Source organism: Neomonachus schauinslandi, chromosome 5 (genome assembly GCF_002201575.2).
Source record: "Neomonachus schauinslandi chromosome 5, ASM220157v2, whole genome shotgun sequence".
NCBI classification, from domain to species: Eukaryota; Metazoa; Chordata; class Mammalia; order Carnivora; family Phocidae; genus Neomonachus; species Neomonachus schauinslandi.
This window is the reverse complement of record NC_058407.1, coordinates 161,474,915-161,615,719: the sequence shown is the minus strand read 5'-3', so window position 1 is coordinate 161,615,719 and position 140,805 is coordinate 161,474,915. Positions and strand designations below refer to the sequence as shown.

The 140,805-nt window shown below is 41.3% G+C and overlaps 3 protein-coding genes across 11 annotated transcripts in view; all 3 read right to left on the bottom strand.

Annotated features, from left to right (window-relative positions):
* Window positions 1-23,026: 23,026 nt before the first annotated feature.
* On the bottom strand, window positions 23,027-82,831 carry RABGEF1 (RAB guanine nucleotide exchange factor 1). 8 transcript variants are annotated; one of them, XM_021700632.2, is made up of 9 exons: window positions 82,724-82,831; window positions 62,183-62,371; window positions 59,465-59,631; window positions 47,958-48,127; window positions 35,509-35,590; window positions 34,272-34,404; window positions 32,745-32,836; window positions 27,917-28,173; window positions 23,027-23,979 (listed from the first exon to the last, which is right to left on the bottom strand). In XM_021700632.2, exons 2-9 carry the CDS (start codon window positions 62,359-62,361, stop codon window positions 23,581-23,583), a joined length of 1,479 nt encoding a protein of 492 aa, XP_021556307.1. In that variant the 5' UTR covers window positions 62,362-62,371; window positions 82,724-82,831; the 3' UTR covers window positions 23,027-23,580. The 8 variants fall into 8 exon arrangements, with proteins under 8 accessions (XP_021556307.1, XP_021556311.1, XP_021556309.1 ...); XM_021700636.2 differs by having other exon boundaries at window positions 47,958-48,124; XM_021700634.2 differs by having other exon boundaries at window positions 62,183-62,368.
* Window positions 82,832-96,622: 13,791 nt separating this feature from the next.
* On the bottom strand, window positions 96,623-109,415 carry KCTD7 (potassium channel tetramerization domain containing 7). Of its 2 annotated transcripts, XM_044915697.1 has the most exons (5): window positions 109,272-109,415; window positions 106,249-106,418; window positions 102,872-103,050; window positions 102,040-102,412; window positions 96,623-96,826 (listed from the first exon to the last, which is right to left on the bottom strand). In XM_044915697.1, coding segments are annotated over exons 1-5 (867 nt in total). In that variant the 3' UTR covers window positions 96,623-96,825. The 2 variants fall into 2 exon arrangements, with proteins under 2 accessions (XP_044771632.1, XP_021556313.1); XM_021700638.1 differs by lacking the exon at window positions 96,623-96,826 and having other exon boundaries at window positions 101,918-102,412.
* A 14,133-nt stretch (window positions 109,416-123,548) lies between these two features.
* TPST1 (tyrosylprotein sulfotransferase 1) overlaps window positions 123,549-140,805 on the bottom strand; it is a 144,553-nt gene continuing 127,296 nt past the window's right edge. Inside the window, exons 5-7 of the mRNA XM_021700537.2 lie at window positions 128,720-128,770; window positions 126,051-126,097; window positions 123,549-124,096 (exon numbers count right to left, since the gene is read on the bottom strand). Of these exons, the coding sequence (XP_021556212.1) occupies window positions 126,080-126,097; window positions 128,720-128,770 (69 nt within the window). The 3' untranslated portion in view covers window positions 123,549-124,096; window positions 126,051-126,079. The remainder of the gene's footprint in view (window positions 124,097-126,050; window positions 126,098-128,719; window positions 128,771-140,805) is intronic.

Sequence of the window (140,805 nt, the reverse complement as noted above, 5' to 3'; positions counted from 1 at the left end):
AAGAAAGAAAGAAAGAAAGAAAGAAAGAAAGAAAGAAAGAAAGAAAGAAAGAAAAAAGAAAGGAAGGAAGGAAGAAACAAAATGTGTACACAATACAGTGGAATGCTACTTGACTTAAAAAAAATAATTCTGCAAAATGGAACCCAACATGGATGGACCTTAGGACATAAGGTATGATTCCACTTATATGAGATATTTAAAACATGGGCGCCTGGGTGGCTCAGTTGGTTGGGCGACTGCCTTCGGCTCAGGTCATGATCCTGGAGTCCCGGGATCGGGTCCCGGGATTGGGTCCTGGGTCGGGCTCCCTGCTCGGCGGGGAGTCTGCTTCTCTCTCTGACCCTCCCCCCTCTCATGTGCTCTCTCTCTCTCTCTCTCTCTCTCTCAAATAAATAAATAAAATCTTAAAATAAAATAGCCAAATTCATAAAATCAAAGATTGGGATGGTGGTTACAGGGGTTAGAGGGGGGATAGAAAATTGGGAGTTATTAATCAACAGTCAAAAAGGTTCAGTGAAGAAAGATGAATAAGCTCTAGATAGCTGCTGTCCAAGTCAACAATAATGCACACGTAAAAATTTGTGAAGTGCATAGATTTTATGTTAAGTGTTGTTACCACAATAAAAAGTAAAAGACATAAAAAGAGCGGGGGCCCTGGAGCTCATCTGCTTGGGTTTGAATCCTGGCTCCCCACTTCAGCTCTGTGATCTTGAGCAAAGACCCTCGCATCTCTGTGCACCAGCTTCCTCTCTGTGCCTCAGGTTAATTAGTATTACTTACCTGCAGGATTAAATGAGTTCTTCCACATGAAGCACTTAGCACAGCGACTAGCAGGTATCAAGCACCAATTAATGCTACTTATTATTATTCCCGCCAAACTAGGTTTGCTAGACCCATTTAAGAGGCAATACCTTTTAAATGCTTGCTTAGCATGCTACCTGGTACATCAGGGCTAAATACATGTAAGATTTTGTAATTATTCCACGAGGCAGCTCAACAGCGTCACTTCCCTTGTATCTTACACCTAACTCTTGAGCTATTTAATTTTTCATGTTTTTACACCTTCCCCTTTCTCCTGGATTGTAAGCTCTGGGACACGTGTCTTTTCGCAGCCCCTCCAGCCCCATTCTGTATATGTAGTCTGGGCTGGAATATATATAGGGCATAGACTTAACGCAGTTTTAAAGGGAGAACCTTGAGCAGACCACCTAGTTCAACACCCTACTGATTGGTTCATCTAAACACTAAAAAGACAGAGCTTCCCGAATGAGTCACTACTACTTAGGAAATGATAAAAGAAAGTTTTCACTTGAGATAGCGATCGCATCCATCCACCCCTCTGACTTTCCAAATCAGGAGAAAATGCCCAGACTCCTCCCCCTCCCCTCCCCCACCCCACCCGCTCACCAGAAATTCAGGTTAATTCTGACTGCGGACTCAGTGCTCAGGCGAGGTGCCTCCATATTTAAGAATGCTTACCAATCTTCCAGCTGCCACCCCAAATCCAAGAAACAAGATTTCTTTCAGCTTCATTGACTTTTTATTAAGGGAGGGAGCAACTTTCTTCTGGCAGTGAAACCATTCAGCAGGTGTATACTTCTGTAAAGGGAATTTAAACCAGACACCTACCCCTGCAGACAGCTCATTATTCTTTTAAGGAGGGGTAGGTCTCAGAACCTTCCAAGAGGGTGATTCTACCGCTAGAGGTGGCATTCTATATTGGCAACCACGAGGGGTTGCCTGGGAAACCTTGTTTAGAGACCAACTGTGTCACTTTTAAAACAAACGTCTCCCTTTAAGAGCTAACCTGCGGCTATTACAGTTCTGTGTTGTGTGGTGGTTTGGATAGCTTTAGTTCTTATACTCTTAGAATAATTTTCTTCATTTTTCTGATTATAAAACAACCATGGCATTGTATGAAGTTGGGAAAATTTAGAAAATATTAAAAAGGAAATTAAAACCATCTGTAATAACCCACCCAGTGGTAACTACTGACAAGATTTTGCTGTAGTTCTTTCTTTTTTTCTAGCATTGCATGGAATTTTATTTTATTTTTTAAAGATTTTATTTATTTATTTGAGAGAGAGAAAGAGAGCATGAGAGGGGGAAGGGTCAGAGGGAGAAGCAAACTCCCTGCTGAGCAGGGAGCCTGATGTGGGATTCGATTCTGGGACTCCACGATCATGACCTGAGCCGAAGGCAGTCGCTTAACCAACTGAGCCACCCAGGTGCCCAATTGCAGGGAATTTTAAAACAAACTTGGAATATGCTTAACATCGTGCTAGGATAGTTTTCTACATAATTACTATTTAATTTAAACACCCCCCTCTACACAATTGAAACACTGAAAATTTTAACTTCTGTAGTCAATATTTTTTATAGAAATCTTTATTGTTTTTTTTTAATTATTTTCTTACATAGCTTTCCAGAAATGGGATTACTGTGCCAAAAAGTAAAAAGGTTTTTAAGACTCTTGACATATAGTGCTGATTTGATATCTGGAAATTTTATAATCTGCTCTTCTATCAATGAGGCATATTTCTCTGTACATTCATAGTCATAAAATGTTATTATAAAATTTTGCTTTTGCCAATTTGACAAGAGAAAAATTATGTTATTAAATTATTTTACATTTCTCTGATCACTAATGAGGTTGAAATTTTTCATCTGTTGCTGTCCATTTGTAAGTTTAAATGGTGAATTGTTTGTTCATGTCCTTTGGGCATTTTTGGCTTTGTTTGTTTATTTGTTTGTTTGTTTGTTTGTTTGTTTAGAAAGAGAGAGAAAGCAGGGGTGGGGAGAGGCAGAGGGAGAGGGAGAGAGAGAATCTTAAGCAGGCTCACACCCAGCATGGAGCCTGACTCAGGGCTTAATCCCATGACCCTGAGACCATGACCTGAGCCAAAATCCAGAGTCAGACACTTAACTGACTGAGCCACCCAGGTACCCCACTTTGTGCATTTTTAAATGGTTAAAATGTTTTTAATTTTCTTACTTGAAGAAGTACTTAAGGGCGCCTGGGTGGCTCAGTTGGTTAAGCGACTGCCTTCGGCTCAGGTCATGATCCTGGAGTCCAGGGATAGAGTCCCGCATCGAGTCCCACATCGGGCTCCCTGCTCGGTGGGGGGTCTGCTTCTCCCTCTGCCCTCTTCCCTCTTGTGTTCTCTGTCTCTCATTCTCTCTCTCTCAAATAAATAAATAAAATCTTTAAAAAAAAAAAGTACTTAAATTTTTTTTCATATTTGTATTGGTAATTTGTCTTTCTTCTTTTTTTCCCCTGACTTCATTGTGATATAATTGACATGTAACATTGTGTAAGTTTAAAGTATACAGCATGATTTAATACACAGTAATGTTGCAAAGTGATTACCAGAAAATGGTTAGTTAACACATCCATCACCTCACACAATTACCTTTTTAATTTAATTTAGGTTTTTTTGGTGAGAACATTTAAGATCTAATTTCTTAGCAATTTTCAAGTATGTAATATAGTTTTGTTAACTATGAGTCACCATGCTGTGCATTAGATCCTCAGAACTCACTCAACTTATAACTGGAAGTTTGTACATTTTGACCAACATCTCCCCATTTCCCACCCCTCAGCTGCTGGCAACCACAATTTTACTATTTCCATGAGTTCAACCTTTTTATTTTTTAATTATTTATTTATTTGAGAGAGAATGAGGGGGAGGGGCAGAGGGAAGGAATTTCAAGCAGACTCCCCAATGAGTGGGAGCCTGACACGGGGCTGGATCTCATGACCCTGAGATCATGACCTGAACCGAGATCAAGAGTTGGATGCTTAACCAACCGAGCCACCCAGGTGCCCCAGAACTCCATTATTCATACTGATCAGAGATGAAGGCCCTGAGTGTGTTTACTTAATATACGATTACCATATTCTGTGCTAAGTGATCCAGAGGAAAAATGAATGCTTCTGACTTCATTATATATATCATTTTTTTTTGAGATTTATTTATTTGAGAGAGAGAGAGAACAAGCAGGGGGAGGGGCAGAGGGAGAGGGTCTGCTTGGGGATCTACCTCCCCCTACCAAGCACAGAGCCCAACTTGGGGCCTATCCCAGGACCCCGAGATCATGATCCAAGCTGAAATCAAGCCCAACTGGCTGAACCACCATTTTAACTGATTTCATTTCCTTCCATATCTATACACAGAAGTGGGATTGCTGGATCATATGGTAATATTTTTAATTTTTTGAGGAAACTCCATAGTTTTTTCCACACTGACTGTACCAATTTACATTCCCACCAACAGTGCCCAAGGGTCCTCTTTTCTCCATATCCTCACCAATACTTGTTGCCTCTCATCTTTTTTTTTTTTTTAAGATTTTATTTATTTATTTGAGAGAGAGAGAATGAGAGAGAGAGAGCACATGAGAGGGGGGAGGGTCAGAGGGAGAAGCAGACCCCCCGCTGAGCAAGGGAGCCGGATGCGGGACTCGATCCCGGGACTCCAGGATCATGACCTGAGCCGAAGGCAGTCGCTTAACCAACTGAGCCACCCAGGCGCCCGCCTCTCATCTTTTTTATAATAACCATCCCCACAGGTGTGGCGTGATATGTCATTGAGGTTTTGATTTGCATTTCCCTGATGATTAGTGGTGTTGAGCATCTTTTCATGTATCTATTGGTCATTTGTATGCCTTCTTTGGGAAAATGTCTACCTATTCAGGTTCTCTGCCCATTTTTTAAATTTGATTGGGTTTTTTTCTATTGAGTTGTATGAGTTATTTATATATTTTGGAAATTAACTCCTTATCAGATACATGATTTACAAATATTTTCTCCCACTCCATAGATTGCTTTTCATTTTGTTGATGGTTTCCTGTGCTGTAAAGAAGTTTTTTTTAGTTTGGTGTAGTCCCATTTGTTTATTTTTGCTTTTGTTGCCATTGCTTTCGGTGTCAAATCCAAAAAAATCGTTGCCAAGACCAATGCCAAAAAGTTAATCCCCATGTTTTCTTCTAGGAGTTTTATGGTTTCAGGTCTTATATTCAAGCCTTTCATCCATTTTGAGCTAATTTTTGTGTATGGTGTATGATAGCGGTCCAGTTTTATGCTTATTGCATGTGGCTGTCCAGCTTTCCTAACACCATTTAATGAAGAGACTATCCTTTCTTCATTGTATGTTCTTGTCTTCTTTGTTGTAAATTAATTGATTATGCACATGTGAGTTTATTTCTGAGCTTTCAGTTCTGTTCCATTGATCTATGTGTGTGTGTTTTTAATATTTTATTTATTTATTAGAGAGAGCGAGAGAGAGAAGCAGACTCCCCCTGAGCAATCAGTCTGATGTGGGACTCGATCCCAGGACCCTGGGATCATGACCTGAGCCAAAGGCAGACCCTTAACTGACTGTGCCACCCAGGCATCCCTATATGCACTTTGTTAAGGGTTTTTATCATGAATGGATGTTGAATTTTGTCAAATACTATTTCTGCATTTACTGAGATGATCATGTGATTTTTATCATTCATCTTGTTAATGTGGTGTATCACATTAATTAATTTCTTATGTTGAGCCATCCTTGCATCCCATGAATAAATCCCACTTGATCGTGTTGTATGACCCTTCTAATGTGCTGCTGAATTCAGTTTGCTAGTATTTTGTTGAGAATTTTTTTGCATCTATATTCATCAGGAATATTGGCCTGTAATTTTCTTTCCCTGTTGTGTTCTTATCTGGCTTTGGTATCAGGGTGATGCTGGCCTCAAAATGAGTTTGGGAGTGCTCCATCCTCTTCAATTTTCTGGAAGAGTTTGAGAAGGATTGGCACTAATTCTTTAAATGTTTGGTAGAATTCACTAGTGAAACCATCTGGTCCTGGATTTTTGTTTGTTGGGAGGTTTTTTACTACTAATTCAATCGCCATACTCATTATTGGTCTGTTCAGATTTTCTATTTCTTCATGATTCAGTTTTGGTAGGTTGTGTATTTCAAGGAATTTAGGTTATTCAATTTATTGACATACAATTCTTCACAGAAATCTCTCACAATCCATTGCATTTCTGTGGTATCAATTGTAATTTTTTAAATTTGATTTTGTTTATTTGAATCTTCTCCCCTTTTCTTCTAAATAGTCTAGCTAAAGATTTATCAATTTTGTTTATCTTTTTAAAAAACCAGCTCTTAGTTTCACTGATCTTTTCTTTTTTTTTTTTTTTAAGATTTTATTTATTTATTTGACAGAGAGAGACACAGCAAGAGAGGGAACACAAGCAGGGGGAGTGGGAGAGGGAGAGGCAGGCCCCCCGCTGAATGGGGAGCCTGACATGGGCCTCGATCCCAGGATCCTGGGATCATGACCTGAGCCAAAGGCAGACACTTAAAGATTGAGCCACCCAGGCGCCCTCACTGCTCTTTTTTATTGTTTTTCTGGTCTCTATTTTGTTTATTTTTGTTCTGATCTTTGTTATTTTCTTCCTTCTGCAAACTGTGGGCTTAATTACTTTTCTAGTTCTTTGAGGTTTAAAATTAGGTTGTTAATTTGAGATCTTTCTTTTATCTTAATGTAGGCAGTTAACACTTATAAACTTCCCTTTAGTACTGTTTTTTGCAGCATCCCATAAGTTCTGGTATGTTGTGTTTCCATTTTCACTTGTGTTTCACAGCAAAGATTTTTGTTTCCTTATTGATTTTTCTGCCTGAATGATCTATCCATTGATGTAAGTGGGGTGTTAAAGTCCCCTACTATCACTAATTTACTGTCAGTTTCTCACTTTATGTCTGTTAATAACTGCTTTATGTATTTAGTTGTTCTTATGGTGGGTGCATAGACGTTTAGAACCGTTACATCATCTTGCTGGATTGATCTCCTTATCATTATATAAATCATTATGTAATACTGTTCTTTGTCTCTTGTTCCAGTCTTTGTCTTAAAGTCTGTTTTGTCTGGCATAAGTATTGCTATTTTGGTTTTTTTTTTTTTTTCACTTCTATCTGCATGGAATATTTTTCTCCCTCCTTTTTCTTTCAGTCTGTATGTGTCCTTACATCTGAAGTGAATCTCTTGTAGGCACCATTTGACCCATTGATTGTTCAGGGGTGTGTTGTTTAATTTTCATATATTCGTGAATTTTTCAGGTTTCCTCCTGTTGCTGGCTTCAAGTTTCATACCATTGCTGTTAGAAAAGATTCTTGGCATAATTTCAACATTTTTAAGTTTGCTAAGACTTATTTTGTGGTCTAACATATGACCTATCCTAGACAGTTTTCTATGTATGCTTAAGAGGAATATGTACTTTGCTGCTGTTGGATGGAATGTTCTGTATATATCAGTTGGGTCCATTTGGTCTAAAGCGTAGTTCAGGCCCAGTGTTTCCTTATTTTTTTTTTTTAAAGATTTTATTTATTTATTTGAGAAAGAGAGAGAATGAGAGACAGAGAGCACGAGAGGGAAGAGAGCAGAGGGGGAAGCAGACCCCCTGCCGAGCAGGGAGCCCGATGTGGGACTCGATCCCGGGACTCCAGGATCATGACCTGAGCCGAAGGCAGTCGCTTAACCAACTGAGCCACCCAGGCGCCCCCAGTGTTTCCTTATTGATGTTCTGTCTGGATGATCTATCCATTGTTGAAAGTGCACTCAAGTCCCCTACTATTATTGCATTTCTGTCAATGTCTCCCTTCAGATTTGTTAGTATTTGCTTAATATATGTAGGTGCTCTGATGTTGGATGTATATGTATATTTACAATTGTAATATACTCTTGTTGAATTTACCCCTTGTCTATTTTGGTTTCTGTTTGCATGGAATATTTTTTTCCATCCTTTCACTTTGAGTCTATATGTGTCCCCGAAGCTGAAGTGAGTCTTTTGTAGGCAGCATCTTCTTTTTACCCAGAAAGCCACTCTATATCTTGAGTTGGGGAATATAATCCATTTACATTTAACAGTGTCATATGTAATTGGTGTTATAAACGGAATGAACTTCCCCAACTTAGCCACCTTTATGGAATATGCATTCTACGAATGTAAAGAAAACAGTTTAAGAACAACAAAGGGTAAAGGGAATACTTACATATATTTTACACTAGTACTTCTACCATTTTGTATTTTTATATTTGTCTCTTTAGTCCACCAGGAATTGAATTCATGATAGTATGAGATGAAGTTCTACTTTAATTATTTACCAAAAATTGGTAATACGGTAGTATATCACTGGGGAGTGGAAAGCAATCACTCGTGATAAGGAGGAGAGTGCAAATCAATGGGCTGGGAATTGTACATCTCCTCCCTCAGTCATTCTTATCTACGCTTCATTCTACCATTAAAACATCTTGCCACTGAAGCTGGCTCTATCCAAGTGTGTTACCCCTGGGCACCTGTCACATCGGAGAAGCTTCTAAACCATTGAAATAATGATATCCAACATGATTAAACTTTTAATTTTGAAATACTCGTAGGAAGATGGTAAAAAAGTAGAGAGACCTCCTGTACATACTTACCTCCAATGGTAATACCATACATAACTATAATACAGTATCATACCAGGAAGTCAATATTGGTAAAATCTACAAAACTTATTCCCATTTCACCATTTTTACATGCACTTATTTGTGTTTGCACACATGTGTATTTCTGTGCAATTTAATAGCATGTATAGATTCGTGTAACCATCACCGACAACATCAAGAACTACCATCAAGAACTACCATCACAAAGCAACTCCCTCATGCTATCTTCCACTCCTGCCCCAAACCCCTAGCAACCACTAATCTTTTCTCCATGTACATAATTTTATCATTTCAGCAATGTTATGTAAATGGAATCATACAATATGTAACTTTTTGAAGTTGGATTTTTTTTCACTCCAGTTGTTGCATGTATTAAGAGGTCTTCCTTTATGTTGCTTAGTCGTGTTCCATTGTACTACACTTGATCTTAGCCAGAAGGCCGAGGAGAAGCGATAGTCATGTTCCATTGTATGTATGTACCACAGTTAGGTTAACCCATGAAAGAACATATGGAATGTTGCTAGTTTGGAGTTATCAAAATAAAGCCGCTATTAATATTTGTGCACAGGTTTTGCATGCCCAGGAGTTTTCATGCCCAGGAGTGCTATTGCTGGGTTGGATGGTAAGTATATGTTTTATAAGAAACTACCCAACTATTTTCTAGAGTGGCTATAGCATTCTACACTTTTTCTTTTCTAATTCCATGTTTTTATTTTTTTCCTGGATTCATTTTCCCTTTTAGCAAATATAATTCCTTTTACTTCTTTTTTATTTTTATTTAAAATTTTAAAAATGTGGTAAGATATACATAACTAAAATGTTATTCTTAAGTGCACAATTCAGTGGCATTGATTATATTCACAATGTTATGCAACTATCATGACACCCATTTCCTGAACTTTTCCATCATCGCAAACAGAAACTCTGTGCCATTAAACAATAACTCTGCACTCCTCCTCTTTGCTCCAGACTGTGGTAACCTCTATTCTACTTTATTCTGTCTCCATATAGTTGCCTCACGTAAGTGGAATCATAACAATATTTTACGTTTGTCTCTGCTTTATTTCACTCAGCATAAGGTTTTCAAAGTTTATCTATGTATCATGTACCAGAATTTCATTCCTTTTTAAGGCTGAATAATATTCTACTGCGTGGATAAAGACATTTTGTTTTAATTCATTCATCTCTTGATGACCATTTGAGTTATATCAACCTTTTGGCTATTGTGAATAATGCTCTCCGAGCATGGGTGCATAAATGTTACAAACTAAATTGTGTCCCCACAAAAACTCATTTGTTGAAGTCTTAACCTTTAGGACCTCAGAATGTGACTGTATTTGGAGATAGGATCTTTACAAGTATAATTAAATTTAAATGAGGTCATTAGGGCGGACCCTAATCTAGTATGACTGGTGTGTGTATAAGAGGAGGGAATTTGGACATAGACATATACATAGGCAGACGATGTGGGGTCGTGGGAGAAAGATGGCCATCCACAAACCAAGGAGAGGCCTCAGACCTAACCCTACGGCCACCATAACCTCACATTTCTAGCCTCCAGAACTGTGAGAAAATAAATTTCTGTTGTTTAAGCTACACAGTTTTGGGTACTTGTTGTAATACAAATTAATTATTTTTTACAATACAAATTAATTATTAATTATATATAATTAATGAATTATTATTAATACTAATAATACAAATTAATACAGCAAGTATCTGTTTGAATCCCTATTTTCTTTTCTTTCTTTCTTTTTTTTTTTTTAAGATTTCACTTATTTATCAGAGAAAGAGAGAGAGAGTGAGTACAAGCAGGGGGAGTGGCAGGCAGAGGGAGAGAAGCAGGCTTCCCGCTGAGCAAGGAGCCAGATGGAGGACTCGATCCCAGGACCCTGGGATCATGACCTGAGCCGAACCCAGACGCTTAACTGACTGAGGCACCCTGGCATCTCTGAATCCCTATTTTCAATTCTTTTGGGTACTATATCTAGAAATGGAATTGCAGGATCATATAATAGTCTAATAATCATATTATCATATAATAATCCTATATTTAACTCTTTGAGGAACTAAAACACATCAAACACACCAAAATGTTTTCCACAATGACTGCACTATTTTATATTCCCAACAGCAATGCATCAGGATTCCATCCACATCTTCATAACCACTTGTTTTCTGCTTTTCTGCCAAGAGCTGTCCTGATTGGTATGAAGTGGTAATTCACTGTAATTTTGATTTGCTTTTTTCTTTCTTTCTTTTTTTTTTTTTTAAAGATTTTATTTATTTTTTTGACAGAGAGACAGCGAGAGAGGGAACACAAGCAGGGGGAGTGGGAGAGGGAGAAGCAGGCTTCCCGTTGAGCAGGGAGCCCGATGTGGGGCTCGATCCCAGGACCCTGGGATCATGACCTGAGCCGAAGGCAGACGCTTAACCGACTGAGCCACCCAGGCGCCCTTTGATTTGCTTTTTGTTTGTTTGTTTGTTTGTTTTATTTTTTCATGAGAGTCAGAGAGAGAGATAGAGAGAGGCAGCGGCAGAGGGAGAAGCAGGCTCCCTGCCTAGCAGGGAGCCCGATGCGGGACTCGATCCCAGGACCCTGGGATCGTGACCTGAGCCGAAGGCAGACGCTTAACCATCTGAGCCACCCAGGTGTTCCCCCTTGATTTGCTTTTTTTCTTTTATTTATTTATTTATTTTTATTTTTTTATTCTTATGTTAATCCCCATACATTACATCATTAGTTTTAGATGTAGTGTTCCATGATTCATTGTTTGTGCATAACACCCAGGGCTCCATGCAGAACGTGCCCTCCTCAATACCCACCACCAGGCTAACCCATCCTCCCACCCCCCTCCCCTCTAGAACCCTCAGTTTGTTTTTCAGAGTCCATCGTCTCTCATGGTTCTTCTACCCCTCCGATTCTTCCCCTCCCGCTACCTTCTTCTTCTTCTTCTTTTTTTTTTTTCTTAACATATATTGCATTATTTATTTCAGAGGTACAGATCTGAGATTCAACAGTCTTGCACAATTCACAGCGCTTACCAGAGCACGTACCCTCCCCAGTGTCTGTCACCCAGTCACCCCATCCCTCCCACCCCAACCCTCACTCCAGCAACCCTCAGTTTGTTTCCTGCGATTAAGAATTCCTCATATCAGTGAGATCATATGATACATGTCTTTCTCTGTTTGACTTATTTCGCTCAACATAATACCCTCCAGTTCCATCCACGTCGTTGCAAATGGCAAGATCTCATTCCTTTTGATGGCTGCATAATATTCCATTGTATATATATACCACTTCTTCTTTATCCATTCATCTGTCGATGGACATCTTGGCTCTTTCCACAGTTTGGCTATTGTGGACATTGCTGCTATAAACATCGGGGTGCACATACCCTTTCGGATCCCTACTTTTGTATCTTTGGGGTAAATACCCAGTAGTGCAATTGCTGGATCATATGGTAGCTCTATTTTCAACTTTTTGAGGAACCTCCATACTGTTTTCCAGAGTGGCTGCACCAGCTGCATTCCCACCAACAGTGTAGGAGGGTTCCCCTTTCTCCGCATCCCCGCCAACATCTGTCGTTTCCTGACTTGTTAATTTTAGCCATTCTGACTGGTGTGAGGTGGTATCTCATTGAGGTTTTGATTTGGATTTCCCTGATGCCGAGCGATATTGAGCACTTTTTCATGTGTCTGTTGGCCATTTGGATGTCTTCTTTGGAAAAATGTCTGTTCATGCCTTCTGCCCATTTCTTGATTGGATTATTTGTTCTTTGGGTGTTGAGTTTGATGAGTTCTTTATAGATTTTGGATACTAGCCCTTTATCTGATATGTCATTTGCAAATATCTTCTCCCATTCTGTCGGTTGTCTTTTGGTTTTGTTGACTGTTTCCTTTGCTTTGCAAAAGCTTTTTATCTTGATGAAGTCCCAATAGTTCATTTTTGCCCTTGCTTCCCTTGCCTTTGGCGATGTTTCTAGGAAGAAGTTGCTTCGGCTGAGGTCAAAGAGGTTGCTGCCTGTGTTCTCCTTTAGGATTTTGATGGACTCCTGTCTCACATTGAGGTCTTTCAACCATTTGGAGTCTATTTTTGTGTGTGGTGTAAGGAAATGGTCCAGTTTCATTCTTCTGCATGTGGCTGTCCAATTTTCCCAACACCATTTGTTGAAGAGACTGTCTTTGTTCCATTGGACATTCTTTCCTGCTTTGTCAAAGATTAGTTGACCATAGAGTTGAGGGTTCATTTTGGGCTCTCTATTCTGTTCCATTGATCTATGTGTCTGTTTTTGTGCCAATACCATGCTGTCTTGATCACAGCTTTGTAATAGAGCTGGAAGTCCGGAATTGTGATGCCGCTGGCTTTGCTTTTCTTTTTCAACATTCCTCTGGCTATGCGGGGTCTTTTCTGGTTCCATACAAATTTTAGGATTATTTGTTCCATTTCTTTGAAAAAAGTGGATGGTATTTTGATGGGGAGATTTGCTTTTTTCTAATGACTACTAATGTTGAGCATCTTTTCATGGGCTTATGGGCACTTGTGTATTTTCTTTGGAGATAGCTATTCAAGTATTTTGTACATTTTTGAATTGGGTTGCTGGTTTTTTTTTTTAATTGTTGTTGAGTAGTAGGAGTATTTTATATATATTCTGGGTATGTAACCCTTATCAAGTATATGATTTGCAACTATATTCTCTTGTAAAACAGTGATTTCTAGGGGCTTGGGAGAAGAAGGAATGGGGAGGTGATGGCCAAAGTATACAAAACTTCAAGTAGGCAACATAAGTAAGTTCTGGAGATCGACTATACAACACAGTGCTTGTAGCTAACAATACTGTGTCTTTAAATTTTTCTAAGAGGGTAGAAACTATCCCCCCCCACACACATGCACAAGTTAATGATAATAAAAAAGGACAAGAGGCAACTTTGAAAAGTGATGGATATATCTATGGCCTGGATGTTGGTGATGGTTTCACAGATGTATAATTATCCTCACTCATCGAGTTGCACATTAAATATGTACAGCTTTGGGGCGCCAGGGTGGCTCAGTCATTAAGCGTCTGCCTTGGGCTCAGGTCATGATCCCAGGGTCCTGGGATTGAGCCCCACATGGGGCTCCCTGCTCCGCGGGAAGCCTGCTTCTCCCTCTCCCAGTCCCCCTGCTTGTGTTCCCTCTCTCGCTGTGTCTCTCTCTGTCAAATAAATAAATAAAATCTTAAAAAAAAAAAAAGTGATGGATTTGTCTATGGCCTGGATGTTGGTGATGGTTTCACAGATGTATAATTATCCTCACTCATCAAGTTGCACATTAAATATGCACAGCTTTGGGGCGCCAGGGTGGCTCAGTCGTTAAGCATCTGCCTTCGGCTCAGGTCATGATCCCAGGGTCCTGGGATCGAGCCCCACATCGGGCTCTCTGCTCAGCGGGGAGCCTGCTCCTCCCTCTCCCACTCCCCCTGCTTGTGTTCCCTCTCTCGCTGTCCCTCTCTCTCTGTCAAATAAATAAATAAAGTCTTTAAAAAAAAATTTCTCTCTCCCGTTCTGTGGGTTGTCTTTTCACTCTCTTATTACTGTCCTTTGAAGCACAAAAGTTTTAAATTTTTTTTTTTTTTAGATTTTTTATTTATTTATTTGTCAGAGAGAGAGCACACACAAGCAGGGAGAGTGGAAGGCAGAGGGAGAAGCAGGCTCCCCGCCGAGCAGAGAGCCCGATGTGGGGCTCGATCCCAGGACCCCAGGATCATGACCTGAGCCGAAGGCAGACGCTTAACCGACTGAGCCACCCAGGCGTCCCACAAAAGTTTTAAATTTTGATGAAGTCCAGTTGATCCATCATTTCTTTTGTTTTCTGTGCTTTTGGTGTCACATACAAGAAATCATTGCCAAGTTCAATGTCATGAGGATTTCCCCCTCTGTTTTCTTCTAAGTTTTATAGTTTTAGCTTTTATGTTTAAGTCTTTGATTCATTGAATTAATTTTTTATGGTGTGAGGTAAGGTCCAACTTCATTCACATGAGGATATCTAGTTTTCCCAACACCACTTATGGAAAAGATTGTCATTTCTCTCACTGAATGGTCTTGTATATATCTGCTAAGGTTAAATTTCTGTTCAAGTCTTTTGTCCATTGTCTAACTGAATTCCTTTTTAATTGTTGATTTCAGAGCATTCTTTAGATATCATGGATATCACTTGTTGGCTGGACATGATTTGCAAAATTTTTTGCAGTCTCTAGCTTGTCCTGTCATTCTGTTAACAGGGTCTTTCATAGAGCAAAAGTTTTAAATTCTGACTAACTCCAGTTTATCAGCTTTTTTTCTTTTATGGATCATGCTTCTGGCGTCATGTCCAAGAACTTTTGGTGTAGCCCTGAGATTCCAAATATTTTCTTCTAAGAGTATTATAGAAGTTATAACTTATAGTTAAGTGCAAGTTCTTTTTTTTTTTTTTAAGATTTTATTTATTTATTTGAGAGAGAGAGAATGAGAGAGAGCAAGCACATGAGAGGGGAGAGGGTCAGAGGGAGAAGCAGACTCCCCACCGAGCAGGGAGCCCGATGCGGGATCGATCCAGGGACTCCAGGATCATGACCTGAGCCGAAGGCAGTCGCTTAACCAACTGAGCCACCCAGGCGCCCAGTGCAAGTTCTTCTTCTCTTTCTCCTCCTTCTCTTTCTCCTTCTTCTTTTGCACTATGGATGTCCAATTGCTACAGCACCATTTGTTGAAAGTCTACCCTTCTTCCATTGAATTGCTTTTACACCTCTGTAAAAATTCAGTTGGTCATACGTGCGTGGGTCCATTTTGTGTTCTTTATTCTGTTCCATTGTGTCAGTCCTTCCACTAATACCGCACTGTCTTGATTACTGCAACCATATAGCAAATCCTAAAACTAGATAGAGTGATTCCTTTCACTTTATTCTCCTTTTTCAAATCGATTTTGGCTGTTCTAGTTCCTTTGCCTTTTTTTCCCCTATGCCTTTTCATATGAACTTTAGAACAAGCATCTATATCTACAAAAAAGTCTTACTGGGATATTAATAGGAATTTCATTAAAGGTGTAGAACAGTTTGGGGAGAACTGTAGTCTTTACTATGCTGAGTCTTCCAACACAGTATGTTTCTCTATTTGTTTGGCTTTTTCTTGATTTCTTCACCAGCATTTTGTAGTTTTCAGCATAGATATGCAGAACATGTATTATTATATTTATACCTTAGCATATTGCTTTTTGAGCATTTGTAAATTGTATTTTATATTTAGTTTCCACCTGTTCATTGCTGGTATATATATATTTTTGTTTCTATATAACTTTATTTTTATTTAAGTGGATCAAATGTTTAGCATCCTTCACTGCAAAGTGCCTATTTACTTTCCACTTACATTTGTATTCTTTGTTGACGTATTTCTCTCTCCCTCTCTTTTTCTTTTTTTGGTAAATATTTATTCTTAATAACATTTTAACAAAATCACCAAGGGAACTTTAAGAAAACAAAAGGAAAGCTGCCAAAATTATGTACAGGCATCATCTTTAAAGCACATCAACTTTAAGTAATAGTATCCTGAAGTAAAGGCAGAAATCTTAAAGTAAATGCCACAATGCAGCCTGGAGGATTTGCCTGAAAAATTTTAGATGCTAGGAATGAGCTCCACTGCTGTTATTCTGACATTTTAAAGCTTTGTTGAAATATAACTCACCATAATATTCATTCTTTTAAAGTGGACAATTCAGTATTTTAAGTACATTCACAAAGTTGTGAAACCATTATCATTAATTTCAGAACATTTTGTCACCCCAAAAAGAAACCCTGTACCCATTAGCAGTCAATTCCCATTTCCCACCCCCCCACTCCCCCCACCCCCCACCCCCCACCCCCTGCTCTTGGCAACCACCAATACTTTCTGTCTCTATGGATTTGCCTATTCTGGAGATTTCATATAAATGGAATCATACAGTATGTGGTATTTTGTGTATGGCTTCTTTCAATCAGCATAATGTTTTCAAAGTTAATCCATGGTCTAGAATGTGTCAGTATTTCATTCCATTTTTTATGGCCAAATAATATTCCATTGTATGCATATACTATTTTTATCTACTCATGACTTGATGGGCATACAGGTTGTTTCCTCATGATTTAATAGATTCAAAAAATCAAACCTCTTATTTTAGGATAACTGTCAACTTCACACGCAGGAGTAAGAAATAATAGAGATCCAAGTACTCTTTTTTTTTTTAGATTTTATTTATTTGTCAGAGAAAGAGAGAGCACAAGCAGGGGGAGCAGCAGGCAGAGAGAGAAGCAGGCTCCCCACTGAGCAAGGAACCTGACATGGGACTCGATCCCAGGACCCTGGGGTCATGACCTGAGCCAAAGGCAGACGCTTAACCGACTGAGCCACCCAGGCATCCCCCAAGTATTCTTCAAACCAGGTTTTCCCAAGGGTAACATCTTGCAAAACTATGGTACAATAATACAAGCAGGAAATTTACACTGAAACAATACACTGATTTTATACAGATTTCAACAGTTTTACATAATATCATTTGTGGTTTCGTTCTATGCAATTTTATCATGTGTAGATTCGTGCAATCACCACCACAATCAAAATACAGAACAATTTCACACCAAAAGGATCCATTGTGCTGCCTTCTTATAACAACATTCAGCTCCCTCCCTACCCTATCCTGAACCCCTGTAATCCACCAATCTGTTCTTTACCTCTATAATTATCATTTTAAGAACACTATTTAATTTTGATATAAATTATAATGGAATAAAAATAAATGGAATCATACAGTATGTAATCTTTTCAGATTGGATTTTTCACTCAATATATATCCCTTGAGATCCATCCAAGTAGCTTTATAAATAGTTAATTCCTTATTATTGAAATACCACCTTATTACTGAGTAGTGGTATTCCATTGTATGAATGTACCACAGTTTGTTTAACCATTCACCTGTTGAAGAATATTTGGTTTCCAGTTTGGGGCTATCATGAATAAAAGTGCTGTGAGCAATTGTGTACATGTTTCTGTGTGAACATAGTTTTCATTTATCTGGGATAAATGCCCACCAATGCAATTGGTGGGTTGTGTGATAATGACATGTTTAGTTCTATGAGAAGTTGCCAAAATGTTTTCCAGAGTAGCTATATTAGATTTCCATCAGGATTGTACAAGTGATCCACTTTCTCCACATCCTTGTCAGCATTTTCTTCTGGCCTCCATGGTTTCTGATGACAAATCCAATGTCATTCAAGTAATTGCTCTATCATAGGTAATGTATCTTTACTACTTTAAAGATTTTGTTTTTAATTTTGAGAAGTTTGTAAAATATGTCTTTGCATGGATTTCTTTGGGTTTATCCTGTTTGGAGTTCACTCAGCTTCTTGAATCTATAGGTTTACTATACCTTTGGCCAAATTTGGTAAACTTACACCTACTATTTCTTTTAACAATTTTTTAGCCATAACCTTTTCCTTCCCTCCTTCTGGAACTCTAATGACAAGAATGCTAGAGCTTTCATTATTGTCCCAGAGGTCCCTGAGGCTACATTCATTTTTTTAAATTTCAGCCTATTTTTCAGTCCATTATCAGATCGGATAATATCTATTGATCTGTCTTTAGCTCACAGACTCATTCCTGTCATTTCCATTCTAATACGAAGGCCATCAGTGGTATTTTTTTCTTTGTAAATTTCAGTGATTGTAGTTTTCCGTTCTAACATTTCTATTTGGTTCTTTCCTATTTCTTTGTTTTGCTGGGACTTACTACTTTTTCATTTGTTTCAGGCATGTTCATCTTTGCTCATCAATGCATTCTTAGGATGGTGTCTTAAAATTTCTCATTAGATAATTCCAACATATATGTCATCTTGAATAGAAGTGGTGGAAGCAGGCATCCTTGTCTTAGAGGAAGAGCTTTTAGTCTTTCACCACTGAGTATGATAGCTCTGGGTTTTCAAATATGCCTTTTATTATGTTGTGGTTTCCTTCTAAGTTTATTGTTGTTTTTTTTTCAAGAAGGGTATTAAATTTTGTTAAATACTTTTTCTGCTTCAGTTGAGATGACTATGGTGTTTGATCCCTTTATTCTGTTAATGTATAGCATAGATTGGTTTTGTATGTTGAACCATTTTTTTTTTTTTAAATTTTTTTTATTTATTTGAGAGAGGGAGCACAAGAGGTGGTAGGGTCAGAGGGAGAAGCAGACTCCCCGCCGAGCAGGGAGCCCGATGCGGGACTCGATCCTGTGACTCCAGGATCATGACCTGAGCCGAAGGCAGTCGCCCAACCAACTGAGCCACCCAGGCACCCTTGTATGTTGAACCATTTTTGCATGCCAGCAATCAATCCCACTTGGTCATGGTGTATAATCCTTTTAATGCATTGTTGAATGTGGTTTGCTAATAGGTTGTTGAGAATGTTTGCATCTGGGGCGCCTGGGTGGCTCAGTTGGTTAGACGACTGCCTTCGGCTCAGGTCGTGATCCTGGAGTCCCGGGATCGAGTCCCGCATCGGGCTCTCTGCTCGGCGGGGGGTCTGCTTCTCCCTCTGACCCTCTTCCCTCTCGTGCTCTCTGTCTCTCATTCTCTCTCTCTCAAATAAATAAATAAAATCTTTAAAAAAAAAAAAAAGAGAATGTTTGCATCTGTAGTCACCAGAGAAACTGGTCTGTAGATTTCTTTTCTCGTAGTGTCCTTATCTCGCTTTGGTATCAAAGTAATACTGGTCTCCTAAGAAGTGTTCCCTCTTCGATTTTTTAGAAGAGCTTGAGAAGGACTGATGTTAGTTCCTTAAATGGTATAATTCACCAGTGAAGCCATCTGGTCTTGGGCTAAAAGACTGATATTTAAAATTGCATTCCCCCCACCCCCACTATAGTTACTAGCTATCATTTTACTGTGAAGAAGGCTTTCCCTCCATCAACTGCGTGCCAATTATAGTTCTTCCTCAAAATGGGTTGGTATAACAGTAACCTCCAATATGTGGAGGTTTTTAAAAATTTATTCCATGTTTTTCACAATTACTCTTCACAATTTTTTATTCAAACTGTCCCCAAATTGGCCAGTGAGAATCCTTTCAAACTGACTCTTCTGTCCTATTGGAATATGCCCATTAGCCTTTTTTTAAGATTTATTTATTTGACAGAGAGACACAGCGAGAGAGGGAACACAAGCAGGGGGAGTGGGAGAGGGAGAAGCAGGCTTCCCGCTGAGCAGGGAGCCCGATGCGGGGCTCGATCCCAGGACCCTGGGATCATGACCTGAGCCAAAGGCAGACACTTGACTGAGCCACCCAGGTGCCCCCATTAGCCTTAATTTCTTACTTTCTTGCTTTCGGACCAAAGATTTATTTTCCTTATTTTTTAACTTATCTGGAGTCAGCCTTTTATCCATGGAGCATGCTGGAGAAAGGGTGAGTGAAGCTCCTCCCCACCCCCCAACTGGCCAAGATGCAGCGCTCAGCCAGCTAACCATCAGTTGCACCATCATGTCCTGGTCCAACGCCCCAAGCATGCACACCCAGCTCGGACCATTCCTGAGTGCCCAGGCCCTGGTAGAGTGGTCATAGGGTGGGAGGGGTAAGACCAAGAGCTCGTCCTTGGAGGGTGGTGAGAAGCGAGATTATGAATGAGCTAAGGCTCTAAGCCCCACTGTGCATGCTCCATTGTCCCATCAGACTTGACTTAAAAACACAAATTCAATGATAAAATAGAATCTCCAAGATGGCAGGGAGCCTGGGTGGCTCAGTTGGTTAAGCATCTGCCTTCGGCTCAGGTCATGATCTCAGGCTCCTGGGATCAAGCTCTACATCAGGCTTCCTCCCCAGGGGGAGTCTGCTTCTCCCTCTCCCTCTGCCCCTCCCCTTGCTCACGCTCTCTCTCAAATAAATAATCTAAAAAAAAAAAAAATTCCAAGAATGCAGAGATAGAACATTAAAGCCCAAGTGCAGGGAACTTCTGAGCATAGGCCCTATGTAGGTCTATTTTTTGTCTCTCAATTTTATATTTTTTCCATATAAATCCTAAAAGCTCTTGCTACTTGATTTATAGGTTTCTGTATCGAGTAAGTTTTCCCATTGTATTTGCTAACTGGCTAGTAATGAAATACAGAAAAGTCATTTTGTAGTTATTTTTGATGGCTATGCCTAGCATTTTCTATCTTACCATTTTAGTGAAATTTAATGTTTCAATATCAGTTCTCTTGGGTTTTCTACATAGAAGAATCAACTATAAATAATGGCTATCACTTGAGCACTTAGCATTGCTAGGTACTGTTGCAAGTCATTTAATCCTCACAAGCCCTTGAAGTAGGCACAATGATTATCCCCAATTCACAGATTAGGGATGTGAAAAATGAGAGACTTGCCCAAGGCCAAAGAGGTATTACCTAAATGGCAGCCAAACTCAAAACCAACACCAAGCCTCCTAGCTCGAGTTCACGTCCTCTATCATGAGGCTAGAACATTTTTTTTTTTTAAAGATTTTATTTTACAGAGAGAGACACAGCGAGAGAGGGAACACAAGCAGGGGGAGTCGGGGAGGGAGAAGCAGGCTTCCCGGGGAGCAGGGAGTCTGCTTCTCCATCACCCGTGTCCACCACTCCCCCTGCTCATGCTCTCTCTCTCAGATAAATAAAATCTTTTTAAAAAATAAAAAATAAATAAAAAAAGATTAAGCCCCCTTTATTTCTGTTTGAAGACTGAGTACCTGGGGTAAAACTTCCAGAATAATGCGAATAGTAGTAACAGCAAACATCCTTCTCTTGTTCTTAATTTTAACTGGAATGTCTCTAATATTTCCTTTTTGGAATGGTAATGGTAATGATGGTTGTGGCCTAAACAGGAAAACTTTGTAACCTAAGAATGTTAGTAATGTAATTTTCCTAAGGAACTAAAAATCAATCTATTTGGAAGAGGGATGGATGATGACACCTTATTAATATGGACTTCTGTTCCAAAGGTTTATTCCAGTTACATTTATAGTACATAAAATAGCAATACATTCTTGTTGAGAAGACAGAAACTGTGGCCATAGTACTGACGCTGACCTAAGAGAAATATAAGCTTCTACCTCAGGCAAGAGTTCCTATCTAAAGAATTCAATTAATATGAGATAAACAAATCAATTCAACAACTTACTCTAACGATATGTAAGAAATCAAAAGAAGACAGCTTTGTGGGAGGCCGATATGCACATTTTATTTAACAAATATAGTGTACAACGACTAGAAGAACTGTATATTCCCAGGAGAATTAAGAGTGTGTGTACCTGGATTAGCACCTAGAGAGTACATAGAAAAGAACAAAGGAAAAAGGGGACCGTCTTCTACGGAAATCACTTGGGGCCGGGTTTCTAAGTGCAGATTCTCACTGGTATCTGACAGTAACTCACTGCACTTCACGTGAGCTCGGTGATCGGGGACTCGGGTCACTGCTTCATCACATCTTCAGTGCTTTATGACAACAGCTGTGTCAACCTGATGGGCTTGTACGTGTAAATTCAAGGATAAAAAGTTTTATACTCACCCTAGTTTTATTCCAAAATTATTGCACTATAAATTTGTGGTACACTATTAGGACAGTATTGGGAAAGCAAAGAAACCTTCTTAACTGCTTGTGACGTGACCTTGTTTCAGAGTGGTGCCCTGTAATTACGCACCGTTTCCCAGGCCCACTGGTAACCCGCAGAAATCATTGACTGGAAGGAGGAGCATACGTGGCCTACTTAGGTTGCGAAGGGTTCCATGAGCATTAGAACAGGTTCCACAGTACCAGTGACTGTAAAGCTTCAATGACTACCAGTTAACTGTATGGTGCATTTAATGCAATATTCTTTGGTTACATCACATTAACCACCACGAGGATAACTTCCTCACTTACAAAACAGATCAGGGGCTCTTAACTGGGGGCGGTTTTGCCGCCCCCCCCCAACCTGGAAATATTTGGCAATGTGTGGAGATCGTTTTTCACACCTCTGGGGGCTGCCACTAGTGTCTAGTGGGCAGAGAAGCCAGGAATACTGCTAAACATCCTACAGTGCGCAGGGAAGCCCTGGTAACGAAAGCCCCTCAGGCTGCAGTGTCGGGAGTACTGAGGCTGAGAAGCCCTGGCAGAGGTTCACAGGACACGTGTCCGGGCTGTCCATCAAGTCAGAAGTTCGCCCAGAGGCAGAAAGGCACCTGCGCACGTCGGAGCTCGGAGGGATCCCCCATCGGCTCCCCCCAGTGGAGTCCTGGTCATTCCTATCTTCTGATCCAGACCCAGGACCAGCTCCTTTACAAAGAACTCTGTAAGTATTTCCTGAATGAGTGGAGGAAAAAGGTGCAAGAAGCATGGTTCCAAGTCTTCAAATGACTATCCTGAACTGCAACTTTATGTGACCGAAAAATTATTCTGAAGCTCAATGGTGTCACGGTCTCTAACTGTACAGAACCCAAGTCAGGGCTAACCGATGGTTAAAAATGGAGTTGAGATTTTAAGGGGACTATGTCTAAACACTTCTAGATTCATTTAAGTGGGGGCAAACCAAATAAAATGGAGTTAAAGGCAAACATTCAATATACTTCATTTTAAACTAAACAAATTAACACATGAAATGCCATGCAACGCAGACACCATTCCTTTTTTGTTTTTACATATTTACAATTTTACATATTTACTTATCAATATATCTTCTATCTTTACAATTATAAAATATTTCAAACTGTAGAAGAGTGGTACCACTGAATCCCCTTAAACATACATTTTGTAGCATTCATCTGTTTTATCCTTTAAAGGCAAGTATATACCCAAAACCAAACCACAGTGAATGCCAAAGAGGAAGCACACAGGAAAATCATGGAGAAAAAATAGATTTAGACAAAACTTTCACATAAACCTTAAATGAATCTATTTCAGTAACTCAAATAAATAGTATTTTATTATTTACTAAGCTTCCCCTGCCAGGAAAAACAAAACAAACAAAACAATCCCCACAAACTGTACCTTGAAAAATGCTCTGACATTTATAAGCAATTAAGTTATAGTCTAGGTCCCAATCATGGACTGTAGTAAGGGCTAGCTACAATTTAGGCTCAAATAAATACTACCCATGTAAATTTTTATCATCCTGCATAAACTTGAGGTTGCAAAGGTGGAGGAAGCTTATCATTTTCAACATTTTCAGAGTCAATAGCTGCTAAAGATTGATTTGGGGGTTTAATTTCAAGCGGGTATTTCTCAACAATGTCTTGAACCTCTTTTGCAATTCCATCCGTCCACTCTATTAGGTCTTTCTCAAGTTTCTTGGCTTCACTCATGATCCTTTCTTGCCGTTCATTCAACTGAGACAGAAGATCCAAGTTCTTATACATTTGCTTAACCCCTAAGCAAGCATCAGGAGACCAATTCTCAGATTCCTGTTTCCTGGGAGAAGTCTGGCCGGACATGTATCGATCAAAATCTTCCTGACTTAAATTCAAAGACTGAGCATCTAATTTCTCAATGAAAGCCACAGCACAGCACTACAAAAAAAAAAAACCAGAATGTTATTTACTATAGTCACATGAGGAAAGCTTCAAATATTCAAATATATATTTTTAAATCCTTTTATTATGGTGAATTTAAAATAGAATCAAAAAGTAGACACAACAGTTGAATGACCCACCATGGACTTCAGCTTCAAAAATTACCAACTCCTAGCCAATCATATTTCCTTTATACTCCCATCTGAAACAATACATTTCTTCCTTAAAAAAAAAGTCACACTGCCGATTCCCACTGAGTCTGTCAGAAATTCAGTCCTCTCCTTGGGTTGTTCACAGGCGCAGAGTCTCGTACAGAGTGAACGCTAGAGCAGGCACCTTTGGTCTGTTCCACACCGGCTACTACAGAGCTTCCCGTGGACAAACCCGAACGATTCCCCAAACTCCAGGGCTCTCTGCCTCCTGGCCGCGTTCAGGGTACAGGAATCACAATCCCATGTGCCTCGGGAACATGCCCCATAAAGCCATTCCCTCTTGAGGTCTAGCCAGTCCCACAGCGTTCACCCAGGGCACGGCAGCTACCAGGCGCATCTTCAGGGACTGCTGTGGCACACAGACCTCTGGTCCTGAAAGGACCATCGGTCCTTTAACATCAGATGGTTAAAAGAATATAAGCTTTGAAATCAGGCAACCTGAGTTGTCACCTCTGTCACAGGATAGCCTAAGAGTCTGTGAGCCTAGGAAAGTTACCCATGCTCTCTGAGGTTCCGGCATCTGTAAAACGGGAAATACCACCCAGATTTATAGTGAGAACTAAACAATCCAGCACATGTAACGTACTTAGCTCACAGGTCAGCAGCAAGCAATGAATAAATGGGAGCAATTACTAGTACAGAAATCCTTGGGCAAATGCTCAGTTGAACAGACATCTGTTAGCTCTACTTTCTTATACGGATTTAATTTTTCTATAAGGAAAATTAATTTTCACATTTTTATTATTTATTCATTTTTATTTATTTTTATTTATTTTATTTTTTTTTAGATTTTATTATTTGACAGAGAGAGAATGAGAGAGAGAGAGAGCACATGAGAGGGGGGAGGGGCAGAGGGAGAAGCAGGCTCCCTGCCGAGCAGGGAGCCCGATGCGGAACTCGATCCCAGGACTCCAGGATCATGACCTGAGCCGAAGGCAGTTGCTTAACCAACTGAGCCACCCAGGCGCCCTTTATTTTTGTTTTTTAAGTAATCTCCATACCCAACATGGAGCTCGAACCCGTATCCTCGAGATCAAGAGTTGCATGCTCCACTGACAGAGCCAGGCCCTCACATTTTTTAAAAAAGCCATTTTCACAAGACATGCAATATAAACAGAGGAAAACAGGCAGCTCTCGGAACTTCTTCTGAGAAGCTCATTCCCAGGATCCTCCATTATTGCTCATAAAAAAGGGACTCTCTTTAAGGAGTATTCACAAACCTACTGCAAGTGACTCATGTGATGAGAAGGGGCCCATGTGACCCCTTCACACAGGCTCGCACCGTATCTGTGGAAGTGCGCAGCCCCTGCGACCTGGAGAGAGGAGGCATCTATGATTCTAGCACTCCTGGCATGGATATACGCTATTGCTACAAGTGGAAACAGTCTATGTTAGAAAAGAGAAAACCATCTGAAGTTCCGGGAAGCAGTTTTAGTTTTGAAAAATTAAATTTGAGGGCGCCTGGGTGGCTCAGTTGGTTAAGCGACTGCCTTCGGCTCAGGTCATGATCCTGGAGTCCTGGGATTGAGTCCCACATTGGGCTCCCAGCTCGGCGGCGAGCCTGCTTCTCCCTCTGACCTTCTCCCCTCTCATGCTGTTTCTCTCTCTCTCTCTCTCTAATACATAAATAAATAAAACCTTAAAAAAAAAAAAAAGAAAAAGAAAAATTACATTTGAGGCATAATGAATAGCTGGGAGTGAAGCTCAGTGTGAGGGCAAAACAGGTGACATGAGCTTGTGCATCATCACCGTGCAGGTGACAGTGGAGCTGTGACCAGAGGACACAGCCGAGGGAGAGGAATGCAGAGGACAGAACCCTAGGGAGTAACACAATTCAAGGGGAAGCAGAGGACACAAAGCCTACAGAGACAAGGAAGGAGTGGTATTGTGGAATTCAAAAAACATAGGAAGTTCCAGAACAAAGGAGTTATCGAGAGTGTTAAAGAAGTAAGATGAAGACCGAGAGTTTTCATGGGATCGAACAACTGGCAGATTTTCACTTTTGCCAGAGCAGTTTCACTGAAGCAGTAGGAGTAGAAGCTAGACTCTGAATCAGACAAGAAGATGGAGAAATAAGGTGCAAACATAGTTAAGGCTGTAGGTCACGGCTCTGGGAAGCTGCAGGAAGAGGCGACCCAGCAGCCTCCATTGCTGACCACAAGGGCTACACCTCTGGGTCCTGCTCATTTCTTCTACTACCAGCCGTGTCTCCATCTCCATTTAATTTTTCTATAAGGAAAATTAATTTTCACATTTTTATTATTTATTCATTTTTATTTATTTATTTTTTTTTTAGATTTTATTATTTGACAGAGAGAGAATGAGAGAGAGAGAGAGCACATGAGAGGGGGGAGGGGCAGAGGGAGAAGCAGGCTCCCCCGCCGAGCAGGGAGCCCGATGCGGGACTCAATCCCAGGACTCCAGGATCATGACCTGAGCCGAAGGCAGTCCCCTTCTCAGGGATTTGCAGATTGTCTGATTTCCCTAGATTAAGAACTAAATCCAAAAGGCTCTTCTCTAGCAGTCAAGAGCATGTTTCACTTATGTTAAGAAATGAGTACTTCAGCCACTTAAACGTTTTGGGGGAGTATAATTTAAACAAGCACGTGTCTGGAAGGATGAAAAATACTGCAAATAATGGTGCAAGCATCATTTTGAAAAAAAGCATTCCTGGGATGGGTTAAATGGTGATGGGCATTAAGGAGGGCACTTGTGATGAGCACTGGGTATTGTATGATGATGAATCACTAAATTCTACTCCTGAAACTAATATTACACTGTATGTTAACTAACTGGAATATAAATGAAAACCTGAAAAAAGAGCACTCCGAAGTCGAGCAGCTGAACCCAATGGCTGAGGGTGACGAGTGACAGGGGCAGGTCCAGGTTTTGAGGGACCGGAAGCTTAGAGACTTTTGGGAACCCACTTAAAGGAAAACACAATATAAAATTAGGTACAAAGGTGAATACGTATTTAGGATGTAAAAATAAATCACAACAAATTTCTGGAAGCCTCGAAGATTGAAGTACCGTCTTTTTAGACAATTTACTAGAAACACTACCTTATGTAACCTTGCTTCCTCTCCCTATTACCCTGTACAACTTCCAACACAGGAAAGAAAGCATATACGGTGTTTTGATGCTCAAATTCATTAGTAAATCTAGTCTAAAGCAAACAAACAAAAATTCAGTGGTCAGTAAAAGGAAGTATTCAGCCTTACTACTTAGACATACATACTTTAATACTGTCTTACCAAGAATCAATTAGCACTGTTAACAATACTTGAAAATCATTTTACATCCTCTAAACCGACCCTTTTAAAATCTCAGTATTCAGTTCTAAGAGATCACTTATAGAAATAAAACAAAAAATAATTCCTAAGTCTTTTAATAAATCAAAATCCATGATCTGATTCATTCATGGTTAACCCAACTAAGTGAATAGCCCTTTTACCCAGGACCTGGGGGAGTGATGGCCAAGAGCAGCAGAGACTCCTCCATGTGGCTATCAGGTTTTCCGTAAGAGGACCACAATCTCTGGTCAAGCACCGAGAGGTGGGGTGTTCGCATGGCGTGGTCACATGCGCTATGTGACACCAAGCAAGCATCCTCAGCTATGCTGAGGCATTAAACTGTCACAAGCCTGTGAGTGATCTGTCACATCCCTACAATAAGTACCTCCATGGTTCTTCTCCGTTAACTCCAGGAAATCAAATACTCACCAGATTGGTGAAATAGTAGCCATCCTCCCCAGCCATCAATCGGCTTGGGTTGCAGAAGCGGGTGATATACTGGATGTTGGACTGAAGGCGTGGGGGGTTGCCCTTCAAGACAATGTAGATGAGAGTTGGTAAAAAGTCATCAGCTGAGGCTGGCTCATTCTTGGTGATCTTAATGGCATTGAAGATGTGCTTGCTGCACTTGGTGATGCAGGCCAACTTGTCTCGAGGCACACGCTTTGAATCCATTTCAATGATATCTATAAAGCAGAAAAGACACTGCTTCCAGTGAGAAATAATTACATAAAAGAAGCATTAGAATAATCATTTTTTAATCTGTCAAGTTAAGAGGTACCCTCGCTAACCCCTTCTCCGGCAGGTAATTTATGTATGAACAACTCTGACCACAAAAAAACATAAGCACTAGCTCATCCTTTCAGGAAGCGTGACCACGAGCCAGACACTATGTGCATTATTTCTATGCTCCGCAAGCCTATTTCTTTTTCATTCTCAGATTGTACAATGGGTACTACTATTAGGAAGGGAACTGAGGTTCAGAGAAGTTTGATAATTTGCCCAAAATTATATAGATAGCAAGTGGCAAACGGAGGATTTGAAACGAAGTCTATCTGACTCTAAAACCCATGCTTCAATTACGATGTTAAACTGCTTATGAGCTCCTTGGAGAAGAGTCTTTTTCTTGCTTCTGTTCCTCTAATACACTGTAAAACTCAGTTTAGAAAGCGTACTGCTTTTTAGAAAGGTGGGTATCATACAAAGCATCATTGTATTGGGTATCAAAATACAGCTGCTGAAATCTATCCCATGTAGGTCTACAGCGGCCAGTCCCCGTGGCATATAAATCCCCACCAACTATAAACATCTACAGAACCTTTACTGCATTTATAACCTACTGGTTAGCACAGGGGATAAAGCAAGGATATAAAATTTAATCTCATGAATACCATTCATTTCCCTCAGAAAAAAATTACTTTACTGTCCCTAACTACCACTAAGTGGTAGGCTCTCATAAATGCACACCCTGTGTCACAAAGACTAGGAGGTGGTGAGGAATAGCTGTCCGCATCACTAGAACAATACAAGAGGAAGGAGGGAGAGTGCCCTTGGATGCACATTTCTGCTTATAATCTGGAGCAACATGAAAGAAACAGCTGAGGCAGGTTAATTTGACAGCAATTTCTGGCCAATAGCGGGAGTAAAAGTTTTCAATTGAGGCAGGGTGGTGGTGCACATCGGAGTTCTTTCTGCTCCCAGCTCCCATCCCTGAGGTCGGCTCCCGGGGGAACCCTCACGGGACCACCAGCCATGGAAGAGTAGTGTGCGGGGGACAGTGCGGAGGCCGTATTTTAACTTACTAATGCTTTCATTTTCTGAACTCACATGTCTATTGTGTGCTTTTGCTTATTTTATAGTTTAGTTCCTTTAATCTTTTAATTATAGGTTGTAATTATTGTTAGTATGTCTCAGTCTATTTTCATTTCCTTTTTCTATTTGAGCAGAACAAATTACAAAAGAGATTTGGGGATAAGACTTTTACTGGTTTTTATTCTTTAAACTTTTAGCCACTCTCTCATTAATGTTTATCCTTTAAGGGGTGCCTGGGTGGCTCAGTTGGTTAAGCGGCTGCCTTTGGCTCAGGTCATGATCCCAGAGTCCTGGGATCGAGCCCCACATCGGGCTCCCTGCTCGGCGGAGAGCCTGCTTCTCCCTCTCCCTCTGTCTGCCACTCTGCCTACTTGTGCTCTCTATCTCTGTTAAATAGATAAATAAGAATCTTAAAAAAAAAAAAAGTTTATCCTTTAAGTATTAAAGGGAATAAAAAATGAATTACTCTTTATCTGGAAGCATGTGTAGCTGCCAATGCCAGGAGGGAGGGCCAAGAGTGTAAAAAGGAAGAGAAGGGAAGGAAAAAAAAGAATAAAGGGGGGGGGTGGTGGAGATTTCTCCCACACTCTTTGTCCTACAGCGACCCTTAACTTCCTAGCATCCTTTAAGCCTGAAAGAAGTTTTTTGGGGGGAACGCTTTTGAACCCCCCACCACGTGTAGTTAATTCCATGACTTGCACTGCCTGAAAGCCTGAACGAGGAGATCCCGGAGAAAATAACCTAACAGGAAACTCCCCACTGTATTAATTCTTCCAGTAATGATTTCCCGCCCTAGTCTGCCTCCTGCTGTCACTTACTTCTCACAGTCCTCAGCTAACTGCTGTGTGTCTGCCGTCCAGGGCTTTTACGTGTCATCAGTAGGAATGATGGGCTGAGTGTGGGTACTCCATCTCGGCAGAAGTCTGGTTTTATCTTTAATGAAGTTTTGAAAACAAAGTAAGCCAGCCCTCTAAGTCATGATTTCTCAACGCTGGCACCAAACAATATTTTAGATTGTATCATCTTTTTTGTAGGGAACTGTCCTGTCCTGAAGGATGTTTAACAGCATCCCTAGCCTCCACCTACTAGATGAGAGATGTCAACTGAAATGGAAAATGCCTCATTCAGTGTATTTATCAACAAAACTGACAGTGCTGATTAGTAGCACATGCGATGATTTTGAGAAATTTAACTGATGTCTCCATTTTTAAGACCACTGTTATACACTGTCCTCTCTGGTTGCTCCTGTACTTAGGCTAACAAGGAAGAAAGTGATCATATAACCTTTGGCCCTCACAGAATGTATCTGCACTCGGATTGGCAAGATATGGGGGCTAAGATGAGAAAAAGTAAGAAGGCCTTTATAATTCTGTGGCCAAATTTCTACTATCAAAACATCTCTTCAAACTCCAACTCAGATGATTTGAGAAAAGTTTCATCCCTCAAAATCTATTAATAAACTATTGATATACTCAAGTCCTCTTAGTTCTATTTTTAAGCAAACAATGGTCTGGTTCTTGTAGTTTTTGGTTTTACAAGGTCTATCCTATGGCACTTCAGAAAAGAGTCCCAGACATAAATTTCTATGAAGTACTTTAAACATAAACCAGTTGGTCTTGAACTTGGCAAGAGTCTTCGGAAAAAAACACAAGTACAAGGCCCATATCCAGGCTTCTCACCTTCAATCTCTTATGACGTTCCCTGAGCAAAAGGTGGGAGTGGGAGTGGGCCTTGACCCAAAGGAGTCAATTCATGAAACCTACAACACAGCCTTGCAGAAAAGCTTTGAACAACAAAGATAACAGTATTTAGCTAGGCCAGACTCTGCAAGCGGAATTACAGAAAATAATTCATTTAATAAAGGAGTTAAAAAGCAAAGATATGCAAAGAGAAGCAGAACCTGAGAGAGTGGAAGAATCATGTTAAGAGCAGATGACCCAGGCCCTAGAGGGGCCGTGAAGCTAAGTTTCTGTGAGTGTCCTGCTTCCTTTCCTACCTTGATAAGCAAACCCTCCTTTCTTCCTGTAACATGAGTCTCTAGTTCTTATAACCAAAGGAGCCTACTTAATGGCTTGCCCCTGGCCACTGCCAACAGCAGCTGACCAACTTTCTTTACCAGCAGAATTTCATTAACGACTCTAAACAGGAAAGTCTTTCCAACTCTTCTTAATTAAGAAGAAGCTGGCCAAGGTTGGGTATCCTCTCCATTAGGAGGAATTTGTTTTGGTTCTGTTTTTTTCTTTGTTTTTAACTTTTGTGGTATACTTCTGCTGAGCTATTCCTATGAATAAGAAACAGAAACCTTATCAGGTGCCTGGACCTGTCCAGGATGGTGGAGCCACATCAGTTCAGGGCACTTCATTTACACCTTAAACAAACCAGAAAAATAATCCAAAGTACATCTCTGATTAACAACCAATTAGAGAGATATTGTTTTAGTATGTAACTGTAGCAGGGGATTACCATGCCCCATCAATTCCCTTCCTTCCTCCAAAATTATTTTGAATATATAAATGCAACTGAGTTTTAAGAAATCTGCGCTTGGGGCACCTGGGTGGCTCAGTCGTTAAGCGTCTGCCTTCGGCTCGGGTCATACTCCCAGGGTCCTGGTATGGAGCCCCGCATCGGGCTCCCTGCTCAGCAAGGAGCCTGCTTCTCCCTCTCCCACTCCCTCTGCTTGTGTTCCCTCTCTTGCTGTCTCTCTCTGTCAAATAAATAAAATCTTAAAAAAAAAAAAAAGAAAGAAATCTGCCCTAGCTAGGGTGCCTGGGTGGTTCGGTTGGTTAAGCGTCCTACTCTTGACTTCTGGCTCAGGTCATTATCAAGCCCCATGTCGGGTTCTGCGCTGGGCATGGAGCCTGCTTGAGATTCTCTCTCTCCTTCTTTCTGCCCCTCCTCCCCCTCCCCCCGCCCCAGTCACATACTCTCTCTCTCTAAAAAAAAAAAAAAAAAAAGGAAAGAAATTTGCCCTAGCTGCATTTGACCTTAGTTTAGTTCAATACCCAAGAAATAAGAGACCCTGGTCACGGGCGCCTGGGTGGCTCAGTTGGTTAAGCGACTGCCTTCGGCTCAGGTCATGATCCTGGAGTCCCTGGATCGAGTCCCGCATCGGGCTCCCTGCTCGGCAGGGAGCCTGCTTCTCCCTCTGACTCTCCCTCCTCTCATGTGCTCTCTCTCTCATTCTCTCTGTCTCAAATAAATAAATAAAATCTTTAAAAAAAAAAAAAAAAGAGACCCTGGTCACAGAAAGTAAAGGGGAAACGTAGTTCACCTGCTAAAATGAATGCTTCAAATTCATAAAACTAGCCCACTTATAAACTGCTTTTACTGCATTTCAATATGTCTTTGGCAGTCTGCATTTTAGAAATATTTTGCTGTCTCATATGGATTTATGTTAACTTCAAGGGAGAAACATCCAGATAAAAAAGCTCTCCATTTCACTGACCTGTGATTGCTTTCACCACCATATCAGATACTTCTGAAATTTCTTCATTAACAGGGACACAAAGCATCTGAGGTGTAACCCAGTGCAAGGCTCTACAAAGAGGGAGAGACAGTAAAAAAAAATTCCAAGAATGGACCACAGTCATTTGTCTTGTCATTTCCTTCAGTAAAGGAGAAATACGGGGCACCGCTGACTAATGAGGCAATCCTAGGAACCAGCACACTGCCTCTAAACATATTAGGAGCTCAGATGAAGTGACCAAAATCCTAAAATGAGGCTTCTCTTATCACAAGAAAAGCAGAAGACAATTTTACTGGTTGAAATGAGATTATACTGAGACTGAAAAGACTGAAGATTTGAGAAGAATCTGCTGCTCCCTCTCTTCATTGTCCATCACCATAATGTCCATTTAGGCTCTGCCTTCAACTTCTGAGGCACACTAGAGGCTGCTAAGAGGTCAACAAGCATGTGCCACCCAATCTGAATCCCTGAGTTTCCTGGTCACACCCTATCTTCACAGCAGAGATTCTTGGCTGACGAATGCTCTCACCATGCACATCAGTCCAAAGCCCATCTAGTTCCTTCGGGCTCCATGTGCAACCTTCCTAATACCAACTCCTCGCTTCTGGTGTGACACCATCAAGAAGAGATCTACCATTACCAGCCCCATTGTCGGGGAATCCTGTTTGGATTCCTAGGCCCCCTCTTCCAGAAGCACCTTAGCATGACCAGTCTTGGACCCATTCCCACATTTAGATGGCCTGTTTCCTAAAGGTTTTACTGCCATTGGAATACAGAGCCCTGGGGCTCACTCTACCGCCCCGGGAAGATGGAGTGCTTTGGGAAGTATTATCAACCCAGTGCAAGTGGGAAGATGTGATCAGAGGAACAGCTAAATAATAAGCACCCCTGGTAGGGAGGAGGAATAATGACCCCTACTGCCTTCTATGGATATTCACAGCTTCTTGCCTGACAAGACATTAAAATGAAATGAGAAAATAATGAAATTTCCTCCCGTTCCTTGGAAATTTTGGAGATTTGAAACAATCTCAAACATCAGATCTGCTTCTTATCTAAAGCTGCTTGGAGTCAGATGCATAAGCAAGAAGGTGATTTCAGGGGCGCCTGGGTGGCTCAGTCGGTTGAGCGACTGCCTTCGGCTCAGGTCATGATCCTGGAGTCCCGGGATCGAGTCCCGCGTCGGGCTCCCTGCTCGGCGGGGGGTCTGCTTCTCCCTCTGACCCTCCTCCCTCTCATGCTCTCTGTCTCTCATTGTCTCTCTCGCAAATAAATAAAATCTTAAAAAAAAAAAAAAAAAAAAAAGAAGGTGATTTCAGCCCTTTCCTCCTATCAATTTACCATAGTCCTTTTCCTTCTGACACCATGAAGAAGCTGAGATGCTAAGGATGGTGGGTACCTTTGATGTTAGTTGCTGTCAAGGTTTGAAACGCAAGTGTCCTGTTGACCCACAACGTGTTCTCCTGATGGTAGGTAGTAAATACAAGACAAAGCAAAACAACCAACTACCTGATCCTTTTTTGAATAGCGAGATCTTTCTTCTCATCATCTGTAGTTTCTGGACAGAACACATATTTATAGAGACGAGTCATGATGTACTTTTCGATCTGATCCATTATCTTCTCAACTCTTTCTGAAGGCACTGAAATATCCAAACGGACATAAAAGCTAAGCTCTCAAGAGAAGGATGGACAGTTTAGGAGTATGTCTTCATAGCTTTTCCTATGTAGCAGAAAACTAATTTACTAGTAATGCATTAAATATACCCAGAAATAAAAGTATAAGATGTTACATTAAAAAATACCCTTTAAAAATTTACCTCAACTTTTGGGACTGCCTTTCACAGAATCACCACTTCTAACTGAAACTGTTTGGGCAGGACCTAACAGCTGTACGCCCTGCCAAGTGGGAACACCGCAGCGTGGGTCACTCCGCACTGCTACATTAGAGAAGCACCTGAAACTCCCAAGACTGAGAATGATGGCAATCGCTCTTTCATTTTTCTGAGGTTTACTATACAACCTTGGGGAGCTCTTAAGAGATGCACAGGTGGGGCTTATTTCTCAGATAGACATCTATGCTAAGTATATCCTAAAACCCAACATCAATGCAAGTCAAATTCCAGACAATTCTCTAAAAACCTACAGCTCTAGGGACGTCTGGGTGGCTCAGTCGTTAAGCGTCTGCCTTTGGCTCAGGTCATGGTCCCAGGGTCCTGGGATCGAGCCCCGAATCAGGCTCCCTGCTTAGCAGGAAGCCTGCTTCTCCCTCCCCCACTCTCCCTGTTTATGTTCCCTCTCTCGCTGTGTCCCTCTCTCTGTCAAACAAACAAACAAATAAATAAATAGAAACAGCTCTAAGTCTGATTCTCATTCCCCCCCACCCAATCTGAGGAATACATAATCATGAAAAATGACTCACCAAAATGGTGATTCCAAGATGGGCATTTCATTTAGAAGCATCCTAAGGGGTTTTAATGGATTCTGCCCCTACCCCAATGGGATTATTAAACAATGTTCAATAAATTACCCAACTGCTGTGATCACCTTGGAGTGATACACACGGTGGTATTCAAAGGCCCTCTAAGGATAAGACCAGCTACCAGAATGTCAGTGGAGTTGTTTATAGGACAGAGTTGGCAAACCAGCCAGGCCATCAGAGAAACAGAGAAAGTTCTAACAGACATAGCAGTCAGACTCTGTACAATTACCAGCAATCCTTTTATGGCTGGCTAACAAAGCATTACCTTTTCCACGAGTCTGCATTCTTTCAGCCACATTCTGGTAAAAATCCTGAGTACACTCTGACTGTTCCTCAATGCTTAAATCCTGAAACAAAGGGACAAAGAGGCTACTTGGTAGCTGAAGAAAGATCATGCATAAAGCTCTAAATTTTATAAAGTTTCCAAAACCCACTCTTTGGTAATCTCAAAAAGTACCTACCAATTATATGAACTCTGCAGAGGAGAAAAACCTATCCTTTAAAGTTATTTACAACTCGGGCGCCTGGGTGGCTCAGTTGGTTAAGCGACTGCCTTCGGCTCAGGTCATGATCCTGGAGTCCCAGGATCGAGTCCCGCATCGGGCTCCCTGCTCAGCAGGGAGTCTGCTTCTCCCTTGACCCTCCTCCCTCTCATGCTCTCTGTCTCTCATTCTCTCTCTCTCAAATAAATAAATAAAATCTTTAAAAAAATAAAAAAATAAAAAAAATAAAGTTATTACAACTCCCATGACCTCTTACTTCTGTGTGTGTGTGTGTGTGTGTGTATTGTTACGTGGGTATAATGCATATTTTGACAATTTACATGTTTATGTACATTTCTATTTATCTGATCTACTTTGTCATTTCTCCGTGGCTTTCTCACATTCCATTATATTAAACAATTTACTTAACCAGTCTACCACTGTGCATTTGGGTTCCTTCTCTTTTTGTCACTATTATGTACTGCAGCTATAAATAATTGTGTGGACTATTTCTCTTGGGTTATTTCTTTGTGATACATTTTCAAGAGTGACACTGACAGTTTAATAAATATGAACAACTTTATAGCTCTAAGTATCTACTGCTAGATACAATCCTCAGAAACTCCAATGTCCAGCCATTAGCCATATATGTGTGTTTATTTCTCCATGGCCCCTACAACACTGGGCCTTATAATTTTCCTTTAGGTTTACTGATTATTTAGGTATAATATGTATATTTATACCTTATTTTCTTCTAAAGAATAAAGTCTACATAAAATATAAACACAGTTCAGCACAATTAACCAGATGAAAAACAAAACATGGAGAGAAACACAAAATGGATCTAGGAACAACAGAAAAATGTAGTCCTTGAAGATACAGAAATTAGTGGAGTCAACCCATACCTTTGTCTCTAACTAAACTTTCTAGCAATCATCACTAAGACAAAAATAATCACATAACTGGGTGTCCAAAATGTAAAGGTAAACTAACTCTTCAGATGAAATTCTAACACCAAACCCAGAAATTTCTCCCAAGGGTTCTCATAAAGAAGTCACTGCAGAAGAGCATGAATATGGCCCGGGACAAATTCCATAGGACTGTTTTTCAGACTGCCTCCACACAGGCCAATGAGAGCATAGAGCAAAGGCCCATAAGGCCCTGGGGAGAGCATGCAGACCCTGCCACTCCGGCTTAAATCCCAAAGTATGCCTTGGGGTCCAGACCGTGCCCTTCTGCCTTTTGCAATGTCTCTCCCAGCCATCCTTCCCTGGTTTGGGCCCTCGTCACCTCTCACCTTGAGTATAGCTGCTCTCCCCAACTGTGATCTCACTTTTCAATCTATCCTACACACCACAGTCCAAATGATCATCTCAGATTCAGATCTGGGCACAAAATCAGATTATCATCTGAGCGCCACACTTCCAATGGCTGTCCATCAGATGGATGCTGAAGCCTGCATTTAGCACCACCCTCCATCCTCCTTCCTGCTTACCCTGCCAGGTTACCATTTGTTCTGAGGGTCTGCTTTTAGTTGCCCCACCTCTCTAACACTATAAAGTTATTCTCTGTCTGCATTACTTTTATTGCTGTCCAGTCTTCCAACAGCTGTCCAAAGAAGGCTCTGTTCACACCTTACCTCTTCTAAGAAGTTGTCCTTCATTCCCTTAGTCAAAGTAACTTTATGGGTCTCACAGGGCTTACAGAGCTCTTTGACAACCCTGACAGCTGCTCTCGGTGCTTCCTTCACTATTTATGTAAGAGCCATTTGGCTGAATTAAAATTGATCTCTTGTCTAGTAAGAACTCGGTACTAAGTAAATTTTATACATTTTGAAATGTTAAGCTTTTATTTATATTCACCACAATTTCCCAGTGCTGCTTTCCATTTTATCTTTTATTTTTCATTATGCAGCTTTTAAAAAAGTTAATACCACTAAACCTTTTACCTGGTCCTTAAGAATAATTCTTAAACAGTTCAATTGCAGCTTGAAAATTGTTCTAAATTTCTCTACAGAAATAAATATCTCTACAGTTGAAATAAATATTCTAATCTACTTCACTAATTTACTTCTAAGTTTTTTCATGTTTAACTCTTTATTTGGCGGGAGTGTAAGGTGCACAGTATAGAATACAGACCGGAAGTAATCTATATACAAACTTCCCTGTCTTTTTCAGAAGCAGGTCGTAAAAGGCAACACTGTCCCTCTCATTTCCCCAGTTGTCACATAACTGGCTCCTGAGAAACTGAATTTATTTCTGGAATCCCTGGTTTATTTCACTGTCCTATATTTTATTTTTTTAATTAAAATCTCACCTAGTTGTGATGTCTTTCATTTTAGGATATATTTTGAAGTTGGTCAGATTTAGAAATCTCTCCTACTGAATTCCTGCTCCCCGCCCCACCTCACAAAAAGATTATACAGTATATATATATATATATATATATATATTAGAATAAATATAACATTGTAATTTATATCTTTCTTAGTTAGATCCAATATACAATCCTCTCTTAATTCTTTGAATGAACTAATTTTCCTAATTAAAGTGTTACTAATATTTAATGCCATTCATTGTTATTATTTTTAAAAATTAATATTTTTTTAAAGATTTTATTTATTTATTTGAGAGAGAGAGACTTAGAGAGAGAGGACATGAGAGGGGGGAGGGTCGGGAGGGTCAGAGGGAGCAGCAGACTCCCCGCCGAGCGGGGAGCCCAATGCGGGACTCGATCCTGGGACTCCAGGATCATGACCTGAGCTGAAGGCAGTCGCTTAACCAACTGAGCCACTCAGGCGCCCTAAAAATTAATATTTTTTAATACTGTGTTAGGCTCTTTAGCTTTTTATCACAGGCATGTCATATTGTAACTGAATTTCATGAATTTATCTTGTCATGTTACTAATTTTACATCCCTATTAGTATACTTGGATTTTCCTGATGAGATCATTTTTCCTGAATTTCATGAAAATTATATTTCTATCCACTCTAAAAGCACTTGCTGCATGATTAGAATTGCCGGCCACTGTACCAGCAAGTATAAAAAAATTAATAAAATGCTCAGAGACCATTCAACTTCAATGGGAAGACTGAATGCAAATAATTATAATATTCTATGAAAATTATAAACCAGAAGGACAAAGTGCCATGGGGCATATGGCAAATCTTTTACTTATCCTTCTTATTCCATCTATCTTCAACAATCTTCTCTAAATAGGTATGGGTAGCAGCAGTAAGTATTCTTGTTTCATACTAATATCCATGTGAGTTAGTAGTGATCTTTCTAGTAATGCTCACGAGAAAGGATGTCTCTTTCATGCTCTGTGGTGTGAACTCCAGCAGATCCACTGCTACTCTGTGAGAGAAGTCCTAATCCTACCCACCCACTCCTGCTGCTGCCTCTATGTGGAGGCAGGATGGGACTCTATCTAAGCACACTCAGTTTGTCCAATACATGGCATCCTTTCTGTACTACTTCCCAATGAGATTTCAAGCTTTTGTTTCCTATCTAGCCCTCATCTATGAATCAATCAGTAAATTTGTATTGTAAATTCTCTAAACTTCATCCCTGCACTAAATTAGATCACCAGACAAATATATCCATGGACTAAACAATTTTAAGTCTCCTGGGAGTATTTCTTCAGAGAACTAGTTTTAATACTATGCCTGGACTTTCATGTGGGTAATCATAAGCAGCAGCTACTTGAAGAACATGTCCATAAGAACATGTTTATAAATTCTAAATACCATCAAATTATCCTCTTCTTCTCTTATTCTTACTTTAAATCATTTTGTAAATCTTTTCAAATCCTTTCAGTAAGCAGAGTGGGTTTAAATAAACAAAAGGACTATCATTATGGAGTTTGTGAGATGAGACTTTTTTACTATTAAGACTGTAAATCTAATTTTATTTTTATGATATGGGGGATTCACCTAGCATTTTAACAGTAATATTTTTATTTTCCTTTATGATGCTATAATTTTACTTGTTATTCTTTCCGTTTATGTACCTTCTACAATAGATTATCTATTCTTTTCATCTACTTAGGTACCTTAGACATGGCTACCTTTCATTTGCACCAAATCTCAACACTTAGAACAAACTACATTAATTCTTCTGATTATTACTAGTACTCACTTCTAACTAAAAACTGTGACCTGTTTTACCTGTGGCAATGAATCACCTATTCCTCTCCTTGCTCCACACAATCACTGCAATTCTGTTACTATTCAGAAAATATCTTTTTATATTTCTATTTATATTGCACAGACTTACACTTCATTACGGTGTTTATTTTACAATTTAAAAGGACTCCCCTGCCACTCTGTCCTCTTATCCTGTTTTAGATTCTTTGTAGGACTTACCACTAGGCTATATTACAAACCTGTTTATTATCTATTTTCTCCACTAAAATGTGAGGTCCACAAGGGCACTGCTGACCACCATATCCTCAGTGCCCACAACAGGGCCAGGAATAGGGCTAGCGCTCAATTAAAGAAATAAATGTGACCATCTATCATTGCCCCTCCCTTTATAATACTGTAAGAACACTGGGACACAATTCTACATAGATCTCTTCTACGTATCTTGTGAGGAGAGCCACGGACTGCCTTTGTTCTACACTATCTTTTCAAGGATAGCTGTACAGAAGACAGAGATAGTGCCTCCCTCAAGTAAAAGGGCAGATTGTCTACTGTCCAGTATAATAATGTTTCCATGTGAGGCGGAGGTCAGGCAAGCTTACTGCCCATTATAAAAGATCCTCTCATCTAACGTTGCTCACTGCACCCACAGGCATTATCTGGTCTTTGCATGTCCCATGGGAACTGATACTCAGGGGATTGGTGCAACTGCTGATATATTCTGGATATGGCTACTGCTGTGAGTAATAAACTGGCCTTCTTTTCTGACCCAGGAGACTCATGTCTTCTGCCAGCATCCACAAAATGATGGCAGGCTAACTTGTTAAAAGTAGGGAAAATCTCAGATCCTTCACAGTTCTTTTCAAAGGAGCTAAACTCTGGGCAGGTATGTGCTGGTAAATTTTTAGGTTCTACGAAATTCCAAAATGTTTTTTTAGTTTTCTAAGAAAAATCACAGCCTAGCCACATAAATGAACCCCCTTCCTCAAGTATTTTTTTATTGCTTGGGATCATCTTTTCTATAATGTCTGCATGTAAAGTCATCTTATTTTTCTTCCTAAAAATTTTTCCTTTGTAGTTTAAAAGTTTGACAAGCAGGTGAATTCCAATACTGAGAGGTATTCTGTATACTTTCTTAATTGTCTGGTTGAAATTCCCCCCCCAATCTGTTTTGAAAACTTTGACTATTCCCTAATTGTGTTTTCTATGTTGTTCATCTGAAACTCTCATCTTTAGAATTTAGAATTCCATGATTTGTTTTCTGGGTTACGTTTCTTTTGTACTGTAGTAACTTTGATTTATTAGGTGTTAGCTTTGATGTCCATATTGTTTGAATTGCTGGTTCCTGTTGCCTTCAAAAAATTTTTTTTTTAGGAAAACAAACATATTAGGGCTTTAATCCTCTTAAATAAAATTTTAAAATTAAACATTAACATCTCAAGTAGACCAAGCATGTGGTTCTTTTGAGACAGTTCATCTTACCAGGGAATATACCCTGAGGTCATTAGTAGCTAGCTGAATACATTTCTACATTTTAGATGAACAAAACAGGGCAAAAGTAATTGATTTTTGTCAAATTCAATTACTGGCAAAATAAAGGTGGTGAGAATTGTTAAGGTACATGTGTTCCTTTCACATCTCTAGGGAAAAGCCAATAGTTGATCATTTTTAGCAGCTGTCTAGTTACTAATTACAAATGAGCTCACTTACGTTCTTTACAAAGGTCATCATTAAATTTTTTTTAGCAAGAAAAATGTAATGCAGTGGGTACTGGGCTAAATACTCTGGTAACTCACATGCTACAGTGAGATGAAGAAGAACCACAGTACAGCCAAGCACGGCCAAGTAACCACACAGAATTCCCAGACAGTGTATTCATTTAAGATACCTTGATGTCAGCAGAGTTTGAGCTGATATAGCTTATCCATGATACTCTAGAGCTCTAGTAGCGTCCCCACTGGCCTCTGCTCTAAGTATGTGAAACTATTAAACATGGAATCCTATAAATCAATGAACAGACTCCTCAATTAGAGTTCATTAATGCAACTGCGTGTTTAGCCACTTGGGTTTTCCAACAAGGTTTGGGGAAAGGTCAAAAGTACTCATAGAGGGCGCCTGGGTGGCTCAGTTGGTTAAGCGACTGCCTTCGGCTCAGGTCATGATCCTGGAGTCCCGGGATCGAGTCCCGCATCGGGCTCCCTGCTCGGCGGGGAGCCTGCTTCTCCCTCTGGCCCTCCCCCCTCTCATGTGCTCTCTGTCTCACTAAAAAACTCTGTAAAAAAAAAAAAAAAAAAAAAGTACTCATAGATAAGATGCCCTTCAAGCATCTTTTCAGCCTTTCAAGAGTTATAGCGGCTAGTTAGAGGCAGCTAAGCTTCTTTCACCACACCCACCAAGGTAGGTCTTGGTGTGTGCCCATCAGCTTCTACCTCACCTTGGTAACCAGCACCGCTGTGACCAGCTCTTTCCCTTCAATAAGAATGCAGAACAAAGCCTCATACCTGTAGGGTCAAACTTGGCTTTTTGAACACCTTCTGAATGTGGACTTCAGGCATTACAAGGTTCTTCTATAGGTTCTTCCATAGATTTTATAGAGTTATCATCTTTAATTTTTTCTTTTGGAACACACATTTTATTGCTTTCTCCAAAATGCCTACAACCTCTAGCAAGTCCTTGCAGAATTCCTAAATACCATATAATTTTGCCTCCTCTGCAACAAGTTCTTAGTATCTGCCAAACCTCGCTTTTATTTTTCCATCGGCTCTTTCAGTTGTTCTTCTAACTTGACCTTCTCTTCCAGGAGTATCTTCTCTGTAGAGGAAGTATCTCTCTTCTGTTCCATTTTGACTCATGTCCTCTCTTCCATTCTGGCCACCGTTCTTTTGTTTTGTAGCCGTGCACAACAGGAGAGGGCCTGAGAGGCGATGCCAAAGCTGGGAGCCTGTCTTGCCGGCCTCACCCACTGAGGGTTCAACTCCATAATGTTTTAAAATTTCTCTCACATATCACTGTATTCTTCTATGTATGTTCTTATTTTATTCATTCATCACTTTCAACATAGTTACCAACTCAACCTTTCATCTACTTTTAGTTCTTATGATATACAGATTGTACCAGCTCAGATGCTTTCCCATTGCTTGTCACCTCACTTCTCATCGTTTGTGCTTCTAATTTACAATTGTGTCCTGGGTTACTCCCCCATGCCCGTTCCCCAATTTTCTTAACCACGATTAAAAGCCTATTTTGTTAATTAAAGTTTCTTTGTCTTGGATACATATTTCTCCTCTCTTAACAGTAATTACATAGCAGGGCAAACTACACCTTGCATATACACATAGTTTAGAATAGTGAAGTCATTTTAAGGTACAGGAGGACATCTATCTTTCTAGAATTTATTCTGAGGAGGAGAAGGTAAATGAAGATACAGCCACATTTTAAGCTATAATTTTTTTCTCCTTTCTCAGGTTTAGAAAAACAGTTTTTCAAAGAGAATTAGTATGGGAAATTTTTTAAATTTATATATGTAATAATGTCCGAATTTTATAGAATGAATGGCTGGGAATAGAACAATGAAAGTAGCAAGAGGTCTTCCATTGTGTTTGAATGCTTCTTTAATAAGGGAAAAAACATATTTGAATGACTGCTAATAAAGGAATCTTTTTTAAAATCTTTTTTAAAAAACTGTATTGAGAGGGGTGCCTGGGTGGTGCAGTTGGTTAAGCATCTGACTCCTGGTTTTGGCTCAGATCGTGATCTCAGGGTTGGTGAGCCCTGTGTCGGGCTCTGCAGTGAGCATGAAGTGTCCTTGAGTTTCTCTTTCCCTCTTCTTCTGCCCCTTCCCTCACTCTCTTGCTCTCTAGCGCTAAAATAAATCTTTTGAAAAACTGCATTGAGAAACCCACAAAATTCACTTATTAAAAAGCTTTAATGTCCAATAAATTAAAGGGTATGTGTTTTCAGGAAGTAGAGGGTAATACAGGCTATGTTTTCAGAATAGGGGAGTTTCCGAAGGATTTATTAGTAATTAACAAGGCAGGATTTAAACAATTTGAGCAGCAAAAGTATCCCTTTGATTTAACTGCAGTCTGTTTTGTGTGTGTTTTGAAAATTTTTTTTTTAAAAGATTTTATTTATTTATTTGACAGAGACAGCGGAGAGAGAACACAAGCAGAAGTGGGAGAGGGAGAAGCAGGCCTCCTGCTGAGTAGGGAGCCCGATGCCTGAGGGGCTCGATCCCAGGACCCTGGGATCATGACCTAAGCCGAAGGCAGACACTTAACAACTGAGCCACCCAGGTGCCCCTGAAAACGTTTTCATATAAATAAACTTGGGGGAAAATTCTTCATTTTTTGGCAGGGATCTCAAGTTAAAAAATAGGGTTTTCTAGTTATGATGGAAAAGGCTAACATCTAGTTGGGTCTCTGTAATACTTTTAAAATTACCCTGGGCACATAAGGTTTTGTCCAAATGACAAAGAAACCTATACATCCTTCATTTCTTTGGTGACCAGATACATCCTGGAATCCATGGCCACTCTTAGGCCTATTTAAAGCTTGGTTCTTACAGTGAGATTCTTAAATTCTACTTATTTTTGTAATGATAAGAAGTTTAAAAAACTAAACCTTGTAAATTCCTCTTAGCTTCTTCTTATGCTACCCCGCCATAAAATTTAAATTCTTGCTATGATGAGTTCTAAGAAGAGAAAAGTGTCTGATAACAACATTAATATAAATGGATTTTGTGTTAATGATGCAGCTGCCTACCTTGTTTGCAATAAAAATATTTCTTATTCTAAAGAATATAAAAAGGAACTATAAGAAATACATATTTAAATATTAAATAGCTAATAAGATTAATCGAAAAGAAAAAATGGCAAAATAAACCAGCTTCAGAAGAGTCTTAGCAAACAACAGTATTTGCTGAACAGCAAAGCATTACATTGCATTATTGCAGTGTGTATGAATTACATAGGGGCTGAATGAAATTTCAGCCCAAGATGAGGAAATTAAAAAAACAAAAAAGTCTGAGTACAGATAAAGTGTTTCATGACAAAGATAAAATGGCTGAAAAAAACCCCAACCTGGGCGCCTGGGTGGCTCAGTTGGTTGAGCGACTGCCTTCGGCTCAGGTCATGATCCTGGAGTCCCGAGATCGAGTCCCGCATCGGGCTCCCTGCTCGGCGGGGAGTCTGCTTCTCCCTCTGACCCTCCCCCCTCTCATGCTCTATCTCATTCTCTCTCTCAAATAAATAAATAAAATCTTTAAAAAAAAAAAAAAGGGGGGGGCGCCTGGGTGGCTCAGACGGTTAAGCGTCTGCCTTCGGCTCAGGTCATGATCCCAGGGTCCTGGGATCGAGTCCCGCATCAGGCTCCCTGCTCCTTGGGAGGCTGCCTCTCCCTCTGCTTCTCTCTCTCTCTGTCTCTCTCATGAATAAATAAATAAAATCTTTTAAAAAACAAAAAAAAACCCCAACCTTTTTAATGCAATTCTGTAAATATTTAGTTTTCTAGACTTGATCCATATGTGGAAAAGACTGCTCACCATTGGCATACACTAGGATTAGAGAAAACAGAAATGTAGTAGATAAAGATATGGGCAAGAGTGGCTCATTGTTCTGGACCTCAGAAATTTTGGGAAGACTACTACTGTGGGACGCAACAGAAAGAATTACCAGTTGGGGCGCCTGGGTGGCTCACTCGGTTAAGCAGCTGATTCTTGGTTTCGGCTCAGGTCATGATCTCAGGGTCCTGGGATTGAGCCCTGAGCTGGGCTCCCCACTCAGCAGGGAGTTTGCTTCTCCCTCTCTCTCTGCCCCTCCTGTTTGTGCTCTCTCTGTCTCTCTCTCAAATAAATAAAGTCTTAAAAAAAAAATAAAAAAAATTAACCAGTTAATGGCAGTGTCACCAGGGTAGGTTCAAACATGTAAGAATGAGTTTTCATTAGAATAAGATGACTTAGAAAGTCTACTTGGTGAGAATAACATTAAGTTAAGGTTTTAGAGTCTTAAGTCTAAGCCTAAGTTAAGGTTTTGAGTTTTGGTGAACTGAGTAGAGAGGGCACCTTTCACTATGACACACTTCATTACCTCACAGCAACTATCTCAAGCTGTACTCAATCAAATTCTCTCAAGAAACTTAAATGATTAAGTGATTTGAAGCTAGTTAGTTAAGATTGGTTCATTCCGGTATAAAAACTGTTTCATTTATTTGAAAGGATATTTAACGTGCAGCCAAAGGCAGAAGGGCTTCTCCAGGGACATTTTAGTTTAACAAATGTCTGTTCATTATCAGGTATGTGCCAGGTATTGTGCTAGATGCTAACCACACATGCATAAGACTTGGCCACTCAGCCACAGAACATTTAGGGCTGTGTAGAAATGCAAAACAGGTTGCAAGATGGCTCTTCAAATGGAAGCAATCTAGGCCCTATCCAGCAATGGATAGGCTGGATGGCTCTTCAAATGGAAGCAATCCAGTTCTCTGATATCAATTAGTGATGCCTTGAAAACAGGCACGACGGTAGCTGCACCAGTTAATTACCGTTATACTTTAGTGTATTGATTTAAAAGTCAACTAAATTATTACAGAACAAGAGCACATTATAGTTCTGAGCAAAAGAAAAATGAATAAATCTGTTCTGATGAGCTGATTAAATAAGCTGACTGGTTTTCTAAAATACAGCATTACACAGTATCTGTGCTTTATGTACTATAGTATATATGCCAAAATAGGATAGATGTCCTGGAAACATTCTGTATGGGCTAGAGAATAAAGAACTACAAAGCCTTAGTTTTTACCTCTGGTTAAAAAAGGTAAGTTGCACACCACATGAGCTCTGATATTTCCATACTGAGGAAGTCTATCGTTGCTTCTAACCCAAAACATCAATGATCTATGCTTTCTTTAAATGTTACTATCTGGGGCGCATGGGTGGCTCGGTCGTTAAGCGTCTGCCTTCGGCTCAGGTCATGATCCCGGGGTCCTGGGATCGAGCCCTGCATCGGGCTCCCTGCTCCGCGGGGAGCCTGCTTCTCCCTCTGCCTCTCCCCCTGCTTGTGTTCCCTCTCTCGCTGTGTCTGTCAAATAAATAAAATCTTTAAAAAAAATAAAAAATAACTGTTACTATCTGCTTACAAATACTTTGAGGGGGAAAAAAAGGGCTGCTTACTTATTCTCAGTGTAACTACACACCAAAAAAACAAGAAAGCTTCTTTTCTCCTTTACTAACTGAATTCGGTATTTAAAAAATATTTTGGCAGAAGATGACTGCTTATTAGCCTAGTGATCCTGACCACAGCTGGAATACAGCCAAGCAGTTCATCACCTTGCTGCCTTCTTCTCTTTTTCAAGACTTCCTCACTTCACAGAAGGGGCTTTGAGAGCTAATTCTGAGTTTAATAGCTGAAGAATGCTACAAACAAACTGATCACTGTTTAAAAAAATGAGTCCCTTTACAAGTAGTCTTATGAATTATTGCAACTGAAATTACAGTTTAAGAAATTATGGGTTAAAGACACACATGTGGAAGGCACAAGTTCTAGTTCCGACATGGGCAGAATGTAGCTGTGTAACCTTCCCCATCTATAAAATAAAGGGACTGAACCCAGATAGTTGCTAAGGTCCCTTTCCACATCTAAATTCTAGCTTTCCCTTCTCTACCTGAGCAAGGAGAGGTATTTTGTATCAAAATACAAAACAAAACAAAAACAAAAAACCCTGACATGAATGCTACCTGGTCTAACAACTGTTACTTAGAGTTCAAGATCTACTATGTTCTTTCTCTTGGCAGTTTATACTACTTACAAGGTGACCGGTTAGGAAGGCTTTTTACTAAAGTACACAATATAAGTGGCTTCAGTGTCAGACTTTCCGTGCAAAGATGATCCAAACACCACTGACTTGCAGTGGAAAAGTACTAGCCTGGGAGTTGGGTTTTAACTTGGTTCAGTGACATTTCTTAGGTAAGTAACTTAACATCTCTGGGTCTTGATTTTCCCAGGTGTAAAGTGACAAAGTTACACTAGATTATCTCTAAGACCTTTCCTAAAACCAAAACTCCAAGTCTCTAAGTGGTTACTCTCAACCTACCCTTTTGTAATGCATTGTTTCCAAAAACATCTTGGTCTGCTTATAGATTTCTTGGCCTGTCTTGTGGAAGGTCTTGAGAAATTCTATGAACTCTTTAGACACTCTATCCGTTTCAATGCTGGCTTGCCGGTTTATGGAAGGACTGGGAGCTTTTGCTTCCTGAATTTCTGCTGGGAAAATTAAACATAATGAGTTTCATTACATAGAAGATCCATGCATGGAATTACTTTAAGTATGTAACTTAAGATTATTTAAATTATGCTTAATCAAAGTTAAACTTGAATTTCAATTACTTTATGTTTAAATACTTGGACAACTTTACTTAAATTGAGCTAAATCTATTTTATGACTAGGAGGTACAAGCAGATAAAATTATATGATATTCCCATTCAAATAAAAGTTGTTCTACTAATATTTTCTTAGCCAAAATATATCATGCTTTGATCTACATACTTAATTGTAAATACTGAAATAGCACTACTATCTTGAACTTTCTCAAAGACTGCATCAGTTTATGAAACTAGTCAACAAGTAAAATAACAATCAGTAGAAGCACAAAAATGTTAGGTTACTTATAAGATGTTAACTCTTCCAAATCCATTCTACCTGTCAAAGAGGCTAATCTGTTTATGTGGAGACTAACAATTATTTACCCACCATTCAGTTTTCAAGTCATACTGCTCAAAGTGAAAGAATGCATCCAAAGTAGCACAGTGATCATGACAGAACATAGAGCAAAGAGATCAAACACTGTCTACTTAGCGGCCACACAACTCTTTCCTCTCTTCAAAATAATACACTGAAAGGAAAATGGGACCTTTACAGAACAAAGATAAGGGTGCTGCGATAAAGTGCTCAAGGACAGCATGAATTGTATCACCAGATCTCAGACCACGTTCTAAGCCTCCTGATTTTGAACTGTGCTAATTCAATAACTGTAACAAATTAAATTACCTCATACTCCCATGAAGACAAAGTATCTTTTGAAAGTATTGAAATCAACTTATTACCTGCTTTCTCAGAGTAACTTCTTATAATTCCACTTTTTAAACTTTAGTACCTGCAATACATTTTAATGATGAAGGTGCACTAAAGTTTTAAGACTGGATTATTCAAGGGGCGCCTGGGGGCTCAGTCAGTTAAGCATCTGGCTTCAGCTCAGGTCATGATCCCAGGGTCCTGGGATCAAGCCCCACATGGGGCTCCACCCTCAGCAGGGAGTCTGCTTAAGGATTCTCTCTCCCCTTCTCCCTCTGCCTGCCCCCCCAACATGCTCTCTAATAAATAAATAAATCTTAAAAAAAAAAAAAAAAGAGAAGAAATCTAACAGTTCAACAGGAAACTGGGTAAAGAATACTGAGCAGAAAGGAAACATAAATGGATCTTAAACATAGGAAACATGCTCTATCTCACTCATGATAACAAATTCGCAAATTAAAACTAAATGAGATGCCATTTTAAAAATTAACAGACAAAAATCTGATGCTGATGGGGATATGGGGGGAAAGGCACTCTCATACTGTGGAGGTGAGAATGTAAAATGATATAACTGCAATAGAGTGCAATGTGGCAATAATCGTCAAAATTAAAAATACATTTATCCTGGGGCGCCTGGGTGGCTCAGTTGGTTAAGCAACTGCCTTCAGCTCAGGTCATGATCCCGGAGTCCCGGGATCAAGTCCCACATCAGGCTCCCTGCTCAGCGGGGGGTCTGCTTCCTCCTCTGACCTTCTCCCCTCTCATGCTCTCTCTCTCACATAAAGAAAATCTTCTAAAAAAAAAAATACGTTTATCCTATGACCCAACAATTCCATTTCTCAGAAATTTTCTGACATAATGGCACATGTACAAAATGAAATATGTACAAGGCCACTCATTTTAGCACTACTTACAGCAGCAGCAGACTAAAAATGGCACAGATATTTATCACTAAGGGACTAAATAAATTGTGGTTTAATCCATAAAATGGAATACTGTATAAAGTATTTTAATGTATTAAAAAGGAAGAGTTCTTAAATGCTCAATAAAAAAAAGGACAGTATGTAAGGATAGAGAGCAGAGTATATGTAATAAAAATACATGTCTATAAATGAAAACAAAAGCACATAAGGATACACAAGAAACTAATGACAAAGGTTGTGTGCATATGGGAGAAAGATGGTGGTAGTGGCTGGAAACTAGATGGGTGAGGGACCATACACCTTTTATTTTGGAGCCATCTGAATGTACTACTTATTTTCATTTTAAGCAAATAAATAAATCAGGTACAATTTAACTTAAAACAAAAACTGGCAACATCCTTCCTGAAACATTTTTTACCAGTATGGAAAACCAAAAGTTGTATTTGACATCCTGTATGATTAGAAAAAGTTCTTTAATACTTAAGGGTTTAATCCTTCACTCAAACTGATAATTCCACTCCTAGTCACGATGGAATAACAGGGATTGGGTTTACCCTACTGCCCTAACAACTAGAAAATCAGACAAAATATATGAAATAATGGTTTTTAGATACTGGACAATAGACAGATGGTAGAGTAACTCCTGAGAAAAGTAGACAAATACGGTAAGTCCTAGGAGTACCCCAGCTTACTACAGGGAGAATTTTTAGGCCACAGCACAGGGGAAGGCAAGGCAACTCAGAGTCTAACAGACTGGCTGAATTGGGGAAAGAGCATTTAGAGCTAAGGGAGGCCAAAGTCCCTAGAAACTGCATGGCAAAATGGGAGGATGGGGCTGCATAGAAACAATTCCAGATAACTGCAGAGGGGTTCCCTCGAGTCTGTGACTGAGTACTGTATGTGTGTGTTAGAAAACTACCAATGACTGTGTACAGAAGCAGGCAGAACAATCCCCAGAGCACACACAACTGGGAATAATTCATTTCCCAACAGCCAGGAACAAAGAACATCAGCAATGGCAAATATAAAAAACATTTTCTCATTTAAAAAAATTTTTAGAGGGGCGCCTGGGTGGCTCAGTCATTAAGCGTCTGCCTTTGGCTCAGGTCATGATCCCAGGGTCCTGGGATTGAGCCCCGCATCGGGCTCCCTGCTCCACGGGAAGCCTGCTTCTCCCTCTCCCACTCCCCCTACTTGTGTTCCTTCTCTCGCTGTCTCTCTCTCTGTCAAATAAATAAAATCTTTTTTTAAAAAAAAAATTTTTTTTAGAAGATAATTAACTGTTTACAGCTAAAGTAATAATAATGGATTGTGGGATTTATATCATATGTGTAAGTAAAATGTAGGACAACATTGCACAGAGTGGGAGGAAGAAATCTAACAATACTATTGGTAAGGTTCTTATATGTAAACTGGTATAACACCATTTGAAGGTAGAGTAGTTATAAGGTATTTTTTAAACCTCAGAACAGCCACTTAAAAAAAAAGAAAGAAAGAAAGAAAGAAAAGAAGTACAGCTAATTAGCCAATAGTGAAAATAAAGATATAATCATAAAAAACAATCTATCGAAACAAAAATTTTACTAAATATAAATAGCCTGAACAATCCAATATAAGTAGCCTAAATAGTCCATGATCCCTATATATCTTCTCTCTGAGAGAGGCAGAGTTCAGGTACAGAGGAAGAAGATGAGGCCCAATGGGTATTCAGAAGGGAAGACAGGAGTAACTTCCCCTATAGCACATTTTGGCTAGGATCCAGATGGCAACAGCTTGCTCTTCAACTTCAAATCTTAAGATTTTAATACAGAAAATTTTTAATGTAGAATGTAATTATATAATGTAGATATATATACTATATGTATATAATATGTTATATAATATAAATAATACTTATTTCAAGGATAGAGAGTCTGCCATGAGTATCCAGCTTTTCATTACCCCATCTACACAGTCTGTTTAAAAAGTCTTCCTGGGATGCCTGGGTGGCTCAGTCAGTTAAGCGTCCAACTCTTGATTTCAGCCCAGGTCATAATCTATGGATCGTGAGATCAAGCCCAATGACAGGGTCCACACTTGCAGTGGAGTCTGCTTGAGATTCTCTCTCCTGTTCTGCCCCTCCCCCCATGCACATGCACGTGCGCTCTAAATAAATAAAAATCTTCTAAAAAGTCTTCTTAGCAAGGTTCCTCAAAAAGTTAAAAACAGGGGCACCTGGGTGGGTCAGTCAGTTAAGTGTCTGCCTTTGGCTCAGGTCATGATCCCGGGGTCCTGGGATTGAGCCCGACATCGGGCTTCCTGCTCAGCAGGAGGCCTGCTTCTCCCTCTCCCACTCCCCCTGCTTGTGTTCCCTCTCTTGCTGTGTCTCTCTATCAAATAAATAAATAAAAAATCTTAAAAAAAAAAAAATCCTAGAGGAGAACATAGGCAGTAACCTCTTCGACATCGGCCACAGCAACTTCTTTCAAGATACATCACAACTTCGGCCACAGCAACTTCTTTCAAGATACATCTCCAAAGGCAAGTGAAACAAAAGCAAAAATGAACTTTTGGGACTTTATCAAGATAAAAAGCTTCTGCACAGAAAAGGAAACAGTCAACAAAACAAAGAGGCAACCCACAGAATGGGAGAAGATATTTGCAAATGACACTTCAGACAAAGGGCTGATGTCCACTTCTCAAACTCAACATCTAAAAAACAAGTCAAAAAATGGGCAGAAGACATGAACAGACACTTTTCTGAAGAAGACATACAAATGGCTAACAGAGACATGAGAAAATGTTCATCATCATTAGCCATCAGGGAAATTCAAATCAAAACCACACTGAGATACCACCTCACACCAGTTAGAATGGCAAAAATGGACAAGGCAAGAAACAACAAATGTTGGAGAGGTTGTGGAGAAAGGGGAACCCTCTTACACTGTTGGTGGGAATGCAAGTTGGTACAACCACTTTGGAAAACAGTGTGGAGGTTCCTCAAACAGTTAAAAGTAGAGCTACCCTATGACCCAGCAATTGCACTAGCAGGTATTTACCCCAAAGACACAAAAAGAAGGGCCATATGCACCTCAATGTTCATAGCAGCAATGTCTGCAATAGCCAAACTGTGGAAAGAGCCAAGATGCCCTTCAACAGACGAATGGATAAAGAAGATGTGGTCCATATATACAATGGAATATTACTCAGCCATCAGAAAGGATGAATACCCAACTTTTACATCAACATGGAAGGGACTGGAGGAGATTATGCTAAGTGAAATAAGTCAAGCAGAGAAAGTCAATTATCATATGGTTTCACTTATTTGTGGAACATAAGGAATAGCGTGGAGGACATTAGGAGAAGGAAGGGAAAAATGAAGGGGGGGAATTGGAGGGGGAGATGAACCATGAGAGACTATGGACTCCAAGAAACAAACTGAGGGTTTTAGAGGGGAGGGGATTGGGGAGATGGGTTAGGCTGGTGATGGGTATTAAGGCGGGCACGTGTTGCATGGAGCACTGGGTGTTATATGCAAACAATGAATCATGGAACACTACATCAAAAATTAATGATGTATGGTGACTAACATAACATAATAAAATTAAATTAAAAAAAAAAGAATAAGTGTGAAAGAGTAAAGACAACCTGAATATGTCAATTATCAAAAAAGAACATGCTCACGTAGTAAAGATGACGAACACCACTTCTAGTACTAAAAACATTTTATATCGCCATGTTAAAAAGTTTACTGAAAAAATCCCATGTTTCTCAGATCCAAACAAAATAGGGGCAGCTCAGTAGAATATTACAGTTCTCCTTACTTTTTCAGTGGTTCTGACTATAGTTATATAATTTGAACTAAAAGATAGTCTGTAGCACAGTAAGAAATATATATTTGGTCTCTGCACCGGGGTTCCGTGGACAGAACTCCTAAGACCCTTGAAATTTCCTGAGTTACAGAGATGAGAGGAGCATCTGTTTTTATTTATAACAAGCCCCTTTCTTCCTTCCTTTTCTGAATTTATGCTAATGAGGTGACTCTGTGGACCCCTAGATAGCTTAGGGCTATCTAAAGAGAGGCTAATCACCAACCAGAGGAATCAACCCTGCAATTAGAGGGTTTAAACTTTGAGTCCCACCCACCCCACTCACCCCTCAACTTCTGACTTCTGACTTTTCAGACGGAGGGGGATGGAGACTTTTGATCACCAATGATTTAATGAAGCTGCCATAAAAACCCCTAAATGATTACGTTTGGGAAATTTCCACATTGGTAAACATATCGAGGTGCTGGGTGTATGGCCCACCCAGAGAGGACACGGCAGCTTGGTGCCACCCCACCCCCGCCCCATACCTTGCCCTATGCATCTCTTCCATTTGGCTAGTCCTGTGTTGTATTCTTTATAATAAACTGTAAGATAAATAAAGTGTTTTCCTGAGTTCTGTGAGCCATTCTAACAAATTGTCAAACCTGAGGAGAGGCTTGTGGGAATCCCCGACTTATAGCTGGCTGGTCAGAAGTTTGGGTGCCCCGACTCCTGGGGGCTGCAACTGGCCTCTGGGGTGGGGACAGCCTTGTGGGACAGAGCCCTTAGCCTGTGGGTTTTGTGCTATGGAGTTTGTGCTGACTCTGGGTAGTTAGGGTTAGAAAAAGGACTGAATTGCTGGCAACCCAGTTGGTGTCAAAGAATAAAAGACTCCAAATACGCAGTAACAGGGAAAAAATTTCTCATAGTCCTGATCAATGAAAGTCAGAAAACAGTCACAATTATAAAATCAGTTCTAAATTCAACTTGGGGAATCATTACTTCAGTTTCATCTAAATGCCAAAGTGGCCCTCATGATTAAAGTAGCAATTCATTAGTGATCCTTCAAACGATGTAATCAACACTATGCTTCTACTTAATTAACATCTGAAGTTCAGGTCTTGGGATAGCACTGAATGCTGGAGGATTACATTTTAAGTCTTATTTTGAAATAACCTCAAATTTACAGAAAAGCTGCCAGACTGTCACAAAGAATTTCTTTAGGGGCCTCTGGGTGGTTCAGTTGGTTAAGTGTCTGACTCTTGGTTTTGGCTCAGGTCATAATCTCAGGGTGGTGAGATCGAGCCCCCGCTGGGCTCTGCACTCAGTGGAGAGTCTGCTAGAGATTTTCTCTCTCTCCCTCTCTCTCTAAAAATAAATAAATCTTTAAAAAAATAATTTCTTTATACCCTTTACTCAGATTCACAAAATTATAACACTTTGCTATATCTGTACTATTTTTTCTAAATTTTTCAAGTAAATTGTATACATCATGCTCTTTATCCCTTAATATGCGTGCTTCCTAATAACAAGAATATGCTTTTACATTACCATGGTATAGTTCCTGAAAAAGTGAGTGTTTTTTTCTTACACAGGATTCAATTGAGAGTCATGTCTTCACTTGGTGGTCAAGCATACTTAAGTCTCCTTTAACCTCTAAGGACTCCCGGCCTTCCTTTGTTTTCATAATACTGACAACTTTAAAGAATACAGGCAAGTCATTTTATTGAATACCCCTCAATTTGGGTTTCTCTGCTGTTTCCTCATGATTGGATTCGGGTTACAACTCTTCAGCTTAAATATGACATAATTCATGGTATGTTCTTCTCAAAGGATCATATCTGGAGGTACATAATGTCCATTTCCCACAATTACATAGTTACCATTTCTCTATTTGTAATTAATTAATTAGTTGTGGGAATTAATTTGAGATCATGTTCATAATTTGTTCCTCAGGAAACTCTCTCCTCTCACCCCAGATTTAGCATCCAGTGATGAAATCTGCCTGAATCAATTCTTACTATGATGACTGCAAAATGGTGATTTAATATCTCCATTACTCTTTTCATATTTATTAGTCAACATTCTATGGTAAAAAAAAAAAAACAAAAAACAAAAACTTTCTCTGGGCTCCTGGGTGGCTCAGTCGGTTAAGTGTCCAACTCCTGATTTCAGCTCAGGTCACGATCTCAGGGTCATGAGATCAAGCCCCACATCTGCATCTGCATCTACATCCATAGCTCTGATCCTGCTCAGCAGGGGAGTCTGCTCAGGATTCTCTCTCTCTTTCCCTCTGTCATTCCCTCTGCCCGCCTGCACTCTGGAGCACTCTCTCCCAAATAAATAAATCTTTAAAAAAAAAAAAGAGCTTTCTCTTCTCCTTTATTTAATCATTTATTTATTTTATTAGTTCAAAGGACTAATGGATTATTTTATTCAATGTAGATATACACCCACACTCCACTTATTGTCCTTATTTAATACTCAAATTTGGCCAGGTGAAATCCACAGAAGCTGGCTTCTGGGTCTTTGACATGTCCCCAAATTTTGGGCAGCCCTTCTTTCCCTGCTCCAGCCCCTGAATCAGTCTTTTCTCCAAGGAACTCATGAGTTCACTTAATGAAGATGAGTATTTAGAATCTAAGGTCTGGGTGGAAAAATTGGTATTTTAATTCTGAAAAAAGAAAAGAATCCTATGAGCACTGCCTTTAGATTAGTTTGTGAAAGATGCATACAAGATTCTACTCAGGACGACAATAGTCTACTTGAGCTCTAAAAGAAAAGGGGCTTTCAAAATGTATGAGCAAGTATTTCAACTTGGCCAATCAACTATGACTTACTCTGTAAGCTGTAATAGCTCACTCAATCTTACTTTAGAAATCTAAAAACTGTAAGTAAACTCTCTGAGTCTTTAATCAAGCTATTCCATTAACCTTCTGTGAAGGGCATCCAACTCTTAACAGGATATTAAATATTCTTCAAACTCATTAGAAGGCTGTATTTATGTTCTGTTTACCACCAACCCGCCTTGGTTTAAGAGCTTTCCTTCATGCCACCGACAGAAGCAAGAAAAATATCAAGAGCAAAGGCATCATGTATTAATGAAGTAAAATAGAGAATACAGAACACAAAAGGCCTATTTTAGTTGTGACACAATAAATTAAAAACCACATTTAGTATAGGCTAACTTTATCCACAGGCAAAGACCAAATAAATCATTCTGAAATGCAAAGTTCATCTGTAAGCAGTCTGCAAAGATCAAATAGGATCTTCTTTTCTAATACACAAACATCAATTTTTTTCAATACTTTGAGGTCTCTATCTCCCTATGCTTTCTATAGACGAAAACCAACTAAAGATTAAAAATCTAAGGTAATAACCTACCATTTGAAAAGAAAAGAAGCTAAGAAGTATACCAATAAAATTTTAAAAAATAAAAACAACTTGGAACTTTTAAAATACAAATCTTCTTTCATAATATAATGCACATGTACAAACATTCTTAGGATACGATTTTTTAGAAGTAGCAAGGATAGTCACCGAAGGTACATGACTATTACACACGTAACAGAAACCTCACCAAATACCATATAGACATAGATACAGATATACACACATACCCACATTTACTAGAGATCAAGGGATAGTGGGAAAAAATGGACCCTATACATCAACATATTATATGACCTTGAGTAAGTTACCTAATGTTTATGGGCTTTCATACTGTCACTTATAAAAAGAGGCAATTAGAGCCACTGGGTTTTATAACTTCTTTTTTTTTTTTTTTTAAAGATTTTATTTATTTATTTAAGAGAGAATGAGATAGAGAGAGAGCATGAGAGGGGGGAGGGTCAGAGGGAGAAGCAGACTCCCTGCCGAGCAGGGAGCCCAGATGCGGGACTCGATCCAGGGACTCCAGGATCATGACCTGAGCCGAAGGCAGTCGCTTTAACCGACTGAGCCACCCAGGCGCCCCTATAACTTCTTTACTATTTCATATTTCACCATGTTTTACCATTTCACTGTATATCATAATTTCATTAAGTTAATGAGACTTTCCCAAAGCAAGAAACAGAATTTAAGCTTAATAAGAGTTATAACCTGAATCCAATCATGAGGAAACAGCAGAGAAACCCAAATTGAGGGGTATTCAATAAAATGAATGGCTTTAATACCCTTGAGCTCTTTACTAGTAGAGCTTATTCTACCAGAAAAACAACTTGTATTTTTAACTAGCTAACATTTATTGGAGACTTACTATGTTTGTCAGGTACTATGCTGAACTCTTTTAATTGCATCAGCTCATTTAATTCTTAAGACATGCCTACAGGAGGTAATACAGTCCCTCAGAATAGACAGAGCTTAAACAGATTAGCTTGCTCAAGGTCACAACAGCTAGTAAACCACAGAACCGAGACTCAAACAAGAGGACTCCAAAGCTTATGCACTTAACCACCATGCTACACTACTTCCTCATAAATAAATCATGAGCCAAATTCATCCTTAATTTAATCTCTAACAGGTACTAATTATTCCCTTTCTAATTACAGTACAGAAAATTGCCACAAGTGACAGCCAACCTAGAAACAACTCCAGATTAATCATGTGAACAAAAAGAGTATTTAAAGGCTTGCTTTTATTGGGACGCCTGGGTGGCTCAGTTGGTTAAGGGTCTGCCTTCAGCTCAGGTCATGATCCCAGCGTCCTGGGATGGGGCCCCACGTCAGGCTCCTTGATCAGCAGGGAGCCTGTTTCTCCCTCTTCCACTCCCCCTACTTGTGTTCCTGCTCTCGCTATCTCTCTCTGTCAAATAAATAAATAAAATCTTAACAACAACAACAAAAAAGGTTTGCTTTTATTAAAGAGAAGTGCTGTGTTTTGGGTAATAAGCAACCTTTCTTTCTAATAAAACAAAATAACAGCCATTAAATCTGAAAGACCAGCAAAGATCTTAAGGTGTGATATTATTATTCAAATACAAAAACAAAACAAAACAAAACTCCTGACAATTACCCCAGGTGGTGGGGTTTGTCCAAGAGAACATCTCTTCTGATAACATCAGCCTTATCTCCAACACCATTTCAAATTTACTGAATAACTCTGATTACCAACATAAAGGTTCAAAGACTAAGCCCTAACAACAGACATTCTTTTTCTTACTTCCAGCTAGGCCACTTCAACTAGCTGTCTGCTGACTGGTAGAACACAGTTTAACTTTAGTGACAATCCTTTTACTGGGTATATAGCATTTTAAGAAGCAGATGACAAAGATAATGTACATACAAATCCATGCACTAGAAAACACATACAATGGATTACTTTCACCCCTCCAAAAGCCCAAAGCAAGCCTTTTCCTATATGTTCTCTATGTATTTCTTCAAGATGCAAGCTGTCTCTCAAGTGCTCAGAAAACCTCTATTTTAGGTGACTTTCAGCCTAGAAACAGTCATTTCTGATTAAGGTACGGTTAATAAGGATATTATACAAAGGAGAATAAACCAGAATCCCCAAAATTAAAGGCACAAAAAACAAAACATTCAAAAAAATACACATTTGGATGGTAATACATTTTATAAATAGAACTACATTTTTGTAGTCCTACAGGGTAATAAACAAGCTTCTCCAACACACAATGTCCTCCAACCAAAGAAGATTTTTGGTGTTATATATTGTCTGACCCTTAAACCCCACTTCAGTTTCAAATCTGAGTGGATATCCCCTGAATGCTTACAGAAATTAAAAAGCAGAGCCCACATGCACTGTGGACCTACTCTGTATCTCATTTGAGCACGGAGGAAAAAACGAATCAGAAAATTACCCTTTTTTGATCCAACCCTGGATGAAGCACTGAAGAATTTCTTTACTGTGGTAACCTTGCGGGTCTTCTCATTGGTTTTCTTTTCTTCAAACTTGGAAAATGTGAGGGACTGGGCCCCTGGGCCGCTCTGACTGCTGGCAAAGGCCTCTTCCTCCTCCCGCTGAAGTCTGCAGTTCAAGAGAGGATTAAGAATGAGCCAGACATCCTCTAAGTTTTCCCTGTATCTGAAGTTATTACTCAATGAATTGCAGGGGCATCTAGAAGGTTTAGAACTGGAGGCTAAACACACCAAATAGGTCTGAGGTGTCTGATATGAAATTATCCCTACCGGATCCTGGACTTCAAAAGGGACCTTCTCCATGGATTGTATTCATTTAGCAACTGTAACTAAATGTAACTAAGGTTACAGAAAAGCACTAAACTCTAGTCCTTTCCACTAACAAGCTCAAGGTTGAAAAGGAGAAAGAGATAAGTAATTACCATGTAACGCGATAGCTCTTACAGTAGAGAGAAAAACCCAACTGCTGTGAGAATATAGCGAAGAACAACTTAATCTGCTAGAGAAGTCCAAGGTTTTACAATGGTGACATTTAGGCTGAGCTTAAGAGATGAACAAGGTTCCACTGGGCAAAAGGACACTCAAGAGATGAACAAGATTACACTGAGCGAAAGGACACTCCAGGGAGAGGGAGCTACAAATGTGAGGGCAAGTGGTTTCTTTTGCCAACTAAGTTAAGCAAAGTCATTGATGGTGTGACCAGATGGTAAGAAACTTTGACAGCCAAGTCCATTATAATCTTAGATTTCACCACATGGTGCAGAACCAAGAATGACTGTAAATCCAATAAATTACCATTATCAGATCTGTGCTTTAGAAAAATAATGCAGGTAGCTATGTGATAACTTGAGGGGCAATAATTAAGAGTATATTATACATGGGCGCCTGGGTGGCTCAGTCGTTAAGTGTCTGCCTTCAGCTTGGGTCATGATCCCAGGGTCCCGGGATCGAGCCCCGCATCGGGCTCCCTGCTCAGTGGGGAGTCTGCTTCTCCCTCTCCCACTCCCCCTGCTTGTGTTCCCTCTCTTGCTATATCTCTCTCTGTCATATAAATAAATAAAATCTTAAAAAAAAAAAAAAGACTATATTATACAAAGATTTAAGTGAAAGAAAATAAAGACCAGGAAACTAAGAAAGGGTAAAATTCAAAAGACTTCTCTGAGCTGGAATAAGTTCTACTTATCGCCCAATTAGTTTTAGAGAGTGTGGGAGAAGTTAAGAATGATTCCAATGTTTTTTAGCCAACTGAATAAAACAGTGATGTCATTAATTGATACAGGAAGAAGGGTAGGTAGGAGGAAACGTTGGGATTGAGGATTAGAATAAATAAAAACAAATCTGGCCTAGGACGAGCTGAATTTGAGGTATTTATACTAAATCTCAAAGGCTGTCCATAGAACAATGGCTCTATATGGTGATCCCAGCAGCATCACCTGGGAACTTGTTAGAAATCCAAATTCTCAGACCTCACTCCCACCCTACTCAAGTCAGAGACTCTGCAGTGAGGTCCAGTGATACCTCTTTTTATAAGCTTTCCAGGTGATTTTCATGCTTGTTCAAATTTGAGAAACAGTGCTATAGGAAATCTCAAGCAAGGTCACAAATGGAAGCAGTAAGAAACAGCAAGGAAATCACAGGCAGAAGTGTTAGTCTGAAAGTGGAATAGGGACACACCTCCCTCTGAGACAAAACAGAAGTTAACATAAAGATATTAGCACATTTTGCTGTGGAGAGGGAAGAAAGCTAAGGGAATTCATGCCTAGTGACCTCCACTTTCTTCATGAAATAGGATCAGCTACTGAGAATATCAGTGGGAAACAGGATGAAATAGTTAACGTTCTATGTCTACATTTCCTGTCTTTGACCATAGAGTTACTGAAAGCAGTGAGCATGCATTATAATTCTGAGTTCACCACAAATGCGAGCAAAGTGGTCACTCAACAACTATGGCTGATTAAATATAAAAAAAACTAGCAAAAGCTGTCAGAGTTCAGTCTGACTTTCTTTTATGGAGAAGTTTTACTGTTCCTAGGATGTTTTGGCAAAAGATTAACATCATGCATGGTATTTTATTCATCCCTATGCTCACCAGCCATTCCATCTTTTACTTTTTACCATAATCATATTTCTGGATAATATAAACTATTTTTCACTAACAAACCCCATTTTTAAGAAAAGGTTAAGTTTCCAAAATGCAAGGGCCAGGTATACAAATCAACAAGTTTCTACTTTTGTGTTTATCACCATGTCAGATGCCATGCTGAATCTATTAAAAGAATGAGGAAAATGATGCTTGATGAGAGCCATGTGCCGAGTCCTGTGCTAGGGACATGACAGATATTACCTCAGGTGACCTTCACTATGAAGTATGTGTATATGCATTCTTCTAGTCCAAGAAGCCTATTATCTATATTAGAGAACTCAGACTAACACACTCTAAACACAAAATAATTAAAGGAATAAAGATGAAAATGAAGTAAACACTGAAAGCTATTCATTAAATGCTGACTGAGAAGAAAAGGGTAAAAAATTTCATTTCTCTTAATATTAAGCTGACTTGCTGACAGCTCACAACAGGAGAGAAAAATGGATTTTGACAGTGACAGAACTGTATATCCAATCATATCACAGTTAAACCACCCCTATTTAAGTCCTTTTACCGCTCTGCCAGTTCCCAATCCTCCTGAATCTGCTTCTGCCTTGCTTTGTGGTACTCTTCCCTCCAGCACTTGGAGCAGAAACCCTGCCAAGCAGGGTTGCCATAGTAACCACATCCTTTCTTGCAAAGGAGCTCTGACTGATCCACATGAATTCCTCGGCGTTCAGACTTAAGGCTCATCTTCTTCCTGCTAATCAAGTAAATAAGAAAGTGATATTGCAAATGAATTCACTATCATTCTTCTATTACCACAGCAATTAAGAAAAAAATGTGAGTCCAGGGGCGCCTGGGTGGCTCAGTCGTTAAGTGTCTGCCTTCGGCTCAGGTCATGATCCCAGGGACCTGGGATGGAGCCCTGCATCATTGAGCTCCCTCCTCCGCGGGAAGCCTGCTTCTCCCTCTCCCACTCCCCCTGCTTGTGTTCCCTCTCTCGCTGTCTCTCTGTCAAATAAATAAATAAAAATCTAAAACAAAATGTGAGTCCATAATCTTCAAGCTATAATGGAGGGAAGGAAGGCAGAGAGGGAAGAAGAGTTTAAATATAACAAGTTCCTGGGATACCTGGCTGGCTCGGTTGGTGGAGCATGTGATCTTGATCTCGGGGTTGTGGGTTTGAGCCCCACACTGGGTGTAGGGATTACTTAAAATCTGGAAGGAAAGAAGGAAGGGAGGGAGGAAGGAAGGCAGGCCCATCCGTCCTGACAGTCATACTAAAGAAAACACTTCTTATTTCCTTCTCAATAATATAAAGAACACTTTCAGAAAGGACTAATATTGGATTAAAGACCTAAATGTAACACATGAAACTATAAAACTCCTAGAAAAAAAACTTCATGACATTGGATTTGGCAACAATTTCTTGGATATGAAACCGAAAGTAGCATAAGCAACAAAAGGAAAAATAGACAAATGTGACTATATCAAGCACGAGCATGGCGGAGGGTGGTGGGGCAGAGGGAGAGGGAGAAGCAGACTCCCTGCCAAACAGGGAGACCAACGTGGGGTTCAATCCCAGGACCCTGGGATCATGACCTGAGCTGAAGGCAGACGCTTAACCGACTGAGCCACCCAGGCACCCCTGTAACAAGTGTTTATAACAACATTATCCACAATAGCCAAAAGGTGGAAATAACCCAAATGTCCATCAACTGATAAATGTATAAACAAATTGCAGTATATCCATACAATGGGGTATCACTTGGTCATAAAAAGGAATTAAGTACCAATATACGCCACAACAAGATCAACCCTGAAAACATTATGCTAAGTGAAAGAAGCCAGTGATAAAAGACCACATATTATATGATCCCCTTCATGTGAACATCCAGAACAGGTAAATCTACAGACAGAAAGCAGATTAGCAGTTGCTTAGGACTAAGGGGGAGAGGATAGGAATAAAGGAGATAGCTAAAGAGTATGAGGTTTCTTTTTGAGATAATGAAAACATTCTGAAGTTGGCTGTCATGATGGTTGCCACTGAATTGCCTGACCTTTAAATAGCTGAGTTCTATATGTGAATGATATACCTCAATAAAGTTGTTTTTAAAATACAGGTATAGGGGCACCTGGATGGCTCAAATGGTTAAGTGTCTGCGTTTGGCTCAGGTCACGATCTCCAGATCCTGGGATAGAGCCCCATGTCGAGCTCCCAGCTCAGGGGGCATCTGCTTCTCCCTCTTCTTCTGCCCCTCCCCCTGCTTGTGCTCTGTCTGTCTCTCTCTCAAAAATGAATAAATAAAATCTTTTTTTAAGGGGCGCCTGGGTGGCTCAGTCATTAAGCGTCTGCCTCCGGCTCAGGTCATGATCCCAGGGTCCTGGGATCGAGTCCCACATCGGGCTCCCTGCTCGGCGGGAAGCCTGCTTCTCCCTCTCCCACTCCCCCTGCTTATGTTCCTGCTCTCGCTATATCTCTCTCTGTCAAATAAATAAATAAAATCTTTAAAAAAAAAATCTTTTTTAAATAATAAATGAATGAATGAATGAATAAATAAAATATAGGCATATCTTGGAGATCTTGAAGGCTGGGTCCCAGACAACCACAATAAAGCAAATGTCACAATAAAGTGAGTCAAATAGGGGCACCTGGGTGGCTCAGTCGTTAAGCGTCTGCCTTCGGCTCAGGTCATGATCCCAGGGTCCTGAGATCGAGCCCCGCATCGGGCTCCCTGCTCCGCGGGAAGCCTGCTTCTCCCTCTCACACTCCCCTTGCTTGTGTTCCCTCTCTCGCTGCCTCTCTCTCTGTCAAATAAATAAATAAAATCTTTAAAAAAAAAAAAAAAGTGAGTCAAATAAATGTTTTGGTTTCCCAGTGCACATAAACATTAGGTTTACACTATACTATAGTCTAAAAGTGTTTAATAGTATTATATCTAAAAAAAAAAAGTACACACTTTAAAGATATCTTTATTGCTAAAAAAAATACTTCATTGCTAAAAACTGCTAACCATCTGAGCTTTCAGCGAGTTGTAATCACTGATCACAGATACCATAACAAATAATAATGAAAACATTTGAAATATTACAAGAATTACCAGATCTTTTTTTTTTTTTTTTAAAGATTTTATTTATTTATTTGACAGAGAGAGAGCACAAGTAGGCAGAGTGACAGGCAGATGGAGAGGGAGAAACAGGCTCTCCGCTGAGCAGGGAGCCCGATGTGGGGCTCGATCCCAAGACCCCAGGATCATGACCTGAGCCGAAAGCAGCCGCTTAATGGCCTGAGCCACCCAGGCGTCCCAAGAATTACCAGATCTTGTGACACAGAAACACGAAGTGAGCAAATGCTGTTGGAAAAATGGTGCCAACAGATTTGTTCAATGCAGAGTTGCCTTACAAACCTTCAATTTACAAAAATGCAGTATTTGTGAAACTCAATAAAACAAAGTACAATAAAACAAGGTATGCCTGTAAAAATAAGAAAAAGAGGGCAGAATGGGAAGTCAGATTCAAAGAACTATCAGTTTTGAAGGTGGACAGACTATAATCCAAGGAATATGGGTGGCTTCTAGAAGCAGACAATGACCCCTGGCTCACAGCCAGCAAAGAAATGGAGACCTCAGTGCTATAACCACATGGAACTTAATTCTGCCAGCATGAGTATGTCTGGAAGCAGATTTTTCCCACAGCCTCTAGATAAGAGCCCAGGCTGGCTGACTTCTTAATTCTGACCTCCTGAGATCCTTAACAGAGTACCCAACTTGAGCTAGCCAAGAGTTCTGACTTACAGAACTTTGGGACAATAAATGTTCTTGCAAGCTGCTAAATTTGTGGCAATATGTTATAGCAACAACAGAAAACGAACACAGGCCTCCTTCCCATTTGTCTTTTTTGGGGCCTTTGCACTTATGTTCCAATGCCTAGAATGCTGTGCGCCCTGCTGTTTGCATAGTGACTACTCTCTCATCATGAAGGCCTCAGCTTTCATGTCACACTTCCAGAAAGGCCTTCCCTGGCCATTCTATCCAAAGTAGTACCTCCCCAACCTCCCCAACCCTCACCTCTACACTGGCTCAGCATTATTTATCTCTATCTAACTCTAACAAGGGAGGGTAGGGAAAGAGTTAACCAAGTAGGATCAATTGCTAAAAAATCATACACATTCTCAGAAGGGCCTGCTTAGTATGTGACTGGCTCTTGGTCAGCTTCTGGGAATGGAGGTCTTGGAAGTGTCCTTGTGTTTTGTACTCTTGGAGCTTCAAGCCACACTATACAAACTTGTTTAGATGGTTCGTGCAAATAGTGTGATGTATGGTGAACACCCGCTTTCTTTCTGGGGGTCTGGAGTTGGATTAATTGTGGTCAGTCATGAAGAACTACGTAGTTGTGCCTGTCTGACCAACCTTCAACAAAAACCCTGGAATTCAGGCTTAAGTGAGTTTCCCAAACAGAAAACACCTCACATATGTTGCTACAATTTGTTGGTGGGGGATTAAACACACCCTGTGTAACTCCACTGGGATTAGATTCTTGGAAGCTTATGCCTGGTATCCTCTAAACTCTGTTCAATGCACCATTTTCCTTTATTGATCCTGCTTTGTATCCTTTCACTAGGTATAAAACATAGCCAGGAGTACAGGAGTCCTATGAGTCCTTCTATCAAATTACCAAACCTGGGGGCAGTCTTGGGGAATACCAACATAGAGTATGATTATAAAGAGGTGGCATGAGGGAGATACAGAATAATTCTGTATCTTGACTATGGTGGTGGTAAACAAAAGATTTTGTGGAATTTGTAGAGCTTCCCACTATCTTCCTTATGAGAATCCTGCTTCCTATTCTTGGGTTCAACGTCATGTCCTCATAGATCACTCCTCAAGGCTGCGATTTATAGGAAACATTCAATCAACTCTACTAAAATGATAAAATGTCCTTTGACCTCAGTTAAGAAATAAAACTTACAGGTAAGTTTTTTTTCCCCTTAAATTTGCTTTTCTCCACTTACAGAAATATAAGATGCTTACTCTAAAAAACCTTATATAGACAAGAAGAAGAAAAAGTACAAAGAAAATAAAAACATCACCCAAGTCACTATATTCTTGTAGTGCTTTCTCTACTTATCACTCATTTATTTAGCAAATATTTATACACTGATATACATTATATGACAGGTACTTTATAAAAGTAAAAGTAAAGTTTCAGTCCTCATGGTGCTTGCTGTGTAGTATGGGAGATATAACTAGGTATCTAGAAGGCCTGAAAAAAGAAATGAAAACACTATGAAAAATGAAGAAACAATTTTAAAATTACATAAAAGAATTTATGTTTATGTGGAACAAGCTAAATAGGTATACATGAAATCTATGGAACTCTGAAAATAGCCTAACAATAACAAGATAGAAAATATAAAGAGAGATCTCATTCACAATAGTATCAAAATGTAAAACCACCTAGGAAATATTGTAACAGGAAAATCATATGGTTTACAATAAAAATTGAGATACAAAGAAGGCTGAAATAGTTGGTAAGACACGCCAATTTTTACTGAGAAAATTAAATACATAAATGGCAAATGTTTCAAAAATTTCAAGTTTAGTACAAATGACAATAAAATTACAAAAAACTTTTTTGAACTTGACAAGTTTTCCTTATTTTCTCAGCAATAATAAATAGGCAAGATTTTTTTTTTAGTTTTCTAAATTAAGTTATTGAATTTTAATTTTTTAAATAAAATTTTAAAAAGATTTTATTTACTTATTTGTCAGAGAGCGAGCACAAACAGAGGGGGACTCCGCAGAGTAAGAAGCCCGAAGTGGGACTCAATTCCAGGACCCCGGGGATCACGACCCGAGCCGAAGACACAGGCCCAACTGACTGAGCCACCCAGGTGTCCCTGAATTTTAATTTTTTTTAAACAAACTTGTTAAAATAGGGTGAACTTAGCAACAGAACTGGTAAATGGATACAGAACAGGTTGACTCCAAAATGAATGCTAATATAATACATAAAACAACTGGGGCACCTGGGTGGCTCAGTTGGTTAAGCGTCTGCCTTCAGCTCAGGTCATGATCCCAGGGTCCTAGGATTGAGCCCCGCATCGGGCTCCCTGCTCAGTGGGGAACCCGCTTCTCCCTCTCCTGCTCCCCCTCCTCGCTTGCTCTCTCTCTGTGTCAAATAAATAAATAATACAAAAATCTTAAAAAAAAAAAAAAAACTTAGTAGTAGTGGAAGGAGGAGAAGGGGAGAGCAATGCTAGAGTAACTGGTCAGCAACCTGGTACCCTCCCAAATTAATTACAGGTATCTTAAAAGAGTTAAGAAAAATTTTTTTAAGGTTTTATTTATTTGACAGAGAGAGAAACAGCAAAAGAGGGAACACAAGCGGGGGAGTGAGAGAGGGAGAAGCAGGCTCCCCACTGAGCAAGGAGCCCCATGCTGGGGCTTAATCCCAGGATGCAGGGATCATGACCTGAGCCGAAGGTGGACGCTTAACAACTAAGCCACCCAGGTGCCCCAAGAGTTAAAATTTTTAAAAGACAAATGGAAAAATACAAAGAACTAAAATTATTTATGAAACTTTTAAAGTACTGAGGGCTATTTAAGCTTAAAAACTGAAGGAAAATTTAAAAAGAAACAGATTTAAATATAAACTGAAACTTCTATCTAGTTTTTAAAAGGCCTACTTAGAAAAAGAAAGGCAAATACTTTAACAGGACAATGAAGTAGTTTATCATATTTAGAAATTATACTAATAAAAAGAAATTGTAGATCTCTGATATGCAGGATAAGGATATGAGTAGACCAATCATAAAATGGGAATAGCTTCCTAGAAACAGAAACGGAATGTCAAAGGGTTTGTGCATTTTAAATTTTGATATATACTACCAACTGGCTTCACAAAATGGTTGTATCCATCTACATTCCCACCTAAGGTGTTGATAGACTCTACTTTCCCACAAACTCATAAACAGGCATCATTAGCCTTTATTTTGCCAATCTGAAAGGCCAAAAAAAAAATCATTTATTGTTTTAATATGCATGTCCTTAAGATTAAACATCTTTAATACATATTTACTGGCCATGAGCCTATCTTCTTTGAAGAATTTAACTATTCATGTTCTTTGCTTGTTTTTTCGTCATCTTTTTTTAGTTGAAGCATAGTTGACATATAATCTTTTTTCTTTTTATAGGTACTCTTTTTATGTTATCTTTTAGTCCCTGACTTTATATTATGAAGACACCATTGTTTTAATCAAAGACAGTATTTAAAATCTATATCCAAATTCCACTGACTTTTATATTATTAAATACATTGCTTCCAAAATGAATGTAAATATCACACTGAGGGGGGTGCCTGGGTGGCTCAGTCCGCAGAGCATCAGACTCTTCATTTCGGCTAGGGTCAGGATCTCAGGGTCGGGAGATCGAGCCCTGCCTCAGGCTCAGCGGGGCGTCTGCTTGAGATTCTCTCTCCATCTCCCTCTGCCCCTCCCCCGCCTGGGCTCACGCACTCTCTCTCTCTCTCTCTCAAATGAATAAATAAATCTTTAAAAAAAATATATCACACTGAGAATCAGTGGCAGAGTTCCAATGTTAAATATAACAAAACAAAGTATCCAAACACTAGCCTGCCCAAATAATTCCACTCGGTAATCAAACCCATGGAATATAATGTCGAGTTTGTGCTGCTGGAATGAGCAGAGCCAGCAGAGCAGCATTCTTACAGAGTGAGTTCTTGACAACAATCTTCCACTGTATTAAGCTACACCCTCTCCAGATAAGTAAAATTATGACTCTGATCTGAGCATGCCATTTCCCAGGCTAACAACTCAAACTTGCACGCAAAAAATAAACTGGCTGCTCTGGTCTACTTCCTACCACGCTCTATCCTCTCTTCCAGGGAAGCAGCCAATTCCCCAACTGGTCAGTTTCTTCGGTAAGTAAATGACCAAATATTCTCTCTTAACTCCACTTACACTAGCAACAAACTGCAGTACATAATGTGGTTTCAACCATTAACAGCGTTGCTTTTTCTCAAAGTTACACCTTAGTTTTAGCTTTGCTGCAGCCATTTCACCCTTAGCCTCACCCAGCTGTGGTTGGGCAAAGTGATACACACACACACATCTATGAGATATGAGAAATACAAAAAGCAACTGCCTGGTTTGAAAATGTATTTATTCAGATTTGTTAGATGGCTCAATGAAATACGTATTTGTATTATGTTTTAAGCCTCTGAGAAGTATATTGTTGTGTAATAAAAATGTAATCCCATTAAATTGCAGAAACTTTCAAAAGTTGCTAAAACCATACCATCTAGGGGCACCTGGGTGGCTCAGTTGGTTAAACAGCTGCCTTCGGCTCAGGTCATGTTCCCAGAGTCCTGAGATCAAGCCCCAAGTCGGACTCCCTGCTCAGCGCGGAGTTTCCCTCTCCTCCTCCTCCCTCTGCCCCTCTCCTCCGCTCATGCTCTCTCTCGCTATCTAGCTCTCTCTCTCAAATAAATAAAACCTTAAAATAGAATAAAATAAAAACCATACCATCTGTTGTGGGTTGAACTGCGGCCCCCCAAAAGACAGGCTGAACTCAATACTGTGAATGAAACCTGATTTGGAAATAAGCTCTAGGCAGATGTAATTATAGAAAGAGGTCATACTGGATTAGGGTGGGCCCTAAATCCAGTAACTGGCGTCCTTATAAAAAGGCCCTGAGAGACACAGAGATATAATGACACAGAGGTCATCTGGCCAGAGGTGGAAATCAGAATGATGTGGCTGCAAGCCAAGGAACTACAAGGACAGCCAGCAATCATCTTCCCTACAGCCTTCAGAGAGAACATGGCCTGCTGACACCTTGATTTCAGATTTCTAGCCTCCAGAACTATGAAAGGATAACTTTGTGTCTCTTTAAGCCACCCAGGTTGTGCTAGTTTGTTTAGAGGAGTCCTAGGAAACTATAAAACCAGTAAGAATTGTAAACTGTAATTGTAAACAAATAATTGAAAGAAATGAGTTTTCCACAAGTTAACATAGAACTGTGGGTTCACAGTATCACTTGCTCTTTATACACTGGGTAATCACACATCCTAGTTCATGAGAACAGTCTGGTTTATGTCTGCTATCCTAGCATAAAGACACCCCTTTGGTTCTCAAAAATGACCCGCTCTGCATAATAAATTACATGGTCACTTTATTTATGAACAAGCCTTGAAAACTCTCCTGTTAGTCTACCTTCAAATTTCACCCCATTCAAATAACATCTGACTCCCCTTTTCCCATTGATAGAATTAAGAATAATTCTATCTCTCTGGTTCTTACAGCATTTTATAAATACAGCTACTGTAATACACTCTATTATAAAAGCTTGCTTACATGTCCATTCCATGTTCACAGGCACATGGCAGTGTTAGGAACAGAGTGAGTAATCAATATACATTTCCTAAATTTATTAAATTATTTATTCAGAAGACTAACAAAGTACCTACACAGTCCATTTTCTTTCATTTTTTTCCCCATATACACTCTCCAGGGCCCAATGAAGGTAGAAGTAGAATTTAAATAGCAAAACAACTAACTTACGAAGCAGTTGTTCTCAAATTTTAGCATGCATTAGTATCACATGGAGGACTTATTAAAGCACAGAGCATTGGGTCCCAACCCAGAGTTTCTGATTCAGGAGGTCAGAGGCAGGGCCTGCAAATCTACATTCCTAACAAGTTCCCAGATGATGTGGCTAAGGACTACTCTTTGAGAACTACAGCTATAAAGTAAGCACAGGGGCGCCTGGGTGGCTCAGATGGTTAAGCATCTGCCTTCGGCTCAGGTCATGATCACAGGGGCCTGGGATGGAGCCCCGCACCGGGCTCCCTGCTAAGTGCAGAGTCTGCTTCTCCCTCTCCCTCTACCATTCCCTCCGCTTGTGCTCTCTGGCTCTCTCTGTCAAATAAATAAATAAAATCTTAAAAAATAAAATAAAATAAAGTAAGCACAACAATTATTAAAAGACTAATTTCTTCTCATGAATTCATTACTGGTAGGAGACTTTCTTTTCTAAATACAATGGAGTAGTTTGTGGCAGACCAACACTCCTGCTGAGAACAAGGAAAGCTAGATACATTTTTAAAATCAATAAAGGCATCACAAAATCTGAAGCAACTAGACGCCCCTGGATTCTGGAAAAAGAGGGGAACTGTAGAGAAACAAAGTGACATTCTGCAGTCACTTTTGCCCCAAGTGTATTTGTTGATTCTGGGGCAAAAGGATGAGAATCCAGACCTTAGGCAGAAGAACCACAGGAGCTTTTGGAAAAGAGGAAAGGCAAGACTCAAGGAGCCAATATCGCAGTGAAAGAGAGTCAAAGACAGCTGGGTTTAACATAAGGCTGGTTTTCCCCTGAGGACATTTACCAAATTTTGCAGCTGCAAAGAGAGGGCTTCAAAACAAAACTGAAAACCTGAAAATCTAGAGCGGAATTTTCAGGGGTGCCTGGCTGGCTCAGTCGGTGGAGATGAGACTCTTGATCTCGGGGTTGTAAATTTAACCCCCATGTTGGGTGTGGAGATTACTTAAGAATAAAATCTTAAAAAAAAAAAAAAAGTGGGGGGGCACCTGGGAGGCTCAGTCAGTTAAGCATCTGCCTTCGGCTCAGGTCATGATCCCAGGGTCCTGGGATAGAGCACCAGGGGGTCAGGCTCCCTGCTCAGCAGGGAGTCTGCTTCTCCCTCTCCCTTTGCCCCTCCCTCACTGCTTGTGCACAAGTGCTCTCTCAAATAGATAAATAAAATCGTTTAAAAAAAAAGTGGAATTTTCAGTAATCTCACTATTCTCAAGAAACAAAGATTACAGTATAGAAGCCACCAGGGGAAGACACCCCTGTGAATCTATACTATCAGTTTGAAGCCCGGGATGACTACTTGATAGCAGTAAAGGTAAACCAGAGGGAAACCGTCTTATCAACCCAGCAACACAACCTCAACCATTAGCTCAGTCCCTAATAGGATTAGTTGATAAGCCCCTACTCAAAAAGGAGGAGAGATTTCCTCTCTGAAAAAGACGAGTATCATCTGGAGCTTCATTTTATTCACAACACCCAGCATCTACATAATTAAAAGCCAAAAAGAAAAAAACAGACAATAGAAAGAGATGCTCAGATGATCCAATGAAGTTAACAGACTTTTAATAATAATGACAGTTATTTAAATTCCCTATTTTAAAAAAAGGTAAAAAGTAAATAAAAAATAGGTGAGAAAAGGGGAAAGAACATTTTATTTTTTTTTAAAGATTTTATTTATTCATTTGAGACACAGAGATAGAGAGACAGAAAGAGAGCATGAGCAGGGAGAGAGGCAGAGGGAGAGGGAGAAGCAGGCTCCTCACTGAGCCAGGAGCCCGATGTGGGCCTCGATCCCAGGACCCTGGGATCATGACCTGAGCGAAGGCAGATGCTTAATCGACTGAGCCACCCAGGCGCCCCGGGAAAGAACATTTTAAAAATGAAGAATTTTACCTGAGAATTGTAATTGTAAGAATCGAACTGAAATGCTAGATCTGAAAAGTATAATAACTAAAATTAAAAATTCAAAGGGTAGATTTAACAGCAGACCAGACCTAACAGAAGAGAGGATTAGAAACTGGAACCAGTCAATAAAATACATCCACACTGAAGCAGAAGGAAAAATAGGAAATACAGGAAAAAAAAAAAAAAGTGTAAAGAGAATCAGGGACATTGTGGAAAAGTCTATGGAGTATGTAACTGGTGTCCCTCAAAAGAAAAGGAAAGAATGAGTAAGAACCAACATTTATGAAAATTTCAAAATTGATAAAAAGACAACGCATAAATCCATGAAACTCTGTGAACCCCAAAGCAGAAAACACACACACAAATACAGCATACTTAACTGTTGATAATCAAAAACAAAGAGAAACTTTTAAAAGTAGCTAGTGGAAAAGAAGCACATTACTTTTGTAGGTGCAACAATAAAACAGCTGAATTTTCAAAAGAAATCATAAAAATCATAAGACAACAGAATGACCTCTTGAAAATGCTGGGAAAAAAAATGCCCACCTAGAATGAGGTGCTTAATAACTGTTCCCTTTAAAAATAAAGGCAGGGGCGCCTGGGTGGCTCAGTTGGTTAGGCGACTGCCTTCGGCTCAGGTCATGATCCTGGAGTCCCAGGATCGAGTCCCGCACCGGGCTCCCTGCTTGGCAGGGAGTCTGCTTCTTCCTCTGACCCTCCCCCCTCTCATGTGCTCTCTCTCATTCTCTCTCTCTCAAATAAATAAATAAAATCTTAAAAAAAAAAAAATTAAAAATAAAGGCAGAATAGGGGTGCCTGGGTGGCTCAGTCAGTTAAGCGTCTTACTCTGGATTTAGGCTCAGGTCATGATATCAGAGTCATGAGATCACGCCCAACGTCAGGCTCCACATTGAGCCTGTTTGGGATTCTCTCTCTCCCTCTGCCCCTCTCCACACTCCCCACCACCACCACTCATGTGCACTCTCTCTCTAAAAATTTAAAAAAAAAAAAAATTATAAAGAATTCATTATGGGCCCACTTGCATTAGAAGAAATAGGAGAGGGAACTCTTCAGATGGAAAGAAAAATCAGTCTATTCCAAAAAGAAACAAGGAAATACAGGAAGGGTCGAAAAGCAATGGCAACAGTAAATATGTAAGTAAATACACATAAATACTGATTACAAAAAAACAATAATTTCTTACAGGTGTTAAAATAATAGGTAGAATAAATGAGTAAAACAGTAATGCAACAAGGCAGGAAAAAGACAAAATGAGTTAGTAACTAAAGTTCCAGCATTACTGGAGAAGTGATGAAAGTTATAATTTGTATTAGACTGCAGCAAGTCAAGGGTGTATGTATTAATTGACAGTAACAATCACAAAAAGGATAGTAAAAGAATGTGTAACTAGGCAATCACTACAGGGAAAATATTAAATACTAACTGAATAATAATCCAAGAGAAGGCAAGAAAAATGGAAAAAGGAACAAAACTGGTGAGTCAAAAAGAAAACTTATCAAAAGATGGTAGATCTAACACCAAATATAGTGACAATCGCATTACATGAAAATGGACTAAATATTCTAATTTAAAAACTAAAATTTATACTAAAGAAAAAAACTAAATTCAACATCATGAAGCTAGGACTAAAAAAAATGAAAATATAGGGATGGAAAAAGATACAGCGTGCAACATTTATCTAAAGAAAGCTAGTAACGCTCTAGTGGTACCATACAAGGTAGACTTTAAGGTAAGAAGTATTACCAATGATTAAAGGATAACAGTGTTAATCCACCAAGAAAATTCTAATGTGAGCCACGTAGGTAGAAATTAGTAATCACTGGGAGCTAAGAATACTTTTACGAATGGCCTTTGAAGGCCAATGCAAAGCACTGGCTGCAACCAATTCTATTTAGAAAATCTATGGCAGCTCAAAGGGTAGAACTCTACAACAGCACAGAGCATAAATACCAGACTTCTTTGCAATACAATAAAACTCACACATATACCTTATGGGAATTCTGAGATGCTTATATAAAATAGTAAATAATTTTTTAATCACAAAAAAAAGATAAGACCATTTTAGAAAACAGAAACAAACTTAATAAACATCAGAAGATATTCTGGGGTAATACAGTGTTTACTAGACTGGGTAGTTTGATAAAGTCACTAAAATTCATAACTATAAAAACTAGATTTCCTGAAATTAAACCCTCAGAAAAAGAAAAAACAAAACTTTAAAAAAGTAGGTAGGTTTTCCTTTTCCAAATATAGCTCGAGCTTTGACTGAAGAATGAAACTGACATCTTTGCATTACACTTACCTAAAGGGCAGATTCACCATCATAACCATTAGTGGTTGTGTTTGGGGCTGGAATTGGTTAGGCCTAGAACTGACCTCCTGATCAGTTTTTCTGTTAGAATCTAAGAACTTTAAACTTCAGAAGAATCTCAGCTTACTTCTCAAGCACTATTTTAAATAAAATAGTAAGCTGAGATTTTTATTTTCTAATTTACTTATTCAATTACTAGACCAAAGTACTAAAAAAGCAAAAGTTCTTATTTTTTCTTTCTTTTTTCTTTTTTTTTTTGGTGGTCCATACAGGGATTGGAAAGTTCTTGAAAGAAGTAGCCTATAACCTCTTGTTCGCAGATATGTCCAAGAACAAAAGAGAAAGCAGTGTTTACATACAGTTGATATGCAAAGAACTTAAATACTGACTGGTTAGCATATGGGTGAAAACACTTTGCCATCTGATTATTCCTCATAAATGATACTTAAGATGTGTCCACCCATCACTATACAGCATTTGAAACCCCAAATAAAATCTACACACTTACCACACTTGGAATGGCTAATTAATTTATACAAATAAAAATATAATCCAACTTGCTAAGTAGAAGCCAAGTATATTACTTCCTGAGACACTAATTACAATGGATTTTAGCCATTTTATTTCATCAGCCTACAGTTCTGTTTTTTGTTTTCACATTTTTTATTTGCATTCTTCTTGTAATATCCTATTCAAAACTGTGGTCACTAGCCCAAGTCATTTTGCAGGAACATGCTTAAAAAAACAATGTCAAAAGCTCTATGGAAATGCAATTAAGGAACCACTAAGTTACATAACTACATTTAGGCAACAACAGTTCCACCTATTGTTTACTGATTAAAGATGAATAAGGATGTTCTCTATTCTGCAGTTTCATAGACTAGGTCACAATTTACAATATACTATAGGAACTATATTATAATACTTCAAAAAAAATTGGAATTACCTGAAATAGCTGCATATGAAAATGCACAATAAATAATGGTTTACTTATCTGTACAACTTTAGTGCAATACAATTCCTAACGAAACAGAATGAGATTTAAGAACACATACACCTCGCAATGGCATTACAACAAAAGTATAACCTAAATTCATCCCAAATCACAGCAGTGTTGGGGCACCTGGGTGGCTCAGTCAGTTAAGTGTCTGCCTTCGGCTCAGGTCATGATCCCAGGGTCCTGCTCAGTGGGGAATCTGCTTCTCCCTCTCCCTTGGCTGCTCCCCCTGCTTGCGCACTTTCTCTCTCTCTGTCAAATAAATAAATAAAATCTTAAAAAAAACAAAACAAAAAAAACAGCAGTGAGACCACCAACTAAAGTTTACTCTAAAATACGAATATCAACCTCTTTTTCTAGAATAGTGCACTAGCTTTATAAATATTATTGTGGCTTTCCTGATCTCAAGACAAATTCAGAGCAAATAGAAAAAATATATGCATTTTAAATGCAAACACATGAAATAATATCCCCACTTTGCCGATCCTGATGAATGCTTAGAAGACTTTCCCCCCACCCCAGCTTTACAGACTATGGCCAAATGCCTTAAAGTTGTAGCTCCCTGACCATTATCTGGATAGGAAGATCCCAAACTGTTCAGGCCCTTTCCCTTTTGTAATGGTGGGTTCCAACACTTGCCAGTGTGCCTACCTCTGTTAAGCGTATATGTCTGGTCTCACCTTGTGAGCTCACAGTCTAGTCTGCTGCAGGTATTATAAAGTCATGGTTAGGTGCAGACCACTGATTCGGTCAGACTACCAGAGTTCAAATCTCCATCACCTCTTGTATGACCTGAAACAACTTTTTTTTTTTTTTTAAAGATTGTATTTATTTATTTGACAGAGAGAGACAGCGAGAGAGGGAACACAAGCAGGGGGAGTGGGAGAGGGAGAAGCAGGCTTCCCGCGGAGCAGGGAGCCCAATGCGGGGCTCGATCCCAGGACCCTGGGATCATGACCTGAGCGGAAGGCAGACGCTATTAATGACTGAGCCACCCAGGCACCCCCTGAAACAACTTTTGTTGAACCACGTTTCTTTATATCTTTAAGAAGGGTGAAGGGAAAGGACAACATTGAGATCACACATGTGAAGGACTTATTACTCACACAGTGCCTGGCCCATGCTAGCACTTGATAAATCTGAACTATTATTACTTAAACAGGCAGCTTTTTAGCTTAAGCAAAATACAAATATATTAATTTTCTAGACACTCCATCTAAGATGAATGGATCTGTTCCCGTCTTGAAAAAATAAATTATATGCCTGGACTTTTCAAGCCAACGTTCTCTGTGCTGCAGCTAACAGCCTGAACCTACTTCTGGAAATGAATGAAAGGTCTCTTGTTGTTATTCCCTAAGACCATCTCTATATGGAGGTAAGGTGATTTACATTTAAGTATTTGTCCTCGTCAGACTCCTCCATTCTCATAATCCCCATGAAAATAAGCATGCCTGCCAAAAATATGGCTCTGTGATTAAACAATATAAAACAACAACATAAAAAATAGATGTACTCGAGGAACTTGTCAGGAAGCACAAATTCACCCCACTGCTGATAACTGTAACAAAAAGCTCCACTGAGAAAATATTTATGGAAGGTAACCTGAAGAATGTACAATCCCCATCTACTTATCTAGATAATCTAAAACAGATCCTTATTGGGGCGCCTGGGTGGCTCAGATGGTTGAGCGTCTGCCTTCGGCTCAGGTCATGATCCCAGGGTCCTGGATCGAGTCCCGCATCGGGCTCCCTGCTAGGTGGGGAGCCTGCTTCTCCCTCTGCCTCTGCCTCTCTCTCTCTCTCTCTGACTCTCATGAATAAATAAATAAAACATTTAAAAATAAATAAATAAATAAATAAAACAGATCCTTAAGTTAAATTAGCATAGAATTCTAAGTACTTAGATCACATTATTTTGCCAGCACCAGAACTGCTTTTACTGAATTACGTTTCCATGTTCTGTCATCAACCTACACAATGAGGCAACGAAGACTTTTAACTAAAAAACAAAGTAAAATACAACACAGTCCTTTGAGATGCATGCTGTTATTTACTTAACGATGTAGTTGAGGAGTTTGTCAATACAAGGAGTCTCAGAATCCAAAAGAGAAATTGGTCTTTTTTCTCATGGTCACTGAACTATGCAACTGATTATATTTCTCTCTGAACTGGCTAATAAAAAGCAGTCAAATTTGTGGCCTTCCAACAAATATTTAAGACTTCAGTCTAAGTACTTTGTGTACAGATCTCATTCCATCTTAATGAGGATCTTACAGATGTGTTTTCACCATAATTTTTCTCCCTCAGTGCTAAATTCATCACCCCTTTATTTCTGTATGTTCTCAATAACATGCTGTATCTTTGTAAGCCATTATGAATCCTTTCTGGAACAAGATGTGACATAAGTAAAGGACATGCTCCACTTAAACATTATAACACAGTAAGATACTTTCTTCCATTAATAAGTATTTTATGAGTTCAACTTGTAAAGGCATTACCTTTTTTGTGCTCCAAAAGAAAAAAGAAAGTGCTTTTGCAAATACTGTGTCTAAAATTAGGAAATTCTAACAACAGGAACTACAAAAATAAAACTTTCATGATGTATTAACTTTGGAGCACACAGAAAACTATAAATATATCCCATGTAAAAATCACCCAAAAGTCTTTTTTAATTTTAAAATACAGACCAAATCACCATAAATGCAATTACAATTATTTATTCTGAATGGGAATTGAAGAGACTATCTTCAAAACTGATTTCTGTACAACTCCTCCTGAGCTGGACTCTGCCTAGCATAGAGGATGCTGCCAACCACACCTTAAGGTGAAACAACACAGAATTTAGAGCCCCAAAGGTTCTTGCTACATTCCTGCTTTAAGGATTTGGCTACATTCTTGCCTCAGGGATTTCAGCAAGTTCCCTGATGTCATTTGAGGAAAATAAAAAGCTTAAGAATTTAGCGTGTACAATCTAAGCCATTCATGAACTCATACTCTGATCATAACTTAGGACTTTTAACTACATATTTATTTAATTAATGGATTATAATTAGTTCTTCACCCTCCTGGTGACCATAAACAAGTAAGCTATGCTACCAGAAACATGAAAAAAATGTTCTACTTTGTAATAAAAATTACAATTTCTACCCCACTGACAGGAACTTCATCAAACACAGGAATCTCACACTCCAACTTGAAAGCAGCACCATAAAGGTACCGCTTTTTCTTAAAGCATTTTAGGAGCTTTATCCAAATATCAAACAAAATATGTTATATAATATCAAGTGGGATGAAGGTAAGTCCACTGTTGTTTCTCCTAAGTGTTTATTCAACAATACTCTGAATTATTTCCAGGCATTCCAGTCATATGAAACACACATAATGTCTCTACAATGCTTTATGATAGAAATAAGCATTTAATAAGACTTTCAAAATGTTTTGACTTCTATTGTGAAACTTTTGTTTCTGGTGTGATAACTTTATTTATGGGTTAAGAAGCCACTTAACAGCATTTCTATTCTGAGTCACAGAATAGACAAGTGTGTTACACAGGTATCTTCCACGTTTTAGGGATGAGTCATTTCTGCTACAGATGTTTACTATGCAACCAATAAAAACATATTAAACTCATAGTCAAGACTGAAATTCTATGCCTCTAACCAAAGACTGACACAAGTAAATGAAACAAGATCTTAGTTCTTCTATAAGTAGATATTAAAATAAGTACTGAGAGTTTTTTTCTTCCCACTGAAAACCAACATCAGAAATCAATGAATCAATGAATTCTCATTAAGTTAACAAGTACTCATGGAACACTTGTGAATGCCCAACTTGGACTGAGTATGCAAACAGATAAAAGCAGAATTCCCGTTTATAGAAGCTTACAAATTAGCAGGGTTAGACACTTTTTACACAATGAAACAACTAGTAAATGAGCGTACAACTCAATTCAAACATTTAATGAGCACACACACAGTCTTCCTCAGCAAAATAGCAGCCAGTGCATGAGTTCATAAAATTCCATTTTAATCATGCAGAGACCCTTCTTTGGTTTTGTCATCACCAGGTAAAAGCCAAAGCTCCTGCATCTCTGCCCAGCACTTTTTTACTTTGCAAAAACCCCCTCCCAGTAGTGAGTTAATTGGCCTATTCTCCAGTTACTCGGCCCACCTCCACATTCCCACCCAACCTTGTTAGTTTCAAAGTTACTCATTCTTCAAGACACTTCCAAAAAGCATTCCCTGATTATCCTTCTTCACCTTCCACACCCTGCAGTGTCTCTCCTCAGGGCTCTATCTTAGCTCTATTTACGACGTTGTGTTGAAAAGTACCCTCATTGTCCCTCTCTCTATAACTTCTAGAGAGAAGAAACATGATTGCTTGAAAGGTCAGTGACATTTCAAATCCTGAACACGTCTTAATCTTCCGCATAAGAACCAGTATCTCTTAAAAGTTTACGTTAGGGGCGCCTGGGTGGCTCAGTCGTTAAGCGTCTGCCTTCGGCTCAGGTCATGATCCCAGGGTCCTAGGATCGAGTCCTACATCGGGCTCTCTGCTCAGCGGGAAGCCTGCTTCTCTCTCTCCCACTCCCCCTGCTTGTGTTCCCTCTCTCACGGTCTCTCTCTGTGTCAAATAAATAAAATCTTAAAAAAAAAAATTAACGTTATTTATCATTAAATGGATTAACAAGGGCGCCTGGGTGGCTCAGTTGGTTGGGCGACTGCCTTCGGCTCGGGTCATGATCCTGGAGTCCTGGGATTGAGTCCCACATCGGGCTCCCTGCTCAGCGGGGAGTCTGCTTCTCCCTCTGACCCTCCCCCCTCTCATGTGCGCTCTCTCTCTCTCTCATTCTCTCTCTCAAATAAATAAATAAAATCTAAAAAAAAAAATTAAAAAAAATAAATGGATTAACAATATAATCCAGTTTTACCCGACCGGCAAGCTTTCTTGTTACAACTATTTTAGGGGCGCCTGGGTGCCTCAGTCGTTAGGCGTCTGCCTTCGGCTCAAGTCATGGTCCCAGGGTCCTGGGATCGAGCCCCACATCGGGCTCCCTGCTCGGTGGGAAGCCTGTCTCTCTCTCTCCCACTTACCCTGCTTGTGTTCTCTCTCTGGCTGTCTCTCTCTGTCAAATAAATAAATAAAATCTTTTAAACAAACAAACAACTATTTTAATTAACAGGCTTTTTAAAAAGCAGTTACAAGGGCGCCTGGGTGGCTCAGATGGTTAAGCGTTTGCCTTCAGGGGAACAACAACAACAAAAAAGGCAGTTCCAGGTTTACAGGGAAAAAAAAAAGTACAACCATTATTTAATTTCAAAACAAAACAAACAAAAACAGCCAAAACTCTTCTCATCCAAAAAACTACTCCCCTAGTGATGCTGTAAACTCGTCCTGACAAATTTTCACGTCTAATCTCAAGAGCAAAACGAGTCCACTGACATATTTCGCAACCACAGGGCTTGGTCACGGTCACGGGCGCTGAGGCACCACCAGATGTCTGTGACCTACTCTCTAAAGCGGCTGAGAGCCTCCCTCCCTCTGACTAAACTTCCGTGATGGGCATCACCTCTGTTCCCCTCCAAGACAGTTCGCAAGCAGGGACTTCTGCTCCTAACCCGAGGCCCACAACTTCCCCCTCAACCACCTGGCGAAAGTTAGGACAAGTCTTCCAGTCCCCGCACCACGAAAGACTGCACCCTCCCTGCCCCGGGACCTTTCCCTCCCTCCGCAAGACCGACGCAGGTTCGTGAAGTCCCGGCGCCCCGGCCAAGGCGGGGCTGCGATCTGGGTTTGAGCCGTCAATCGCGACGGACCCCCGAGCGGCCCGGGGCACGAGCCGACCGGCCGCCACCACAGGTGTCCCCTCAGACTCCGAGGGCTCGACAGTGAAGAGGAAGCCGGCCGGAGGGAAGCCATCCTGCGAGGGGTGGACGGGTGGCAGGAGGGGGCCAGGAAATGACAAGCGCCTGTCCGTCGGAGTTGGGCCGGGCCGCGCAGAACTTGGCGACGACCGCCCGAAACGGGCAGGCAGAGCACGACAGGATTAAGCCGGCCGGCGACTACCTGGGGCCGGTTAGGGCCGCGCCGCGGGGCCCGGGGTTGGGACAGACCGCGGCTGGAAGCACCGAGGCGCAACGGCCCCGGCCGGGTAGACGGCACAGGCGAATGACCCAGCAGCCCCCGCCCGGACGGCGCCGCCGCCCCGCCGCCCGCAACCGAGAGCCGCGCCAGCCTCGGCCCGCGTACGTCTGCTCCGTACCTGGTCTGTGGCTCCACGGGCGTCGGGACGGCCGCTCTCCGCGGGTCGCTCGAGTGGGTCCCCGCTCCGCCAGTCCACAACCCGCCCTCTTGCCGGCCCTCCCTCTCTCACGCCCCGCCCCCGGCGCCGCGAGCGCCCGGCACGCACGCACAGACGTCACTTCCGGGGCCCTAGGCACGCGGAGGAAGTTGTTGCGGGTTCCCCTCAGAATCCGCTCTGGGTGGAGCGAGGCCGAGGCTGGAGTGAATGACAGCACCTGCGTTGGCCGAGGTGTAGGGGGAGGAGGCGGCCGCCAGGCTAACCCTAGGGTGCTGACCTGCGGCGTTCAGGAGCCGGCGGAGAAGCCGGTGGGCTCTGGCTTTTTCCGTGCCTGCTTCCTGCGGTGCCACCGGGCCCTCGGCTGCTGTAGCAGCGTGGAAAGGGAGACAGAGGCTGCGAAGGCTGGGGAGGGGAATCCTTGGGCCAGTAGACGGTTACGAGCCCGTAGGGAACGAAGCCGCTTGAAAAAAACCAATGAATCCTATCCCTTCTCGGATCAAAATTTTTAGTTTTCGAATGAAAGGACCTTTAAGAGATTGGTGGTTGATCCAAAAGCCGTTTTTACGGCTAAGCATAATTGAGCTCCACGAAATTAAATAATTGTTAGCCAGTATTAAGGTCGAATCATAAATGGAATCCAGTTCTCGTGATTCCCTTTCAGGAATGTCGGAGGCCGCAGCTGCTTCTGTATCCTGGATGCCATCTGTGGCATAAATTGCAGCACACCAGAGAAAAACAAAAGTATACTGTATCGGGCGCCTGGGTGGCTCAGTCGTTAAGCGTCTGCCTTGGGCTCAGGTCATGATTCCAGAGTCCTGGGATCGAGCCCCGCATCGGGCTCTCTGCTCAGCGGGGAGCCTGCTCCTCCCTCTCCCACTCCCCTTGCTTGTGTTCCCTCTCTCGCTGTGTCTCTCTCTGTCAAATAAATAAATAAAATCTTTAAAAAAAAAAAAGTATACTGTATCTTGGAGACCTGGATTGGAATCCCACCTTGGCTAAATGATGCCTCTGTGATCTTGGACAGGTTGCCTAATTTATTAGTCTTTTTCATTATTTGCAAAATATTGATTGATTCATTCCTCAAATTCTTCCTAAATGCAGAGGGATAGCAGAACATGCCACCCCGAAACATACCTCTTTGGCAGAAGGTTAATTTGAGAAAGTAGACACAAGAGAAGCTCTGAAAACAAACTAGAATACCCTTTTGGAAGGGAAATGTACATTTATAAATGTACATTTATAAAGGAAATCATTTGTTTTTTTTTCTTTTTTCTTTTTTTTCTTTTTTTTAATTTTAATTTTTATTTTTTTTTTTAAAGATTTTATTTATTTATTTGAGAGAGAGAATGAGAGAGAGAGAGAGCACATGAGAGGTGGGAGGGTCAGAGGGAGAAGCAGACTCCCTGCCGAGCAGGGAGCCCGATGCGGGACTCGATCCAGGGACTCCAGGATCATGACCTGAGCCGAAGGCAGTTGCTTAACCAACTGAGCCACCCAGGCGCCCCAAGAAAGGAAATCTCCATTTGTAAAGGTGTCTCCCTCTCTGTGCCTAGAAGAGCATTACTAAATCACAAGACACTCTTATCAATGGAGGAGACACTAACCTAAATCTGCATAGCAAAACTTAAGCTTGTTTACTTTCCTTTCCCTGGTCACTTCCCATAGCTGGTCCTTCAGCTACCCACCCAGCCCCAACACACACCTTTCTTTTGTCTACCTGAAGATAGTATTTAAGTTGGCATTCTAAGTCTTTTCCTTGGGTATCTCTTATGTATGTATGAGGTATATGTGTTAATACATTTCTATTTGTTTTTCTCTTGTTAATCTTTTACTTCTCAGCCAAGAAGTGGAGGTAACGTTCTTTTCCCTCCCCTAATACTGAGAAGTTTACATTCTAGAGGAGAGGGGAGGAGCCAGTAAACAAGTTATTTACAGTAGTACAGGAGATGGTGATAATTATTATTTAAAAAAATAATAACGCAAGGAAGAGGAATAGAAAGTGCAATCTAAAAGTCTGTAGTGTTAGAGTTGAGGGGAAAGCCCTGGCTGAGAAAGTAACTTGAACAAGGGGCGAGGGAGCTAGCCATGCTGGTATGCAAATATTGGGGCAGGTGTTCTAGGTACAGGGAACAAGTGCGAGAGCCCTCTTGACACCTCCAACCTATGTAGCTGTAGCAGAGTGAATTAGGGGGAGGTAGAAGAAGAGATCAAAAGGTAATGGGCAAAGTAAGTAAGGGGCTAACCTCTAGGTCAATGTGGGAGGGAACTAGCAAAAGTGAGGACACTAGTAGGTCTGACTCATTGGGGCTGTTAGTGGGACAAATTACCAGATATGCCTTCTCTCTCAGAGAAAGTGGGGTGGGAGGCTACTGGAAAGGGGCACCAAGGCTATATTTAACTGAGGAAGCAATGTTTTAGTTCTTGAATTTAGTGGTTTAGTTCTTTTTTTTTTTTAAACATTTTATTTATTTGACAGAGAGAGACACAGCGAGAGAGGGAACACAAGCAAGGGGAGTGGGAGAGGGAGAAGCAGGCTCCCTGTCGAGTAGGGAGCCCGATGCGGGGCTCGATCCCAGGACTCTGGGATCATGACCCAAGCCGAAGGCAGACACTTAACGACTGAGCCACCCGGGTGCCCTAGTGGTTTAGTTCTTGATAGGTATATGGATATTCATTGTATTATTTTTTATTTTAATTTATGTGTTATTTTTGCATATGAATTTCTTATTAATTAATTTCTTTTTAATTAATTAATTTAGAGAGGGACAGTGAAAATCTGAAGCAAGCCCAACCCAGGGTTTGATCTCACAACCCTGAGTTCATGACCTGAGCTGAAATCAAGAGTTAGACGCTTAACTGACTGAGCCACCCAGGTGCCCCTTTTGCATATGAATTTATAAAAATCAGTCCCATTGGAAAAAGTGAAGATAAAAGAGGGCTAAAAAATTCATCTTGGAGTGAGTCAAAAGAAAATGAGCCAGCAAAAGAAGAGTGAAAAAAAAAAATAGAAGCGAGAGGAAAACTATAAAAGAGGAGTAATGTGGAAGCTAAGAGGAAAGAGAAAGTAAAGGGGTTGTTGGGAGGAGTCAGATTCCAGAGAAAGGTCAGATAAGATGAATCTACCCAAGAGAAATGAAAACATGTTAATAAAAGTAGTGAAAGCAGGCATCCTTGTCTTGTTCCTGATCTTAGTGGAAAAACGTTCAATCTTTCACCATTGAGTATGATGTTACCTCTGGGTTTTTCATATATGGCCTTTATCAGGTTGAGGAAGTTCCCTGCTACTCTTAGTTTACAGGCTTTTTTTTTTTTAATCATGAAAGAGTATTATAGTTTTTAAAACTTGTTTATTGTAAAATATATATATCATAAAATTTACAGGCAGAAGAATGAATTTGGACCCTTACCTAACACCATATACAAAAATTAACTCAAACTTGATCGAAGACCTAAATGTAAGATATAAAATTTAGAAGAAAACACAGTTGAAAAGATTCATGACACTGTATTTGACAATAATTTCTTATGTAATACCAAAGGCACGGGTAATAAAAGAAAAAATAGAAAAATTGGACTTACCAAAATTTAAAACTTTTGTGCATCAACGCCACAATCAACAGAATACAAAGGTAACTCACAGGATAAAATATTTGCAAATGACTTATCTCATAGGGGATTGTTACCCAGAATATAGAGAGAACTAAAATTCAACAACAAACAACCAAATTTACATGAGATTTCTTTCCGTTTCTTTGTCTTCTTTATTTCTTTCAGCAAAGTTTTAGAGTTTTCATTGTACAAGTCTTTTACCTCCTTGATTAAGTTAATTCATAAGTATTTTATTCCTCTTTGATGCTATTATAAACGGAATTGTTTTCTTAAGTTCTTTTAGGTTGCTCATTGTTAGTGTATAAAGAGGTGACTGATTTCTGTGGGTTGGTTTTGTATTACTATATTGCTCAATTTATTTATTCTAATAATTTTTCCTGTGGAATCCTAGGGTTTTCTACATATAAAATCATATCTTCGAACAGAAATAATTTTACTTTTTCCTTTCCAATTTGGATGCGTTTTATTTCTTTTTCTTGCCTAGCTGCTCTGGCTAGAACATCCAATAATATGTTGAATAGAATTGGGAAAAAAACCAGCCATCTTTGTCTTATTCCTGATCTTAGTGGCAACACTTTGTCTTATACCGTTGAATAGAATGTTAGCTGTGGGTTTTTCATTCATATGTGGCTTTCTTATACTGAGTTAGTTTCACTCTATTCCTAGTTTGTTGCGTGTTTTATCATGAAAGGGTGTTAAATTGTGTCACAAGATTTTTCTGTATCAATTAAGAAGATAAGGTAGTTTTTTCCCCCTTTATTCTCTTAAGACCATCTTTGTATTCTAGGGATATATCCCACGTGGCCACAGTATATATCCTTTTCATATGCTGTGGAATTCAGTTTGTTCATCTTTTGTTGAGAGTTTTTGTATCAATATTCATAGGGGATATTGGTCTGTAGTTTTTTTCCCAATAGTGTCTTTGTCTGGTTCAGTATTAGGGCAATGAATGAGTTAGCATGAGTTAGAAAGAATTCCCTTCACTTTCAATTTTTTGGAAGAGTTTGAGAAGGATTGGTATTAGTTCTTTAAATGTTTGGTAGAATTCTCCAGCAACACCATTAAGTCCAAGGCTTTTCTTTCTTGGAGGGTTTTTGATTACTGATTCAACCTTGTCACTAGTTATAGATCTATTTGGATTCTCTATTTCTATGTGCTTCAGACTTGGTAGGTTTTATGTTTCTAAAAATTAGTCCATTTCCTTTGGTTAATTTGTTGGTGTATATGTTCATAGTATTCTCTTATAATCCTTTTTATATAAAGTCAGTAGTAATGTCCCCTCTTTAATTTCTGATTTTAGCAATTTGAGTCTTCTCTTTTTTCTCTGACATTCTAGCTAAATATTTGTCAATTTTGCTGATTTTTCTTTTTAAGATTTTATTTGTTTAGCTGAGAGAGAGAGTGAGAGAGAGAGCCTGAGCAAGAGGCAGGGGCAGAGGGAGAGGGAGAAGCAGCCTCCCTGCTGAGCAGGGAGCACAACGTGGGGCTCCATCCCAGGACCCTGGGATCATGACCTGAGCCAAAGGCAGATGCTTAACCGACTGAGCCACCAAGGTGCCCCAATTTGCTAATTTTTTTTAAAAAAACAAATTTTGGTTTTGTTTTCTATATTCTCTTTTTATTCTATTCATTACTTTTTTAAAAAGATTTTATTTATTTGTCAGAGAGAGAGAGAGCACAAGTAGGGGGAGCGACAGGCAGAGGGAGAAACAGGCTCTCTACTGAGCAGGGAGCCCGATGCGGGGCTCCATGCCAGAACCCAGGGATCAAGACCTGAGCTGAAGGCAGATGGGTAACCAACTGAGCCACCCAGGCGTCCCTATCCTATTCATTATTTCACTTATCTCCATTCTAATCTTTATTTCCTACTTTCTGCTAACTTTGGCTCAGTCTGTGCTTCTTTTTTTTTTTTTTTAAAGATTTTATTTATTTATTTATTTGACAGAGAGAGAGATAGCGAGAGCAGGAACACAAGGAGGGGGAGCGGGAGAGGGAGAAGCAGGCTTCCCACCGAGCAGGGAGCCGATGCGGGGCTCGATCCCAGGACTCTGGGATCATGATCTGAGCTGAAGGCAGACGCCTAACGGCTGAGCCACCCAGATGCCCCTCCTTTGGGCATTTCTTACAGTGCAGGTCTACCAGTAACAAATTCCCTTAGCTTTTGCTTATCTGGGGATGTCTTAATTTCTCCCTCATTCTTGAAGAGGAGTTTTGCCAGATACAGTCTTTTTTTAATTAATTAATTTATTTTAGAGAGAGAGAGAATGAGCAGGAGGGGCAGAGGGAGAGGGAGTGAGAATCTCAAGCAGACTCCATGCTGAGCACGGAGCCCAATGAGGGGCTCAATCGCCCAATCCTGAGATCACAACCTAAGCCGAAACCAAAGCCAGATGCTTAACTGACAGCGCCACCCAGGCGCCCCCAGATACAGAATTCTTGATTGACAGGTTTTTCTTTCAACACTTCAAATATGTCATCCTACTGCCTTCTGGCCTCCATAGTTTCTGATAAGAAATCAGTTTATATTCTTATTGGGGTCCTTTTTATGTGATGAGTTTGTTCTCTCTTGCTGCTTTCAAGATTCTTTTTCTTTGGCTTCCTACAGTTTGATTATAATGTTTCTTGGTGTGGATCTCTTTGAATTTATCTCACTTGGAGTTCTTTAAGCTTCTTGAATTTGTGTATTTGCCCCATTTGCTTTATCATTTGTTCAATCTCTCTCCCTACATACGCACACGCACGTGCACGCGTGTGCACACACACACACAGGAGTTTTCCTGAAGAATGCAACTAAGTTGCAGACATCATGCTTCTTGACTCCTACATATTTCAGTGTGTATTTCCTAAGAAGAAAGATATCCTCTTAGAAAACCAAAGCAGAATCATTAAAATCAGGAAAATTAACATTTGATAAATTAACATTGATAAAATCCTACTGCTTAATCTACAGCCCTTATTCAGTTTTCATCAATTGTCCCAAAAATGGCCTTTATAGTTATTGTTTTTCCTCGTTCCAAATCTAACCCAGGATAATTTCATTGTCATGTCTCTTTAGTATTCTTTAATCTGGAATAGTTCTTCCATTTTTGTTTTTCACGATCTTGAAATTTTTGAAAAGTGTAAGACAGTCAGTCTAAAGAATGTCCTTCAATTTGGGTTTGTCTATTGTTTTCTCATGATTAGATTCAGGTTATTCATTTTGACAGAGAAATCATATAAATAATGTGCTTTCTCAGGACGGGCCCTTTGGCTAATGTTGACTTTGGTTACATGACTCATGAGGAATCTTTCAGGTGTCTACACTGTAAAGTTACTATTTTTACCTTTCTAATTAGTTATTTGTAGGGAAATACTTTGAGACTATGTTAGATCCTGTTTTTCTTCAACAGTTCATTCATTAATTTTAGAATCTTGATTCTTGTCTAAGTCAGTTATAATTTTGATCGTTGCTAAATGTAGATTTTTCTAACCCCATCATTTCCTCTATATTTGTTAGCTGACATTTTACTGTAATTAAGAACTTTCCAGGGCACCTTGGTGGCTCAGTCGGATGAGCATCCAACTCTTGGTTTCGGCTCAGGTCATGATCTCAGGGCCATGGGATCCAGCCCCGTGTAGGGCTCCATGCTCAGTGCCCAGTCTGCTTATTCCTCTCCCTTTGCCCCATCCCCCTGCTCACACTCATGAACAGTCTCTCTCTCAAATAAATGAATAAATAAAAGCTTTAAAAAAAAAGAACTTTCTACTTCTTTTATGTAATCACTTATTTCTGTCAACACAAATTCATGGATTCTTATTTTATTCAGTGGGTTATAACCCATTACAGTTGGCCCTTGAACAATGTGAGGGTTAGGGGTACTGACCTACTGTTGAAAATCTGCATATAACTTTTGACTCCCCAGAAACTAAACTACTAAAAGTTTACTGTTGACTGGAAGCCTTACTGATAACATAAATAGGTGTTAACACATATTTTGTATGTTATATGTATTATACATGGTATTCTGAAAATATAATAATGAGTATAGTAATAGTATAGAGTGATGTTGAGCATCTTTTCATGTGTCTGTTGGCCATTTGGATGTCTTCTTTGGAGAAATGTCTGTTCATTTCTTCTGCCCATTTTTGTTTTTTGGGATTGTTTTTTGGGTGTTCATTTGTATAAATTCTTTATATATTTTGGATACTAATCCTTTATTGGATATGTCATTTGCAAATATCTTCTCCCATTCAGTAGGTTGCCTTAAAAGGCAACTGTTGTTGTGTCCTTTGCTGTGCAGGAGTTTTATATTTTGATGTAGTTTACACAGATTTTTTTGTTTGTTTGTTTTGAGCATCACACAACAGAGAACTTTATTCATCCATACCGTTCCAGAGAAAAGCAGGGTCACTTTAGTATGCTGCTGTCTGGGGCTTCTGCCAGTTCTCTCTCAATGTGTTTCCATTTATCCTGCTTCTTTTTCTCCTTAGCTGCTATCCTCCTTTCCTCTTCTGCTTGAGGTTTCAGGTAGCTGTAGCACTTGGCTCCATAGGCCATACCAAGGAATAGGGCAGAGTAGTGGCTGCACTTGATGAGCAGAGACCTGCACAGCCAACACCATCTTTTCTGTAACCCTAACCAGATTTTTTTTTGATAAATACAGAACAGTATTGTAAATGTATTTTCTCCTTCTTATGGTTTTTGTAATATTTTCTTTTCTCTAGTTTACTTTATTGTAAGAATATAGTATATTATATATAATATAATATATATTATATATATATATAACATATAAAGTATGTAGACTATGTTGTTGGTAAGGCCTTCAGTCAACACTAGGCAATTAGTAGTTAAGTTTTGGGGGAGTCAAAATTTACATGTGGATTTTCTGCCAAGGGGGTTGGTGACCCTAACCCCTGCATTGTTCAAGGGTCAACTGTACTATCAAATTTTAAAGTTGGGGGGGGGGGAGGTGGAGCTCTAAATGGATAGATCTCCAAAAGATAGTGTTAAATGAAAATAGTAAGGTGATGGAACATGTGGTATGCTACCTTTAGACTTCAATATAGATATATATTCTCTTAGGATGTGTATCTCTTTCTAATATATGTATATCTCTTTCTATATATATAATATATATTCATATATTCTGTTCTAGAATATATATATTCATATACAGAGAGAAAGAAAGGGAAAGAGAGAGATACATGCATACATTCTAAAATAGATACTATATATATAGGAAGAGAATTATTTTAAAGAATTAGGTCATGTGATTGTGAAGGCTTGGTGAGTCCAAAATCTGATGGGGGAAACTAGCAAGCAGGAGGCTCTGGAAAGAGTTGCAGTTCAAGTCCAAAGACAGTCTTCTAATGAACCAGGAAGAGCTGATACTTTAGATGAAGTCTTAGGCCATCTGCTGTCAGAATTCCCTTGTGCTTGGGGGAAGCCAGTCTTTTGTTCTATTCAGACCTTCAACTGATTGGATGAGGCCAACCCACACTACGGAGGGCAATCTGCTTTACCTAAAGTCCACTGATTTGAACGTAAAACCCACCCAAAAACACCCTTACAGAAACACCCAGAATAATATTTGACCAAATATCTGGGCAGTGCGGTCCAACAGAGTTGACACATAAAATTAACCATCACAACTCTGCCCCTTGTCAACTTAACACCCATATCTCTTTAAATCATACTTAATCTCCATACTGAAATCTCTTTACCTGGTGAGGTGACCCAAACTTTCATTCATGAAAGGTCTGGGCCATTAGTAGTCTTGCCTAGATTGGGTTGTTGTTTTCCATTGACTTTAATCACAGGGCATGGTAATACTAAAATATCCTAAGAGGTCTGTCCCTACACTGGACAGATTGTTTGACAGACCTTGACTGAGCACCTCTTTTCCAGGCACTGTTCTAAGCATTGGGATATAGTTGTGAACAACACAGGCAAAATGTCTGCCTTCAGGGAGCTTATTTAAAAGGAAACAGAGACATAACAAACAAGATTATTACTATTGGTAACAAATGCTATAAAGGAAATAAATCAGGTGATGTGATAGACAGTAATGGAAGTGTACTTCCATGGCATGATCAGAGGTCTCACTGATTATGTGACATTTGAGCTGGAACATAAAATAGGAAAGTGAGCCAGCTCATGAGAAGGGCTGGGGGAAGGGCATTCCAGGGACAGGGAATGCCAATCACAAAAACCTGAGGCAGGAACTGAAAAAAGGCAAGAGTAGAGGATGGGAAACAAGGAGCAGGGTGGTGTGATGAGCCTGGGGTGCATAGGAACCAGATCAAACATGGTAAGACCTTTCAATTCCATTCTAAAAGCAAAGGGTTTTAAGTTGGCATGCTGCAGGATCTAATCAACCCTTTCAAGACTATTTTGGAGAACAGATTGGAGGGGGTAATCAGGGGCCAAATTAAGCCAAGAAGCCTTTGTAGTAATGCAGGGTGAGAGACGATGGTGATTCAGACAAGTGAATTTGTGATGTTTTCAAGATACATCCTGAAGACAGATTCAAGACCTGGCAATGGATTGCACTAGAAGGTGAGGTACGGAGGGGAGTTAAAGATGACGCTCAGGTTTTTGTTGACTGGGTGAATGGTAGTGCCATTTCCTGAGATAGAGAAGATGGAATAAGGAAGATGTTTGGGGTGGGGAGAGGAAATAAAGAATTCCATTTGGATATATTAAGCTTGGGATGGCTAATAGATACTGAAGTAGCAGTATTTATCAGGTTATTGGGTATATAATTCAAGGCTGAGGAAATAGACCTGGGCAGGAGTATAAATTTGGGAGTCATCAGCATATAGATATGCCAGTTATTGGGCACCTGGGTGACTCAGTTGGTTAAGTGTCTGCCTTCAGCTCAGGTCATGGTCCCAGGGTCCTGGGATCAAGCCCCACTTCGGGCTCCCTACTCAGTGAGGAGCCTGCTTCTCCCTCTGCCTCTCCTCCTCCCCCCGCTTGCTCTCTCTCTCTCTCTCAAACGAATAAAATCTTTTTTAAAAAATGCCAGTTACCGATTGCCTCTTAGCTCCATATTCATCCTTTATTGCTTCTACAAAAATTGGGTTGGGACCTTTGAATATTTTTTCCTTTGTCAATTAACACGATATTAAACTTTGTTAGTAGAGGATATTGGTGAGACGCTGCCAAGAGGAAAGGTGTTTTCCTTTCTGGTTCTGGTGTGACTGCTCTCAGCACAGCTTCTCCAGCACCCAGCTCCTGCAGTACATGGTAGTCAGCGCACAAAGAGGCCAGAGCTTTCCCCAGCACTCACCTTGGGTGGTTTTGTAGTGGACTGCCTCTGATAAAACACCTCCCTGAGCAGATTTTCCCAGATTTCCAGCAAGTTCCACCAAACATAGCGCCCCAGTGACTTCTCTGCCAGTCAGTGAACCATGGCTATGCCCTCTCCAAAAAGGTCTGCTATCAGCTCTGGGGAAGGGGTTGTTCTTCCTTGGATCCTCTATCTCAGTCCTGAGTGGCTGCTTCCTCTATGTGGTATTCCTATATTCTTTATAGTTATCACTACTATTTATTAGCCAATCCCTCATTATTCTAATCCAGTTATAATTAATTTATATTAAAGATATAAATTGTTCAGATTACTGCGTGTTTTTTTTTTAAAGATTTTTTTTTATTTATTTATTTGAGACAGAGAGAATGAGAGAGAGAGCACATGAGAGGGGGGAGGGTCAGAGGGAGAAGCAGGTTCCCTGCCGAGCAGGGAGCCCGATGCAGGACTCGATCCAGGGACTCCAGGATCATGACCGGAGCCGAAGGCAGTCGCTTAACCAACTGAGCCACCCAGGCACCCTTTTTTTTCCTCTTGACTAATACAAATGACTCAGTGCAATTCAGGCAAGATCACTGAAGAGGGAGGCAGTACAGACTGATGTGTTGACTGGAAGGTCCCAAGTTTCTATGTTATTTTCCATTTTGAATGGGTGAGATGTAAAGGCACGTGGGATAGTAGGGTGGAGCGGAAGCACCAGAGTTCGATCTCCTCTCCTGTCACCCCAGTCGGCCGTTACCAGAGGATACAGTCCCTTTCTGTGTCCACTTTGGCAGGCTCCGGATTTTGGCTGGCCTCTGCTACATGTGGGTACCTACCTACAGCTTGCAATGGCTTCTCAGTTAGCTACAACCACAGCTGGAATTCCTCTGCTGGCCTTTTTCTCGGGGTTTTGTGTATGTTCGGAGTATCTTCTGAAGCCAAAATGTTGGGAAAACACGGCCTGCCTTCACTATGCGGAGCAAGCTCCCAGTTGCACCTTGAGTACTCCGGGCTCCTGCAGACAGACATCCCTGAAGGGCTTCTTTCAAACGCTGCCTCTAGACCTCCAATCTGTTGGTTGGGGGTTGTCGGCCTGCCCATACCAGCGTCATGGACATGTAACAACAAGGGACAGAGGCTGCCCATGCTGGTGCCTCCTTGCTATCCCTACTGAGGCACTGACGTGCGTCTTGGTTGTGTAAGGCCAGGATAGGAGAAAAGATGTACAGGGTTTTCAGCTGTTGGAATTCTGGGGCCTTAGTAAGGGATCAGGTGAAACCCCTTCCTAAAAAGACAGGATGATCACGTGAGGAAGTTGAGGAGCACGAATGAATGGCCACTGCCTATAAATCCCCAAAACTGTGGGGTAGTTGAGTATCTGGAAAGCCTTCCACATAAGAAACATCACTTTCTTATACATTATCACGAGGATACCTTGGTTGGACTATCTGGAAATCCTACCCCTGGATCTCAATCCACAATTCCAGGTGTCCCAGGGGTGCTGCAGCCATAAAGGAGTCAGGATGCCATCCCAGCAGAGAACAGCACTGACGGGGTTCAAAATCAGGCAATAAACCCTATGTCTGTGGAATCCTCTGGGCTAAAGGCCCAGGCAATGTAAGTGGTAGAATATTCCTGCAGGTGACTACAGAGGGAATTCCTCAGTGTTCTGCCTCTCTGAACCAATGGGAATTTCCAAATTGAGCTGTATTTGGAAGTATAAAATTAGGCAATTGGGTTGAACATTCCCTGAATATGTCTGGAGGCAGATACATTCTGCCTTGACCTTCCGGGAGTGCCAAGTGAATAATGCCATCCTCATTTCGGCCAATAGTGATGTGGTCAGCTGACTAGGGAAGTCCCTATTTTCGTTAGGAAGCTCTTGGTGAATGTAGTTTCTGGGAAAAGTATGTTGATTATCCCTTCCAAGGGTAGAGGAGGGTGAAGCTAATTTATCTGTTCAGTGGGGTCTTGCAAGTATCCTCTGCTGCCCTTGTGGAAGTAGACAAAGAGCTTAGAGAGAAAGGCTGAAAATGCTCTCCAAATCCTAGCAGGCCAGTTGAGAAAGCTGAATCAGAAAGTCCGGGACCTCAGTGCAAAGAGCACCTAACTACCTGAGAATAAGTTGGGGGCAGTGCTGGACAAAGCATCACTGCCAGGGCTGGCAACCAAATACTGGATGAGGTATGGCCAGAAGTGGCCAACCAGCTTTAAAATGCCAAAGACAGGGCAGTCATGAGTGGCGGGGGCCGGGGGGTGGTGGAGATGACAGGTGAGAGTAGGGACAGTAGGCACCCACGATGTGTGCATACACAGATGGGTCCCTGGGACAGTGTAAGCTGAGGTAGAGCTGAAGGTAAGGATGTAATGTTGGAAAGCACACTAATAAACACACTAATAAAGGCATTTATAGAAGTTGATCCACATTCTAGGGACTTAAACCTACTCATGATACCATCCCAGTCCCTTTACAAAAATAACAAAGGTATAAAGATTTCAACTCAACTCTTATCAATTTCTTTTAATGGAGATCAAGCTCTAAGCTTTGTGGTGCTTTGGGGTTCTATTTCTTAATTTTTTTGTAATAAAGGAGAAGTATGTATACATCTATTCCAAAGATCTACTGGAGCTAGGCCATCTGCCAAGATCACATGATATAGGAAAAAACCCAGGGTCTGTAATACATTAGGAGAATCTTCTAAAAGTCAGGGTTTGTGGAAGGGTGATTCAGGTTGCCACTGAGATCACAGAAGGGTGGAAAAGGTGCATCACAATCTGATTATGGGTCCCTTTTATGAAGTACTTCCGGATGGTTCAAGATGGTTCAATTCAAAGTCTTTCCTGCAGTTGAGTTGGATTTTTTTCCTGGTGCACAATGGTTCTGTTTCCACTTAGTTCCGGGTGGTTGGAGGTGGTGGAATCCCAGGATATTTAGATCATGTCATTGCTCAGGAAAAAACAAGTGTGTGAAGGAAGAAGTCCTTAGCCGTCGGGAATGGGACTGCCCTCTTCCTAAGTCTGAACTTACTGTTCTTGTGTGTATATGGGGGGAGGCAGGCATTCTGGAGGGAGAGGTAAAAGCTTGGCCATCGGATCTAGTAGATAACCCGGATCTATGACTTTTGTAATAACACTGTCAGTTTCTCCTTGTATTTAGACTTTAGAAGAAGATATTCATCTAAGGGAAAAATGAGATACCTAATGTTCACAGCTAATAAGATCATTGTAGAAATGAATGGGGAAAAAAAAGCACCTAATTACCCTCGCTCAGAACAAGAACTATCTTCATTAGCATCCTATTCATATAGGTGCTTTATTTTAAAGTTACATTAGAAATAAAGTTTAAAATTACGTTTAAATTATACAGAACTCTAAAATACATGACAGGGAAAACAAAATGGTAAGGAACCAAAAGACAGAAAGTTAAAGGTGAAGTAAACAAAAGCTAAAGGAACATGTTCTAAGTTAAACAAATCAAAATGACATAAGTAAAGCTAGCTAAGAGGTCATCTCCAAAATGATGACAAAGGAACAAACAGGCAGGGTTGAGACCCAGAGTCTAAGGGCCATAAGCCCCAAGCCAGGCACACAAGATCCCCTAAGCTAAACTAAAAAGCCTTACATTCAGTTATTCTCTTGAGGCCAGGAGTCCCTGAAGGAGGGCCGAGGCCTCGGGCATCCTTCCCCACACGGTCAGGCTGCACAGCACATCTGTGTGGTTAGGCCTGTAGGCTGCAAGAGTCTGATGAACTCAGGCCGTCCCAGATCATCTCGCCACACCTAGGGTCCAGCCAGGGAGCCACTGCTCACCTCCATCACTGTCCATGAGTGGGACCCTTCACCTAGCGAACATGTGTCCCTCACTAAGAAGGGCAGTACATTGGGGACCCCAGCTAGCTCCTTAATGCTCAGGGACATAAAAGAAAGTCTAATATTCCTTCTAGAGCATTTGCCTTTCAAATTTTCACAGGTTGAAGCCCTAAGCCTGAGAGGTGAGACACTGTGCTGCCAAGCAGAAGGGAGGGCTCTATTGAACATCTGTGAGGACTTCAGAAAAGGGCCCTGGGTTTGCATCCTGACTTTGCTACCTATTAGCTATGTGCCCTTGAGTAAATTACACCTCCATGAGCTTCAGTTTCCAATTTGTGAAGTATTATTAGCGTATCATTACTACGTGATTGTGCACACAGTAAGCAGGTCAGGGAATACACTTGACACAAGTGACGCAGTGCTTTTGTTTAAAAGTCAGAATCATGAGAGATTTAAGGAAGCAGTTGGAGGGTGGCATAGCTACCCAGCATGTCAGGACTCACCTTTCTGGGTTAATCCATGAAGTGACTCCAAGGGACATCTTGATGAGGACCCTCATTAGCCAAGAAGGTGTCAAACTCTACTTCCAGAGGAAGGGCAACTCAAGTCCATTTTCCTCAAGGAAGGGTCTTAGCCACAGAGGCGCACGTAAGCTTAGAGCCATTTATCTCACCCTTGAAAGAAGTGGTGAATGACAGGAGGGATTCTTTCAGAACCACCTGACACGGTCGTGAACCACACAGTGACTGGGCAGTTGTGCTATCTTCTTCCCCTGGAGACCTCTCAACACAAGAAGGCAGAGCTGTGTGCCTAGACTGGGTGGGCACACTCCTACCTGGAACAGAGACAAGGCTAGAGTAACTGCAGAAGGGCCTTCATGGGGCCCATCTCCCTTTTACTTCAAGCCAGGGCAGAAGTTCAGCTGCTGGTCTCAGGAAAGAGCCTATTTTATTTAGCTGAGCATCCCAAAACACATCACATTTTAAGGAGAAATCAAGACATTGTTTGCTGGCACAGTGAGGGGCAGAGGAGGGATGAGAGTAAGTCTCTAAAAAAGAAAGGCACAGCACCCAGATTCTAATTCTTTACTTTAATGCCATGTGAGGGTACTGGGGCTCCATGCACCAAAGTGCTTACAGACAGGTAGTGAATGAACATAGGAAGTGTTATGCCATGTACACAGACCCAACACCATACAGAAGGAAGACAGTGGGCCCAGGTGACCTCCCATACTCCAGAGGCAACCTCTTCCTATACCCAGTCTTTGTTCCCGCCTCGTCAACCCCTGCCAACCCACCCTTCTCCCAATTAACATATGTATACATATATGTTTCTTCCAGAATTCCAAAAAGTGCCTCTTCCATTCCAGTTCCCCACACTCCGGCTTCTGATGAATAAAGCCTCCCTCTTTTAAGGATCACAAGGCAGGTACTACCTTCATGAAAGAGCCCCAGCAAAAAAGTACCTAAGAAAGCTTAATCACTTAGAATCAAATATGGACAGAAGGTATGCAGAAAGATATTTAAAATTCTAACTGGGATCAAACTGCTCAGTGTAAATAGTTTTTGTTTTGTTGTTGTTGTCATTTGTCTGAACCTCTTCAGGATCCAGCTTAGACCAAGATTGCACACTGAGGCTCACCCCACCTTGTGGCTTGCAAATGTCATTCTTCTAGTCCTCCAACAAGCAACACAGAACAGGAAGATTATGTCACCTGAACAGCCTGAGGCACAAGGCTCAGACAGCAACCAGAATATCCTAAGCCCCAGGAAGAAAGAATAGAAGCTTTCAGAGCACAGTCGACTGCTTTCCACATGATAAGCACTGGACAGCCCCGTGAGTTAACCAAAGGTAGAATAAGGATGGTGACGGTTCCTCTATTTCTTCTATTTAGAGCGTTACCCAAAGAACTCCTCCATCTGGGATGCTGTGATGTGTTTCATTGTGGTTTTGTTTCAATCTTTTTTGTTGCCATTAAGTTTTTCATTTTTGTTGAATTTTGTTATGGCTGCTATTGCACCATACAATCCTATCTCCTAAACTTTTCCCCTTCCCAACCAGTGAGCATGACACCTGGGAGAAAAGGCGCCCAAAGTCAAACATAATGGAAGCTCCGAAGGCAGGCACTTGGTTTGACCCATCAATGTTATGCACAAGAATTCTATGAAAATATACTCTCTTTCGACTGGGTAGAAGCATTCATCCTTTGGAGCCCTCCTTCCTAACCCAGCCCTTCTTATGCTCTAGACCTGACCATTTAGAGTTGAGAAGGGATCCAACTGGGAGAAGTCACTTCCTCAGATATGACCTTTATTTGGAGGCCATTACCTCAAACCACCACATCCAAAAGCACTCTTCATCTTGGCCTTGGCTTCTCATCAGAGAATGGCCAGATTGGGCCACTGAATTCTTTTACTTCATTTGGAAAGAGCTCTAAGCTGGCTGCCAGTATCTCTGCTCTGCCTGGTCTACTGGCCCAGAGCCTTGTCTCTCCCACAATGGCATGAAGTACACCACTGTGAGGACAACACAGGGCCAGAGGGATCCAAAGGAGTGTCTCTAGCAAGGGGCCTGGGGACAGTGTCCTTATCCAGCATCCCTGGAGCCCTAAGCTAGTCTTCAGGGCCTATTTTTTTAGCAAACTTGCATTTGAGCCTACCAATCACTCTATCTTACATGTATGGACTCTAAATAACCGAGGTACTGTGATGCTCTGTGCCAGGGGTGGGAACGAGAAGGAGCCTAGGCCAGATAACTGAAAGCACTGGGATTAACTGTCTCCTTTCTACTCACACTGCCTTTCTCCTGAACAGCCTGCCTCAGTGTCTGTCCAAAAATGAATTTGTATTAGGCAGTAACACCTATTGGAGCAACTTAAACGAAAGACTTCTGTTAGAACAAGACAAGAGCATGTTGTTGGAGTAAGCTTCAAGCAGGGACATCAACTCCAGAATAGTGATGATTCATTTGTGGATGAGGACAATAGAGAGAACACGTATCTCTGAACCTGAACAACTGACCGTACCTTCCTCTTAGATCTCAGTCTGCACCTCTGTTCCACCATACAACGTGAGTGCAAAGCCACGCCCCGGAATCCCTGTTCCACAGAGGGCCAGGAGGTCACTGCCCCATGAAGGAGTTTGGCAAGGTCCCAGGACTTGGCCTTCTCTTCCTCAGAAGGATGCAGACATCTTCCGTTCCCCCTCGCCCTACCTCGCCAATCTGGTCTTGTAGGACTGAGACCAATGAGGCTGTCCTCACCAGTGTTTTACATATGAAAAAAATCTCCCTACCAAACACCAAGGACAGTCAAGCAGAGTCGTGATTACAGGGAGAAGCCCTTAATGCAGCACAGAAATGTTATGTTCCAATTGCTGGTGCTGCATAGCTCTTCCTTTAGGAGATGCATGTCCATAGCCTGCTTAACTGACCTAGTCTGCAGATGGAGCAAGAAGAAAATGCAGTGGGAGCAGAACCTTGTGGATCCTTTTCTCTCTCTGAGATGTGGGGAGCAGAACGTGACGGAGGTTTGCTGCTATCGTCCTACAGCTCCTGGTATAGCTGTGCCTCCCACCCAACCCTTTCTCTGCTTCCTCAGAACAGACACTCTCCTAGGAGAACGTGAGCAGGATAAAGCAGCAGGGTTTAAAAAAGAGGGGGGTTCCTATCTACAGAGGTTCACCACAAATTGGATGCTAACCATGAAATGGCAGCCAAAGAGATTCTGAGCCTCCAGAAAGGATGTTACCTCCCATAGATAACAGAAGATCTATGCAACTTGCCTGCTTGACTCAGGGAATCTTCAAAAGGAACCTCTGAAATCTGCATTACAGCCCTGAGAAGATAACCCTTCAAGCAAGGAAGGTTGGTGGAAGGTAGGAGAAGCCAAGGCCCTAAGGCAGGGCTGTAAACATTGTGCTTTTCTAAGGCCAACCTGGTGCATGGCTTTGGCAACTATGGTTGCATCTCCAAAAGGTGGTGAAGAATATGTTTCAGGAGGAAGAGTCTTTCCACATCCTAAAACAAAGCGTGGAACTATCCCTGGGGGAAGAGGGAGAGAAGATGCTGCTTCTTCAGTCAGGGGCTGTGGGGTAGGTCCTTGGGTAAATCCCCCATCATATTCTGTGTTCATACCTATATGCTAGGCACAAGAAAGGGACACTCGAACAGGGCTGAGGAAGTGATTACGCCTATATTAGTTTGGTAACATGGCACTAAAAAGGGCAGAAACTCTCTTGCAAGATCGAGAGAGTGACAAAACCTCTCTGGACTTCCTGGTCAAGCCCTAGCTAGCCAGACCCCATCAGCCTCAGGCAAAGACTGCTGTGCCTTGAGGAAAGGTCAGGTGAGTGCAGGTACCAAGTGCCCGTTGGCCACAAGCCCTGAGCCTGATCCCGAGGTACAGCCGGGAGACTGGAGCTGCCAGGAGACCTCCATCCCCTTGGAGCTGTGCCTCAGGACTTGGTCCTCACCTCAGCAGGTCTGGGGCAGTTAGTATCCCTTCCAGGGATCTTACCCCAGAGCCACTAAAGAGAATGGACGCCCTCCCTGACGGGACTGTTCCCTACCAGGGCTACTCACCACCATGTGATCTTGAATTCATAGATGGGGCGTTTGCAGTAGTAGTGGTTGATGAGGTGCTTGTCACACACCCCGATGCACTGGTGGTCCACGATGAGGCCCTGGGCTGAGAGGTCCGTGACCAGGCAGTGCAGTAGGTCATAAACATCAGCCACAGCCTCCCAGGGCCCAAAAGACACATCCACTTCGCAATGGTGCTCAAAGAGCTGCCCATCGCTCTCGCTCCGCTCGAAGCGCAGGGAGTTGAGAAGAGGACACTCGTAGGGGGTGATGGGCATCTCCTCCTTGAAGACACAGACCTTGAGCTTGGCAAAGCGGGCCTTCCGCTGTACCGCACGCAGCCGGGCAATCTCCACAATCCGCTCCAAATGGTCTGTGGGGTGAACACAGCACCCATCACTGGGACAGGGGTCAGGAGGTTGGGGTGGGGGGTGGGCAAGGCAGTGTCAGGGCACAAAGAGAGAGCCCCAATGAAGGCAGGATCCAACAGGGGAGAGAGATCCTGCAGAAGGGACTCTGTGGGCTTATGAAGGGCACAAACTTAAACAGGATCATGGATCGCCATGGCAAAAGGAAACCAAAAAGAAGGAATGAGGACAATCCTTTTGAAAGGTGATTTGATGATGTCACAGGCAAGGTGGGTCTTATTTAACCTGAATCTTCCCAGTGTGACTGGGAGGGGAGGACAGAAAGGGAAGCAGGAATCTCTCCAATCTTGAGTAACATAGATGAATCTCGGACCCACTTCTTCTGGTGAAGAGCTAGGCCCAGATAGATGCCTTGCAACCCTCCTTTCCCACACCTCGACCACACTGGGCAGTTGACCCCTCACCTTTGTAATAGGGCATGAGTCCCAGAAATGCCTGGCGCACTTTCTCCCCCTTCAGAGGCTGCATGTTCTCTAGCTGCTCCAGGAGGGGCCCGATAGCATAGTACTGGGCCTCTTTATACACAGCCCGTACACGCTCCCGGGGTGGCAGGTCCCCTGAGCGCAGGAAATTCAGCACATCTCTGAGCAGGAAGGAAAGAGAGTTGGTGAGAAGGAGCTAATGGACCTGGGCGGTGACACATAGTAGTTAGAGCACAGAATCTGGGACCAGACTACCAGCTGTGTAACCTTGGTAAGTGAACCTAACCTCTCTGTGCCCTGATTTTCTCATCTGTAAAAGGGGGGAAATTAAAAAAAAAAAAAAACTACCCCATAATGGAATGAAGGGATTAAGTGAGTTAATAGATAAAAAGTGCTTGGAAAATACCTGGCACTGGCTAAGTCCTCAATACGCATTAGAAGCTGTTATTATCAGTATCATTACTATTATAACTATTATTAGGCGTAGTATTTTTTATTTTTACTAGGTGTTGTTATTATTGGTTATACATAGGAATAATGGAAAGATGTGATTTCTAGACTCCTTAATCTACATATTTAAATTGAGATATAATTAATGTGCAATCAAGGTACAAATCGTATAGTTTGGTTACAACCACCACCTACACCAAGATACAGAACATTTCCATCTCCTTAAAGTTTCCCTCTGCCTCTTCCAATTCAACCCCAGAATTCTTCTATCAATGAAGATTAGTTTTGCCTCATCTTGAAATACATGTAAGTGGAAGCACACAGTACGTTCTCTTCCATGGCTTCTCTCCTTCAACAGAATGTTTCTGAGATTCATCCCCTATGTTGTGTGTAACAAACTAAGTGGCCCCGCATTGAATGGATATGCTGTAATTTATTTACCCATTCTCTTGTTGATGGACAGTTGCGTTGTTTCCAGTTTGGGGCTCTTACGAGTAAAGCTATGATGAACATTCCTGTAAAGACTTTCTGGGGACACATATACCAACTTCTCTTGGGTATATATTAGGAGTAGAATTGTTCACTCATAAGGTGAAGTGCATGCTTAACAAAATGGTTGTAGCATTTTACATTTCCACCAGCAATGTAGAATGGTTCCCCATCTTCTATATAACTTTGCCATTAGTCTTATTCGGTAGCTATAAAGACATCAAATGCTTACCCCTAACACTTGAACAAACTGGTTCCTGGAGTGAATAAAATCATATACTGCATTTTCTTAAGATAAATATTCAGTTCTTTTAATTCTATCTTCAAATTCTTTAGTGCTAAGAATAATCAGATCCTTTACTGGTAGGTGTGGGAAGGTCTTTTCTGTAAAGATATGTGAGTAAACCCCAAGATCAAGATGTTGCCTCAACAGTAGTCTCTGACCATGATGTAATACCAGCTAACTCTAAGTACTAACCTGTGTCAGTCACTATTCATGTGTTATCCCATTTAGTCACTTCAATGACATTGTGGGTAAGTGCCATTTTAGGTCCATTTTATAAATGAGGAAAAAGAGGGGCTCAGAGAGGTCAAGGAATACCCTTACTCAAGGAGTCACAGCTAGCAGGAGCCCAGATGCAGACACGGTTGACTCCAAGGCCATACCCACAGTGGTCCAGACCCTAGTCCAAAGTGCTACTCACTGATCACAATGGGAAACCGCCCCAGGCGGCGGCCCAAGCAGCCTTCATGCGGGGGTGCTGGGAGCACATGAACTGCACCAGCAGAGAAATGTACCTGACCAAATGCCTTAAACCCCTATTTTATTTCATCTGAGTCTTTAGGCAACTTCATCTGCTGCTCATGTCTTAGGCCACTGTAGTCCAGCAGCCCGAGGATAAAGGCTACAACAACCTGCTTTCTGCCACACCCTTGCCTGTCTGACCCTCTCCAGCTGTGGCCACCTGGGCATGGGCACATCAGCCTACAGCCAAACCCTGTTCCCCCTCACCACAACCCCTTTCCAAATTAGTCCTCCAGGATCTTACGCAAACCTTGGTCCGCTCTGAAAAACATAACCCCGGGGCAAGGCCCAGCTAAGAGTGTTGTGGGAGCTGCCAGCCGGGGCCAGCACTTTCCTCCCCCAAACAGCCTGCAAACAAAAATCTTTTTATAGCTCTGCAGAGCGATGTGACACTTTGTTTTCTCAGCATTGGAGGCAGCTGACAGCCCAATGGGGACACCCAGATGGTTCACAGTAAATTGTTTGACCAGAGGCTCCTTTCTGAACATAAAAATGTCCTTTCTCCCAGTGCAGGCAATCCTACTTGGAGGCCAGCACAGAGACGTGGTGGTTGGAGAGTTTTTGCCTCCCTAGTCAATCTGTTGAAGGTGGAGAACCATGTTAGTTCTCTAGTCATCTCCAAAGTTAGACTGAAGGGGCAAAGAGCTTTAGCCACATGCTCTGGAAGGACCTGGCCAGGGGTCACACCAAGGCTCCTCATGTAATTGGCATGGCAGGCCTGTGAGGCAGCTATCATTATTTCTCATTTCACAAATAAGGAAACTAAAACATAAAGTCTTTAAGCTGTTCATGTGTAAGGTGTCAGAAGTCCTTTCTTGGGAAGGGCTATTTTCTTTTTTGAGATTATGTCTTTCCATGTTTTAGTATTAAAATGACAGTCACAATTGAAGGTGTTGTTTTTTTTTTAAAGACTTTTCTTGGCAAAATTAAAGGATGGCAATCACATATTGGCCGTTCCCTCACCTTTTTTGTTCATTTGTTTTAAACTCTTGAAGGAAGTCTGAGAACCACGGTCCCACACTGTGTCCCTCCCTAAGGGCAATGTGGAGCCCCAGAATCTGAATCTGAGGATTTTCCCCAAGAAGTTGCTTTAGAATCTCCCACCTCCAGGGGGGATCACATCTGCTCCACACAGATGACAACTTCCTGGTCTTTTTTTTTTTAAAGATTTTATTTATTTATTTGAGAGAGAGAATGAGAGACAGAGAGCATGAGAGGGAGGAGGGTCAGAGGGAGAAGCAGACTCCCTGCCGAGCAGGGAGCCCGATGCGGGACTCGATCCCGGGACTCCAGGATCATGACCTGAGCTGAAGGCAGTTGCTTAACCAACTGAGCCACCCAGGCGCCCACAACTTCCTGGTCTTAAATTTCACAGGACAGAAGCAGTTTCACCACATCCAGCCAGTGTGTGTCACCTGGGATTTCTCTGGCTGTCCTCGTCTCCTCTGGGAAAAAAACTATGACTTTTGATCTCATTCAATAAACACATTTATTAAATTCCATCAGTACATTTGTTATCTCCTCTTCTAGGTATTATAGAAGACACCAAAGCCCCATACCGAAACCCAGGACACTCACTAGGACTACAAAGTTGACCATAGAGGGAGAAACATACCCAAAGTGGGTGCCATCCCGGTCAATGAAGTACCGGCCCTCGGCGTCTGTGGGGATGTAATGCCGCCCGCTGAACATGGCCGCCAGCATGGTGTCTTCATAGCGCCGCAGGGTAGACAGGCGTGTGGTGAAGTGAGCCCCTCCAATGTTGAGGGGGACAACCTCAGGAAACTGGAAAGGAACCACCGGCACTTTCAGCCAGGCATTGGGGAATGAGAGCAGGGGCTGCTCTGCCTGCAGTCTCCTTGGGTCTCATCAGTGCTGCACCACTCATGCACCCAAGGCTAAAATCTGGGAATGCTCCTTCTGATGCTCTTCTCTCTCTCCTCCCTCTGCCCACACTCCTCAGTTGCCAAGTCCACCCACTGTCCCCCTGATAGCCATTAAATCAGGCCTCCCCACCCCAGTTCTACTATCTCTGCTCTATTACCACTTTTATGCCCTTGCTTATGCTGTCTTCTCTGTCCAGAATGTTCTTTCCACTCTCCCTCTGTCCATCTAGCAAATGCAATTGCCCTACATGCGGTGTGCTCAAGGGCACCCATCTGCGAGAGGTCTGCTAGCCCAGCTGTGTGCCTTTCTCTAGTGCACAACGAGGCACCATGGAAGTTGGCAGCATCTACTCATTCGAAAAGCTTCTCTTCAAGTTTCCTGATTTTGTGAGCATTTCTGCTCTTTTGTCCCTCGCCTGCCCCAAGACAGACTTAACTAAGTATTCCCTCCATCGTGCCTTCACCATGTGCCATGCTCTCCTCTTTATACTGCCTTAGCATGATACACTGGCACTTAATTACTCCTGTGAGCCTACCCTTCTAGACCCCAAGCTTCCTGAGGGCAGGGACAGCATCTTATTCACTAATCACGAGGCCACCCACAGCGGGGCTCGGAGATGTTTGTGGAATTATTCCAGGCATCCATTCCTCACTACCTCACCGCTTCTCTCCTACTTAATCTGTAGGGTGAGATCAGTCCCTAGTCCAGCTCAGGTTCTGGAGGCAAGGGCAGGGGGAGGAATAGGGAATGACAGTATAGATTGGCCCAGAGAAGCTCTAGGTTCTCCCTAAAATGCTCAGGAACTTTTTTGGGGGGGGGGCGGAATAGCCTTCACTGCTTGTGGTTTTAAAAGAAATGAAGCCAGTTCTCTCTAATTTTCCCACGAACCTCCAGATTAACTAAAATTTTATACTAGTGCACACTTTTTAATATGATATCTCTCAGGCTCCAGTGTATAATTATCTAGATAGTCCTTTCCCCCAGCTTTCCAGTTCTATTTTTTTTCCACTTTTTTTTTTGAGGTATAGTTGACACATAATGTTATATTAGTTCTGGGTGTACGACACAGTGATTTGACAGGTCTATACCTTATTGTCTGCTCACCGCAAGTGTAGCTACCACCTGCCACCATATATCGCTATTACGATATCATTGACTATATTCCTTATGCTGTACCTTTTATCCCAGGGACTTATTCATTCCCTAACTGGGAGCCACTACCTCCCACTCCCCTTCGCCCATTTTGCCCATCCCTCCACGCTCCCTCCCCTCTGGTAACCACTGGTTCGTTCTCTGTATTTATGAGTCTATTTATGCTTTGTTTTTTGTTTGTTTTTTAGATTCCACATATAAGTAAAATAATGTGTTTTCAAATTCTTTGTGCAATAAAGTAGGATACAAATACATTAAATCAAAGTTACCCAGAGCCTAATGCAGTGCCTGGCTTGCCGTAAAGACCCAAATATGCACTGAATGAATGAGTGAATGAATGAATGAGTGAATGAAAAAATACACAGTTCTTGTGTATGAATGCACTGTTACTCTTCTGCAACCAGAGGACAGCAAATGCCTTCTACTTACTCTACAGCTCCTCTAAAACTATTGTCTGTTCATACCAAGGACTCAAATATCATTTGGGGATAATAATACTTTACATTTCTGGAGCTCTTTACACCTTTTCCAAGGACATCTCATACCAGTCCCAGTGTCTGCTCCATAGTAGAGCTGAAAAGACTGAGGCACAGAGGAAAAAGCAATCAAAAACAGTTTTAGATCTCACATGGAACAATGTACCTGTGGGGGAAATGGCCTACAGTCCTGCGCTCTTTCTCTCAAACCACACTGTTTTCCCAAGGACAGTGCACAAAAGATAAACACCAGTGTTCCTGATGGCTTTTTTTTTTTCCCCCCAACTGCAAAGAGTACTTCCAGGGTTTTGCTCGTTATCACAAGTGTTTCATGACGTTGAGAGTTCAGGCTTCTAATGCCAAGAGGACCAGCCACCCCCAGTCCAGCCCTGCCCCTCCGGAGCTGTCCATTTTCCTAGCACTCCACACATCACAACAGGCTCCCTTATCCAGCACTACCTTAGCTCCTACCTCCTAGTCTCCTTCTTCAGTGCCCAGCAGTGCCCCACCTTCCTCCTCTTTTCTCTTTCTCTTGAGGGTCATTTCGGCTCTAAAAATGATACTGTCATACACAGTAAGACCAGTAGGAGCACCCCAGCACAGTAGCTAGCGGAGGAAAGCCATGGAGCTGTCGGGTGAATGTGGACACATCTATTCATTGGCCTGCTTCTTATCTGCACACAGTCCCTTACCCCACCTTCTGGGCAGCTGGAGATTAGGTCTGGGCCACCACGAAGGCCTCCTCTTTAGTTTCCTAGAAGACACTCTCCTCTTGGGACTCCGAGGTCCCCTTCCCACAGCCTACCCTCCCTCCTCTAGTCGGTAAGGATGGGACAGAGGGGTGAGTCTAAACCAGCCTTGCAGTCAGTGAATACTGGAAGCGGGGATTGGGGGAAGGCGGGGGGGGGGGGGGTGGGGGGGGGGGGAGGGGGGCCCCGGGGCAGGGAAGACACACCTGGTGCGTTTTACTGGGGGTGGGTGGGCCCGGGAGCACAGCTCCTCCGGCGCCGCCCTCGGCCCCACCTCTGACCCCAGCCTCAGCGCGGCTCGCACCCCAAGGTCAGCTCTGCTGGGCACCTGCTTCTCCCTCTGCGCCCCTTCCCACGCCCCACCCCCCAGGTACCTCCTGGGGCAGCAGGGGCAGCGCGTGCCCCGCCTGCGTGGCCGTCGGGGTGGCCGGCTCCAGAAAGTCGTCTTCAGCGTCGGAGCTGGACATGGCACCGTCTGGACGACGGCTGTCTGGCTCCCGCCCCGTGACTACCACCATCCCTCTGGCTCTGGACAGTGGGCGCGGCTTCGGGCGGGCGGGCGGGCGGCTGCGGCCCGGGCACTAGCGCCGAGCAGCGCCTGACATGACGCGGCGCGGCCGACGGGCGGGCCCGGCGGGCCGAGAGCGCAGCGCGCGAGGGCGGGAGGGCGGCCACTCCCTCAGCGCCAACTGGCTCGCGGACCACCTCGCGGACCGCAGGGCCACCCGCCTGACCCGGCCGCCTCCCGCTATTGGCCGAGGCTCCTCTTGTTCCGCCTCTGATTGGCAGGAAGCTCGTCCAGTCCAAGAGCAGGCAGCGCGTTCGGCCTGCGCCTGAGTGGCCACTGGGAGCCGGGCCTGCTTGCCTGCCCTGCTCTGATTGGTCGTCAGGCAGGCAGTCGCGCCCTCTCCACCCGCTATGTCTCGCTCGGCGCGCAGGGCTGGCTCGCGAGGCCGCCGCCTCTACGCGGGCGCTCCTCGTTGGCTCGGAGGGTGGTTCCCGCATCGGGGTCGACGCCTCCGAACTCGAGAGGAGGCAGGGCTCACGACCTAGCCGTTCGTCTGTCTGCAGGGCAGTGGGTCCCGTGCCTCCTCGGGCGTCGAAGGCCAGGGAAAGCCGGGGGGGCGGGGAACCAGGTCACCTCAGTAGAGGTGCGGGAGGAGGGCTGAGGATGTGGAGGATGTGGCGGGAGGACGGCTGAGGTCTCTGAGGTTGTAAGAGAGGAGGGGCAGCACTGCGACAGGGGCCAACCCTCCTCAAGCCACAAAGGCAAGCAGGAATCTGAAAAAAGAAAACGCAAAATTGGAGTAACCGAGTTCAATTAGGAATGGCAGTGACTCTCCATCCTCTACCTGCCAGTTCCTCCGCAGACGGAGACAGGCCCTCCCCAAAGCAGCTGACATACTGTCTACAGCCTCAGCCGCTGTGGCCCCTCGTAGGGGCTGGGCCAGCTCAAGGACTCTGCTAGGGATCAAGGCTTGAGCTCTTTCAAACCATTTTTACACCCAGTTCCTCATCTGATCCCCATACTCTTGTGACAGAAAAGGGAAATTGAGATCTAGAAGATCGGGACAGCTTCAGAGAGGTGGGCCGTGAGCTAGAGACAGAGCACTTCCTCTGTTGGACCAATCACACTCCCAGCTGCAGAAGGCTTCTACGTCAGTGTTTTCTCCCACTTTAGTTGCATCCAAATCACTGAGGGGGACCTTGTTAAAATACTGATTCCCAGTCCTACCTCCAGGGAATATGATTTGGTCTGTCTGGAGTGAAGCCCTTACCCTGGCATTCCTAACAAGCTGCTACGTAATTCTGATGCTGCAGGTCCATGAACCACACTTTGAGTAGCACTGCCCCAAACGGGCCCCCTGGAGGCTTCCTCTTATTTATCACTAACTGCTCCCGCCTTTCTCAACAATATATATAACAAAATTTCCTCTTTCTATCCTATGGTAAGTAGGATGTTTCAGCTGTAACAAAAACTGCAACCAAAATTAGCTTAAATAATAAAAGAGAACTTTATTATTGTACATGGCAAGGAGTCTGAGCAGATCCTGGGTTGGTTCACTAAGTAACTCAACTGAACAAGGAGTTACCTGGACCAGCTTCCTTCTATTTATCCACTCGGCCAGATGGCCTCTCCTCCCCTAGGAATCCACAGGAGAAAACACGGGACTAAGGGCTCTCAGGGAGACAGTTATTCCAACTCCTTAAAGAAAGGCTGTATAGGGCGCCTGGGTGACTCAGTTGGTTAAGCGACTGCCTTCGGCTCAGGTCATGATCCTGGAGTCCCAGGATCGAATCCCGCATCGGGCTCTCTGGTCAGCAGGGAGTCTGCTTCTCCCTCTGACCCTCACCCCTCTCATGCTCTCTGTTTCTTATTCTCTCTCTCTCAAATAAATAAATAAAATCTTTAAAAAAAAAAAAAAAAAGAAAGGCTGTATAAACAAAATGAGAAGGGAGCCCCAGAGGCTCAGGAGGTAGGGAAATCCATGTGCAACCAGTCTTACATTGCATTCTGAATGTGTTGGAGTTTTCATTTTCCAGTCCTGCTGAGGATTTCCTTCAGGAGTATAGTTTCCCAGTTATTTCTGTTTACACAGTTGGGGGAGGAGGGGCGGCGGGATCCAAGATCAGCAGCCTGGAATGAGGACTTGCTGAATGAGTAGGAAGGGGTTGGAGCAGGCTTTCTGGGAAAGCAGCAGCCATCTCCACCCAACAGTGGAATGACTTCCAGGCCAGTTCACATGAGGGCTGCAGGGAAAGGTCAGTGAGACTTTGAGAGAGGGATGGGGTGAGTAGCAGATACTCATGCAGAGGTGGGAGCTGCTCACAGGACGCAGGCAGTTGTATACCCTAGGATCACTTCTGCAAGAGTAAACCAAACAAACAGGCCTGAGATCAAGCTCTGAGATTAGTAACTGGATTCTATTCTCCATGTCTCCCTAAAGAACTTCTGAATGCCCGCAAATCTCTAAAGTACTGACTTAGCTATTGTGTTTTCTCTCCTGATTCTAATTTATTGAATAAATAATTTAACAACCATAAAGGAAATGAAAACAGAAACAAAAGCATCCATCTTCTTTTCCATATTGCCTTCTTAGTTTTAATTTTGATTTAAATATTTTAGACATATAAACAATTATGGACAATAACTGAAAACCCATATACTTAGCTCCCAGCTCATGAAACACAAAATTACAAACACAACTGTATCTGCACACACCTCCCTAATCTCATTCCCCCCCTCTCCTAAATATGGTATGTATTTTTCCATACATATTTTCTCTTTAGTTGGGATATATGATACAGAAAAGTGCAAAACCATATATGCACAGTTTGAAGAATAATTATAAAGGAGATACCCATAAAACCACATTGCCACCCCCCACATTCTCCAAGGGTCCTCCCTGATGAAGACAACCCCCATTCTCCCAGAGGTCACCAGCATCTTCACTTTTCTGACAATCATTTCCTTGTTTCCAAGCTTAACCACTCTCGTCTACATCTCTAAGCAATGCAGTTTAATTTTAGCTGTTTTTAGACTTTATTTTTTAAAGATTTATCTATTTATTTTAGAGGAGAGAGAAAGCGAGCAGGGGGAGGGGCAGAGGGAGGAGAGAGAGCATCTCAAGCAGGCTCCCTGCTGAGCAGGGAGCCTGACAGGGGGCTCCATCCCACAATGCTGAGATCATGACCTGAGTGGAAATCAAGAGGTGGACACTTAACCAACCGAGCCACCCAGGTGCCCCTGTTTTCACACTTTTTTTTTTTTTAAAGATTTTATTTATCTATCTGAGGGGTAGAGAGAGAGATCACAAGCAGTGGGGAAGGGTAGAGGGAGAGGCAGACTCCCCGCTGAGCAGGGAGCCCGATGCGGGACTCGATCCCAGGACCCTGAGATCATGACCTGAGCCGAAGGCAGACACTTAACCGACTGAGCCACCCAGGTGCCCATGTTTTTAGACTTCAAATAAATGCAGTATTATCCATGCCACTATTGACGAATATTTATTTCCTAGTGTTGTAGTATGACAATCAATGCTGCTATGAGCCTTATTTTAATATCTCTTGCTGCTCTGAACATATCAAGTCACGTCACTCTTGCATTTAAAGCTCTTGACGAGTATCCTTGTTTCAGAAAGGGGTAAAGAAAAAAGCTTGGTTCCGAGTGAAGTGAAGGGAAAATGGGAAAAAAAGAAAGAGAAAAGAGCAAAAAAAAAAAAAGTGCAAATACTCTGTGGAGGAATTTTGCTGGGACTCAGAACTCTTCTACCTCCCAAGTTTTAACTCCAGTACATTGATCTTTGATCACTAGATTCTGTTCTTCCATCTCTTTGCGAAAACCTGGTTTACTTGCTTTTCTATTTCCTTATGACTGCTGGTCCCTTACCCTCCCATCCTTTTCTCTCAGGTATCTGATAAACTAAAATCACTGGATTTTATTTTCTCCCCTATCCTACCAAGATCCTATGTATCCATTTAAGCATCTCCCTAGGGAATGCCTTTGTGTGTTCCCTTTCCAGCACCTGACCGTGGGACAAAACCCATCAGATTAACCCATCAGCCTTCCATGCTCTGCCTCTGGGTGAGCGCCATCACCGTGTGAACTGGTACCACTAAAAATGCATGACGAACAGTGCCCCTGGGCCATCTGTCCGTGTGTTTCTTCTAGTCAGCTCTCTTTTTTTTAAATTGAGGTATAATTGACATATAACATTATATTAGTTTCTGGTGTACAAACATAATGGTTCAATATTTGTATAAATTGCAAAAAGATTACCACAATAAACCCAATCAATATCCAAGTCAGCTTCCTTTTCTAGTTCCAAACTTTTTTTTTTTTTTTAAGATTTTTTATTTATTTGACAGAGAGAGACATAACGAGAGAGAGAGCACAAGCAGGGGGAGTGGGAGAGGGAGAAGCAGGCTTCCCGTTTAGCAGGGAGCCTGATGCGGGGCTCGATCCCAGGACCCTGGGATCATGACCTGAGCCAAAGGCAGACGCTTAACGACTGAGCCACCCAGGTGCCCATCTAGTTCCAATCTTTTCATTCTTTCCAAGACCCCTCTGCACTCCAGGAAATCGCCCCTCCTTCCAGCAAATGGCAATTTGGCTTTTATGGCATAGAGCAATGAGGCTATCAGGCATAAAGAACTCCCTCGACTTCCTACCATCTCCCCTGCGCATTAATCCTCTTCTCTGGGTTTGAGGCTAAGTCTCCCAAGGAGGTTCTAACTTTTCCGGGATTGCACTTGCTCCACCAGTTAGCCCTTTTCTCTCCTGAATTTTCAGTCTCTCCCTCTATATTGTTTCCTTTGCTGCAGCCTATTTTATGTGTCAGTTTCTCCCATCATAATAAATATTCTTCTTCAATCCTGCATCCTTCTCTAGGTAGCACAGCTTCTTTCTCTGTCTCTTTGTAGCCAGTATCCTCACAAGAGTCCCCACTGCTTCCTCCACTCCTTATTCCCATTGCAAGGTAGACTTCCCACCCTCACTGAAGCTGCTCTCCCCAAGATCAGAGTGGCCTTCTAATTGCCAAGCCCAGCGATCTGTCCTTCTTGAACTCTCTCAAGCATGCCACTGTTGACCAGTTTCTCTCTCTTAAAATCCTTCTCCTTTGAATTCCATGAGCCTCTTCTGTCTCTCCTCTCCATCTCCTTCCCATCTCCTTTGTACGGCTCATTCACCCTCTCACCTTTTCAGAGCTGTTGGATCCCGAAATTAGCCCTTGGCTTTCTTCCTTCTTGCTTTACATACACTCTCAAGGTGATTCTGTCTACTCCCATGGTTTCAACTGCCATCTATACATTAAAGATTCTAAATTTAAATTTCCAACCCAGCTGCTTCTCCTGAACTTCATACCCTTATCTTACATAAAACTGACTACTTCACCTCTCCAGCTGGTGGATGTCCCTAAGGGCAGTTCGAACTTAACATCTTCAAAACCTGACTCAGCATCTTCCCACCAAATGTTTCCATCCTCTTTTATTTCCCCCAATTCTCTCTCAACTCCTTGTTTCTTATCCATTGGGCACAAAGGGAGAAATACCATGACAGAGAGGAGGGAGTTGGAGGGTTGGCTTTCCCTTGCTCTCTCAGCCTTGAGGAGGAACAAGGCAGTCTTATTTGCCAACAGCTTCCCAAGGCACAAAAACTTGGCTAATGGCCCACTTGCTCTCAACCCACCTCAGCTGTCCGCCAGCCTCTGATGCACCCCTTTCATGACCCACTGCTATTCCTTAGCCTGGGCTTCCTCTTCCTATCAACTGCTTGATAAATGTGACCGATGTTCAGATTGGCTCTCTCACCTCTTTTCTGATCCCTCTTAAGTGTGCCTCACTGAATGCTAGAAACTTAAAATCTAAAAGCTACTTTTCCCAGAGTACCTTGTATCCTGGATTCCACGCATGACCTAACTTTCACCAAGCAGATCAGTGCACTTGAGTTTTGGAGGGGGAAAGTGAACACTGAGTCGGAGGCCATGATTCTTACTCTTTGGGGAGGCAAGCTCGAATGTGGAAGTGTTAAAAGTTTTCCTTTTTGGGGGTGCCTGGGTGGCTCAGTCGTTAAGTGTCTGCCTTCGGCTCAGGTCATGATCCCAGGGTCCTGGGATCGAGCCCCACGTCGGGCTCCCTGCTCTGCGGGAAGCCTGCTTCTCCCTCTCCCACTCCCCCTGCTTGTGTTCCTGCTCTATGTCTCTCTCTGTCAAATAAATAAATAAAATCTTTAAAAAAAAAAAAGTTTTCCTTTTTGCTGTGGCTGTAGCAGACTTCCCAGTATATGCCTTCCTGGATGTCAAAAAGCAGGGTGGAGGCATCCATTTTGTTGTCTTACTACTCGCTGTAATATCTCCAAGGTCCAGTACAATGCATGGCACATAGGAATTCAATAGATGAATACTGAAAGAAATTTGTGTAATGATCACATTCGGATTATTACCTCCATATACTTTTTCCTCTTGTATTTTATTGGTATTATTAGTATATAGGGACATGAATTGCTGTTATTAATATCAAAGAGGTAGGGAATTCCAGAATGCCATCACTCTGGGCTGGGGGGGAAGGAGCTCCCGTCAAGTTGTGAGAAGTCCTAGGAGTCTTATCCAGAGTGAACACTAAGGGAACACTGTTTGGTTTGGGGTGCACACTGGTAACCATGGACATCTTCCCTGTGCAAGATGACATGGGCCCTGAAGGACTCTCATCCCAAGCTCTTTACATGTAGGCTTTTGATGAATGTTGTTTTCTAGTTTCACTTATTAATTATAATAAAACAAAAATAACGTATGAAACAGATGCAAAAATAACATCTAGAATTCCATGAAAATGGTGTTTTATGAATGTGGTTTGAGGGTCCATCGTTGTCCTACCTACTATTATTGCATGTTACTTTCTCATACCTTATGTCTCCAGTCACCTCTGGAAGGATTATGGTCAAATCCCATGGGTGGGTGAGGATACTGGAGCCACATCCCCTATTCTCCCTCCCACCTCATGCCCAGTTTGTTTTGTATTTTCATTGGTCTATCATTTCAGGTTTAAGCACTTCCCAGCTTAAGGGAACATGATTCCATCAAGTGGAAAAAGAATTTAGGGGAAATATAATCCCCTGCACCCTGAGAAAATGCACCCTGTCTCCTGATGTTCCTTTCTTTTGGGTCCTCTCCCGCATTTACATTCTTTGTCTTCCTAGGCATCCTGACCCACTCAGAGACTGTTGGATTTGAGGCTGGGAAGGGCCTGCTTTTCTGAGGCAGAAAAAGAGTATCAGGGAAAAAGAACTTGCCATTTGGGGGCTTCCTAGCTCTGATGTTTGTTTTGACGTTTCTTGAAATTGCCAGCTGAGAGTCCCTTTGGTTGGCTAGAGACATTAAGGTGTAGTGAAACATTTAAATGTCCTGAGGCAGGATAGGATTAAAATAATCTCTAGAGCAGGGGTTTGCGTATTTTTTCTGTTAAGAGACACGGGAAATATTTTCAGCTTGGTAGGCCATATAATTTGTCTCTACTCAACTTGCAGCTGTAGAGAGAAAGTCACAGACAAGACATATATGGTACGTGTGGCCAGATTTGGCTCACTGGCTGTAACTTGCCAACCCCCGGGTAAGACAAATAAATGCATCCTAACTGCATCGTGATCTTTTCAAATGTGCTCCATCCAAACATCCAAATGGCTGAAACCCTGCTTCATTTCTGATTCAAGTCTCAGTTATTCCTTTGTGAAGAACAATCAATAACCAAGTCTTCAGATTATTAATATTACTAACTTACCCGAAGATTGGATAAATGAGACTTACTAGAAAATAAATGAATGGAAAGTCAATGTTAAGTCTCACTAGATGTGTAGTTTTGGGTAAGTTGCAGCACTACTCAAGACCCCAGTTTTGTTTTGTTTTTTTTAATCTGTGGGATTAGGGGGTTCGATCTCTTGATTTATTTCCTTAAAAAAGTTTGTTTTTTGGGGGTCTCCTTGTGGTGGTGGTACGAGAGCAGAGTGGAAACTGAGGCAGCCAGTCACTTCAGGACAGGATTGAGAAGGTTTCTTCCCCTCTTTGACTGAGTTTTAGTTGCAAGGAGGCATTCTGCTTCCAGAAAATTCTCAAGAAAAGTACTGCAGGCAACAGTAGTAATGGGTGGATCAGGCTCTAAAGGAAAGCATGGAGAGATTCAACCAATTAGCCTGAAAGTTGGGGATAAGGTTCTTCTCCCAGAATATGGAGGCCCCAAAGTAGTTCTGGACCACAAGGATTATTTCTTATTTAGAGATGGTGACATTCTTGGAAAATATGTAGACTGAAATAAATCACTATTGAAATGGCATCGTGTGAAGCTGTCCATTCCACTGAAGTTCTGAAATCTTTCCTATGAATAATTTCCATGCCTAATGATATCTAAGAACATAATAATAAGTCATTGTTTACTTTTTTACAAAAATAATTCATGTTGATCAAAGCACGTTTAGAAAACAGAATTAAGCAGAAAGAAGAAAACAAGAATCCCCACAATTCCACCACCAAGAGATAACACTTAACATTTTGGAACACGTCCTTTCAGTTGTCTATCAATTTAGCTATTCTGTTTCCTGCCTATCCTTTAAATAATAAAAATGGGATCATAACAAACAGCTTTGTGATCTCAAGTTTTCACTTAATGTAACATGAACATTTTTCTGTGTTATTAAATCTTTTTTTTTTTTTAAGATTTTATTTATTTGAGAGAGAGAGAGAGCACAAGAGGGGGGAGCGGGAGAGGGAGAAGCAGACTCCCCGCCGAGCAGGTAGCCCGATGCAGGACTCGATCCAGGGACTCCAGGATCATGACCTGAGCCGAAGGCAGTCGCTTAACCAACTGAGCCACCCAGGCGCCCAAATCTTTTTCTACAATATCATATTTATTAGCTGAGTTCTATTATGTGGAGGTACCACAATTCATTTAACCAGTACACCCTTTCACTAGATTGCTTCAACTTTTTTATTTCCAAAAACTGTATCACAATGGACAGTTTTGTAGAGAAAGCCAACCATGCATGATACATATATTCCCTTATTTTTTTTTCAACTTGAAAACAAGTTCAGTAGTCATTCCATGTTTTGCCAATAGAGGTCATTTTAGGCTTTCTCAAAGTTAAGGCCTTAAAGCCATTTCTGTAATATATAAGAACAAAAATAGTGGTTTTATTGTGAAAATGATTCAATTTTGGATCTTCGGTAATAATCAGCTCCAAAGGAAGAATCAAACTCCTTTATTTTTATCTCTAACAAAACTACTCTCTCTTTCTCTCTCTCTCTCACACACACACACACACATACACACCCAATACTCAAATAATGAACTGCTTTGTTAGGATTTCAACACAAAATGAATAAAAATTACCTCTTTTGCCCAATTCAGAATAACTCTGAATGCTCTGCTTTACACAAAGACCTAAAGTGTCTGCAGAAGACTGCAGTGGATAGTGACAAGCAGGGAAGGGAACTCAATGCTGAAAATATTGACCTCCCATGAGAAAAGCCCAGACAGCTCCTTTAGAAATACAGATTTGGGGATAACACTGAACGGAGTCTTGCCTAGACCATTACTTATCTATCACCTACTAGCCAGGTTTTGGTAGGTGATACTACGTACATTTTGTTAGAACCTGAAATAATTGTTTTATGGGCATTTTTCTTGATTTTTATCAAGACCATAAATTCCCAAAGGCAGTGATCTGCCTATACTTCTTGGCGCACCACCCAATTACACCTAGCAAATTACTAAGTACAAGGGAGGTACTTTACAGTTGCAACTCAATGCTAATGGCAAGTTTCTATTCTGGTATAAAGGTGATTATTGAGATGCAGAGTGGTGGTTAGGGTGTCGGCTCTGGAGCCAGGTTGCCTATGTTTGAATCCCGACTCTGTTACTAGCTGTACTAGGTACTTTACCCCCGGAGCCAATGTTTGTAAATGTGGGTCGCAACAGTACATACCTCAGGTGGTGGTTACGAGAATTAAATGAGATTAGACATGGGGGCGCCTGGGTGGCTCAGTCGTTAAGTGTCTGCCTTCGGCTCAGGTCATGGTCCCGGGGTCCTGGGATCGAGCCCCGCATCGGGCTCCCTGCTCCGCGGGGAGCCTGCTTCTCCCTCTCCCACTCCCCCTGCTGGTGTTCCCTCTCTCGCTGTCTCTCTCTCTGCCAAATAAATAAATAAAATCTTAAAAAAATAATAAAATAAATGAGATTAGACATGTAAAATGGTTAGCAAAGGGCCTGGCCCATGACAAGTTCTTGATAAGTGTTACTAGACCGATTCTGGATTAAGTGATTACTGAGGTGGTTGTTTTTTTTTTCCTCTCTGTCATTTTTAAATTCTGATTCTTCCTGGCTGATGCTCTCTTTAGCTCTTCCTGTGGCCTCCGAGGACACCAGCCTCTCTGGCCTTGCGGGTTCACTTGCTGTCTGTGGCCAATGGCAACACTAGCTCCAGGAAGCACTCCAATAGTCAGAGGCCACACGTCTACCTGGTCCCCTCCTGTTGCCTCCTTTTAAATTTTACTCCAGCCATCTTTCATCTGTTCAGGAGTTCCATTTGGTTTCACCCAATCACATAGACAGTCATCTTCATACATGAGATCGAAGAGGTCAACAGGAAACAGAAACGCTTTTCTTCATAGGGCTCAAAAGAAGTGTGCTTGGGCCAGAAAGAAAGAAAGCTTTGTGAAAGAGGGAGAGTCAACAGGGATGGAAATAGCACAGCATCTGAAGATGAAGCCAGTTGTGCCAAGGTTTCCGTTTTTCCCCCGAGTCAGCCATTTTGTGCAGTGGTTCTCTGCCCTTTTCCTATTCCAGTACACGCCTGCCTGTAATAGTGGAGTCTCTAGGGCTGGGCAGGTGGGAGAAATAAAACTCACGTCTCCTTTGGGGCAAGTTCTGGAGGCAGGCTGCGTTATGGTTAAAAAAAAGTCCTCCTCTCCCATTCTGAGAGGTTCTAGAGGAGTATGTGATCTCCTCCCTACCAAGTCAATGACATGAGACTAACACAAGAAATAAGCAAACAAGTAAATATTATGTTAAGCTGAAGCTGACTTTATTACAATTTGGAGGTTGGAGCAGTTGTGTAAGGAGAAATGGCACTGAAAGCAGCTGAGCCCTTAATGAGGCTGGGATTTCCCAGGTAGAGGGGAGAGGGTTTTCAGGCATCTGAAAGAAGCAGAAAGTGGAGGAGTGTAAGGAGACAGGCAGGAGGCATACTGTACGCAAGAAAGTAGGAAGGCCGCACTGTGGAGGCAGAACAGTTCAGATGTAACGTGTTAGGCATTAGGGAATCAAAGAAGGTTTTTGAACAAAGGATTGATAGGGCAGCAGTATTCCTTTTCAACTGGAGGGGACGGGCCTGGGGGAGAGGACTGGAAAGAGGGATGTTCAGGTCAGGCGTGGACTGAAGTAGCAGCTCACCATGATTGCACTATCTGAGGGGCCTTGTCTAAGGGACTTGATCCAGGGGAGCCCGTTTTCTCATCTGTAAAATGATATGCCAGAGGTTTCTGGGAGAATTAATCATTTACCAAGTATTTTCCTGGGTTCCTAGAATGTGCCAGACACTTTGCTAGGTGCCAGAGATACCAAAATGGACAAGAAAATGTTACAGTCTCTGTCTTCCAGGAAATTGCCACCTAGTATAGGAGACTGACAATAAAAAAAAAAAAGTCAACAGATTAAAAACTGCCAAGTCTGATAAGGTGATACTGTGATGAAGAGAGGCAGGAAGGGCATCTACTTTTTTTAGTTCAAGGGGTCAGGAAAAGTCTCTCTGAGGAAATGGAATTTATTGAGACCAGAGAACTGAGAAGGAGGCTATCAGGCAAAGAGCAAAGGGAAGAACATTCCAGAGAGAGGAATAGTATGTGCAGAGGCAGGAAAAGCTTGGTGTGTTTCCAGGAGACGCAAAGAACCTTAGAGCACAAGGAGTGAGGTGGGGGAGATGGAAAGAAGGGCAGTGGCTGGATCATGGCAGGAACGTGGGTTCTATTCTAAAAGAGAGAGTAAGGCGAAGGACATAACTATATGTGCATTGTAAAACTATTACTCTGCTGTGTGCTAAACTTTGGTGGGGGGCAAGAGTAGGGATGGGGATATTATTTAGGACGCTCTCTATTGCAAGGGTCTGGGTGACAGACGGTGCTGTCTTCCATTAGGGTGGGGGCAGTGGAGCTGAAGGGAAGTAGATGGATTCAAGAAATATTTTAAAGGTAGAATCAAAGATCTTGTACGTGGGGGAGAAAAGGGAAGGAAAGACTCTTGGGTTTCTGGCTTGCACGACTAGGTAGAAAATATTATTTGCTGATGGATAAGACCAGAAGATGCAGAATTCTCAAGCCAGGCATAAGAAAACACATAAAACACCTTGTTCAGTGTCTCGCACATAGAAGACCCTCAATAAATAGAAATTACTATTGTTGTCTGGTTGTTCTGTATTGTAGAACAATGGCTTCTAGAAAACAGCTGGGAACAGTAACTTCTCTGTCCTTAAATGTAGTAGGCAGGCATGAAATAGAACAGGATTCTGAGACAAATGGATGATAGGTCTTCATGAAATAAATTACAGCAAAATCTTAAGAAGTTAAGATGCATGTCAATTAATCTTCAACAGAGGAGGAAAGAATATGCAATAGGAAAAAGTCTCTTCAACAAATGGTGTTGGGAAAACTGGACAGCCACATGCAAAAGAATGAAACTGAGTCACTTTCTCACACCATACACAAAAATAAACTCAAAACACATTAAAGACCTAAATGTGAGACCTGAAACCATAAAAATCCTAGAAGAGAGCACAGGCAGTAATTTCTCTGACATCAGCCGTTAACTACATTTTTCTAGATATGTCTCCTGAGCCAAGAGAAATACAAGTAAAAATAAACTACTGGGACTTCAACAAAATAAAAAGTTTCTGCACAGCAAAGAAAGCAATCAACAAAACTAAAAGGTAACCTACAGAATGGGAGCAGATATTTGCAAATGATGTATCTGACAAAGGGTTAGTATCCAAAATATATAAAGAACCAATACAACTCAACACCCCAAAAATAAATAATCCAATTAAAAATGGGCAGGAGACATGAACAGACATTTCTCCAAAGATGTACAGATGGCCAACAGACACATGAAAAGATGCTCAACATCACTCATCATCAGGGGAATGCAAATCAAAACGACAATGAGATTTCACCTCACACCTGTCAGAATGGCTAAAATCAAAAACACAAGAAATGACAAGTGTTGGGGAAGATGTGGAGAAAAAGGAACCCTTGTACACTGTTGGTGCAAATGCAAACTGGTGTAGCCACTGTGGAAGACAGTATGGAGGTTCCTCAAAAAGTTAAAAATAGGTGGGTATTTGGGTATTTACCCAAATTTTACCAAATTTACCCAAAGTTAAAAAGCTAAAAATAGGACGAGCCCAGGCACTACGGGGTATTTACCCAAAGAATAAAAAAAAAAAAACACAACACTAATTCAAAAGGATACATGCACCCTGATGTTTATAGCATTATTTACAATAGTCAAATTATGGAAACAGTCCAAGTGTGCAGCGACTGATGAATGGATAAGGAAGATGTGGTACACATACACACACAATGGAATATTATTTGGCCATAAGAAATGATCTCTTGCCGTTTTGTAACAACATGGACGGAGCTAGAGAGTATAATGCTAAGCAAAATAAGTCACAGAAAGACAAATACCATGTAATTTCACTCATATGTGGAATTTAAGAAACCAACGAATGAAGAAAAAAAAGAGAGAGAGACAAACCAAGAAACAGACTCTTAACTATGGAGAACAAACTGATGGTTACCAGAGGGGAGGTAGTAGAGGGAGGGGTGAACTAGGTGATGGGGATTAAGGAGTGCACTTGTTGTGAAGAGCACTGGGCATTGAATGGAAGTGTTGAATCACTGTATTGTACACCTGAAACTAATATCACACTGTATGTTAACTATACTGGAATTAAAATTAAAAAATTTTAAAAAGTTATGATGCATAGAAGGGAATACCTACAATACAGCCAACTGAAGAAACTTTGGTTTATCAATCACCGTCTGATAAGGTCTTACTGCTTCTCTGAAATCACAGTAATAAAAACATGAAAACCACCAGAATGCTTCACACATTTAAAGCTTTTATTTTGAAAAATAAAATACAAAAGTCATTAAGTTGTAAATGTATACGGTAATTCCTCAACTTCTCAAAAACAATACAATGAATTATTTAAATAATTAAGATATTTAATATTATCCACATCAATACATTTAAAAAGCAAGTGTTCTACGAAACATCAGAACATGTACAGACAACCTATTCCAAGAAGAAACTGCCCAATTCTGCTTATAGAATTCCATTTTAAAACCCTCCCCTTGAAACAAAAGTTTGGAATCTGGTAAGAAAAGATGAGGACCAGAGCAGTTTTAACAGAAAGCACACGCTCCCTCCGGGCTTCTTATCCACAGGGTTGTGCATGTAATTAGGATCAAGAGCACTGCAGTGAGGAAGCAGATCACTCAGGAAGGCCCAAATGTATATTGACATCCCACCCTCGCAGTGGGAGGAGACCGGCAAGCCAACAGGAGATGCAGGCCATGGTACATACTCTCCACTGATCTCAGCGGGGGACAGCCAGTCCTAGAACTTTCCCTTCTGTTGAAGGCAGCAGTCTTCCCTAGGGCAAACAAATAGAATATGGTTACAGGTGTGGAGTCACACTTCATTCTCCCCAGCACCCAGCTGCGGTCCCGGCCTGAGCCAGGTAGGCAGCGAGGAGGACAGACGGTCACAAGAGCAGCCGCCTCGGAAGGACTACCAAGGAAGCACACACTCCCTCAGTCTGGGATGCTTTCGGACGCCTGCCGGTCGCTTCGGGACGCCAAACAAGCAGATGGCAGCCAAAGCACGGGCTGCTCCTGCCCATTGCTGAATGACTGCGACTGTCATCTGCAATGGAAGCTACTGCAGGGGCACTGGTAGGGATGTCACATGTCCAGGGGTCTGACATGCTGACTCTGCATTTGAAAGAGTAGATACCAAGGTTCTTTAAAGGAAGATTTAGAGAACACAGCGACTGCCATTCAAACGCCAAAGGGACCGCAAAGACAAGAAGAAAGACTAGTATCCTTCCTGAGATGCTTTGTTGTCTTCCTGCTTCTTCTGAGTCCTCTCGCTGCATGTGGCCCCTACAAGCTACAACAAACATACAAGGAGGAAATGATGCTGTGGAGTCAACTCGAAGGCTGGAGTCAACTGACACTGCATTCTGCCTTGTGAAACATTCAATAAGTGGATCCCTGTGTGTGTATTTCACGGAGGGAATTATCTATAAAAGGTATGATAACTGCTGTTACATACGTACATAGAGTGTATGTCTAACATTTAGCATTTGCTCCTTAGCAAAAGGGCAGTCAAAAATCCTGAAACCTATTAATATTATCAGCTCAAAGTCATCCATGATTTTGACATGGCATAGCAGTGTTCATGTGCTTTTTCAGTCTATTATCCATTAACCCAGCAAGTCATAAAAAAATCTCTTAATTCAAATTATTCAGTCTTAATTATCTCATCAGTACAACAGGTATAATACCACCTACTTTGCCAGAGTGGTCTGAACTCTGAATGAGTTCATTCATATATTACATATATGAATATCCTATTATATATTATACAGTATGTGTCATATATGTTATTTATATATTACATATGTAAAATGCTTGATATTTTATGCCTCGTATAGAGTATGCAGTCAGTACAATGTTATTACGTAAAATAAAACTAAAATGGCAAGCAAAACTGTAAGAAAAAATCAGATTTTTACAAAAGCTTTTCAAGTTCCAAACGATCTAAGGCATGACCACATCATTCAGAACAGAACACAGTCTTAAGGAAGTGTGGGAAAGGGGTGTGAGCTCTGAGCGGCTGCGTCAGGAGCTCTGGGTTCAGAAACCAGCTTTGCCACTAATTGGCTGGTGTCCCTGGACACGTACCTGATGATTACTCAGATATGAAGGGGACTGATAAGACATGGCTGGCCTAGCCCAACTGCAGCCCTTACCTACAATGAGACAACGTGGGTTACAAACAAGACCTCGCTGTACGTTAAAATCGGCAAGGACAGACTTGACCAACTCCCAAAACTATTCCTGCAAAAACCTGTGCACGCACAGCACACACAGAAGCAACACGGGGTGGTGGAAGCGGCTCTGGCTGTCCTACTGTGCTGTGACTGTGGCAAATAACCGGCTCTCTCGGGGATCAGCTTCCTTACCTGCAAACAGGGTAGCGGGGTCAACGGTCTCCAAATCTCTTCCAGTTAAAATATTTTATCATCTTACACTCCTCCTAATATTAAAAATAACAACTAACACTGTTTGAGTGCCTAGTAACAAGCTTTCTGTAGACATTATTATGGTTAATTCTTACTAGTACTCTCTTATTAATACCGTCCTCACTTTACAGATGAGGAAGCTGAGACACAGAGAAGCGATTTGCTCAATGCCACAGAGCCCAGATTCCAACCCAGGCTGATGGACTCCAGAGCTGTGCTCTCCACTCCAGCCACATTGCCTCCTAGGAGAGCTTAAGCAGGGAAACCCAAAGACCAAGGAATGTCCCCCAACTCTCACCTCACGTACATAAGTGGTTCCTGGCTCTGCTACTCCACTTCCTCAGTCTGTCAAAGGAAGCAAAAGATGTTTTAAAAGTCCTTGAAGTTGGTCAGGATGAAAAGTGACTGCTCCCATTGAAATATCAGGGGTAGCTTGTAGGCTCTGATCACAGATTTTCTAATGAACTCAGTCTGCTACTATTGTATAATAAGGAATCTGACTGGACTATGTCCCTAGTTCCTGGTAGGGAGACTCTAAATTCTTGGATTTTCCCACGTAACGGGAATGTCTTCATTATTCTGGAGCTCCCTGGATCATACTTGAATTTATGCTACGAGATGAGATAACTCAGGATGGGGGCTGGTCACAGAAAGATCAAAAGATCAGAAACCGGCTTTGCCACTAATTGGCTGGTGTCCCTGTGATTAGAGATTTGGGAATTTAAGCCAGCCAACCTCTGGATAGGGGATGTTGGCTGGCACTGACTTCAATCACATGGTCAATGATTCAGTCAATCACGTCTATGTAATTAGATCCCAATAAAAACTATGGATGCTGAAGTTCAGTGGAGAGCTTCCTGCTTGGTGAATGCACTGACGTGTTGCTGAGAGGGAGAAGTACCCTGATTCCCTGGGGAATGGGCACAGCTCTGTGTTTGAGACCCTTGCAGTCCCTGTCCTACATGTCTCTTTGTTTGGCTGATCCTGATTTGTATCCTTTATAATAAAACTGTAACTGGCAGTACAGTACTTTGCTGAGTTCTGGGAGCCACTTTAGCTAAATACCAAACCTGAGGGTTCTGTGGGCTTCCATTTTCTCATTTATTTTAAGTTAAATTCCTTTACAGCCCTTTTCTAAGTATGTGTGTGTGTGTGATGCATTAAACTAACCACAGTAAGGGGCTTAAAGTTCCTAGTAAGCCTTTTGCACATTTTTTTTTTTTTTACTGATTTGTAGGAATCCTCTATTCTACAAATGAGTCCTTTGTTTCTAATTATTTTATTCCACTTAAGGTATACTTTTTTACTCTCCTTATGATGCTTTCTAATAAGTAAATATTACTGATTTTAATGGAGCCCAAGTTATCCATTTTAAAATTAATGATCAGTGTTTTTTACGATCTGTTTAAGAAATCCTTCCCTCTTAAGGTCATGGAGATATTCTCCTTTATCGTCTCCTAAAAACTTTATTATTTTGCCTTTCACATTTAGGTCTATAATCGGCCTGGATATGATTTTTATGTATGCAGTGAAGCAGAGGTATCCCTTTAATTTTAGTCTCAAATTCCCTTTCTTGATTCCCTCAAACTTATTATGCAAAACAGTCTTTGGATTTGACATTCCTTCAAGACTTGCCTCTTGGATTTTTCTCTGGCTCCAACTGCCACACCCTGCAAGTGATTGATGGCTTATTGATGAATCCATCCAGGTTTCTGGGGCATCACGCCTAGCCCAGGCTCAGGACCCAGTGCCCCCTTATCTGCAAAAACTGATTAGTCTTTAGGGGAGATCAGAAGTTCCTTAAGAAGATCTCTTTTTTTCTGTGACTCTTGAGGACTTCCAACTTTTCACCCATAACAGAAATTCAGTAATCATTTGTTGAATAAATAAAATGAATGAATGGGAGGATTAAAATTGAACATATGCTAATAAGAATGTGCCATGAAAGTAGTTTGGAATTCTCAAGTATACATATCCGCTATTAATGGCTGACTGTTATCGGACAAGGATCTGAGAAGACAGAGCCTTCGACCCTGGTGTGAGAAGGCAGCTTCTCTTAGAGAGCCCAGCCCACTTACTGCAGGCTTGCTTCAGGCAACACGACTTCACACAGAGTCTGTGAGGAGGTATGTTTCCCTCACCAATCCATACCTGGGATGATTTTAGAAACCGAGTTCATTGCGGAGTCTTCATTTTCTATTTACAAGCCAACTACTGATAGCAGCAGCCTGGAGGCAACACGTATTACCACTAGGCTAGAAAGGGACGTCTTCTGCTGGGCTCGAGTAGTAGCTGACAATTTTCTCCCCACTACTGTATAGGAATGGCGATGATGGCCAGATGCAGGACACTCCGGGCCACTTCAGGCACACAGTGTCACCTGTAACACTGCCTGTCTCTCTTCGACTCAAGAAACAGCACTGACCCAGGTAAGTGAAGGCGTGACATTGCAAGGATAACTCTGGATCTGTTTTAACTAATTTTTTAAAAAAGTAAGAGTTATAATTTTCAAACTCTCACTGTCCTTTCCCAACCTGGGGGCTTTGCAGTTGAGGGCCAATGGCTGTGAATATCATGTATTCACAAGTCTCCTGGGCTCCAAGTAAGACAAGTTAAAAGGCCATGGATGTCTATGTGATAAGAACAAAGCGTGGCTGTATAGTTTTATTTCAAGTTAGATATCAGAAGGCCGGAGCAGATTCACTAAGGCAGGCTTCTTGTATGTGGAATACCATATGGCTTATAAGTTACCTCAAGCAATTGGATTTTAGTTATCAATAAAGTAGTTCCCTAATTTTGGAAGACATTGACACTGAGCTCTCTCAAATTAAGACGGTGTTAAATTACTGTTAAAACCAACAATTACCAGAGGCCAATCTTTCTACCACCAGCCTAGCACTCTTTAAAAAGATCCCTCTGACACAAGAGTCTATCTATCAGATTAAGAAGAGGGAGCAGATACAGTACCTGAGGTTTTTCTTTAAGAAATTCAGGGAGCTGAAATTCTCCTTTATAGACCTGGAAAAACAAAGCCAAGTGTGAGTTTAAGGAAACAGGTACTGTCATCATCATTTCAGGATGCTTGCAATGCCCGATGGTGGATGGATTTACTGCTTCCGTCTCGGTGAGTTTTAGAATGGGAGGGAAGCCTGTCAGTTTAAAAACTGCTAGCATTGAAGGGCTGAGTGAAATTCCCATTCACTCTGGTCCCACCTGTTCTACATTTGCCTGAGTGCTCCCAAATGCGGGCTGGCTGGGAGAGGGCTCAGTCTGAAGAAGAAAAAAAGCATCCCAACATTCCAAGCTCCAATCATTTGAGCTGAGAGAGAAAGCAAGCCCTGGGCCATCTCTCTCAAGCAACCAACAGAATTCACACAATTTAGGAACAGGCTCCTCCTGGTATCCCTTTAAAATCTCCACCCTTACAAATCTTAGATTTATTCCAAATTTACTTTTTTGTTGTTGTTGTTGTTAAAGATTTTATTTATTTGAGAAAGAGGGAGACAGAGATGGTGGCAGAGATAGTGAGAGAGAACACGAGTGGGGAGGAGAGGGACAAGCAGACTCCCTGCTGAGCAGGGAGCTGGACGTGGGGCTCAATCCCAGGACCTTGGGATCATGACCTGAGCCAAAGGCAGATGCTTAACTGACTGAGCCACCCAGGTGCCCCCCAAATTTACTTTTCTTAATGTGCCCTATATTCCCATAATAATTTGAATATTAGATGATTCTTAAAATGATATACTTTTAACCTCATAAAAATCTTATAAATAAAAACTTACTCTTCTCAATATATAAAATTATGTTTTAATACAAGCAATAAGGAAATAACTTTAAAAAACAATACCATTTATAACAACATAAAAAAAAAAACCCCACCAGATACCTAAGAATAAATCTAACACAAGATGTATAAGATCTTTACACAGAAAACTATAAAACATTATTGAGAGAAATGAAAGACCAAAAAATAGACATACCACTTCCAGGGATTGGAAGATTCAATATAGTAAAGATGTTCATTCTCCTCAGGGAATTCCAATCAAAATTCCAGCATACTTTTTTGGGCAGAGGGGGCAGGGGTAATTTCAAGCTGATTGTAAAAGTTATATGGAAATGCATAGGGCCAAGAATAATCAAAGTAATCTTAAAAAGAACAAAGTGGGGGATCTACTCTACTAGATACTAAGACTTATTATTACAGCTATAATTAAGCCAACTATACAGCTAGATATATATACACACATAAGTTATAACTGTTATAATATACAAATATATGTTACAATATATATTATTATATATGTAAAATAATAAAGATAATAAGTTAGAGTGAAGACAGTAAGGCTTTGGTACAAGTATGGACAAATATATTAATGAAACAGAATGAAGAACCTAGAAACAGACCCTTGTGTACAGATACTTGGTTTATGATAAAGGTGGCATTGCAAGCAATGCAATTAGAATGAATAAATAAATGTGGTATATAATGATATTGAGTAGCAATTAAGAAAAATGAACTACTGCTATGAATCACAACACATAATGAGGAAGGGGATAAAAGCCAGACCCCTAAAAATGATATACATGTTTCCATTTAAGTATCTTAAAGTTTCTAAAAAAGCGGAACAACTTCATGATGTTAGAAATCAGGATACTGTTTACTCTGGGGAGGAGGGAAGTGGTAGTGATTGTGAAGGAGATGAAAGAGGCTTCCAGGGTGCTGGGAATTTTGTCTTGATATGGGTAGCAATTGTGAAGGTGTATTCATTTTTTTTAGTGATTTTTATTTATTTATTTGTCAAAGAGAGAGCAAGCACAGGCAGAGGGAGAAGCAGGCTCCCCACTGAGCAAGGAGCCTGACGTGGTACTCTATCCCAGGACCCTGGGATCATTACCTAAGTTGAAGGCAGACACTTAACCGACTGAGCCACCCAGGCGTCCTAGGTGTATTTGTTTTATATCATTAATAGAGCTATGATTTGTGTAATTTTTCTGCATGTTATACTTCAAGAACAAAATTGAACAAATTAAGCCAGTAACTTAATACTAAAAATTTACTGCTAACACACACACACACTTTAAATACAAGGATGTTTGTTTCAACACTGCAACAGCAAAAAAACTGGGAACTATTTGTGCCAATCAAGAGTAAAGAAGGTCTCCATTAGCCAAAGTTTGATAACTGCTGAACCTGAGAAAGTATGGTCAGAAACTACAGATGGTTATTGGGAAGAGAGTCACTGAGTAGCCTCTCCGAGCAAAAAAAAAAAATCTTCTAAATGGTGACTCCTAAAGCCCACAGACCTAATGGATTCCTACTTGGTTATAAGATGACTGATCCACTTCTAAAAGTAGCAGCATTCCCTCTGAAATGACTGTACCTTTTGCCTGTCTCTTTCTCTACAATTTCTAAAACCTGCTCCATTCTTTACGGTCTCTTAGAAGCCTAAATTTAAAACAGAGACATTGGACTTTTGGGCAAGGCATGTCTTCAGAGATGCATCATGATGGAAGCTAAGGTGGGTGCAGGACAACAACACTGCATCCACTAGGACTGTTTCAAAAGTTACCACCATCTCTGTCATACCCTCAAATAATCCCAGCTCAACAGGGGGTCTGGCCTAGCTCCTCCCTGAAGAATCTGCACGTAAGGGGCGCCTGGGTGGCTCAGTCGTTAAGCGTCTGCCTTCGGCTCAGGTCATGGTCCCAGGGTCCTGGGATCGAGCCCTACATCGGGCTCCCTGCTCAGCGGGAAGCCTGCTTCTCCCTCTCCCACTCCCCCTGCTTGTGTTCCTTCTCTCACTCTCTCTGTCACATAAATAAATAAAATCTTGAAGAAAAAAAAAAAAGAATCTGCATGTAAGAAGAATCCTCTTTGTTCTACCCTATCACCACAGGCCAAAAATTGTTCTAGCTTCCTGCACCGTGCCTCTCCCACCCCCACTTTACTGAGATATAATTGACATATGACATTGTATTACTGTTGCAGCTTTCTGATGTAGGAAGTAGCTAAGCCCCTGGCGCTGTGTATCATGTTAGTTCTGACTTCCACTGTGCCTGTCTGCAAGCAGACACTAAATCCAGCACAGGGGCTCAAGCCAATAGGATGTTTTTCTTGTTTTTTGTTTTACCAGATTCTCAGGTGTCTTTCCTTCTCCCTCTATTCACGTAACTGTGTCCCAGCCCCCACCTTCCAAGCCCCTAGGGTATACCCTAAGCAGGCTTAGGATCCTGTACCCTGGCTGCATTACTGAACAGAACAAGCAGATTTGCCCTAGTCCCTCTTCCAGTTAGTGGGTTAGGTCCCCAAGCAATTTTTCTTATATTCCTCATATCCTCTGACTCAGAAACTGGCTCTCCTCTCTTTTAGCTAGTCTCTTCTGCTAGAATTCAAGCAGAAGGTTCAATGAAAGCCCGGGGGGGTTACACAGCAAGTCAGTGGCAGGGTGAGGCTCAGAAGGCCCCACCCAGCACTGTCTTGTCTTTTATTACCATTAGCAAATCTTATGGTTAAACCTTCCCTTTTCTCAGTTCATTATAAAAACCAGCAAGGCATGACAGAAAATATGAGTGGGAATATAAAATATTGTAAGAGTCTTCCAGGAACCAACAGTTCCAGAGAGGTAAGACTTATAAGGGGGGAAAACACCCCTAACTATATGATGTCACAAATTTAATAAAAAACCAAAAAGGGGTCAGGATAAGACATTAGATAAAAGGCTCAATCAAAAAGTAAGTGGGAAGCTGCCTCCTTTCCTTATCCTTTAGAGAACAAATGCTTCAAAAGATAGAAACTATGGTACCGACAAAAAGAACACTTTCTACTGACAAAGCAATTCCTATTTAGTGAAGGAAACCCAGCACTACATTGCTTATAAAAACAGCAAAGTTAGGTATGGAAATTCCTTTGGTTAAATGAACAGATGCTATTCTCTGGTACTAATGGATTGAGGATTGTGCTTGACAGCAATGAACTAGGCACTCAGAATCTAAACATTCCTACAGAACCCTCTCACCTCAAGCCCCAAAGGCATGATGAGGAGACAAAAGTAGGCTCCTGATTTGGAGGGTGCGTTGGGAAATAAAAATAATAAGAACAGCAGGTAAACATTATTGTCTCAGGTTGGTGTTAAGTGGGTGCTTCTATGTATTATCTCATTGAGTCCCACAATCTCTGGAAGGAGGTATTATTTATTCCTATTTTACAAATGAAGAACTAAGTCACAGAGAAATTAAGTATTTTGTCCAACGTAGTGAAATGGGAAGCAAATAGGTACCATGATTGAACTTGCATTTTAAAAGGATCATCCTAATTGCTCTGTTTACATGGTAGAGGGCCAAGGATAGAAGTATGGAGGTTATAGCAGTAATCCAGACAAGAGAGGATGATAAGGAGATGGTGAGAAGTGGTACGTTTGTGGATCTTTATTTTTCTAATTACACCTAATTACACAGACTGGATGTGGGATGTGAGAGAGCAGAGGGGAGTCAAGGATAATTCCAAGGTTTTTGGCCTAAGCAACTACCAGGTGGAAATACGGAGTTGCCATTAACTGAATTGGGAAATATTCTGGCTACAGCATATTTCAGGGGGAAGAGCAATAGTTTAGTTTTGGGTATGTTAAGCTTGAGATGTCTATTAAACAATAAATGACAATGTCAAGTCAACAATTGGATATACAAACCTAGAGTTCATAGAAGTCTTGGTTGGGATATATAAATTTGAAAATCATCAACTTACAGATGGTATTTAAAGCCCTGATACCTGATAAGATAACCCAGGGGCTCAGGGTAGAGACACAATAGCAGAGGACTTAAGACTGAGATATGGGGGCATTCTAGCATTGAGAGGGCAGGGAGAAGAGGAAGAAACAGCAAAGACTGAAAAGAAGCTACCAGTAACACAGAAGGAAAACAAAAAAAGTGGTGTCCTTAAAACCAAGTGAAGGAAACCTATTAAGGAGGTAGTAATCAATTGTGTCAAAAGAGGTTGGGAGCTAAGACGATAACTGACCACTCGATATAGCAACATGAAGGTCACCGTCAATTTGACAAGAGCAAATTAAATAGAATGGTAGCTGTGAAATTCTGTATGGAGTGGATGTAAGAGAATGGCGAGGAACTGGAGACAGGGAGTACAGAAAACTTCAGTTTTGATGTAAAGGGAAGCAAAGAAATGGCAGGGCAACTGGAATCAAGAAGTATGGGTGTGGGCGCCTGGGTGGCTCAGTTGGTTAAGCGACTGCCTTCGGCTCAGGTCATGATCCTGGAGTCCCTGGATCGAGTCCCGCATCGGGCTCCCTGCTCGGCAGGGAGTCTGCTTCTCCCTCTGACCCTCCTCCCTCTCATGCTCTCTGTATCTCATTCTCTCTGTGTCAAATAAATAAATAAAATCTTTAAAAAAAAAAAAAAAAAAAAAAAAAAAAAAAAAAAAAAGAAGTATGGGTGTGTGTGTGTTAATGTTAAGAAAGAAGAACTAAGGGTATATTTGTTTGTTGATGGGAAAGATCCTGCTGGAGAACAAAATCTGATGATACAGGAGACGTGGGGAGATGGACTTGGGTACCTAAGGGAAGGAAACGCCTTCAGATAGGAGCATGGACGTTCACTTCTGTTACCCATTTTCTATTATGAGAGATGAGGATACCAGGTCTGCAACACTTCCCTTCCTCTACTCTCTCAAAAATTACATAATTATTTCTGGTTAAAGTCACATTCTGTAAGTTTCCACTCTTATGACAATATAAATATCACATATTTACATTTTCTTACACAGCTTGTTATTTTAGCTAAAGTTAGTAATAGCCTCATATATTTCTTAATTAGTAGACTCTAGTTTTTAGAGCAGTTTTAGGTTTACAGAAAAACTGAGCAGAAAGTAGAGTCCTATATACGTCCTCTCCCTCTCCTACAGTTCCCCCTATTAAAATCTTGCATTACTGTGGTACATTTGTTACATTTAATGAAGTAGTAGTCATAGACTGTTCTTAATTAAAGTCTTTAGTCTGCACTAGGGTTCACTCTTTGTGTTGTACTTTCTGTGGGTTTTGATGAATGCATAATGACATGTATCCACTATTACAGTAAATACAGAATAGTTCCATTATCATAAAAATCCTGTGCTCCAATGACTTATCCCTCCCTACCTTCCCCCAATCTTTTTACTGTCTCCAATTCTGCCTTTTCACAATGTCACAGAGTTGCGCTCATACAGTATGTAGCCTTTTCTTTTTTTTTTTTTGAAGAGATTTTTAAAAAATATTTATTTGAAAGAGAGAGTGAGAGAGAAAGAGAGAACGCACGAGTCGGGGAGAGGGGCAGAGGGAGAGGGAGAAACCCCGCTGAGCAGGGAGCCCGATGCAGGGCTCGATCCCAGGACCCCAGGACCATGACCTGAGCTGAAGGCAGACATTTAACGGACTGAGCCACCCAGGCGCCCCTCTATAGCATTTCCTTTTGAGTCTTTCTTAGTTCCGTCTCTATGCTTACATTCACTTTTCCCATCAAAGTCCTTAGCATATTCATCATAGTTATTTTAAATTCCTAGTCTGATAATTCCAAAATTTCTGGCATATATGAATCCAGTTGGAATACTTTCTATTGTCTCTTCCAACTGTTTTTTGCCTTTTAGCACATCTTGTAGCTTTTTTTGTTAGAAGTGGACATGATATACTGAGTAAAAGGGACAAAGTAAATAAGCCTTTAGTGTGAGGTTTTAAGTTTATCTGGCTAGGAATCAGCCTGTGTTCACTGTTTGTTGGAACTGTACGTATCAGAGGCTAAAATTTTTCAAGTGTCCTTGTTGTTCTGGGGTTTCCCTAGAGACTTCTTTTAAAAATAGAATCTGAGCATTGTAGTTCTTTTAGTAGTAATCCACTGTTATTATACAAGAGCCTGATTGGCGTGGTGGCAGGGTATGTGTGTTTGGGGGGTGGGGGAGAAAGTGTTCTATACTCCCATAATTACATCTAAGTATTTTAGTGAGTCTGTGTGCCTGGGCTGTAACCATTGTTAAGTGCTTCTCAGCTTCCCCTCCCTCCCCTTTAGGTAAGACAGAAAAACTGGAGGGGCTAGAGTTGGGCAGTTCCCTTCCCCCAAGCTGGTTAGGCTTTGGCAAAATAGTCTACTTTGAACGCAAGCTGTTGTTAGTATCCCAAGCTTATTTATTTTTTAAATTTTATTTATTTATTTATTTGAGGAGGAGAGAATGAGAGATAGCACAAGAGGGAAGAGGGTCAGAGGGAGAAGCAGACTCCCCACTGAGCAGGGAGCCCGATGCGGGACTCGATCCCAGGACTCCAGGATCATGACCTGAGCTGAAGGCAGTCGCTTAACCAACTGAGCCACCCAGGCGCCCCCAAGCTTATTTTAAAATGGTTCTTTCCCCTTCCCTCTGTCAGAGCACCGGGGATTTTTCTCTGATCTTCACCCAGAGAACCTTGTGGGGCTCCTGGAGGTAAAATTCATGAGAGTTTGGGGGGGGGTCCCCTAAGACTGTGCCCCTGGAGTTTTTAAACTCTCAATCTTTTGAACTCTCACTGAGCCTCTGGCAATTCATCATTTATAGTTTATGCATTCCCAACAGTACTGACTTCAGTGGGAGATTTCTGCTCTAGGTAATATATGATTCTTGGCATTTACATTCCCTCTTTCATTTTTTCCCCTTTCCCAAAACATCCTTTCTGAAACCCTCTGTTTACTTCCATCTGAACTGCTTGTTCTCTAGGTTGCCTGCTCAGGTGTTGTCTTGGGATTTTCCAAGAATATCTATCCTGGATATTCTTCATACATCTCTGGTTTTGATTCCCATTTCCTTGCCCAGGTCTTCCATTTACTTGGTTAATCCATCATCTTTGGTACACTCTTCAGTAGCTCCTGAGAAAAGGTGTATAAGAAGCAAATTTTGGGGGCCCCTGGCTGGCTCAGTTGGTTAAGTGTCCAACTCTTGATTTCAGCTCAGGTCATAGTGTCAGGGTTGTGAGATCAAGCCCCGTGTCGGTCTCTGCACTCAGCAGGGGTCTGTTTGAGATTCTCTCTCTACCTCTGCCCTCCCCAACCCCTATCTCTTTAAAATAAATAAATCTTTTTTAAAAAGGCAAATCTTTTGTGATTTTGCATGTCTGAAAATGTCTTTATTTTATCCTAATACTTGATTGAAAGTTTATCTGGTTATGTAATTCTAGATAAGTAATTTTCTTTTTGAAATTACGGCATTGCTCCACTCTCTTCTAGTTTCCCATGTTTGGGTTGACAAGGCTGATATGAATCTAATTCCTGGTCCTTTCTATATGACCTTTGTTTTCACTCTAGAAGCTTTAAGAATTTTCTTTTTACCCCTAGTGTTCTATAATTACATGATAATGTGTCTTGATGAGACTCGTTTTCTTCATTCATACTGGAGATACATGTCCTTCTGTTCCTGGAAATGTCCTTATATTACAACATTGATTATTTCCTCATCATCACTTTCTTTTTTTTAAACATTTTATTTATTTGACAGAGACACAGCAAGAGAGGGAACACAAGCAGGGGGAGTGGGAGAGGGAGAAGCAGGCCTCCCGCTGAGCAGGGAGCCCGATGTGGGACTCGATCCCAAGACCCTGGGATCATGACCTGAGTCGAAGGCAGACGCTCAATGACTGAGCCACCCAGGCGCCCCTATTTTTCTCCAATTAGTCAAATACTGGACCACCTGAATAAAGCCTCTAATTTTTTTTTCTCTCCAAGTCATCTATTGGTCCTTTTGTTCTACTTTCTAAGAGATTTTCTCAACTTTACTGATTTTTTCTTTTACTGATTTTAAATTTCATCTCTCATATTTTTAGTTTCCAAATTTTTAAATTCTGTTTTTTTAAATCATCTTGTTCTTTTTTTTTTTTAATAAAGATTTTATCCATTCATTTGTCAGAGAGAGAGAAAGCACAAGCAGGGGGAGTGGCAGGCAGAGGGAGAAGCAGGCTTCCCGCTGAGCAGGGAGCCCGACTCAGGACTCGATCCCAGGACCCTGGGATCATGACCTGAGCTGAAGGCAGACGCTTAACTGACCGAGCCACCCAGACGCCCAAAAATCATCTTGTTCTTATTCCTTCGTCTTATTTCTACAAGAACATTAATTATAGTTCATTTACATTTTCTTTTTTTTTTTTTAAGATTTTATTTATTTATTTGACAGAGAGAGACAGCGAGAGAGGAAACACAAGCAGGGGGAGTGGGAGAGGGAGAAGCAGGTTTCCCACGGAGCAGGGAGCCCAACGCGGGGCTCGATCCCAGGACCCCAGGATCATGACTCGAGCCGAAGGCAGACGCTTAACGACTGAGCCACCCAGGCGCCCTATCATTTACATTTTCTTTTGCTCATTACATTGCTTTTATTTCCTCTGTGATTCCCTTTTCTCTTTCTTTTGGTCTCTTTCGTGCTAGAGAAGTTCTGCAAATATCCTGTGCGTCTTGGCTTTGAAGCACAAAAAGTTGACTGAAAATCTGTATATGAAGATTGAGGCTAATTACAGTTGTGCTTCCTCAGCTGGCTCTTTCGTTTTTTTGGCCAGTGTTCTTTCTCCATGTATGAAGGTACACCCATAGTATGTACACTCTGAAGTCCTGGTAGGTAACTTGTGTCTGGAGGTTGCCACTATTTATGGAATTGCTAAATAGAGGAACATACCACTACTGGAAAAGAAATTGTATGTTGTACAGAGAAAAAAGATTAAAAAAAAAAGATAGGAGAGACATGTAATTCCCATAGTCTTTAGCTTTACTGTTAATTATTTGCAAGAGACTGGAGGTATGAGGAAAGACTAAGAGGTTTTAAACTGCTCCCCTCTGAGCTCTAATACTTGGTGAGTTTGAAGGCAGTTTCTCAAAGCCTGAGTATCAAAGGGGGACTGCTTTCTCAGTTCCCCCTTCACCCTCTCTAGTAGGCCTTCCAGGTCTGTGTTTAACAAGTTATAAGGTTACTGCACTGCTTTTGAGCCACTCAGAGCAAAGCACTTAATAAAGTCTAAAAGAAATGCATATAAAAATGTGAGTTCCACATATTTAAAAGCTTAATAGCTTTTACTTGTGGTACTGACAGTGTGTTTCCATTTGAGAGGCTATGGCTGCCAACAGACAGAATTTCCAAAGAAATCACTCAAATATAAAAGTAAATTATAGGGCTCCTGGGTGGCTCAGTTGGTTAAGCGACTGCCTTCGGCTCAGGTCATGATCCTGGAGTCCCGGGATCGAGTCCCGCATCGGACTCCCTGCTCAGCAGGGAGTCTGCTTCTCCCTCTGACCCTCCCCCTTCTCACGCTCTCTCTCTCTCTCTCTCATTCTCTCTCTCAAATAAATAAAATCTTAAAAAAAATAAAAATAAAATAAAATAAATAAATAAAATAAAAGTAAATTATATTTGCTGCTTTGGGTTTATAGTCTGAAATCAGGTTCAGATTTTTGAAGTGAAGTATAATTAACTTTATTATAAGTACAGCCTTTAATTGTGAAATTACCTAGAATACAGAGCTAAAGAAGGGAGGAGACTTTGCCTAAATTGCCTGAGAAGTTTCAAAAATCCAAGAAAGAAAAGGTTCAGAATATTGTCTGAAGCAAGCAATATACAATACTGATTATTTGTCCTCAAGTCACTTTCAGCTTTCTCATAAAATTAATTAGGAACTGACCCACTAAGCCCAATACCACTTCACCATTACTGCAGCCTCACCTATATGTAGTTAACAATTGACAACTAAAATGTAAACAAAAGTCTGGGAGCAACTAGCAGCAGTTAGTAAATGTCATTAATGTGACGTGCAGACTGCAGATTCAACCCTCCACAGGTCCCTTTTCCTTCACACAGGGTTTTATTCAACCTAAGTTATTTAGTTTCAACTAACAGCAATTAGATACAGCAAACACATAGGCAATGGGCAAGTACTGATAACTGCAAAGTGACAAAACAAGACACAAATTATAAAAAGGCAGACAGGAAGCCTTGAGTTAAGAAAGAGACCAACAGGGGCGCCTGGGTGGCTCAGTCATTAAGTGTCTGCCTTTGGCTCAGGTCATGATCCCAGAGTCCTGGAATTGAGCCCCACATTGGGCTCCTTGCTCAGCGGGAAGCCTGCTTCTCCCTCTCCCACTTCCCCCTGCTTGTGTTCCCTCTCTTGCCGTCTCTTTCTCTCTCTGTAAATAAATAAAATCTAAAAAAAAAAAAAAAAGAAAAGAGACAATTCTATATCCTGTGTAAGGGGAGGGGCAGCATTTTTCCTATATAACACATACAATGATTAATTTTCTTTTGATGAAATAAAATTTTAAAATATGGTCAGTAATTTATTTAAGAAGGTAAGGAAGCATGTGATCAAATACAGAAGGAATTCTACACCAAATTATTAATTAAGATTTGATCTGGGACAGATCTATCCAGAAACTTGACTAGAATGACTGATTCCCTAAGGGTTTCAGATGGTCAAACTTCTACAAGTTATAGGAGAAACTCTCAGAAATGTTATGAGGCCAAACTCTGAATGTGGCTTGATCTTATGGAGATTAAACTTTCTCTAATAAACTGTTTTCACACTAAAAGTGTTTGTGGCTCATTCTGAGATACAAGTGTCTTGTTATCTGTGGTAAGCAGCCTCTGAGATTGGGCCCCTACGTTTCCTGCCGGGTATCCATGACCTGTGTAATCCCCTTCCTTTGAGTGTGAACTGAATCTAGTAACTTGCTTCTAACAACTAGAATATGGCAGAAATGATGGGATGTTACTTCTGAGATTAGGTCACAAGAAGTCTGTATCTTCTCTCTTGGGTAATCTCTCTTGCTCTTTGCTTCCTTGCTCTGAGGAAAGCCAGCTGCATGCTGTGAACAGCTTCATGCAGAGGTCTCTGTGCCAAAGAACTGATATCTCCAACCAGTGACCGACAAGGACTTGAGACCTGCCAACAGTCACGTGAGTGAGTTTGGAAAGGGATCCTCTTCCAATTGAATCTTGAAATGCCTGCCACTCTGGCTGACAGTGTGACTACAACCTCACGACAGACCTGGACCAGAAGCATCTAGATAAACTGCAC

Excerpts from the sequence above, each read along its gene's own strand:
- RABGEF1 (XM_021700632.2), bottom strand. The coding sequence starts at position 62,361 with ATGAGCCTTAAGTCTGAACGCCGAGGAATTCATGTGGATCAGTCAGAG. Across the intron at positions 34,405-35,508 it reads AATGCAGACTCGTGGAAAAG|TGCCTTCAGAAAGAGTTGAG; the intron begins GTAATGCTTTGT and ends TGGATATTTCAG. Across the intron at positions 28,174-32,744 it reads GGTGGTGAAAGCAATCACAG|ATATCATTGAAATGGATTCA; the intron begins GTCAGTGAAATG and ends TCTGCTTTATAG.
- KCTD7 (XM_021700638.1), bottom strand. The coding sequence starts at position 109,415 with ATGGTGGTAGTCACGGGGCGGGAGCCAGACAGCCGTCGTCCAGACGGT. Across the intron at positions 106,419-109,271 it reads TGCCCCTGCTGCCCCAGGAG|TTTCCTGAGGTTGTCCCCCT; the intron begins GTACCTGGGGGG and ends GTTCCTTTCCAG. Across the intron at positions 102,413-102,871 it reads ACTCATGCCCTATTACAAAG|ACCATTTGGAGCGGATTGTG; the intron begins GTGAGGGGTCAA and ends TTCACCCCACAG.